The following is a 121896-nucleotide window of genomic DNA, read 5'->3' as shown; positions in this document are numbered from 1 at the left end:
GCTTGTGGGCGCCAAGCTTGCAGAGCTAAGGCAAGAATGCAAGCGGCCCTTCCCGTTCACTTGGCACACCACCTGAATCTCTGAATAGTACCAACCTCCATCCAGCACTGTCACTCTTCCCTACTGCCTCGGGGCCTGCAGCGGAGTTAGCTATTCCTAGAGAACTTTCGGGTGGAGAACCTGAGGTCTAGCCTGGGGTCGCCATCCCACCCAGACTCTCTTAGGCTTCCAGAGGGAGCGGTCCTTCTCTCTGCCGATCGTCTCATTTCTTTTCTTCACCCCTGGGCGGAGCGCCAGCCCTGGCTGTGCGACTAGGAAAGCCACCGCCCGAGGCAGGGCCTCCGTGGCTATTTATGTCGCTGAGACGTTTTCCTCCAAACCGGACTTGGGAGGTAGCCCCGGGAGCGAAAAGCGCTCCGGTTCCTTTAAGGGCCCGCGGGAACGCGGTCGGCCTGGCGTGGCGCAAGCGGCGGCGCGCACGTAAGCGTCAGCGCCCCCCCCCCCCCCGCGCATGCGCACGGAGGGTGGCCTGCTCGTCGTCGCCGCGGCCGCTAAGGAACCCAGTAGTGGCACGAGCGCCCGCCTGGCTCGCCCGGCCCGCTCTTCACCTCCGGGCCTCCGTTCTCTTCGGTCCAACGCACCTCGGCCCCGCCCCAGCCCACCGGATTCTTCCCAGCTCGACCCCGGCTGCCGGTTGCCCCCGCCGCCATGATGATGATGGCGTTGAGCAAGACCTTCGGGCAGAAGCCCGTCAAGTTCCAGCTGGAGGACGACGGCGAGTTCTACATGATCGGCTCCGAGGTAGCCCGCGGCGCATTCTCGGCTTCCGGGGCACCGGCTTGCGGGCTCGAGCCCGGAGCGGGCCTGTGTGTCCCGCCGAGTGCGCGCCTCCATTCATCGCGGAGGCGGGCGCGTGCTCGCGGCTGGGGCGTGGCCTGGTGGGCGTGGCCTGGTGGGCGTGGCCGGCACACTCTTGACCCTCTGGGGTTGACTCTACCACACTAACGTTGTTCAGACCCCGAGCATCTGCCCTAGCTTGGGGCCTCCAGCCGGTGCGCTGCAGGCAGATGCGAAAAGGATGTCCCGGAAGCCCATGGGTGCTTCTCGGTGGAGGTGCAGTTCTGCCTCTCACGCGCCCCACGGCCGTGGTCTTGAAATCTAGCTGTAAGCCTGAGGGCTTAGGAAGGCTTCCCCACCTCCTTGTTTTCTTGCCTCTGAGGTGGGCTGCGGAAGCGTTATGATCTTTATTATCTGTAGAAAGTGGTTGGAGAAGGATGTTTGCTTTTGGGTAGATGAGGCCCCGAGGCCAGAAGCACCAACACTTTGGATGTCTGTGAGCTGATTTTGAGTTTCTATAGGGGATAAATCTGAAGGATCGCTAATTCATAACTAGAAGAGACAGCCTCTGTTGAATCAGGTGGACACGTTTTCCTTAGGAAAACCCTACAACTGGCCCTTTGCACCAGCCAAGTTGTATGAAGTTTTTTTTTGTTTGTTTCTCTCTTTCTTTCTCTCTCTCTTTTTTTTTTTGAGCTGAGGATTGAACCCAGGGCCTTGCGCTTGCTAGGCGAGCACTCTACCACTGAGCTAAATCTCCAACCCCCCCTTTTTTTTTTACAGATTGTTTATTGCCCCCCTTTTGTTTTGAGACAGGGTCTCACTGTGTAACCTTGGCTGGCCTTGAACTCACAAAAATCCACTTAGCCTCTGACTCCCAAGTGCTGGGGATCAGTAATAGCATATGCACCACACCAGCTTATGTTCCTCTTTTTCAAAAAAGAAAAAGAGAGAGAGAGAAAGAAGGAAGGGAAGAAAAGATGGGCGGCCAGACACTGGGGTGCACCTTTAATCTGAGCACTCAGGAGGTAGGGAAGAGGGCGAGTTTGAGTCCAACCTGACCTACATGGTGAGACCCTATCTCAAAAGGAAAAAAAAAAAGGAAAGAAAGATATGGGCATAAACTGCAGATGTGCAGATGTCAATTTGTAGACATATAAGACGTGTAAGGAGGTGAGTGCTGTCCACCATGGAGAGCCAAAGCCATTTCAGATGCCAACTGTTACCTCCCGGCGGCAGTTCCCTTGTGGTTCTTGACGTAGCTGTATCAGGTAATGTGGCTGATGCTGTCCAAGGCGTCGGGACTTGAGCGTTGCCATTTTCTCTGGACAAGAAGTGGGAAGTGCTGTGACATGTTCACACCCTCACTTTAGTGCTTCTGTCCCCCAGTGGCTGTGCTGGGGACATGCACTCAGTGCCTGTCCATCTCCCACAGCTGGGAATGGTCCTTGTTAGCCAACGGGCATTTACTCAAATGCAAGGTACGTAGGGCAGTTTCAGCAGTCTATACAGAACAGCTTGTTGAAAGAAACGTCTACCTGATCTAACATGTGGAAGGGTAGATTTGGCCCTAACTCTGAATGGGTAGTGGTAGTTATGGAAAGAAAATTCTCATCTGGTGGAGCAATTAAAAGACAGCTGGTCAGAGCTTTGTGCTGAACACATGCTCTTCCATTAAACTCTGTTCTTGGCTGGTCCCATTTTTCTCGTGCATAGGAGATGCTTAAACTGGAAATACATGACTTTGAGGTCTTCGTTGTAGCATGTTTTAGGTTTTAAAAAGCTAACCGCAATCTTCTTTCGGCCTGTTTACTCTTGGCTCTCCCAGCTGAATGAGAATAATTATCCTGAGACCAAAATGGACAGGGTATTTGCTCTTTGGGGCCTGGCTTTGGTTTTGGGAAGAGCTTAGGATCCTTTGTGTGGTTCCCGTGGCAGTACTGTCTAGATGATGGTCTTTGGCTCCTTCCTCTTAGACAAAGACTACAGCATCCAGACACCTGGGCCAGACATGGCAGTGCTAGCAGCGTCTCTGGCATCTGTGGAGCTGCTGTGGCAGGGCATCTGCCGTGGCAGGGCATCTGCCATGGTCTGACTATGTCAGCGCCATCTTGCCATATGCCACACAAGTCACAGAATTTTGAAGAATGAATACCCAAATCCAGAATCTTTATTTTTGTATTCCAGAGAGGGAAAAGACTGATTTAGGAAAAGCCAAGCAGTCTAGCCTTAGTGTCCTAAGCCCTGAAGGGGCCTTAGGAAGGAGGGATCTGTGGTACAGATGCCCTGCAGAACACTCACAGTAGCTGTGGGGACAACATTGCTGACTTGTTTTTTAAAATGAATGAAAACCGTACTTTTACCTTTGGATAGTAATGACCCACAAACCAAATAGTACCAAGGAGTCTTTGCTATTCTCTGTATAGACCGTTAGGCTCTGGGGCTCAGCACCTCTGGGCTATTGTAAATCTCTCCTGGAAGAAAAGTGGAAAAATGACCTTCTCTTAATAAATGTATGCTATGATAGGTAGAGAAGATGAGAAAAAATAGTAGGAGTAATCCTTTAAAGCAGAATTTAGACTGGAGGGCCTGGCGTGGTGGCATGTCCCTTTAATCCCAGCACTTGGGAAGCAGAGGCAGGTCCATCTCTGTGAGTTCAAGGCCAGCCTGGTCTACATAGCCAGTTCCAGGCTAGCCAAGGCTACATAGTGAGAATCTGTCTTAGGAGAAAAAAAAAAAATCAGGAGTTTTTAAACATTTGACAGGGGAGTAAAGAGGCCCAGATTTGCAGATGGAGCCAGCACCTTGCACCATATCCCCTGGTTGTCCTCTAGTATGACTCTGCAGACATCATTTCTGAAAAGCCAGCGAGACCATGGATCTTTATGAAAATAGTAGGCCAAGCTTTTCATGAAGGCTGTACGTACAGTATCGCTCTAAACAAGCTGAAGCTATTACTGGGGGGAGTAGTGATTTATGTGATAGTCTAGGGATTATTAATACAGTGCTTTTTAGACTCTAGAAGATTCTTTGGTGTCTCTGGTTTGAGTTTTGTTACTAAATAAAGCAACCCAGGCAGCAGGACAAATTATCTTGCATCTGTCTAAAATTAGAGACATTTTGGTGTTTATTGCCTTGTAAAAATATCAAAGTCTGCTTCTTAAGATGAAAGGAGGTCACAGGAGTCTTAGATTTCAGAAAAGTGCCAAAAACTCTTTAGTCCAGATCAAAATCCCAAGCTTCTTACTGAGGTCTGGGATCTGCCCCATTAGACATCTGGCCAGGCCTTTTGGAACTTGGTTCCGATGTCAGGATACAGATTCCAGCCAGATGTGCACTGCTGTTGAACCCTTGATGTCAGCAGAATGTGTTTTATGACTGCTGACAGGCTGGCGTCTGGAGGCCTTGTAGCTCGTATCCTTGATCCAGCAAATCCTCTGTGCCAGAACCCCTCGGCATAGTGGTAGATGGCCCGGCCCTCCCTCATAATGAGCCTTCTTGCTTTACTCACAGGTGGGAAACTACCTCCGTATGTTCCGAGGTTCTCTGTACAAGAGATACCCCTCACTCTGGAGGCGACTAGCCACTGTGGAAGAAAGGAAGAAAATAGTTGCATCGTCACATGGTAAAAAAACAAAACCTAACACTAAGGGTGCGTCTTCACGAGGGTTTGTAAACCTGTTTCAAAACCACTCGCTTATGTCATGAAGATAAAACGTTTTCACTCCAGTGTCTTCACTGCAGCCTGACCTTAGGTGGGTAGGGAGCATCCGGGGGCAGGCCACCCTGCCAGCGCACACACGATTCAGGTGAGAGCAGCACGGGGAGTCTTTGGTGCTCTGCTGTTGTGTGTCCCTGGCTGGGCCAGTGGGTGCGCGAGGGGCCGGGGCCAGGGCAGTAGCAGGTGCTGTGAAGACATGTTGGTCTCAAAACGTTTTAGGAATGCTGTGATTTGCTGCCATTCGCTGTGAGTGTGTTGCTGTAGTCACCTGCGTGCAGCCGTAGTAGCAGATGGTGGTCCCTTCACTTTCCTCTGGGGCTTTCACCGCTTCCCTCCAGAGCACATTTATCCTGTAATACTTCATCTTGGCAACCAGTGTGCTAAGCTCATGTGCATGTACCCATTCCATGTGGCCTGCCCTGTGCCGGGCTTGCTGGGTGAGCCGCCTGGTGCTCGTGAAACCAGTGCAAGCTCTGGGCTGTGGCAACTCTGTGCAGAGTGAAGATGCTCTTCGGACATTTGGGGCCTCCAGCAGGGACATTTGGGGATGGTGCAACATGCCGTTTGGCCGGTGGCAAAACTGCTTTCCACTTAGCAGAGGCACCCTGTAGAGAGCTGCCGTGGGCCTAGGTGCGCGTGTACGTGCGTGCATGCGTGCTCACTAGCACTTTGTAGTGTGTCTTGTCTGTAGGTGCAAATGTAGTTTTGTCTGTCGTGGTATATGGGGGTTCTTTTAATGCAGGAGCCAGAGCTGCTTTTTATCCACGACTGAAAGAGATCCGCTGTTACCTAAAATGGTTTCCTTTGTGTCTCCTCTGCCACAAGTGGACTCCAGTCACTAACGTGGTGGCTGCCTAACTTTGCCTGCCCTTCCCTGAGTTCCCATAAGTCTTTAGTGGTCTTTCTGCGGTGTGCCTTCCTTCCCTATAACCAAGAGAATCTTCCAGCAAAGCTAAGCAGGTCCTGCAGATAAGTAGCAACTCTTGACAGAGGTTCCCTAGAAGAGCTGGGGGTCACGTGATATGAAGTCCCACCTTACTTTCCAGACAGCACATCTGGCCTGACTCAGGGATGGTAACTTCTTGGTGTGAAGCAGTCCTTTCCAACTCTCTCTGGGCTCTTGTTTTAAAAGAAAAGGATTCATCTTTCATTCTATCTCTACCTTGCTTTGTGTTTTAGATTGTGGTGGTGTCAGACCTCTTCCCACTGGGGTGTTACTCTGAAGCCTTCCTGGCAGCCCCTAAGCTGCAGCTACCCCAAACATGTCTGCCCCTGAGCTAGTGCTCTTAAGAGGCAAATTTGTCCAAATCCATCCCACCAGAGGCTTTCTCCACTGAGAAAGGTGTCTAGGTGAAGCCTCAGTCCAGACTGCCCTTTTGGAAGAGGCTAGCACTCAGCAGTAGTGAGTTTGACACCTCGCTTTCCCCACCTCCTGCATGTGAGGACCTCATGTGCTGTATCTAATTGGTTGGCAGCTTGTTCACACTGCTGCAGGATGACCACAGTGGGGTCTCTCTGCTCACAGATCACGGATACACCACCCTCGCCACCAGTGTGACGCTGCTGAAAGCCTCAGAGGTAGAAGAGATTCTGGATGGCAACGACGAGAAATACAAGGCTGTGTCCATCAGCACAGAGCCCCCCACCTACCTCAGGTACGCCCTCCTGGTCTCGGTGTGTATGCTTGAGGGACATGCGGTGGGTGGGGGTTTCTCATGAAGAACAAGTTAAAATGAACTGAAATGTCTTCCAACACTTTTACTCACTGTGTTTCTAACTGCCTGACCTAGGTTTCTAAGTTTCTTTGGAATTCTGTTTTTTGTGGTTTTTTTTTTGTTTGTTTGTTTTTAATGATTTATTTATTTGTTATGTATACAGCATGTATGACTGCAGGCCAGCAGAGGGCACCAGATCTCATTACAGATGGTTGTGAGCCACCATGTGGTTGCTGGGAATTGAACTCAGGTCCTCTGGAAGAGCAGCCAGTGCTCTTAACCTCTGAGCCATCTCTCCAGCCCCTCTTTGGAATTCTTAACAAATAGAGGCCAAGTCTTGAATTCTGGAATATTCTGAAATGGACTCATTTGCCCCCCCCCCCCCCAAAAAAAAATTGTGACTCATATAAACTCACAAAAGAAATAAGATTTGAATGTACACAGGTAAAACTTTGAAAGAGCCTTTTCCTTTTTTTTGAGATAGGGTCTCATGTAGTCCAGGCTGGTCTTAAACTTGCTGTGTAGCTAAGTGTGGTGTTAAATTCAGAATCCTCCTGCCTCCACCTCCTGGATGCTCTGATTACAAGTGTGTGCCATCATGCCTGGTTATAATAGTGCTGGGGATAGTGCCCAGGACTTTATGCAAATCAGGCAAGTACTCTACCAATTGAACTATATCCTTAGGTCCAAACTTTTTGGTTTTTGAGACAGGGTTTCTCTGTGTAGCTTTGCGCTTTTCCTGGATCTTGCTCTGTAGACCAGGCTGGCCTTGAACTCACAGAGATCCGCCTGCCTCTGCCTCCCGAGTGCTGGGATTAAAGGCGTGCACCACCACCGCTGGCTGTTTTTGTTTTTGAGTCAGGGTTTCTCTGTGTAACCCTGGCTGTCCTGGAGCTTACTCTGTAGACCAGGCTAGCCTTGAACTCAGAGACCACCTGCCTCTCCCACACCAGTCCTGGGATTGAAGGCGTGCACCACCACTACCCAGCCAGAAAAAATTTTTGTTGTTTTTCCGGGTCTTTTTTTGAGACAGGGTTTTTCTGTGTAACAGCCCTAGCTGTCCTGGAGCTCACTCTGCAGACTAAGCTAGCCTCAAACTCAGAGATCTGCCTGCCTCTGTGTGTAATATAATGTATACCCTAATAAACTTATCTGGGGGTCAGAGGACAGAGCCAGCCACTAGACATAGACATAGAGGTAAGACAGTGATGGTACACATCCTTAATCCTATCACTTGGGAGGCAGAGATCCATCTGGATCTGAGTTCAAGGTCACCCTGGAAACATGGTGGCACACGCCTTTCATCCCAGCACTAGGAAGGGAGAAAGGGAGATGGCAGGGCACAGAAAAGTATATAAGGTGTGAGTAAACAGGAAGTCTCGCTCTAGAGGCTGAGGAGTTGGTAAGGTGAGGTTGGCTGTGGCTTGTTCTGTTTCTCTGATCTTTTAGCTTTCACCCCAGTATCTTTTCTATTAATAAGACCATTTGGAAGTCTGTGTTACATCTCTGGAGTTATTTTTTTAAAATAACTTTTTCATGCTGTATTATTGTAGGGCTGGAGAGCTTGCATGTGTGTGACATGGCATGCATGTGGAGGTCGGGGGCAGCTTTGTGGAGTTGGTTTCCTCCATCTTTACATGTGTTCAGATTACCATACTCCCAAAGCAAGTGCCTTTACCCATGAGCCATCTTCCTAGCCTAGAACGGAACTTTTATGAAAGTATCTGTGGCAATCAAAAGGCTAGTAATTAAAAAATGTACTGTGTGGTATGTAGTGTCTGCACATCTAGACTTAAAAGTAAACTGAGAACTCCAATAGATTTGGGGAGGGGGTAGTCGTGCTAGAGGTTGAACCCAGGACTCCATGAGATGTGTCCACCACCGAGCTACACCCCAGACCATAGAATACAAACAACTAGAAGATAGTCCACATCTAGAAATACAAGAGGTAAACAAACATGGGAAGAATGTTTGTCTTCTTCTGTAATCTTGTTCTGTTGTGGGTGGAGTGGAGAATGGAGCCCAGGGCCTCTTTGCTAAAACATGTTCTACCGTTGAGCTACATCCCCAGTCACTCATGTCATTTTAAAAATTCAAAGCTTAATAATAAAAGCTAGTCAATGTGGCCACACCTGTAATCCCAGAACTTTCAAGTGAAGGCAGGAGGGTCTTGACTTAAAGGCCTGTCTGGGCTACATAGTGAGACCTTATCAAAAAATGGAGCAAGAAAAGAAACGAATGTTAATGTACAAAACCCAGAGAGTAGGAAGGGAGGAAGGTATTGTTCAGAGTGATGTGGCTGTGGAAAATGATTTCCATCCGGGTTTGTCTTCATCTTTGTTGTTAGATTGCTTTTCTGGTCCCCCTCAGCCCCCAGAGAAGATGGCATGCATCCAGGCTGGTGGGCGCTGTAGACGCATGCTCAGCAGATTCCTGTTTTCCCCAAGGGATGTGGTAAGAACATAAGGATAACTAGACCTTCCCAGGAAGTCACAGAAGGAAATTATGTACATCTGGATGACACTTTTATGTTTGCACAAGTCAGCTGGGAACCCTTTATACAGCGGTAAACAATTTCTTGATTGTGTCATATGAGGACCAGCTGAGGGAGTAGATGTCCATTGCCTTGGAAGCCAAAACAACAGGGATGGGGTGTCCAGTGTTTGAAGTAAGCAGCTCCAGTGCCCAGTCAGCCTGACATTGGGCCTTGCAGTTATCCTGTCGCTGGGTAATTTGTCCCCTCTTAGGATTCTTGGGAAGTTCTTTCCATAGGAGCAAGGTTGGAGACAGGCAGGATTTGAGGGTCAAGGGATGGGGTCAGCACAGAAGACTAAATAGTGAAGATCTGCAGTTTCCAGATACAAGCCCAGCTGTGCTGGAATTGTCTGGAAGGTGCGAAGAATGCCAGCCCTCTCCAGAGATGGGTACTCATTTAATCTGGATAGGGCTTAAGAATTTGCTACTTAAAATTTCACACTCTCATGAACCGTTTGTCCACAGAGGCTGAGATGGAAACTGGACTTGCCGTCCCAGCTGTTGAGCATGTGCAGATTAGTCTCAGTTGCTGGGCTGTGGTCCAGGTCTCAAGGGTGAAAGCTGACCTTAAGGTCAGAGCCGGACCTGTGGTGCTATAGACTTGGTAAGGTCCTGGCCAAACTCGGCACTGTGGCTCATTCCCTGCCCACCCTTGCCCAGAGGTTGCTCCCAGACCTAGCATTACAGGTGTTAAGTGATCCTAGCTTTTTTTCTTCAGAGTAAAGGTTATACTTAAAGGCTCTGCCCCCAAGGACCAAGTCCTGACCTTTCTTAGAAAGGGTTCTTGCCTCACTTTGAACTCGAGGGCACAGTTACTACAGGAGCCGTGAGTGCAGTAGTGGGGTAGATAGGTAAGTGTTCTGGTGTCCATTCTGCTGCTGTGCTAAAATCCCCTGACAAAAAGCAACTTAGAAGCAGGACAAAGTTTATTTGGCTTACAATTCAAGTTATAGTTCACCATTGAGGGGCAGTCAGGGAGGAACCCAGCTAGTCACCTCACATCCATAGTCAAGGGCAAGGAGAAACACGTACCCATCCTGCCTGTTTGCATCACTGGCTTGCTTTTTATTCCTTTTTTTTGAGGCAGGATTTCACTCTGTAGCCCTGGCTTGCCTGGAACTCCCAGAGATTCACCTCCCTCTGCCTCCTGAGGGCTAGGATTAATGCCTCAGCTAGCTCCTACATTCTTATATATACCAGGGAATGGTGCTGCCCACAGAGGCTGGTTCTTTTCATACCAACTAACAATCAAGACCATTCTCCACAAAATGCCCACAGGCCAGCCTAGATCTAGGTTCCTCATTGAAACCCTCCCCTGTGATTCTGGGCTGTGTCAAATAGACAGTTAAAGCTAACGCACAGTGGGCAGCACACAGTGGCTCCCGATCCTCCAGCCAGGGTCTCACTAGGCAGGACACACAAGCAAAGCATAGAGGGTCCTAGTGTGGAGTAGCTTTGGGAATTTTCCCAATAGTAACAGCAACCTGGAGTTTGGGGAAAGAGAGTTTTTCATGTTGCATGGGCTGGTTGGTTATCTCCAGTGCTATTTCCTAGATTATACTTATCAACCCATTTTCCTCACTTGTATAGTTCATGAGTTAGAGACTAGAAGCCTTGTCAGTGCATTTTGGAATGGCCAGCACATAGAAAATCACAACCAGCCATCTCTGTAGCCCCAGCTCCTCAGAAGGCTTCATTTGAACCCAGGAAGTCAGGGCCAGCCTAGGCAGCATATCAAGACATGGCCTCAGAAATCGATCACATTAACCCTTTTAGGCATTTAGGGACTCTTAGCCAGGAGCTGGGCAAGAACTCAAGAGACGCTGTAATTGGAGCCCTTCCTTCACTGAGACAGTGTCTTACTCCTGCTGCCCCGCCCCCCCCCCCCCCCCCCCCCCCACTGTCCTACAGCATCACCATCTTTTGAGTGAGGGTTAGCAGTTAGAGAAGCCAGCTTGGCCCCATCCTATCAAGTCTCCGTTGCTGCAGATCTTTGCCCATTGAGCCCTGACTCCGCATCTGACTCCCTTTTCCAGAGCATTCTGGAAAGTCTGTGTCTTACTCTCCTTTCCCTGATTAGGGCTGTGCTCCTGTGCAAACCATGTCTGCGAGCATGGCGTGCAGTGCATCGTGGCCATGGTAACACCTCTTTCTTTGTCTGTTTTTTGAGACTGCATCTTACTGTGTAACTCTGGCTGTCCTGGAACTCACAGAGATCCACCTACCTCCACCTCCTGAGTGCTGGGATTAAAGACTGCACCACCATACCCCGCCCTGCACCTAATACTTCTGTGCCCTTCTTCTCAGACAGGTGCCTCTAGGTGCCAAGAAGAGTCCTACAGTGTAAGAAATGTGCAGATGTCCTCCACAGGAGCTTGGAGACTGGCAGACTGAACAGGAGTAAAGTCCAAGTGAGCAGAACCGACTCCTGGTCTGAAGGGGTTACTTTCTCTCTCTGTCTCTCCAGGGAACAGAAGGCCAAGAGAAACAGCCAGTGGGTACCCACCCTGCCCAACAGTTCCCACCATCTGGACGCTGTGCCATGTTCCACCACCATCAACAGGAACCGCATGGGTCGGGACAAGAAGAGAACCTTCCCCTTGTGGTGAGCAAGCGCTGCTATGCTTGGCCTCTGCACAGATGCCCCCCTCCTTTCTCCAGTGCACTGTAGGCTCATTCCCAGAGAGGCACTGTTCAGTGACCCGTGTTTTCACAAATGCTCCCTGCCACTGCCGCTGTGCTCTTACTTCCGGACATCATCCTTGGCTTTCCCCATTCCCCCTGGCTCACTGCTCTGTTCTCTCCCATTTTCCCCCTTCCCTAGCATCTCAGTGTAATTCTTAGGGACATAGTCTCTAGGCCTTTCTTTGCTGAGGGGTTTGGGGTGATATCCACGTGACTCCCACTCTGTCAGTTCTCTGTGGCTACTGCAACACAACGCTGTAGTGACTTAGAACAGTGCAGATTTATGCTCTCCTCTTCTAAAGGCAGGAGTCTGATCAAGGTGTGAGCAGGGCATTGCTCCCGTCAGAGGTTCGTTACACTTTCATCTAAGGCCTCAGTGTTTTTCCACCCCTCTTCCGAGGTGTTTGCTGAGCCTCAAGGGCAAGGGGGTAGTTTTTGTTGTTTTGAGACAGGGTTTCACGCTGTACCCTACAGTGACCTACAGTATCTGACCTGGCAGTTCTCCTGCCTTGGCTTCCCAAGTGCTGGGATTACAGGCATGAGCTGGCATGTCTAGGTTTTCTTCTTCCTAGGGCAGCAGCTTCCTGGCTCTGCTGGTGCATTTGTGAAGCGCACTGCCCCACGCTGTTGCAGAATAACCATAGACATGTTTGAGCTTGTTGTTTTTGCCCCTCTGCACTCCCATTAGACTGGCCTCGGGACCCTGATAACCTCTTCTGTGCTACCTCAGTCTTAGATGACAAATGCCTATAAGAAATGGCCTATCTGTTCCAACCATATTTACAGTAATCCACAGTGCAAAGGGAAGCTAGAAACTTGTGTCCCTGGGGACCTAGGCATAGGGGACCCTGGAGCCCTGACTGACAGCTGCTGTGGTTTCATTTTCAGCTTTGATGATCATGATCCAGCTGTGATCCATGAGAATGCATCACAGCCTGAGGTGCTGGTCCCCATCCGGTTGGACATGGAGATAGATGGGCAGAAGCTGCGGGATGCCTTTACCTGGAACATGAATGGTATGTGGATAGTCAGCTTTGCCTGGGCTTTATATGAAATTGGCCCACTTTCCAACCCACTGCCTGTCAGGCAGATTCTCGTCTTGACGTTTGAAACTATGGTTTATGGAATGGTTCTTAAGGCTGCAAATTCTGGGTTCATCCAGAGCAATACATATTCACAGCATACAGAACATCCCACAGCAGGTCTGTAATTCCATTTCAAGGGAATCCAATACCTTCTTGTCTCTACAGGCACCAGGCATGTAAGTGGTACATAGACATATATGCAGACAAAACAACCACAAACATAAAAATAAATCTAAAGTCCTTTAGAATGAGGACAGAAGACAGGAAGATACATTTCACTGAAGCTACACAGATGGGAACAAACATTGGAAAGAAGTTCTGCTTGATTAGCTATTCCAGACATGCAAATTAAGACTAGGGACAACACCAGTGAGGAAGGGAAGAACTGAGTCCCTCACACTGGTGCAAATATAAATGTCTACGCTGCACCGAAAAACCATTCAAAAACTAAACATGTTTTACAGTTTGACTCCTATATGAGCGAGCAGCTACAGTGTAGAGCATGTGTCCCAGAGAGGTTCTGAAGGCATCTGTTTCCACTGAACCTACATGTGAATGTTGATAGAAGCTTTATGCATGATAGCCAGAAATTAGAAGAAGCCTAGATGCCCTTCCGTGGGTAAATACTTAAATAAAATGTCACCCCCACACACAGCATACTAATGAGTAATAAAAAGGAAATAACAACCGGCATGGATCTCTGGAGAACTTTTGGTTGGTTGGTTGTTTTTGAGACAGAATGTAGCCCTAGTTGGCTTGGAACTCACTATGTAGACCAGGCTAGCCTCGAAATCATAGCAATCCATCCGCCTCTGCCTCCCAACTGCTGGTATTAAAGGTATGCACCACCACGGCTAGCTTCTCTGAAGATTTCTTTGACTAGAAAAAAGTTACTCCCAAAGCTGCATAAGGAATGATTTCAATTCTTCAAGTGCTCAGATTATAGAAACACACCACAGGTGAAGAGCGGTGGAGGCTCAGATTATAGAAACACACCACAGGTGAAGAGCGGTGGAGGCAAGTAGTTGTGGCTGCAAAAGAGGGACCCTGATGTTGACGGACATGGCCTAGATCTTGACTGCCCAAGTGTGCTTCTGAGAGCACACACTGGTTTCATAGTGAACCATGGGAAGATTCCCCAGGGGCAGGTATCTGCATGCTGTGGGCCAAAAGGGAAAGGACACTTCTTCCTCTGCTGCTCTGAGCGTCTGGGAAGGCCGTTCAGTTGCCCAGTCATCCTCATCAGCATGAGGGGAGGGTTGACAAAGGAGGAAGAAATGGGAGGAGCCAGGACAGGTGTGGACACCATAAAATGAGGCTCTGCAAATAGCTTGGAATGTTTGCATTTTCTGATTCAGAGAAGCTGATGACCCCTGAGATGTTTTCAGAAATCCTTTGTGACGACCTGGATTTGAACCCACTGACTTTCGTGCCAGCTATTGCCTCTGCCATTAGACAGCAGATTGAGTCCTACCCCACAGACAGCATCCTGGAGGACCAATCTGACCAGCGCGTCATCATCAAGGTAGGTGCAGAGTCCTCAGCCCTTGGAAGTCCGTCAGGGTTCCTTGCTTGGGATGCAGTTTCTGGGAAGGCATCTCTCAGGGACAGCCCGACTGTCCTCAGGAATGGGAGGGCTGACTTTGCAGAGTGAAGTGTCACATTGTGGGTAGGACAGCCAGTGCTGCTATATCTCCGTCAGGCACTGAGCCAGTCCCCGAGTTAGCAGGTGAAAGCAGCTGGTGGTGAAGTATGAGAGCTCATAGTGAGATGTGCAGCATCAATGTAATATTCCTTTTTTGGGGGGGGGGGGTTGAGACAGGGTTTCCTCTGTGTAGCTTTGCGCCTTTCCTGGATCTCGCTCTGTAGATCAGGCTGGCCTCGAACTCACAAAGATCCACCTGCCTCTGCCTCCCGAGTGCTAGGATTACAGGCGTGTGCCACCACCGCCCAGCTTTTTTTTTTTTTTTTTTTAAGATTTATTTATTATTATTAATACAGAAGAGGGTGCCAAATCTCATAACAGGTGGTTGTGAGCCAACATGTGGTTGCTGGGAATTGAACTCAGGACTTTTGGAAGAGCAGTCAGTGCTCTTAACCTCTGAGCCATCTCTCCAGCCTCTCAAAGTCATATTCTTAAGTACTGGGCCAGAAATATTTCATAATTCAAATACCTGTTTGTATCCTGCTTTCACTTCTTCAGGGCTTATACTCACAAGCTCAAATTGCCAGATCACTTGGCTGTCTAATTTTTTGAGGACCTATCAGACTTGCACAGCAGTTGGACCATTTTACATTCCCACTAACAATGCACAAAGGTTCCAGTATCTCCCATAGTCACCAAAAGTTGTTATTGCCTCCCTTCTTTCCTTCCTCCTCCCTTCCTTACTTCCTTGTTTGATAATAGTCATCCTGGTGGGTGACGTTAGCTTCATCTGTTGGTTTGTTTTATTATTACTTCCGTTTTTGGTTTTTTGAGACAGTTTCTCTGTGTAACTCTGTCTGTCCTGGAACTAGCTCTGTAGTCCAGGCTGGCCTCAAACTTGCAGAGATCCACCTGCCTCTGCCTCCCAAGTGCTGGGATTAAAGGTGTGCACTACCACCACCCAGCGTTTTTAGCTTTATTATTAGTTTGTGTGCTATGATGCATGTGTCTTGCTGTGTTGAATTTTTTTCAACTATTATTAGTATGTGTGTGCCATGATGGATGGAGGTCAGAGGGCAACTTTGTGGAGTTGGTGTTTGGAAATAGGCATGTCTTTCTAAGGGTAAGGAGTAAATAAGGCAGGTGTAGCTGTGAGCCGCTTGGCAAGATGGTTGTAAAGCAGTGACATTAGGGTATAGACAGTGGCTTAAAACAGACTCAAGGGCCCTACGTGGTCAGCATAGCTACAAAAATTGGTCGCCACAGGTGTAAAGGACAAAGAAGACACTTGGCCAGCATGAGATGACAAGGGGGATGAGAAGAGAGGGTAAGGTGCGAACTCAGAGCCTCAGTGTCTGTTGACAACCTGGGCGGTGTGTGAGGTTGGTCCTGTTTTGTAAACAAGGAACAGGCCGGCCTTGGTTCTTAGCTTGAGTCATGGGCAGAATTCACTCGGACCTGGCAACTGAAAATGGCTTGTCCCCACCTCCTCACAGCATCCTGGGCTGCCCTCACTTGTGCTTACTGGTTCTTGCTACAGCTGAACATCCACGTGGGCAACATCTCCCTGGTGGACCAGTTTGAATGGGACATGTCAGAGAAGGAGAACTCCCCAGAGAAGTTCGCCCTGAAGCTGTGCTCAGAGCTGGGTTTGGGCGGAGAGTTTGTCACCACCATCGCGTACAGCATCCGAGGACAGCTGAGCTGGCACCAGAAGACCTACGCCTTCAGGTAGGATAACTAGCACGTTCTTCCTTCCCTCTGGTCTCACGGTTTTGTCCACTTTTTTGCCTACATTGGAAAAAGACTTCACTAGAAACTGGAATGCTTAGCAAAAGCAAGAACAAAGGGCTTTTTGCAAAGACATGGCAATTCAGGGAGTTTGCTACTAGGTTTTGGACTCAGCTAAGTTTACCAGCCATCCCAAGAATCATCTTCCTTATGGCTTTCTGTCAGTATGAACAAGAAGAGAAAACGGGCTGGAGATAGGGACCTTCTGTTGGGTAGGGATCCAGTGCGCTCTGTAAGCACAAGGAACATAAAGGGCATGCAGACATCCATTTAGGCAATACACCCCAACACATAAAATGTTAAAATTTTTTGGGCGAGAAGGAACGAGGCACATCCAAAAGGGTATGAGCCCCCCAGCCGACGCCCTTGACATGCTAAGCAGGCACATGTGTTGCTTGTTGTCACCCTCTAGTAGCCCACTGGCCAAGCAGCTCTGTTTTCTAGTCTTGATGTCTGTCCCGTGCCTCACCATTCTGCAGAAAGCCTACTTGTGGGTGCAGCCAAAGTGTCCATTCACTTTGTGTGAAGCCAAGGCCAGGAGGCCTGAGAGCCAGTGTAGAACAGTTTCGTTCCCCGGAGTCCAGTCTGAGGTCCTGTGATGCCTGGGGACATTGTACAGCTCCTGGGAGCGACAGTGACACAGAGGACCCATCCACAATCAGTTGAGGGGAGCTCACTTCAGAACTGTGCACATGCAGCTGGCAGCTTCTAGCAGCAGGTACCTACCAAGTGGTGGCCTTCACGGTGCTGTGAAGGATACAGCTTCTGGGGACTCCTGATGGCTCCTGCTGACACCATTTTCTTCTGTTGCCAACACTTAGCAGCATTTACCTTATCAGATCCCAGATGGCTTCAGGTTTTGATAAACTCCCGGTCACCTGCAATTCTCCTGTGCCCCAGAGCAAACGCCCTGGAAGCCACCCAGTAGTGTTAGGTTAGGACTCAGGGACATTGCTTGAGTTCTCAGGTGTAGACAGGAAGGGCCTGCCTCTGCTGTGGTCCTTAGTTCTGAGTTCAGATTTCAAATCCTTGAGAGTAAGTATAGGCCCACCCTGGAAGAAATTTGAGCAAGTAAACATCCCTCCCACGGTGGCCTGCATGGATTCCTGGAACATGTCCTAAGCACTTGTTTTCAGAGTCAGAAAGGGCTACTTTATCTTCCCAGCCAATGGGGTCTGGTGAGCTCTCAACACCTGTCCCGTGTGTTGTACCATCTGGGCAGCTAGGATGCTACCCACACTGCAAGGGACCTAGCAATGACAATCGGGGTACATGAGAATCAGAGTCTAAAAATCCGGAGGAAAGGAGCAGCCAAAACTGATGCTTCCTGTATCCCCAGCACTGCATCACCTCACCTCATGGACATGTGAAACTCGGGATTTCTTAGCCACTTACCCAAGACAATGATTGTGGTCCCTATTATCCTTGCAGTTTCTCTCTGGGAGAAGGAGCCCTGGCCTGGGTTCTGCCATGTAGAGAGTATGACAAACACCGAGTTCCATGACCCCTAAAACAAGTTTCAAGTTCTAAGCTGTCACTTCATGTTGAAAGCACACTAAGTTCCTTGCAGACAGTTTGCCTTTCTCTGCATGTCCATGTCCCATATCCTTCCGTACCCATCCCACGGTCTCTTGTCTTTGGTTGTATCCACAGAGTAGCAGAGAGAGCTGCTGGTCACAGGGCATGTGTGAGCAAGACCATGATGCCCATGCCTTAGATGGCCTGATAAAGACCAGGACAGGGACAAGAAGCGTGGTGGGGAGAGGGGGTGACAAACTGGTAGGGCTGTAGGCTCCTAGAGTACAGAACTGAATGTACAGAACTCTAGCAACACATACATCTCAGAACCAGAATGAGGACAAGAGGGCTGTGACGTAGCTCTGTAGGTATGGTTCAGAGGTTAGAGCACTGGCTGCTCTTGCAGAGACCCAGAATGATTGCCAGCTCCCACATGGTGGCTCACAGCCATCTGTAACTTGTTTCAGGGTATGTGGTGCCCTCTTCTGGTCTTCATGTGCACCTAGTACATACATATATGGAGGCAAAGTAACTCAAACACATAAAATTACAATAAAGCAGATAAAATTTTTTAAATCCTTTTTTTTTTTTAAGAAGGGCTATGACAAATATGGGGAAATGGGATTGATGAGGAATGGAGCTGGGTTAGGCAGCAGGGAGTTTGCTGCTCTTAGGAGAATTGTCTACAGAAAAATGGCTGATAACTTCTCCTGAGCCAGCCCCTTTGCTCCAAAGCCAGGGACCAGCAAAGGGCATCCTGTCTGGCACAGGAGAAAGACAGGTGTGTTATGTGTGGCTGCCAGTGTGCTTTGACTCCTAGTGTACCCAACGGCTGGGGGTGGGCACACAGTAAGGTGAAGCTGGCTGGTGTGAGCACTGGCTGGGTTAGGAAGGGTAGAGCAGATGTTCAGATGCCCACTACAAGCACTGTATAGAGCTCAGTGACTAGTGTCTGTCCCTGGGGCTGCTAGTACCCACAGCCCTGTCAAGATCGTGTGCTGGGCAGAAAGGTGAAGGTGTACTCAGTCAGAGGCTGGCAGCTGAGCCTAAGTGAGGGACAGAAACATGGATCTCTGCTGGTGTAGCATCAGCAGTTAGGTGAGGGAACCTGCTAGAACCCCTTTGGGCTAGTTAGGTGTGTACCATAGACGATAGGTATCCTCGTAGACTTCCACCAGCTAGCCCAGCCTGGGTTTTATTTTTATAACAACCCATTGAGAGACAATTCACACCACACCATTTAGTCATTTGTTGTACTTTAAAAATTTGTTTAGTTTTTACATTATTAGAGATTGAACCGAAGGCTGTGCTGGAATGTGCTTGTAGACCAGCCTGACCTCGAACTCAGAGATCTGCCTGCTTCTGCCTTCCAAGTCCTGAGATAAATAAAGATTTAGTGTCTTTTTACTTTTTGATTTTGAGGTAGGGTCACACTGAGTTGCTGGCCTTCAACTCATTCTGTAGCTCAGGCACATCTTGAACTTCTGATCTTCATGCTTTTACCTTCCTTCCAAATGATGGAATTATAGGTCTGAATCACTGTACCTGGTCTTCTTAAATGTATATTGGGTTTGGTTTGGTTTGGTCTGGTTGGTTTTCACTCTATGGAGCCAGAGTCCCACCACAAAGCTCAGTCTGGCACTATTTGGCCTTATCAGCTTCCTAGAATAATGTGTTCAAGGGTCATCTATGTTGTAGCATTATCAGAGCTCTGGTCTTATGGCTGAATAATATTCCATTGATTAAATCTATACATTTGACTTACTGTTCTGCTGTGGGTTGCTTCTACTTTTTGGCTATAGTAAATCACGCTAAGGACATTTGTATGTTTGTGTAGAAACACTCTTGGCAGTTCTCTTGGCTCTCTAATATTTCTGAATTATATGGTACCTGGTTAACTTGTGTTTTGCTTGTTTTATTGAGACAGGATCTCACTTTGTAGCTCAGACTAGCCTCTAATATATAGTTCATGGCAGTCCCACTGGCTCAGCCTCCTCTGAGCCTGGATCATAGGATGAGCTGTCACACCTGGCATTTGAGGAACTGCTAAGCTGTTTTTCAGAGGCTGCAGCATCCTGCAGAACCCAGCAGTGCTGTGGGCCCAGGCTCTACACTCTAGCCAGGGATTGTCTTGCTGTTCTGACTAGCTATCCTGGTGTCAAGTGATAGGCTGGAGTTGTGTTTCCTGGTGAATATCTCTTCATTATTATTGGCCCTGTATGTATGTATGTCTTTGAAAGTGGCTTGCTCAGGTCATTCACCCCAACCCCAGTTTATTTTGGGGAGGATGTGTGCATGTATACATGTGTGGATGTCAAAGGACAAATTTAGGAGGAAGTTACTTCGTTCCACCATGTGGGTACTCTGGATTGAACTCAGGACCTCACACTGAGCCATCTCACTAGCCTGTGTTTTTAACCGGTTTTTCTTTTAATCGTTGATTTGTGAGAGTTCTCCATATAACTGGATACACATTGCCTAGTAGGTATGATTGTAAATATTTTTTCCCATCCTCTTGAGTTGCCTTTTCACTCTTTTGATAGTGTCCTTTGCAGCACAAAAGTTATTTTGATAATAGTCCAGTTCACTTGGCTTTTTTAGTTGGTTGGAGTGTGTGTGTGTGTGTGTGTGTGTGTGTGTGTGTGTGTGTGTGACATTTTAGAAACCATTGCCTAGTGCAGAGGCATACTGTATCAGCAGTTTGCCCACAGATTGCCCTTTCCTAGCGAGTATGTGGACCTCTCATCCTGTCCTAAGGGGCATGGCAGCTGTGGCTTGCAAACATAAGGGTGAGTGTAGAATTCGGCCTCTTTCCCCCCAGCTAAGTGGCCTTAGACAGGTCATTTCTTCCTGAAGTCTCCATTCTCTTCTTTATAGAGGGAGGATGATACTGCTTCTCAGCTTGCCAGTACATCACAGAAAAAAGTCCTACATCCAGATCTGACATGTTGGCACACACCTTTAACTCCAGCATTTGAGAGGCAGAGGCAGGTAGATCTGAGTTCAAGGTCAGCCTGGTCTACATATTGAGTTGTAGGACAGGCTGGACTACACAGAGAAAAAACAACACAACTCCTACATCAAAAGTAAACTTGAATCCACTCCATTAGTGTCTTCTAACAGCTTTTAAAGGGGTGTTTGTGTGGTCAGAGAATGTCCAGGGTCCTTCCTGGTCTCAAAGTTCATGAGTATGAATCCCCTTGGAATAATGGATGCTGGCTCACAAACTTGGGGCTCAGGGCAGCATCTCTGCTTGTGTGTCCCCATAAAGCCAAGGCAGCTAGTGTTGGCTTTATGCCCATTCCTTCATGGTCAGCTCTAGTAGTTCTATTTTTGAACAAACTCGTGGTGTGAAATCTTCCCAGAGTCGAGGAGGTAAACAATGGGGCCTCTGGGCCTGTTTGCCAGCTTGTATTTAAATTCAGAGAAAAACATGTTTTGCTTCCTTCTGCCTGGGCTTGGCGCCTTTCAAAGCCTGCCCTCCCAAGGGAGATGACCTGGAGATGAGGGATGAGTCTGCCTGGGCTGTTCCTGGATTTCCAAATGAAGCTGCTGAGAAGAGGTCTGCCCTGGGACCGCAGGGTGGGGGCTGACTGGTGCCTGGCCTCTGAGTCACTAGCAAGAGTTTGGGCTTCCAGGTTCTGTGGAGCCTGTGGGTATAGATGTCAGCTGTGAGCTTCCATAGTACATCAGACCTGTGTCTGCAAGAAGACAGGGTTCCCCAGTCTGTGGAACCAGCTTCACCCGTACTCTGGCTTTAATCCAGGCTCAAGGCCCCTGAAACCCTTATTGGCCCAAGCCCAACCTTTCTGAGTTGGGCTAGGATGGGCTCTCAGATGCCAGGATTGGCCTGTACTGGCTTAGTGCAGTGATGAAGGATTGTGACTCTACAATCCAATGTGGTGTAGGACTTTTGTGAAGTCCACTCTTCCTGAAGCCCGAGAGAGGCTGTGTAAGGACTTGTCTGGCTCTGAAGAGGCCTAGGCAGTGAATGTTGGTTGTTGAATGTTAAGCCTCCCGATAGTAAACTCTGCTGCCATATTTCAGACAAAGACCGAAACAGCCCAGTCAGCTTGCTTATCCCATTTTCATCTGCCAAGTATCACTTGGGCTCTGTCTCCTCCTTTCCCAGAGCTGACAAGGTACTGCAGGGCAGCAGGTGGGCATACACCTGATTAAGATTGTAGGTAGAGAAGGGAGGCCATCTCCTCAAGTGACAGGAAGGCCACCTAGCTGGAAGGGCAGTGTGACAGTGGAGGGAGGAGAGGACCTGGGTAGAGCCTCACTGTGAGGCTTCCTGCTAGGCTAGGGTTTGCTATGACACATTAGGTACCTCCTTGGCTTCCTCTTACAACTTGGAAACCGCGGTGCAGAGCGGCACAGGCACACCCATCCCCCAGTACTTGTACCCTGTAGTCTTCCTCCCATTTCCTTCACACCGTTGTATCCATTTGGCAAGAGACACTCTAGGGTGCAGTTCGGTGCTCTCTGAAGGACTCCAAGCCTTGAGATACCATTTCTAGGCCCAGTTCTCTGCTAACCAGTTATCTGTCTCAAAGTAAACAGGCTGGCTTCTCCAGGGCTTAGTGTGAACTCCATGAAGTGAGCCAAGGGATAGGTGTATATAGAACAGTTAAGAGCAGGCCCGCCCAGGAGCCTTCTGTGAGGAGGTTGAGGCCTCTGGAGAAATCCTTTACAACTCCACCCCCATCCCTTAGAGTTTGTGGTGTTTCCCTGATCAGTGGGTCTTGGTGGGTATTGACTCTGGACAGTGTAAGGTAGACCAGCCTGGCTACAGTCTCTATCAGTCAGCTGTACCTGAGACACTGTTCTGTCCAAAGAAACTACCTCCATAGCCAGCATCTCCCTCAGTTCTTGCCGAGGAGAATTGGCCTTGCAGGGAGACTGCCTAGGGTGTAGGTAGTACTGTTTCTGCTAGACAGGTTCTGGCATCCTGCTTGAGGTTCAGAAGTCACCCTGCAGCTGCCCATCGGCATTGCTGCTGGGAGGAGCTGGGACAAGGAAGTGAGCCTTCCTGCTGTGCCCTGGCCATCTGCTAAGGAATAGCAGAGTAGAAAGCAGTGGTTTCTGGGGGACTTCCGAGCTGCCATTCTGTTAACTAGTCCCTGTTCCTCTCCGTTTCCCTTCCCTCAGTGAGAACCCACTTCCCACAGTTGAGATTGCCATCCGGAATACCGGAGACGCTGATCAGTGGTGCCCCCTGCTGGAGACACTGACCGATGCGGAGATGGAGAAGAAGATCCGGGATCAAGACCGGAACACAAGGTACACCCCTGGGCACCCTCTTCCCTGGCAGAGGCAGGGGAAGTTTCTGTGGGGATCAGGCCCCAGGGTACATTTCCTTGAAGAGAACAACATCCCCTGGCAGGTCTCAGGGTTTCCATAGAGATTAACAGGGCCAGTGCAGCAGACTGGCAAGGTCAAGAAAAAGGCTGGAGACTATTCCTGCTAGATGGGCCCCACACCACCTACTCTAGAAAAGTAACATACCTAGGAGGGTGGCCACCCAGAGCTGTGACCGGCCCCAGCTGACCACCTGTTCTTCTCCTACTTCAGGCGAATGAGGCGTCTTGCCAACACTGCCCCAGCCTGGTGATGAAGCCATCCATGCTCAGCTTCCACGGAGCATCTCAAAAGACTGCCTTTGCTTCCTCTGTGGTAAAGAGAGGCAAAGGGACAGCTGGTGCCATCCTGAGGAATGGGTAGGAATGGGGTAGGGTCTCCTGGGTGCCTTCCTTCAGCACACATTCCATTTGCTAAGCCGGGCACTGTCCCCCAAAGTCTAACATCAGGAAGCAGCCTCGTTTGGGTTGGTTTTGGTTTTGTATAGGAGCCCCAGACAGAGCTAGCAACACTTTTTAAATAAAAGTAACCAGTTGAGCTTCTTTGGTGTTGATGGCATAAAAATGTGAGCTAGAGCTAGGAGTGGGGCCTGAGGTAGAGCCTGCGTGGATGGAAGAGGGTCAGGGTTGATGTGCCAACCCTGCCCTTCTTGCCCTCAAATTCTCAAGTGAGTAAATGGAGACCACTGGGTCTCCACAGCCAGCCACAAGGTCCCCTAAGCAGAGCCCAGTCATTGTTCGTTCTTATGCCTTCCAGCTTCCCTGTGCAGCTCTGTGCTCAGCGGGTCTCTGTAGAGGTTGAGGCTCATTTGCTGGCCTTGGTCCTGCTGCATCCATGCTGCTCTAGAGACCTTTTTAGAGGACTTGGTCATGTGTGGGTAGCACCTGGACATGACATCACTAGTACACAAACAGGAAGTCTTCTGTGTCAAAGTTCTAGCAACTAAAAAAAGATTAACTAAACCCATCTCCATTGTGGCCAGGACCAGCTTCTTCCCCAGCCTGTTGTGAGGTTAGGGAGATAGCACACCAGCCGTGTGCCATCCTTTAAGTTGGCAGTATGTGGAGAAGACGTACAGCCCTCTACCCCCAGCCCAAGCTGTGCTTTCGGTAAGCTCCTCACTCCCTTTGTCCTTGTTTTGTGGTGTGCTATAGAATAGACACAGCATCCATTAAAGTGACATATGGGTCTGCACTAAGCCAAGCTCAGCCTGGCAAACTGGGCATGCAGGTTTGTAGTTGAAGACAGTGATCCCAGTACCCCAGCTGCAATCTGCTGCTACCCTCTCTCAGGGGGTCCTCCTGGGGAGTGTTCTACCCCTCTCCCATGCACCCTAGAGCCTGCCTGCTATGAGCACTTCCACCCCACACAGCAATGCAGCTTCGGCCCCACCAGGTTTCACTATGAAATTGAGTCAGACTCAGTATAAAACATTTTTGTTACCATAGAAATAATAAGCAGTGGTTTGGGGGAATTCCATGCATCCAGGAGTAAGCCCCAGGGGAGTACATGTAGAACAGCAAGGAAAACTGGCCACATTGACATCCTCGGGTCAGAGGAGGGCGGGTAGCAAGGACTCAAAGGCCTTCAGCAAACGGAGTGTCCCAGAACGACCGCTGCTTTACACAGGGCTCTGCTAAGGTAGAGCTCAAGGTCCTGGGCTCACTAGAGTGGCAGAGGACCAAACTTGTTCTCTGCACCCTGAGCCCATGGGACTTTTGGGTTACCAGCTGGAGATGAACGTGAAGACCTGCTTGCCTTAAAAGAAGACAGAAGCTAGAAGGGTGGGCATCAGGCCACAGGCACCCCAGGCAGGATACCTGTAGACTGGGCATGATCCTGGATGTTGAGGACTTGTTGCAGTGCCCCAGCAAGGCACTGGCAGCATGAAGGTGAGAACTGGAGGTCTGTATTAGTTGAGTTCAGAGCTCTGCTAGGCATCAGTCAGCAGTCTTCACCTCTCTGGGCCTCATGTCCTACCACCTACAGTTGAGCAGAGATGGTATGGGGATGTAGGGTGTTGCTGGCTCAGGCACCAAGGTGGGCCCAGGCCCAGCCTTCTGAATGGGTTGCTTGGCATAAGGGAACGTAGAACTCTGCCAGGAGCCTCAGGCTGACCAAGTGGGCTTACTGCTCCAGGGGCTGCACTCAGGCCTCTGGTTGCTCTTCCGGAAGGGGCAGGTAATTGGGGTCTTCCTGAGGGTCATCGAATAGTAGCTTCCTATGAGGAGGGGACAACTATACTGAGCTGCGGTAAACACAGATTCCCCCATGGAGTAGGTAGATTGCCACCAAAGGAGGGGAAACAATTGTCCCACACTCACAGAAAGCTGGGGGTCAGCAGCAGCCTCTTGCCTCCAGGCTGGTTGGGAAAGACATCTTCCAGGAAGTAGTAGATGTGGCCCACAACAATGCCTGCAAGAGAGCCGAAGGCTGGCAGAGGCCATCTTTCACAGCCCAATATAGCCCCAGGTTCCAGAGCACAAGCACTCTGTTATCTGCCATCAGGGTGAGATCAGAACAGGGGCCCAAAAGTGGACAGTACCTGGGGAAAGGGAAGGACTGGGGACCTGAGAACACTGGGGGAGTAGGAACCAGGAAGCAGAAACTGTAACCACCCCCATGCAGAACCAACTCTAGTGTCTGCAGGTCAACCACAGATGCAAATCCTGTGGGCCAGCTGGACTGCTTGAGGGGCATTAAGAACAGAACAGTTGGGACAGGAAGAGAAATTTGGGGGATGCACGGGAGAAAGGTCTGGTGCAGGGGGAAGGGATGTGTGTTTGAGCTGCATACCCTGATGGGAGCAGCTGGCCTGAGGTGAATGGGAAGGGTGGGCAGGCTCACCTAGCAGGTCTGTGAGGACAGAGTTGCCCAGCAGCATCGAGAAGCCCATGAGGGCCCAGGGAAGGAATGGTGCCTGGAAGTTGAGTAATCCAAAGAAGTTGACCCTCACCTGAGGGCTGCGACGGCTCCATACATAGACCAGCATGGCCATGAGGGCCTGTCCCAGGAAAAAGAGGCTGCCCAGGAATCCCAGCAGCTGGGCCAGAGTCAAGGTGCCCTGGAGCGGTCTGCTGCCCACAGTCCCTACCTGGCTCTTTCAACAGGTTTCCTCATATCCCTAGTCTATTTCATATCAAGCAGAGCCCCTTCTCTGTGCGTCCAGGTACCCAGGCTCCATTGTCCATGCCTGCTCCTCTCTCTGGCTCTTCTCTGGCATTCCTGTTTCAGAGCCTCAGTATTCTACCAGTCTATCCTATTTTCTCCCTGTTGTGCTCTGCAGACACTGACCTAGCTGGGGCATCTAGACTACCTGGCTGCTAGGCCCAGAATGTTTGTTTCTTCCCGCCTGGGCACTTCCTGTCGAACCCCAGGGCCACGACACAGACGGAGGTGTCCCTTGGCCCAATAATAGTGAGCCTACGGGAAGGATACAGTCATAAGAACACCCCCGAAGAGAAACATGAAGACGAAGTCGGCTTTTCGACCACGGAAAGAACCCTCCTCCAGCATACGGCAGTAGCGGAACCTGCAACACTGGTATAGGAAGTGCCACGCGGACTGGGCCTCAGTTTCCCCGCTCCTAGCCCATCACACCCCCCAATCCGACCTCACCACCCCACTCCCGTGGCCCAGGATACACGAAGAGCATATTGAAGAAGAAGCCGAATCCCAGGGGCCCGAAGAAGAGGAAGGTCGTGATGAGCCTCCAGACCTGCAAAGAGGTGGGGGTGGCGGTGAGGCGCGGGGCTGCAGGACAAGGGCATGGCTGACAGGTGTCAGAGTCGGGGCCACCTCACCTGGAACTTCCGGAACACGAGGTGCGGGTTGAAGTAGAGCTGGAAGGGGCTGAGGAGTTCCAGCTGCTGTGGGACGGGGAGCGTGTAAGACGCCGGAAACCAGCGACCTCCCTAACCCCCGCTGGCCGGCCAGGGACTGTAACCATGGCGCCGCCACGCCCGCCCGGCCGGCCCGCTCACCACTGCGGCGGTGGTAAGGACGCAGGCCGCGGTGTAGGCCCGCGTCACCGCGGGCACCTGCAGGAAGCCCGCCGCCAGCCCCTGCCCGGCCATCGAAAATCCTAGGCGCGCGCGCGCCGGCAAGGCCGCGCTCTTAACCCGCCCCAAGCCCCGCCTCACTCTGTAGTGGCCAATCGGCGTCGGAAGAGCCGAGCCTGGGCCTGGAAAGCCAATGGGAAGAGGGAGCGGGGAGTCAGGTGTATCGAGGCGGCTGGCCAATGAGGAAGTCCCACGGTAGAGCACGTGGCGGTTGTTGTGGCTGCTATGGAGGTTGTGGCCAATCAAAAATGGTCGCTTGACAGCATCTGGAGAAGGACCAATAGCAAGGACCCACGAGGTCGCGTGGCTCTGGAAGGGGGCGGGGCTATGAAAAGAGGCGCAAAGAGACGGAGGAGGGGCCGTCCGAGACGCTGGGCCAGCCGCAGGCCGCTCTCCCGCCTGCCCGCCTGCCGGTAACGCCCCGTTAGCTTCGGAGAACCCAGGCCCGCTTCACCCACCAGTCCCCAAAAAGTCCAGTCCAAGTACCATTTGCGGGCTCCTGTCGTGGTCTTCCTGGGTGTGCGCTGTGGGGAGGACTCAGCCAAAGGTTCTGAGCCAGGCTGGAGCGAAAGGGCGGCCTGGAGAGGGACTTGAAATTTTGGTAGAAGAGAAAAACGCCACTAATTAACTGTTTATTGAGGACCTACTGTGTGTTGGGTAGTCTGATAAACGCTGGGGATCCTGTCGCCAACAAAGACACTGTCGATGGGCTGGAGAGGTGGCTCAGTGGTTAAGAGCACCGGCTGCTCTTCCAGAGGTCCTGAGTTCAAAACCATCTGTAATGAGATCTGGCATGCAGGCAGAACACTGTATACATAATACACAATAAATAAATCTTGTTTAAAAAAAAAAAAAAGACATTATGGTCCAGTCAGTTCTATACAACAGCTGTCAAGACAGTACCTTGATGGAAAAATAATGCCAGAGATGGACCTCCATGGTAAGTAAGATGACCTGGGAAGCCTTTATAAAAAAGGGGACATTTAATTGTCACTTCTAAAAGATCCCTGTGCTCAGTAGAAAGTTATACAAACAAAACAGTGGCAAGTGCTGTCATGGTATGAAAAGATCTTCCTGGGGGTTGTGGGGATTTATATTCCCGTAGCCACTATGGGAAACAGTAAAGCTAGTACTCAAATATTTAAAGTAAAACCATCAAAGGCCAACAAAGGATCTAGCCACTTGTGGGTGGGGTTAGATAGAGCTGTGATCGAGGCTCACTTACAGTGTTTTAAGGGGTAGATCCTCTACACTCAAACCCTCAGATAAGGCATCCCTCTGATGCACAGGAGGGACCTCTGGGAGTGGGGACATTCCCATCACCTCTTGTCTCTTCATAGGACCTCCAGGGTAAGTGGCTGTGTGGTACACATCTGTTATTTCAGCTACTGGGGAGGCAGGGAAGACAAGGATTTAGTTTGAACTCAGGAATTTGAGGGCAGCTCAGGCCAACAGTGCCCAGCACTGCTTGTGTCTCTAGGTCTCTAGAACTTGGAGTTTCCAGAGCTTTTCCTCACCAATAGCTCTCCAGGTAGAGAGTTACTGAATGGGCGAGAGGTGTCTGCATCAAGCAGTCCAAGGAAGCAGGCCTGGAACCTGCCTCTGCCTCCTGAGTGCTGGAATTAAAGTCCTGTGACACCATGCCCCACAAAAGTAGTTATTCTGGGTAGACTTGCTAAGGGTTATATAGTAATTCTATGTTTTATTTAAATAAAGTGAAATAATTATTATTTTGGTCTTCTGAGATAGGATTTTGTTATGTAGCTCACATGTCATGATCTAGAACTCACTATTATGCCTCCAATTTCTTGGTACTGGGGCTTTAGGCCTATGTGATAAATTTTATTTTTTAGATTTATTTATTGTGTTTACAGTGTTCTGTTTGCATGTATGCCTGCACACTAGAAGAGGGCACCAGACTTCATTGATGGTTGTGAGTCACCATGTGGTTACTGGGAATCGAACTCAGGACCTCTGGAAGAGCAGTCAATGCTCTTAACCTCTGAGCCATCTTTCCAGCCCCTATGTGATAATTTTATATTCATTTTTTTAGATATAGGTTTTCACTATGTAACCCTGGCTGGCCTAGAACTCTATGTTGACAAGACTGGATTCGAACACACAGAGATCTGCTTGCCTCTCTGCCTTTGGAATGCTGGGAATGAAGACATACACCACTACAGACCATGGAGTATTTTTAGCACCAAATTCTGAAACTGCACAACAGCTGTACTCAAGACCAGTGTGAAAAGGCAGCATGCAGTCCAAGTAGGCTGGCTAAGGCCTAGACTTCAGGGCCAGCTACGTGGCCGGGTCCCCTCTGGGCCTGGTTGCTGGATCCAGACTTTCCAGGAAAGTGTGGGCCTCTGGGTAGGACACGTAAGAGGAGGAACAGCCTATGTGAAGACCTTGTGATGGCTGGTTTTATGTCAGCTTGACACAAGCTAGAGACATATCTGGGAAGAAAGAATTTTAATTGAGAAAATGCCTCTCTAAGGATCCCTGGGCAGGTGGTCCTGGTGATCCAGTCTAGGGGCCTTAATTGGGTTTGTTTTCTCTGCCAGCTAAAGAAACAAAAAGCAGGAAAGATCTGGAGTGTGAAAGGTGGCAGCGGAGAAATCGCCAACACTGCAGACAGAATCAACAGTTGAACAATGGTGTTTATCAGAGGTGAGGAAACACGCATGCAGTAGACACACAGGAAAAATCAGAGATTAGCTAGACTCCTCGGAGGCACACAGATAGGGAGAGAGGGGCTGTGGCCAGGTAATAAAGCTGGTGAACTTCCGTGATGGCCAGCTTCTTCCTCACCCACCCGACTTGAGAAAAGAGCCTGGCAGCTCTAAACAAAGGCCTTGTAGGTGGTTGTCTCCCACCAGCAGACCCCCTGCTGGCGGACGGGCTCAATAAGGCAAAGGATGGATCGGGACACGTCACACACAAGTCTATGTGGTCACCCACCCTCATGGAAGAGACATGGGAATCCCAGTGGATACCCTTCAGATCCTGATCCATGCCTGTAACAGGGATGTAAGTGTCTCTTTTTAGGATATTTTCGCTCTTACCAGGATGGCTGAAAGCCATCTGAGTTCACTACTGATGGAGGCTAGAGGTCACAAAAGACCAGAGGGGTCAGGTTGAACTGGTGGCCGTTCAGCCTATATAGTGAGCCTTATATAGTGAGTCTTATATAGTGAGCCTTATATAGTTAGCCTTATATAGTTAGCCTTATATAGTTAGCCTTATATAGTGAGTCTCTTATAATGAGCCTTATATAGTGAGCCTTATATAGGGGTCCATACTGCTGTAAGAATAACCCCAGGGAGGGAAAGGAGGGCTCTCCACTCAGAGGACCCTAAAAGGAGGCAGGGAAGCAGACAGACTGGTTCTCAACAGGCTGAGACTGCTTTATGGGAACATTGAGGGCTAGTCTTTCTGTAGGATGAAGGCTGAGCACACTTAGAGGGGCTGGGAACAGGTATATGTTTATACATCTGTGGGTAGCTTCCAGGCAGTTAGCTATTTCTTGGACTTAGACTGGAAGCAGGGTGGGTTGTTTTCCATACCCAGGCATATTGTTTCCATGGGTGGAGCAGATCCATCAGGCCAGTGCTAAGCTATTCTTTTTTTTTTTTTTTTTTTCTCGAGACAGAGTTTCTCCGTGTAGTTTTGGTGCTTGTCCTGGAACTCACTCTGTAGCCCAGGCTGGCCTCGAACTCACAGAGATCCGCCTGCCTCTGCCTCCTGAGTGCTGGGATTAAAGGCATGCGCCACCACCGCCTGGTGATGCTAAACTATTCTTTATGGCTAGTGGCTACTGCTTAGTACTACTGCCTGACTCAGTTCCTCATAACCTGAGGCTATTACCCCACAAAAGGGATTTATCTAACAGCGTACAATATTGTTAGGTCAAACGCAGCGATGGGCTAAAGATAGCCCAAGATAACTTGGCTGCAGATCTGCAATACCCCAGATCTCCACAGTCATAGACATGCTAATCAGTCAGCCCTGTAGACTCTTAACACGGGAGGTGCAGCTTCAGAACAGGAGTTAACAGAAAGAGGCTCAGTAGAAGGATAAGACTTGCCCAAGCATAGATGCAGGCTTCTCAAGAGAGGTGTGCTTCCTCATCTTAGCTGTAGTTGTATATACATTTCAGTGGCTCTCAAGGTAGATTCCATACAGTTGCTAAGAAACTCCTTTTCTCTCTGTCTCTCTCCTTCTTTTCCCAATTGAGTTATAGGATAGCTCTCCAGGTTCCTTGGATAGGGCTACGATCAATAAGATAGAACTGTGTGGGCCATGTGGAGGCCCATGATCAAGAAATTAAAGTCATCCTCAGCTGTGTAGTGATTGTGAGGCCAGTCAGGGTTACTTGAAACTATCGAAAACAAAACAGAAACACCGTGGGTCACCAGTGTTGCTCACGGGGTTAACACATGTCTTTTACTGTGGATGGGGTTTCCTATGAGATGCTTAAAAAGATCGTACCTTTAAGGGAAGGGTGCTGAGGAAGGCCTCTACATCAGTGAATCACGAGGTTGCCCCAATTTAACACCCTTGTTTGAAACATCTCTCTATAAAAGTAATATTGTTGGGGCTGGAGGCGGCTCAGGGGTTCAGAGCACTGGCTGTTCTTCTAAAGGTCCTGAGTTCAGTTCCCAGCACCCACATGATGGCTCACAACCATCTGTAATGGGATCAGATTCCTTCTTCCGGTGTGCGTGAAGACAGAGCACTCATATACATAAGATACATGAATAAACAAATATTTTTTAAAAGGTAATATTGTCTCTTATGTCAGTGACCACTCTCATAGCAAACAATTATTTGGCAATTCTTGGCTGTCAGTTTTCATCAGATTCTGGCCTGAGGGACTCCTTTTCCTCCCAGTGTCCCTTTAACTTTCCCTACCTTGCCGAGGGCTGGTGGCGCACGCCTTTAATCCCAGCACTCGGGAGGCAGAGTCAGGCAGATCTCTGTGAGTTCAAGGTCAGCCAAGTCTACAGATTGAGCTCCAAGACAGGCACCAAAATTATACAGAGAAACCCCGTCTATAAAAACAAAAAACAAAAAACAAAACAAAACAAAAACTGTCCCTGTCTTCTATCCTGCCTCCACTCCACAAGTGTGACAGATGGGGCATCCCCCAGTCTCAGAGGACTGGCCATTTCCCTACTCTCTTGGGGAGTCTGCTGAGAGAAGGTACTCACACTCAAGAATGCAGGCTTCAGGGCCTGGAAGGAAAGCTGGTATAACTGCCATCCCGAGTCCCTGGACTCTCACCCTCCCCTCCAAATGTAAACTCAGCTGTAGTTTTAGAACAGCTACTATGGATGTTCAAAGTGTCATGGACAAGTATCAGCTCAGGACCCTGCTGAGGGACGTGGGAGGCTGTCCTGGAACTTGCTTTGTACACCAGGCTGGCCTTGAACTCACAGAGATCCACCTGCCTCTGCCTCCCGAGTGCTGGGATTACAGGCGTGCACCACCACTGCCCGGCTCCCAGAATATTCTTTACTGACACAGGAAAGTAACAGTATTCTCAGTCTCAAAGACAGCCTTTTACACATTTTGCAAAGACCTTAGAACTAGTCCAAAACAGACTAAGCTGCCCTTGCAGAATATACAAAGACTAATTCTCAGGTGTTGTTTATTGCTAAATCAAGGCCAGGCTGTTTACATCAAGACACAGTCCTTGAAGTAGCTCCCTTTCTGCAGGCACCCTGACCGCTCAAGGTTCAGTCAGTTGTTTATGTGCATGGGTCAATGTGACGACATTACTAGCCTAAGGGAAACTATGTGACTTACGTTGTGTTTTGAGAATGGGTCAGGTCCTGAAAATGTAACTTATAATTGTCCAGAGTTTGGCTGTGAGGAAGAGCAGCCGCGGTGTGGAGATGACTGTGTAGAGCTATGTGTGAGCTGCTGCAGAATGTGTGAAGTGTGTGTGTGTGTGTGTGTGTGTGTGTGTGTGTGTGTGTGTGCGCTGATGAGAGATGAAGCATGAGAGAAGTGTGCGGGAGCGAGTGGACGACAGAGTGAGTGAATAATCTAGAAGTATGTGTGTGAATGCGGGTGTGAGCAAGCTGTGCCTCGGAAGTGTGTAAAGTGCTGTGTGGTGAGAGAGCTGTGTAAATGAGATGTTTAGCTGTGGCTGTGTGGAGATTTGTAACTGTGTGGAGACAAGGAAGATGAAACTGTATAGAAAAGAGATCTAGAAGAGAATTGTATGTAAAAAACAGATGTGTAGACATGTGAAAAGAGATGTAACTGTGTCTAGAGATGTATGGCCATATGTATAAGACATGTAGCTGTATGTGTAGAATGTAGCAATGTGGAGATATGTAGCTGTGTGTAGACAGAAGTAGTCAGAAACCATTCTTAAGATGAAAGAGAAAGTTAACATGAGAAACACCTATTTTTCTTATTTTACCAGTCAGATAGATAGAAACTTATTTCTAAATACCCTCAGATAGTCTAGCCCTCGTCACCTTTGTAGATTTTCTTGCTTTACCCTGGAGCTGATCTTGGAGCAGGCTCTCCAATAGGACCCCCAAGACCAAGTTCTCAGCACAAAGGGGATTTATTTTCCCAGAGGGACAGAGGGCAGGGAATAAGAGACAAAGACAGGAGATAGAGGATGAGGGAGAAGGGAAGGGAGCGAGGAAAGGGGGCAGGGTGTTTGTCCTGGAGGACAGAGCACGGCCTCTGGATAGAGAGGAGACAGACAAGGCACATAGGAAAATGGCGGTTTATGAAGGTACAAGGGGAAACCCCATGTTAGGATGAGTGCTTCATTTTAATTGGGCATGTTAATTAGGGGAGCCAAATTAAATTAGGGGCTTTTGATGCTGGACTTCAATACTTTGACAGCTGGACCTTGGTAGTCAGCCTCAGAAGGAGGAAGTGGCCAAATAAGGAAACGGACCTCAGGGGCTAGCTTTAGGAATGTAATGTAACTGTTTTTACCAAGGCAGAGGGAACTGGGGACAAGGACAAGGCCTGCCTGAGCCACATGCTTGAGTGGGCTAGGGTCCCTTCAGACATTTTTTTTTCTCTCATGTTTTAAGAGTCTCTCTGGGTCCTCCTGGCTATCTGGAACCCACTATGTAGTTCAGGCTAGCCTGGAACTTCACAGAGATCCACCTGCTTCTACCTCCCAAGTGCTGGGATGAAAGATGTGCACCACCACGGCCCAGCACACTTCTCCTAACACGCTGGTTTTACGTCTCCCCTCTGCAGTCAGCCCCATTGCTTAGTCCTAGATATCAAAGAACAGCCAGGAGGTGACCCTCGGCCGCAGGGCTGAGTTTATTTTCATTCTTTCTGTCTTAAGCCATTACGTTGAAAATAAGATCCAGAACTTGAGTGAAATCAAACCTGAGGCCAGGTATTGGGGTGAATGCTGGAAGACCAGAGAAGCAGAACAAGCCACAGCTTCCTCACCTTGCCAGTTCCCCAGCTGATCTTGTTTCCTCAGACTGCAAGCTTCTGGGTCCTCATCCAAATGACTCTCAACTAAACTATGCTGCTCGAAAGCCTGAATGCTTAACCAGCCAAAATGCTTCTAGTTTCTGGTCTTCACACCTTGTAGATCTTTCTGCCTTCTACCATCACTCCTTGGGATTAAAGGTGTAAGTCACCAAGCTTGGCTGTATCCTGGAACAGATGGATCTCTGCCTCTGAAATGCTAGGATTAAAGGCGTGAGTGCCACCATTTTCTAGCCTCTGTATCTAGTGGCTGTTCCATTCTCTGACCCCAGATAACTTTATTAGGGTGCACAATATCTTGAGGAACACAATACCACCACAGCTTCCTCAGCCGAAAGGCTCTAGTTCCTGTCTCCTCACACCTCATATACCTTTCTCCACCCAGCCATATCACTTCCTTCCTAGTGCTGGGACTAAAGGCGTGTGACTCCCAAGTACTGGGATTAAAGGTGTGTGCCACCACTGCCTGGCTCTGTTTCTCTCCTATAGACTGAGTCAATCTCATGTCGTCCAGGGTGGCACTGAACTCCCAGAGATCCAGATGGATCTCTGCCTCCCACGCGCTAGGATTAAAGGTGTGTGCCACCATGTTTAATCTAGTGGCTTGTTCTGTTCTCCGATCTTCAGGCAAATTTTATTAGGGTACGAAATATATCACCACCAGGCTCTTCACCTTGAGTGGGGGAAACAGAGAGGGCTGAAGTGTGGAGGGCCCCAGCACCCTGAACAACTGCAGCCATAGACTGTTCTACTCCGCACTTCCTCCATGCCACAGCTGAGCACAAAGACGGAGAGGGACTGCAGGTCGAGGGTGGAGCTGCATCACTCACTGGGGATAACATACGGAACCTATGAACTCCCCCGTGCCAACAGTTCTACAAGGCTGATTGGTCAGAACTCGGTGACTATGGGGATTTGGACTCCTGTACATCTAGAGCCAAGCCCACCCTGGGCTGTCTTGAGTTCCTTTACTAACCTTTCATTGCTTATCTCTCTGTACCTGGCCTAGCATGCTCTTGAATCGGGTAAATCCTTTAGGATGATTTTGATCCAACTGTTAATGTCCACAGACCCCAAAGCTAAGACTGGCCCCAGGCAGCATCTAAAACCTATAACTGTGACTTCCCGATACCCCACTCGTGTTGCATGAAGTTTTCCAGGGAGGTGTGGACAAATGTCTATTCCTCCCAGATAGGTGACAATGGCGGACCCAAAGAAGATCCTACCAGAGCTCCATTTGGGCAAACCAGAGTTCATTTGACTTACAGAGCATGGAGGAGGGGCTGCTTACTGGCATATGTTGACCCCAGAGCAGCCAGACCACTGGGAAGTCTCACTTGAGTGTAAATGACCGCCTTCTCCACAGCTGCAGAGACGGAATTCCCCTTCAGTCAACCTTCCATGTTCTGTGTATGATATCACCTCCCAAGACCACACGTAGCTGGGGCAAAAAGACACACAACATACAGCTGGGATGAGAGGCAAGGAAAGAAGTGGTTGCAATCTCAGCAAGGGTCTTAGGACCCTCCCCATCTTCTCCTTTGATGGGATGTTCACAGCCTCAATCTTGAGAATCTCTTGCAAGTAATCTGGCTGCTCTGATGATAATAGTTATGCTTGGAGGATGGCGTTAGAGATGCCTGCCTACTTGCCTCCCCCAGAAATGCATTTAATGACTGTCTTGACTTCGTTCTGCCATTAAAACATTCAGGAAACAGCTGTTCCTCTCTTCCTCTTCTTCTTCCTTCTTTTTTGTTTGTTTGTTTGGTTGGTTGGTTAGTTTGGTTTTTGTTTGTTTGTTTTTTTTTTAAGACGGGGTTTCTCTATGTAGCCCTGGCTACCCTGGAACTCACTCTATAAACCAGGCTGTCCTTGAACCCAGAGATCCGCCTGCCTCTGCCTCCCAGTGCTGGGATTAAAGGCGTGCACCACCACGGCCTGGCAGAACAGCTTCTTGTTAGAAAATATTCAGTGAAAACTGGATCTATGTTCCCAAAACATGGTCATTTATAGTTGACTTAGAATAATCTCTTACTCCCTTTGGGATGAGAGCTATGCTGTGATGGCTTTGATGCTCAGTGTGGGACCCCAAGAACATTCATTTTCATTAGAGGAGTCACCAAGATCAGTGCCATGTACCAGTACAGGCCTTGGTGCCCAAATGACCATTTTGCTTCCTCAAGTTGGCGAACTTTCTGGAGCCTGGAAAGTTTGGTCTGCTTTGGTCAGGCCAGTGGCCTCTGGTCTGTGTGGCGCTGGTTGTTAGCTATTCCCCCTCACTAAGGACGATGGTTTGTGAAGGGCTTCGGAGTGTTCCTGTCAGAGAAGTTGAATCAGAACATTTGTTGGCATTCAAAGGTTTTTATCCGCTGCTCACCCAACATCTAACTCCTCTCTCCTGCTCACTGCCACCTTGCCTCTTTTGGTTTAGAAATGTTATGAACACATAATCATCAAGACACACTAAACTGAGAGTTCCATGCCATAGAACTAAAGATGAGATGTGGGCAGCCTTCTTTGACTGAAACTTAGAAGTTCTAAGAAGCCAGGCCTGGGTAGTTCACGCCTGGAATCCCAGCATATGCACATAGCAAATGCACGTGCCGTGGTGCACATGTAAGAAGACAACTTTCTGGGCCAGTTCTGTCCTTCCATTAGCAGGAAGGGTTGAAACCAGGTCATCAGGCTTGCATGGCAACCCACTGAGCAATCTTGACAGCCTAGTTAATCAATTCATTTTTATTATTAATGCATGTTGTGTGCTTGTGTATGTATGTGTGGATACGCATGCTATGGCTCATTGGTTGAGGTCAAAGGACAACTTGGTGGAATTGGTTCTTTCCTTCCACCTTTGCATGGGATCTGGGACCTAAATTTGGGTGGCTGTCAGGCCTGTCAGCAAGTGTCTTTACCCATCCCCCTTTTGAAACAGGGTCTCACGATGTAGCCCTGTCTATAACTCACTGTGTAGATCAGGCCATCCTTGAACTTATGACAGTTTCCTTGCCTCTGCCTTCCAGGTGCTGGGATTTCAGACATGTGCCACCATGCTCAGCTTCGGGAATTTCTGTTTTAGATTCAAACTCCTGGGGCAAAGAGCAACAGAACTTCTTCCTACAAGGGAAGAATTAATGAGGTCCAACTAACTATATGATTGTTGTGATCAATATTAGCAATGTTAAACATCAAATTCATAAACATAATGGCCAATTTATTTTAACAGCATGCATGTTCAGTCACAGCATGGTTTATCTTAATGACCATCTACACTTATAAATGTGGCTGAATCCCTCACAATATAGGACCTAACCACAGCAATCAATTGCATAAACTCTAATTTATAGGAGTCACTTGATAGACTCAGATTCCAAATGGTGTACATGCTAGGATCAGGTTTGGAAGACTAGGAGAAGTCCCATGGAAAACTCAGACTTGGGCCTGCCTTGAAGTAACTTCTCCATCAATTCCTGTTAGGCAACCCAAACAGTTTGGGCTGACTCTTCTTATCCAAATTGTACAAAACAAGTCAGTTTCCAACAACTATGGCATTGGTGGTTATTATTTTGTTTCTTTGTGGTGTGTGTGTGTGTGTGTGTGTGTGTGTGTATAATATACTTTTTTAAGGTTATTTTATTTTATTTTTTTTCTTGAGACAGTGTTTCTCTGTGTACTGAAACTGTCCTGTAACTCACTCTGTAAACCAGGCTGGCCTTGAACTCACAGAGATCCACCTGCCTCTGCCTCCCTGAGTTCGGGGATCAAAGACATATGCCACCACCACCTGGACATTTGTTTGTTTGTTTTTTAACTGGCCAAATTCCAGAGCCCAAAGAGTTCTCATTGGAATTTTAGGTACTGGACTAGGATTTTTTTTTTTCTCCAAGAATCTTATCATTTATAATGAGCAAGAAAAGTTACTTTACAGATTAAGTTTTTAAATGTTTCTAAATGACTAGAGAGATGGTTTGGTGATTAAGACCACTTGGTGTTCTCCCGGAGGACACAGAGCCCCTGATTCCAGTACTCACACCGTCGTTCACAATTGGCTGTCTCTCCAGTTCCAGGAGATCCTCTGCCCTCTTCTTGACTCTGAAGGCATGTATGTGGGGTGCACATCAACACAGGCAAAATCCTATGTGCATGAAATAAAAATAATCTTTTAAAATTTTTTCTGGGGTTGGGGATTTAGCTCAGAGGTAGAGCGCTTGCCTAGCAAGTGCAAGGCCCTGGGTTCGATCCTCAGCTCAAAAAAAAAAAAATTCTGAACCTGCACTAGGAAATTTAAGGCAAAATAAATTTACTAAAAAGGAACAAAGACACACCCTTTTTAAAAAAATTAATGTGGGCACTCGAGGTCACTCAGCAGTTAAAGGTGCTTGCTGCCAAGCCTGATGACCTGAGTTTGATCCCTATAACCCACCTGCTGGATGGGGAAAACAGACTCCCAGAAGTTGTCCTATGACTTCCACATATGCACTGTGGCACATGCACACACACAATTAAATAAAATTAAGTCTGGCTTCTGCAGAGTATGTAGTCTGTCGCCCCCTGGCGACAAGAGTGTCTGTGCCCTGTGGGAAATCCCCAGAATTAAGGCAGGACTGGGTGGAGCCGGGGCGGGGCAGAGCTGGGAGAGGCGGCTCCCGGATGAATCTGACCAATCCTGGCGAAGCTCCTGTGACCCGCCCGGGGTGGGTTCCCAGTCTGGGACCCCCCGAGGAGGTGCAGAAGAGCAGGTGGGCTCCAGGGGGCCTCAGGTCTGCTTGATTTAGGAGAGCAGAATAAAGGAGCAAAAGGCAAGAAAGAGACCAAAATCTGACCTCCACAGCCTGCGTTTGTTAGCTCGGCATCGAGGGGCAGCAACTTTCCCCACCAGAACGGAAGCTGTGCACAGGGAGGGAACTGGTCAGGGCTCCTATAGGAGTGAGTCCTGGGCTTCGGTATCGATACAGCTGTAGAGGTTACGTGCAGGGCAAGGGCAAGACAGGCTTGAGGAATCTGTGACCGTTCATTTATTTATTAACTTGCTTATTTTTTTTTTAATTGCTCGTTCAGGCAGAGCAGGCTATCTTGAGAACTATCTATCTCAATAAACAATTCTGTCTGAGATACAAATGTGTCTAACCAGATAGTTTCAGGAGAGGGATTTCTGGTTTTCTACGGCTGGGGCATTCTATCATCCCCCAATCCGCACAATAAGTGACCCCAGCGTGTAGGAGGGGGCGGAGCAGTTGGTGTCCGTGGCCAGCTCACCTCTATCTTAGCTTTCTTGCCGGGTAAAAATATTGAGGTCCGATCCTGGAAGCCGGGGGCTGGGAGTGCGTGGGGGAGTCGGGGGGGCGTTCTTTGGACACCCCTGTCTCTAGCTAGTGGGTGTGACCTCATCTTTAAGCAAAGCCTGTTGCGTTTCCAGGCTGGACTTGGCATTTGGATAAGACCAACTCCGATTTTCCGACCAGCTGTAGGCAGTGTGGGCATGTTGTTTAAATTCAAGGTTTCCTCTACATAGAGGGGCAGGGCCACCCACGTGTGGGTCGTTGAGGGTTAGAAACCAGAGAGAAGTGAGTGCCAGGCTGCTGGAGAGACAGCTGTGACTCCAACATCCCTGTCAGTTAATGTTGCTGAGGCCGGTCGGACCTTGCACTTCCTGGTGAGAGGTTGAGGAAAGAGGGCTTGCACGCATCAGGGCCCCCGACCCTGACACTGTGGACTGGGTTCAGAGTGGCCAAGAAACATCTCAGGGAGATGAAACAGACCCAAGAAACCACCTCTCCCTGTAGCAGCGGTGGGCACAAGGGAGTGTGACGCCTGTCTGTGCCTGCCCCTCCCCAGTCTTCCTTCACTTCGTGTGTGTGTGTGTGTGTGTGTGTGTGTGTGTGTGTGTGTGTGTACTCTTACAATAATGGGAGAGGAGTCGCAGCTACAGATGTTGCAGCTGTTTTCTCCCTCCTCCTCCTCCCCCTCCCCCAACCTCCTCTTCCTGCTCTGTCTTTGTGTTTGTGACCCAAGGTCTCCTGTAGTCTAGGCTGACCTTGAACTCTTCTTACCTCTAGCTCTCCACTGCTTACAGGTGTGTGCCACCATGCCTGGCTTCCCACTGCAATGCCCCCAAAATAACAGTTATTCCTGCATATGGCAGCACCATGATTTTACCCATACTCCCCCTCTGGTGGTGTGTGTGTGTGTGGGGGGGTGTTATTCTGTCATATACCAAGACTGATTTCTTCTCTGTCTGCTTGTTGAGTAACATCTAAGTTGTTTCCAGTCTTCCTATGCTGCATCGGTGAGGTTTTTGAACGTAGAAGTGACAGTTTCTCCAAGGCAAACCAAAGACCTCCTGGCCCAGCGCGATTTGCCAACACCCAAACTTCTCTCTTGTCTTACTGTACCAGCTTAGGCTGTCATGGTCAGCAGAGCAGCAGCGACTTCAGCCAGTCGCCACTGTTGACACAAGACCCCAGACCTCACCTCAGACGGAACTGGGGACAGTTTGTTATGCAGCCCAATGGAGTAACATGGTGTGGGAACACAGATTTAGATTTGCACAAACACTGTGCTCCACTGCGGACGTGGTCACAGGGGACTTTACAACTTATAGAACAAAGAAAATAATGCATCAAAGTACTTACTGCAGTGGGGGCTGCAGGTCGGGGTTAGAGCAAGTGGGGGTTACTACAGGCTCCTGATAGTAGCTGGTGACAGTCTAAGGTTTTGGACTGTTAAAAGCTAGTGGTCTGCCAAGAATACATTTTAAGACGTTGGGTCAGACGCGGGGTAGACAGTGAACGCTTTCAGAGGGACGAAAAGAGCCCAAGATAATTTGGCTCTGGTCTGCAAGGTTTTAACTCCATAATCTCAAAGTTCAGTCATTTGGCCTTGCAGAATCTTTAACACAAACAAGTGCACCCCACTCCCCTTTCTTCTGGGAGCTGCACTTCATATCACCAGCACTTGGCATTGGCAGAATGAAACTGTTGATTTAATGAGGTGGAAACTGTTGAGGGTTTTATCACAGCTGTTCTGTTGTGAATTTAACTTGCAGGTCCTGTTTGCTGATATATGTAAGTCTCTTGTGTGGCTGTAATGTAACTGTGTATTGATTTTGATGGGTGGTGGGGCCTAGCAGTAAGGTGCAGCTCCCCTGATGCCAAGCCCCACCCCACCCCCTCCATGCTCTGCTGAGTCAGCATAATGGAAAGGCCTAGATGGAGGATAGACCCAGCCACCCTTATAGCCTCCAATCAAGATGAGTTGTTGGAGGCAGAATATCATGTATCCTAGGCTGACTTTGATCTTTATGTAGCCCGGGAAGACCTTGAACTCCTGGTCCTCTAGCTGCCTCAGTCCCTACCCACAAGTGTGTACCACCACATCCAGCCTGTTTGTGTTTTGAGACAAGGCCTTGCTGTGTATCCTAGACGGTCTTGCACTCAATGCCCTCTTGCCTCCCACTCTGCCTCCCCAGTTCCCCAGTGCTTGGATCACAGGATACCACCAGCTATTTGCTCGCTCTTCCCACAAGCATTTACTTGCATGCCCGATTCACTGTAGACTGAGCAGACCGAGGAGGGAATCGCTCCATGGCAGGCTCCAATCAGATTCTATACTTGCCTCTCATGGACCATCACTGGCTCTCAAAATCAAAACTCTCTTGAGCGCCAAGGCTTTTCCTGATTTTTTGGATGCCACTAAATAAAATATTCTATTAAAGGAAATAAGAAATGAAAAAAATCAGTGACAGCCATTAAGCCATCACTAAGGAAGCTTTTATTCAAGAGGAACCATGGCAACCATAGGGACCACTGCAGGAGAGACTGGCCCTACACCTGAATCCACCACCCTTCATCACCTCTTGTAGGGAAGCCCAAGATTAATACTTCATCTCTAACCAAAAGGGTATCCAGGTTTTTTCCATGCACAGTCTTTCCTAATCACATAGCTTCCAATCATAAGCTTGAAGTGGCAGTTCTGGAGTGTGGCACTCTATGGAAGCTGAACCACCTGTATGCACCTGACCTGTGCCTGGGGCTGTGCCAAATCATTTTATCTCTATGAGCCCAACTCCCAGTCTGAACAATGAAGAAAGTAATGAAGTAATACTCTGATAAAACACAGCTGTCCTCAAGTATTCCCAGGAGACTGGCCTTCAGGACATTGTGTGAATCCTGAAAGCTGTACATGCTCTGGCTCCTTATACAATGGTATGGTTTTTGCATAGAATCTACACGAATTCTCTTGTAGACTTTAAATCATCTTTATAATACTTACAATACTCTAATAACAATGTAAGTGCTGTGTGAACAGTTGTTATAGGAAGCAATGACAGAAAGTGTTCATATTCGGCACAAGTATGATTTCTTTCTCTAATATTCCAATCTACAGTTAGTTGAATTCATGGAGTCAGAACCTGTGAATACAAGGGATTACCACTCCCAAGAGCTTGCCCAGACAGCGTACTCATGGAACTTCAAGACTCATCAAGTCATTTTAGGTACTACAAAGGACAATTCACAAAGGATTACATGAGGCATAGAGAACACAGGGGGAAGAGAGCAATCGTGCAGTCAGGAAATATAACCAATCATTTATTATCCCTTATCATGATCTGATGGCCATATGACAAAGGTTCCATGAGAGGAACATTGCTGTGTTCCCCTATACCCAGAACCAATAGAAAGCCAGTCAGCAAGGGACTGGACAAGATGATTCCCAAGGCAAAAGCAGGGTGGGGACACCAAGTGACGGACTTGGTGGATTGTGTGACTGGAACTGTGTTTGGTCCTTGTCCCTGCTTCCTGATGCTGAGCTGTTTTAAACCCTTGGAATTTCCTGAGTGATGAGACCACCTCTTTTTATTTGGAATGATCCATTCTGGTCATACTTGAGTTCATGCTCGTGATGTGAGTTTGGTCTGAAGCCCTCAGCAGCCACAGAACGGAACCAGTCAATAGAAAAGCCAAATGAGAAGGGTCAGAAATTCCCCATCCCATGACCTCTGGAAAGGAGAAGAAACTAAAGATTAAAAAGACAAAAACCAAGATAACAACTCTTGAGGCAGGTGAGGTAGGATTGAAATTCCAAAACCAGTCTGGGATATATAATTAGATATTGTCTTAGGTCCTACCCCTAAGGGGGAAAGAGGAGAGCAGGGGAGGTTTTGTATGTTTGTTTGGATAAGGAGATTTAATGAGCTTGCAGGTTTGAAAATACTGTGAGGTGCTGGGAGGGTGATGTGCCCGGAGAGGAGATGGAAGTTTCAGACACCAGCCTCTCTCTGCCCTGTGCATCTCTTTCATCTGGCTGTTACTGATGTGTATCTTTATAATAAGCCAGTAAACAAAGGGAAAATACCTATTTGAGTTTCATAAGTTGTTCTAGCAACTTATTAAACCCAAGGAGAAAGTCAGAAGAGCACCCAATTTGCATAGCTGATCAGTCAGAACACAGGAGACCTGGACTTGAAATTTTCATTTGAAATAGGGTCAATCTTGGGGACTGAGCCTTTCAGCTGGTGGAAGTTGATGGTAACTCTGGGTAGATAAAGTCGGGATTGGATTACATTGTAGTATTAACTCTATTGCTGTGAAGAGACACCATGACCAGGACAATACTTATAAAAGAAAGCCTTAACTGGGGGGCTTAAAGTTTCAGAGGCTTTAGACCATTATCATCAGTTACCATCATGATGGGGACATGGTGCTGGAGCCACATCTAAGAGCCACATCCTGATCTGCAGGCAGAGAGAAAGAGACTGGACCTGGCACTGGCTTTTGAAACCTCAAGACACCCTTACTCCAACAAGGCCACACCCCCTAATTCTCATAATCCTTTCAAACAGCTCCACTCCTTGGTGACTAAGCATTCAAATATATGAGCCTGTGAGAGCCATTGTTACTCACACCTCAAGCTTAGCATTGGTGTGGAGACAGTTCATGCAGCATTCAGTATGTAAACCCACCCCATATTTGTCAGGAGAAGTACTGTGTGAGTGTGTAGAGGGGCAATGTCATCTGAGGTAGGTCAAATCGAGATGGCCATGAACAAGAGTGGGTCTCAACCTTCCTGAAGCTGCGACCCTTTAACACCGTTCCTCATAGTGTGGTGACCCCAACCATAAAGTTATTTTGTTGTTGCTTCATAACTGTAGTTTGGCTACTGTTATGAGTTGTAAATATCTGAAGTTTGGGGCACAGCTCAGTAGCACAGCATGTGACTAGCACGCCGGAAGCCCTAGGTTTAATCTCCCTAACACCAAATGAATAAGCAAATGGCAAAAGGGATCTAACTGCTCTTTTCTGTCAACAAGGCTGAGCCTTCAAGGATTACCTGCTCTTGAAGACCCCCCACTTTCTCATGCCATTCCCCTGAGGATTAGGTTTCAACGTGAATGTTTTATGGGGACACAGATATTTGAAACATAGTACCAGCATAGTGATTAGGACTCCCCCACCCCTTGTGCTAGGTTACATTACTGGGGTACACTAAACTATGTGGGAGTAGGGGTACAGTTCCAAACAAAAGTGGGGCTCTCTCCGTAAAAAGGAAGGGGGCAATAGTTATTGTCTGAACAGTTACTGATTGCCGGCAGTCTTTCCCGAGATGAACGAAAGAAAGAATGGGAAATACTAATTCAGCACCTGGGCCTATTTCAGGGCCATCAGACTGCTGTCTCTTCCCAGTGGCAGGGAACCAGCCCATTCTTCCCTCCAGCAGTTAGCTGGAGCCTGCCTTTGAGTTGATTCTTTCGGGTATTTTTGGCCCGGTAACAGAAAGTTGCTCGACACGGTTATGTAAGCGAGCAGGTTCATTAGGCAGAGTCCACGTGCATCTTCTGTTCTTGCTACCCTTCCCCTTTGTTTATGAATGGACAGAGCAAACCCCGAGAAAGGCAGCTGAATGCCGTGCACAGAGAGCTGGCCTGTCTGTGTGATTATGTAATCTCTCCTGCCACTGGCCAGAGGCTCTGGTGAGCAGAAAGGCAGAGGCACTGGGCCAGGTTCTGAGAGAGCTGTCTGTTTACCCTTTCCTTGAATCCAGTCTTCAAATACTACTGTGCCTGAGACCTTGCCCAACCGAACCCTATGGCCTTCAGCTTTTGCCATTTGTTACTGTCTAAGAAAGGCAGTGGGGCGCTTCCCAGTCCTGTTTCCCAGACAGACTATGTTGGTGTCGTGTGGGACCTGAGACAAGACCCTACAGCTGCAGTAGTCACAAGAGCCTGGACAGTGGTGAGCATCCAGGATGTGGTCCTGCCCAGCTCTTCTCAGAGACGGCAAGAGTCAGTGTGCTGTTGCTGCAGAGAAATACTTATGGTAACTAGCTTGTAAAAAATTCCACTGCTGCTTCTGGAGGTTTCTGTCCAGAAGAGCATCACGGTGCAGTGGGAGGGTGTGAAGAAAACCACTCCATTAACAAACCAGGAGCAAATAGGGAGAAGAGGAGACTGGGGTTTCACAATCCCCTTAAAGGACATACCCGCGTGAACTCAAGACCTCCCCAAAAGGCTCTGCCTCTACCACGGTACCTCTCACTAGCAATTCCCTGGCGACCAAGCCTTTAACACAAGCACCTTTGGCGGACATTCGGCATTCAATCCATTGCAGAGACCTCCACACCTAAAGAGACCCCATAAACATAAGGGGCTACAGTGGAGGGCTGTGATGGGAGCCGATCTGAGAGATGCTTTCCTCACAGAAGTCCAGAGGGCCAGAGCTGGGGGTGTCTTGTTCACCCTTTACAATGTTTGGGGTGAGAGTGGACCTTCAGTCAGGCTCCAGGCTGAGCAGCACTGAGGGAGGTGCCACAGTGATCTCTGTTAGTAACTGATGTCCTTGCATGTGTCCAGGTGTACGCATGAACATCCAGCCCATGAACCTAGGAGGTGTGCCCTCCAAGAGCTATGGAGTGCTGTTACCATGACTTCAACTGTCTGCACATCCCTGGGGATCACGATGAGAGACAGGTAGTTAGACTCAATGTGTGTGTGTGTGTGTGTGTGGTTTTGTTTTTGTTTTAGGTTTATCTATCTATCTATTTATTTATTTATTTACTTATGATTATAGTGTTCTGCCTGCATATATGCTTGCAGGCCAGAAGAGGGAACCAGATCTCATTGTACATGGTTGTGAGACACCGTGTGGGTGTGGGAATTGAACTCAGGACCTCTGGAGTGCTATTAACCTGTGACCCATCTCTCCAGCCCCAATAAAACCTTCTTTATGCCTAAAATTCTTGCCTACCTACCAAGTAAATTAAAGCATTATTTTTTGTTTGTTTGTTTGTTTGTTTGTTTTGCACAAAGCATACAGAAGCCTGAATACATCAGTGTGTCTGATATAAAAAGGATATCAATCAACCACATGTAAATCGCCTTCTTCCAGGACTGGAAATCAAGAATAGGTCTTGCCGGGCGGTGGTGGCACACGCCTGTAATCCCAGCACTCGGGAGGCAGAGGCAGGCGGATCTCTGTGAGTTCGAGGCCAGCCTGGGCTACAGAGCTAGTCCAGGACAGGCACCAAAGCAACAGAGAAACTCTGTCTCGAAAAACAAAAACAAAAACAGAATAGGTCTCATCAGAGAGGAGAACAAAAATGTGGACTTTTAAAGGGCAGTATGTCCTGATAATCCTAGGGGGAAGAAGAAAGAGAGTGGGACCTCTGGGGAGGAGATTTACTAAGGATGAGGAAGGCCAAGGCCCTGCCCTCCCGCAGTGTCCAGCTGGGTAGAAGGAATGCAGATACTGCATAGGGCTTTGTGACCCTCTGTGAGCGGAGGCCTGGGGGAAGCTGGTAACACTATGGTAAGGAGGTATCCCACTGCCTGTTTTGTCTTTCGCCTCTCTAAGGAGCTCCTGGGTGAACCTGGCCCCTGATGTTAGCCAGCAGCCTGGTACCTGGAGTGCTCCAGCTGGCCGCTCTGCTCTTGCTTCTACACCATCTCATCATTGACTACGGAAACACTGAAGCCTGCCTGGCAGGTGACTTTGGGTCCCCAAGCTACCCTTGATCTAGAGTTACATTTCACCAGAGTCTGTGGGTCCTTACTTCTTGATAAATAATCTATTTATTATTATTGTTATTAAGAAAAGGTTGGACTGAGTGTGGTGGCACACCCTTTTATTCCTAAGCATTTGGGAGGCAGAGGCAGATCTTTGCAAGTTCAAGGCCAGCCTGGTTTACATAGTGAGTTCCAGGACAGCCAGGACTCCACAGAGAAACCCTGTCTCCAAAAACTAAAATAGAATTAAAAAATAACCCCAAACAATCATTTACTATATCTTTTACTGATTTACTGGGCTGGCTGTGCGATCTGCTGATGTCAGCTGTGTATTCGTGTATTTATGGCACTAGGGGTCACAGCCAGTCAAGGCTGGGCTGGGGCAAGCCAGTGATGCAGAAACATCTGTCTTTTCTCTTGTGATTCAGATTGGTTAGCCTAGAAATGTTCTTGTGTGGTGGTGGCAGAGGTATTACAAGCCACACCCAGAGCACGGTGCTTTCTGATCCTTTAGCTCACTAACCATTGGCCAACGAGACTCATGCCTCTGAGTGCAAAGGGAGGAATTGGAAAGTCAAAGACACACATCCAATTAGGTGGACCTTTGAAGGTACTCCACCCCAGTTACCACCATCCTGTTATCATGGTGTCTCTGCCGTGTGCAGAGTGTTCAGTCCTGCCATCATCCAGTTATCATGTGTGTCTCTGCCATGTACAATGTGTTCAGTCCCACCAGAAGCCCCAAAGTGTCACCTAGCCAGTGTGGGGACCACAAGTCCTGCATTGGAAGATGATGTTAATTCTATATAGACCTTTGTTTTCTTTCTTCCTTTCTTTCTTTCTTTCTTTTCTTTTCCACTCTGTCTCCCTCCCTCTCTCCCTTCTCTTCTCTCTTTTTGACAGTCTCACTATGTAGTAGGCCTGATTGGCTTGGAACTCACAGAAATCCACCTGTCTCAGCCTCCAGAGTACTGGGATTTAAGGCATGTGCCACCATACCTGGCCTTTTTTTTTTTTTTTTAAAGATTTATTTATTATGTATACAGCATGTATGACTGCAGACCAGAAGAGGGCACCAGATCTCATTACAGATGGTTGTGAGCCACCATGTGGTTGCTGGGAATTGAACTCAGGACCTCTGGAAGAGCAGTCAGTGCTCTTAACCTCTGAGCCATCTCTCCAGCCCATATACCTGGCTTTTTGTATGCCTTTATTGACACATAGAGCCAGGGTCTGAAACAAGAAGTCTCTCTGCATTCAGAAATGTAGCAGAAATGTGTGAAGCACTCAAAGGGAGAGGTGGCAGGGGAGGGAGATATGGAGCTCTTGGGGGAGAGTCCAGAACTCAGCCTGGAGGAGGCTCAGCACCTCCTCCCCAACTCACCTCAGCCCTACAGCACTTTCAAGGGACGTGGATAAGGAGCTGGAAGAGATGGAAGAGGAGCAGGCTGTGTGCCAGGGCTACCAGGCATGGAGCCCATGGGAATAGCTCCAGGGTTGTACTCTGTAGAGGCACGTGCCCAGCCTTGTGGTGCTGAGCAGTGCCACGGAACTCTGTGAGAATCACTCCGGGAGGCCCCTGCTCTGGCCTGTCCCCAGTGCTGGTGAGACTTTCAGTAGCTTGGAGTCATGAGAGGTTTCAGGGAGCCAGTGCCTCACAGGTACCCCTCCACTAACTCAAACTCAGACATATGCCTGTGCCTCCTCAGTCTTCCAAGGGGCAGGAATGCTGGCCAAGAAAGTCCAGTATGCCACCATCGGGACTGGGAGCTGCGAGCTGTGCACAGCTTCGGTTAGTGTGAATCCACTCTCCACCAGCCCTACTGTGGGAGGACACTGGGATTCTGATGCTCTTTGGCCTGGGTTTGTCTGCATCCAGCCATTTTCTATTCCACTCTGGTAGGACACAGTGAGCTATAAACGCACTTACTGAGTGACCAATGTTTGCACCACTATTCTGAGATGAGAAGTCAGTTGGGTAACTAACTGATTGTCCAGAGTTGCCAGGGAAATCAGTCAAGTCAAATTCTCCTGAAACAATAGACTGTCTTGTTTCACAAAGTCTCTTTCCCCATTGCCTGTCCCCCAAAGGGACTGTGGCTTGCCGTGGGATGTCTTTCTGTATGTTGTGAATATGTGTGGCTCCCAATGGATGATAAATAAAGCCGTTTTGGCCTATGGCAAGAAAGCTTACAGCCAGTCAGGAAATCTAAGCAGAGACACAGAGAGAAGAAGGGAGGAGTCAGGGGAGACAGAGAGCCTGCTGCCAAAGGAGCAACAAGATGCCAGCAGACCGGTAATGCCACGGCCACATGGCAACATATAAATTGATAGGAATTGGTTAATTTAAGATGAAAGAGCTAGCTAGCAAGAAGCTGAAGCCATAGGCCATACAGTTTGTGATTAATATAAGCCTCTGAGTAATTATTTTATAAGCGGCTGTAGGAGCTCAGTTGGGAGAGATTCATATGGACCACAAGGCTAGGTAGGACTGGAGAAACTTTCAACTACAGTGGCTGGGTATGGGGGTTTTAACTCAGACCTTCTTCCTTTTGTAGAGTGTGGTGATTGAAAGGGTGGGCCTTGGGTGCTGCTGACCTGCTGGGGAACTATCTTCACATTGGCCCTGTGCCTACAGGTGTCTGGATGGGGGAAGGAGTAGCTGGATCCATCCTGGATGCTGCCTCACTCTTACCCAATCTGCTGTAGAGTTCCTTTCCCAGGGTGCCTTACCTGGCTGTGTCCTGTATCTTCGCCTTCATCCTCAGTTTTGGTATGGGCCCTGATGAGTGGTCCCTGAGGGCCTTTGGCCTTTGAGCTTTGCTGAAAGAACAATGGATGTCTGAATGAGTGATAAAATAAGGGTGAATGCCATATCACCTGTAGACCCAAGAGCCACCTACTAAGGCTTTTGGGATGGAGCTGGAGGAGCGCACCCATGCTCACTGCGGGGAGGCCAGGGAGAGGCAGGGCAGGGAATTCTAGCTGGCATTCTCTTGTTGCCTCTCTCTTGTCCCATGTGAAGCTGCAGTGGCGAGGATCCTGGCAACAGAGCTGTGTGACCAGATAGCCTGACCTGCTGCCTACATGGTCTGTGGGACAGTCCTGCAGACAACATTCTTTCTGGTGGGGCTGTTGTTCCCCTTCATGTGGTAGGTAGGTAGAGGGTCCTGTTTTAGTTTTTGTTCTTGTTGCCATGAACACTCTAGGGCCAGGAGACCTCCATCCAGAGAGACAGAGGGACCCTATGTCAGCAAAGGGGGAAGTTGACTTCCCTTCTATTGACGGCTAATGAGAGCGGTGCTCACCAGCTCTGGGGTCTCTTCCAACCCAAAGAAGGGTTTGTCCCTTTTCCTCTACATCCATTTCCTCTGTGCCTGTGTGGTCATCTACACTCACTTGTTCCTTCCTTAGATCAAAGACAAGACCATCCTAGCAATCACTGAGGAAATGTGCATACTCACCCTTGCCTAGGAAGACCAGGAATGGAATCTACTGAGCTCTAGCTGTAAAGGTGTGACTGGGGCCGAAGCCAGTTGCTGCCCTGCATTCACTCACTCCTGCATAGCTAAGGCTTAGCATTCAGTCAGCGATGGGACAGGACATTGGATCATTTGGTGTACACTGCCTATGAAGATGAGCAACTCACAGGAAGCCAGTAAAAACATAATTGCAAACGTGGAGAAACTCAGGGGAAGAGAAACAGGTGGTGTTGTGTGCATGGATTTTGATCTATTAACTTTGCTGATATATAACTAACATATAATCATATTTATCCTTTTTAAGTATGCATTTTTAGACACATGTATACACCCATGAAATACCACCACAATCAATGAATGGTTCACATCATCCCCAAGCATCCTCATGTTCCCTGGACCCTCAGCCTACCCTAGGCAACCACTAGCCTAGACAACCACTGTCCTTTCTGACAGTATCAGATATAACTGTTTTAGAATTTTATATAAACCATACACTATTGTACTTCTGTGTCTGGTTTGCCTCAGATAAATTTTTTGAGATCTAGGTACATATTACACATACTAGCACATGTTCTTTTGTGAACATTTTCCACATATGGACACTCATTCCCTATGGGTGGATATTCAAGTTGTTTCTAATTCTTGACCACCATGAATAAAGTTGATATCAATGCTCCTACACCAAATGTTGTATAAATATGTTTCATTTCTGGTGTGTCTTTGTTCGGGCTCCTATAACACAATACTATAGACTGGGTGATTTATAAACAGAAATTCCTCAGAGGACAACAGTTTGGTCCCTAGCACCTGGGGTGGTTGACAGCTGCCTGCAATGCCAGACCCAGGGATCTGACACCTTCATCTGTCCTCTGTGGGGACCAGCACCAGCACATGTGGCATATACTCACACAGCACTCATATGCACACACATTTAAAAATTAACTTGAAATTGACCAAGAGAATGTAAACTCTAAGCAGAAACATGGTAAACCCATTCACTGTGCAAGCCTGGCAACCTGAGTTCAAGCCTCAGAATCCATGTAAAGGTAGAAGGAGAGGACCATTATCACAGGGTTGTCGTTTGACTTCCACATATGTGCCATAGCACACATGCATGCACATGCACACATGTGTGCACATGCATGTGTATACACACACACACACATACAAGAACATAAATTTATGGCCCTGGGTTTGATCCTCAGCTCAAAAAAAAAAAAAAAAAAAAAAAAGAAAGAAAAGAAAAGAAAAAAAAAGAAAAGAAAAGAAAAGAAATTTAGAGGCTAAAACCTTAAAACATTTAGAAGAAAACAATCTTTGAAATATTGGCATAAGCAAAGGTATTTCTGGACACAAGAAAGCATGAATAATGAAATTTTAATTGATAAATTGGACTTTATCAAAATAAAATTTTCCATTCTTAGAAAGACTGTCATCACATTCTGAGCAGTGGAGGCACATGCCTCTAATCCCAGCACTCAGGAGGCAGAGGCAGGCAGATCTCTGTGAGTTTGAGGCCACCCTGGTCTACAGAGTGAGTTCCAGGGCAGCCAGTGCTGTTACTCAGAGAAACCTGTAACACAAATTTTTAAATGGTCTTTCAATTCAAACAAACAAACAAACAGACAATAAATAAATAAATAAATAAATAAATAAATAAATAAATAAATAAATGGAGCCAGATACTGGGGTAAATGCTCAAAGATCAGAGAGACAAAGGAGCAAGTCACTGCCATGTCTCACCTCTAGGACTCCTCATCTGAAAAGCTTTTCTAGCCAAAAGGGCCTCTAGCTGAAAGGGCTTTAGTTCCTGTCTCCTCATGCCTTATATACCTTTCTCTGCCCAGCTATCACTTCCTTCTTAGTGCTGGGATTAAAAGGCATGTGTGCTTCCCAAGCAAAGCTGTGAGATCTCAAGTGCTGGGACTAAAGGTGTGTGCCATCACTGCCTGACTCTGTTTCTCTCCTAGACTGAGTCAATCTCGAGTAATCCAAGGTGGCTTTCAACTCACAGAGATTCAGATGGATCTCTGCCTCCCGACTGCTAGGATTAAAGGTATGTGCCACCACCGCCTGGCATCTATGTTAATCTAGTGGCTTGTTCTGTTCTGTGATCTTCAGGCAAATCTTATTAGGGTACATAATATATCACCACAGAAACCCTGTCTCAAAAGACAAAAACAAAAGGCAAGCCATGACTGGTAGAAGATATTTGCAATTCAGCAGCTCATATATTTAAAACTTGACAAACTACTGGCATTCAGAATGTATGCTATGATTCAAAACGTGACAACCCAATGAAAATAGTGGATAAGACAAAAGTTCTTCATAAAAGAAGGTACATGAAAGTCCTTACTGAGCTGGCTTGGACTGGGGATGGAAGGTTTCCCATGCGAGCTGGAGGGTATGGAGGTCAAGTGCCAGCCACCCAGCAGGAAATCACTGAAGGCTAAAGAGAACCAGAAAATGCAGAGAGGTGGAGTCCAGGTGCCCATCTTGGTGGCCTCAGAGGGGAGACCACAGTCCAGGGACAGATGTCAACTTCCCATCTATTCAGCCACATAGGCTCACATATGTACCCACACATCTGCACTTGGAGATAGATAGCATGGTCTATTATGGAGGCTATAAAAAATGCTTTCTCAAAGGGCCAAGGGGTGAGGAGGCCAAGGAACAGGTACATGGTTGTCTGCAGTGTTTGGGGGGATCTCATGGTCAGTGCAGGTGTTACTGGAGACAGAGAAACTCCATGAGTAGACAGAGGGAAGGTGCCGGAAGGGAGCCCCCAAGGCCATCTGATTTCCAAGGAGAGGAGAAAAGGCGAACTCGAATCTGAAAACCAAGGGAAGAACTGAGCCGGACGCTCCACTGGTCTTTTCCATGTCACCCCGGGGACCAATGTCCCCACACACTCTGAGGGGCTCTCCTTGACCTTGAATCATTTGACAGGCCTTTCCATATTATAAGAGGTGATGGGTCCTGAAAAGAAGCCCCCAAGACCAGCACTAGAACTGGTCCCTGTGAGTTGCTCGTGGCTCTTGTGAGTCCAGGCTTGCTCTGGGGTGGAGCCTGAGAAGCCTGGCTTTGGCTTTGCTAGGATCTAAGAAGGGAGAGTGGCTACACTGTAGGAAAGCACAACTCTTACTTGGTACTGTCAACATGCAGGCATTATGCTGCCCTTCCCTTGGGGACCTAGCGGACTATATCACCAACTACAACCACTCCCTATGTGCATGCATTTGCTGGCATTCAGGCACTAGGCTCCCCCCCCCCCCCCCCCCCCCCCCCGCCCGCCAGGGTCCTTACCTGCAGCCACGAAGAGCACCTGCTGTGCTCATGCGCTTGCAAACATTCAGGCAGGAACCTGGCCAGCCTAGGGTCCTACAACTGCTACATAGTCCCTGCACATGTGCTATGTCACTGTAGCCTCTGTGCGCATGCACTAAGCACCTTTTAAAGTCGCGCTGGGTCGGTTCCTCTCTCTCTTTCCCGCCACTCCTCTGCAGGGGCCGGTCTCTGCACCCTTCCCCGTCCCTTTTCCCGATAAAACCTCCCACCACCGCTGAACTACAACCTTTGGTGCTGGAAGACTCTGCAGGCCCTCCTGGCCCTCTGAGGCACGCTGGGGACCTGGATCCAGTCCACCTACGGCAGCCTCACTTTCCAATTAACCGACCCTTGGGCCCTTCATCCAACACTGGCACAGTTGGCGAGTTCCCTTTATCCTGGGGGAACGAAGGGGGGAAGCGTAAACCTGGACCCATGGGAGTGACTGTTGGGTGTCCCGGTCTTCAAGGCTACGGTTGAGCCCTGTCGCTGACAGTCACACCCCGGCCATTCCCCGTGAGTGAGGCCTCACCTCTTGGCCCTGCCGACAAGCCCTGGTACCAGGCAACCCATGCCTCTCTCTCTCAGGCTCAGAGCCCTGGCCCCTGCCCGGAGTGTGACAACTCACTGAGCAGCGTGTGCCTCCTCAAATCAATCTTTCCTGAGTTTTTGGGGATGCTAAAAATTCCAGGCCTTTGGATCTCGTGTTTTCTGCTTCACTCATGGGAACTGCGCCTAGCATCATAAGCCCAACCTCCCCTCTGGGGCACCTTTTGGAAAACCTCAAACCTCCATGCTTAGCGGCCAACTTAAGGGCTTCTGAACGTCTCCGCCTTTGCAGTCAGACATGGCCTAAGTGCCCCTCTGACCACTAATCCAAATGGCCGCCTAACGGCAGTTTAGACCCCAGTACTTTAAGGGACCTTCCCAACTTCTGCCAGCAGTCAGGTAAGTGGAAGGAGGTACCTTATGTTCAGGCCTTAGCTTAGCTCCAAACCCTCTCTCTGTTCTTCCTGTTCACCCACTCAGGTCCTTCGAGCCATGCAATCTAAACTAGAGGCGCCCTCCACTACTCTGGACTCTGATAATGAACCCCTACTATGCTGGTGGGTTTTGTTGTTGTTTTGGTTTGGTTTTTTGAGACAAGGTTTCTCTATGTAGCTTTGTGCCTTTCCTAGAACTCCCTCTGTAGACCAGGCTGGCCTCGAACTCACAGAGATCCGCCTGGCTCTGCCTCCCGAGTGCTGGGATTACAGGCATGCGCCACCACCGCCTGACCCTCACTATTCTGACCTCAACACACAACTGCTCCTAAAGCTCCTCCTCTCCAGTAACAGGCCGCTCTAACCCTTTGACTCTGGCACCCACTTTCACTCCTGTTACACATTCTCACAGCACTCTGGGACCCCCTCCATCCCTCTCTACCCATTCCAGCCTGGCCACAGTTCTCCCTTTGCTGGGGTGGATCGCCTGGTTAAGGTAAGTGTCCCCTTCTCATTAGGTGAACTCCATCAAGTAGAGAAAAAAATCTGGGGTCTTGGGGTTGGGGATTTAGCTCAGTGGTAGAGCGCTTGCTAAAGGCCCTGGGTTCGATCCTCAGCTTCACATACAAAAGAAAAAGAAAAAAAAGATAAAAAGGTCAATTAAAAATAAAATCTGGGGTCTTATACATGTAACTCAACCTCTTTCATTAGAGAATTCCAATATATCACCCAGTTATATATTCTCACCTTTCATGATATATATGATCCTAGCTAACAACCTACTTTCTAAGGAACACAGGTGAGTTTGGGAACAGGTCAGAGCACATGCAGACGAAATAACATCAAAGTAATGTAGCACTCCTGGCCAGGGCTGAGACATCCCAACTGGGGCACCCATGGGATATTCTAGCTAGAGATCAGTTTACAACCTGCCTCCTGGCCAGTCTCTATAGGGCCCTTAAACTCTGGTTAACTATGAAAAACTGCATGAAATCATCCAGGACAAACAGGAAAATCCATCTCAGTTCCTAGAATGCCTCACAAAGGCCCTCTTACAGTATCTAGACCCCACAAACCAAGAGGGCAGACAACTCCTTATGACGGATTTCTTTTACAGAGCTTCCCCAGCTTAAGCGTCTGGAGGGAGGGCCCCTAACCCCACAGGCAGAAGTCTTAGCACTGGCTCTTAAAGTGTACTATGGGAGAGATGAGAAAGGCCGTAAACAGAAATACCAAATGCTGGCTAAGGCCATCCAGCCTCAGCAACTGCCCAGGCTCCCTTCCCGCCCGGGGCTCGAGAACCTCCGGGTCCTTGCTTCAAATGTGGCCAGGAGGATCACTGGGCCTGAGCTTGCCCTAATCCCCACAGGCCACCCAGGCCATGTCCAAAGTGGCACCAACAGGGACATTGGGCTGTTGACTTCCCTCATGTCCCTTGTGGCATGGGGACATCAGATGCATACCACCCTCCGGCCAACCTTCTAGGCCTCGCCATGGATGACTGAGGGTACCCAGTCTCTCTTGACCCAACTTCGGTCGTCTCTGACAGGGAGCCCTGGGTGGTCATCACAGGTGGTAGTTTCAGGGCGGCCCATCTCCTTCCTCTTGGACACCAGGGCCACTTACTTGGTCCTGAGGGAGTTTTAGGGACCCGCCTCTCCTGTCTCCCATTGTCAGGGTAGGGAGACAGCCTTACCTACCTCATCAATTGCATTTTCAGGGGGATTCCTGTCACTCATTCATTTCTGATGGTCAACTTGTCCTGTCCCCTTACTGGGAAGGATCTTTTAGCCAAAGAGGGAGCTTTCTGTTTCTTTTGTTCCCCACATTTGCCTGACCCCAGACTCACCAGCAGCTCCTCTCCTCCTCCTCCTCCTTCTAGCCACCCACCTTACTGGTTCCAACATGTCATTTTCTTAGCTAGCCTCCCAGGTGGACCCCCAAGTCTGGGGCACCCAAAACATCTTTGTTGTTAGACACCATCCCCCCATCATTGTCCAATTACAGGACCCGATCCAGTACATTACCCAAGTCCAGTAACCACTCTTACTCCAGAGCCATAGGTGACTTGAACTTATCATCTCTGGCCCTCTAAGAAAAACAAAACAAACAAACAAACAAACAAACAAAAAACTACTTCATCCTACGTCTTCTCCTTTTAACACCCCTATACTTGCAGTTTAGAAACCTAATATGGGGGCTGGAGAGATGGTTCAGAGGTTAAGAGTACTGACTGCTCTTCCAGAGGTCCTGAGTTCAATTCCCAGCAACCACATGGTGGCTCACAACCTTCTGTAATGAGATCTGGTGCCCTCTTCTGGCCTGCAGACATACATGCAGGGAGAACACTGTGTACATAATAAATAAATTTTTTAAAAAAAGAAAGAGACCTAATGTGATCTGCTGCCTGTTTCAAGACCTCTGGTTCATGAATTCTGCAGTGATCTCCCTCTCTCCTGTGGTGCCTAACCCTTACACATTCCTCTCCACTCAGGAACCTCCCATTTCTCACTTCTGGAGCTCAAGGAAGTTTTCTTCTGTATCCCTCTCAGGCCTCAGTCTCAAAATACCTTTGCTTTCATCTGGACTGACCTTGACACTCACCTCTCCACCTTTGTATACAGATCATAATTATGCACACGGTCAAAGTTGCAGGTCTTACCAAGGCTACTAACACAAAACACCCTAAGAAACGCCTGTCAATTCTTCGCTTTCCAAATCTGCTGATAAAAAGCTATGTCTCAGAGTTTGTGGCACTGGGCACTGCGCCCCTCCCTCTGGTCCTGAGACTGTGGAACCTTGTGTTTCTATGGTAATGGCTCTGCTCCTTATCGTCTAGTCTAGGAATGTGCTATGACCTTGAGGGCTTTGAAACTTTTCTCAGGATTGCAAGGAGTCGCCTGTTAGAAATGTGAGAAGTCAGGCAAGAGAGGAGCTAAGAACAAGAGCTGAAAAGAGGCTGTAGACTCAGAGAAGGAACAAAGAGATCAGTGATAGAACAATAGAGTGAATGGACTGAAAGAGTATGGTGTGTCGATTCACTTGATATCCTTCAGATTAGAATCCCAGCCGCTTGTACACATCTGTTCTGGACTCTGGAAGAAAATTATTGGGGCAGGACCCCAATAGTTTTTGATAGAGGTCATTGTACTTATACTGTACACTTGTTTACAGATTGTTTACTTTTAATGTGAAGCCTTAGTCCTTAGGTTATTTAGGTAGATAAGACTTACAGATTAATAGTCACCCATGCTTGACACATTTATAGTTATGTTAGGCTTTCCAGATTTACAGAAGTGTATGTCAGATGGACAGGTAGTCTTCAAACACTTCATAGACCTGGAAGCTTTACCCCACAACTGTGCTCAACTTAGTGGATTGGAAACCCCATATGGAAGTGGATGTTTTCCTTCCTGACCCCCTCCATGTTCTTCTGTCTCTATAATCACAACCTGTTTCATCAGTTTCTTCTCTATGTATCTCCAATGACATATTCAAAATCTCTAATCAACTAATTTGCTGTTGTTACAGGACTACCAATCATAAGTCACAGAGCTGGAGGCGTAAAGACTATCAAACATGCTGGGGGTGGGGGTAAGAAACAACAAAACCCCAGAGATATCCATACACACACTCCCAGACTCAAAAAAGGAGACTCACAGAACAGATTTCAATGTGACTTTATTATTGACTGCCCTCAGCAATCAACCACCTGTGTCTCCTGGGTGTCAAGGTGATGCCGTGGTGATGGGAAAGGAACAGGTACTTTAAGGCTTATTTGTGTGAAGATAGAAAAGCTTAATTGGTGATAAGGAAAGGTGATTTGAGATGTGTAAAGGAATGAAATATGTTCAAAATTCCTCTCTCGCACTATGTTACTGTCCATACCTTTAACACTGATAGACTTCTGATAAGCTATCAATCTGGCTCTGGCAGAGTACTAAACACTATACTCTACCACTATAGTATCATGGCCACAAGCTCAGGATTTTAAATTCCCTTTGGTTGCTTTCTAGTATGTCTAAAACTTACCTCTTTTTGGTAACTCAAAGTTCTTAGAAGCTCCAGGGGTTGGGCTTGGATCCACCCCCAACAGCATCGTGCCAGGCCCAAGTGACACCTGGTTCCACAGAGCCTGGACAGTGAAGTGAGACAACCAGCCACCCCAGGACGTGGCCAGCACCCAGCTTTCTCGAGTCAGCAGGAAGCTGTCTGGAGAACTCTGCCCTCTCACTCCACCTCACCTGCTGCCCCAACCCTCACCTTTTTATAATACAAGGGAGGAATGTTAGCATTCAGGCATTGTGCTGGCCACCCCCAGGGTCCTTACCTGCAGCCACTTTGAGCACCCCCTGTGCACATGCGCTTGCTAACATTCAGGCAGGTTCCTGGCCGGCCCAGGGTCCTACGGCCACTGTGTCACTACATAGGCTCTGCACATGTGCTATGGTCTCTGCAAATTCACTAATCCCCCCTTTAAAAGCTAGCTCCCCAGTGAAAGAGAGATCTTCTACAAGGATGGCCCCAGCTTAGACTGCTTGCAGTAGTAAAGAGGGTGCCTGAGCACCCTAACTGTCTGCATAGACCCTTCATCCAGTAACTGATGGAAGCAGAGATCCGCAGCCAAGACCTGGGCCAAGCTCCGGGAGTCCTGTCAAAGACAGGGAGGTGTTCTTTGAGCAAGGGTGATCAAGATCATGATGAGGAAACCCTCAGATATAGCTGACCCAAGCCCATGGGGACTCATGGATCTAGACCAATAGCTAGGGAGCCTGCACGGGACCAACATGCTTGGTCTGTTGTGGGGTCCCTGGCAGTGGTACTAGGATCTATCCCTGGTGCATGAGCCAGCTTTGTGGAGCCCATTCCTTATGGTGGGATGCCTTGCTCAGCCTTGCTCAACTAAAGGGGAGAGGCTTGGTCCTGCCTCAATTTAATGTACCAGGTTTTGTTGACTTCCCATGGGAGGCCTTACCCTTTTGGAGGAGTTGATGGAGGGGAAGGGGAGATGGGAGAGGAGACGGGGCGGGACGGAATAGGAGGGGGGAGGGAGAACCGTGGTTGGTATGTAAATAAATAGGTAAATAAATAAATGAGCTCTACCCATTCCTCTCTCCAGAGGCCGGTCTCTGTACCCTTCCCCTTTTCCCAATAAAACCTCCCACGAGTTTGTTGTACAGTGTGATTTGCCCTTGCCACTACTAACCTACAACAGGTACCCATTAGGATTTCCATCCTGTGAGCTGATCTCATGCTTCAGGATGCTTGGTTACCAGGACGTGAGCACAGGGAGCAGTTACTGGGCAGCCTACTCTATGGTGGTAACTTGGCATCTTGTCTCATTTAGTCTCACATATGCACACGGGAAAGGACTCACCTCTTTTTGAAATGAAGGAACTGCACTCTGAGAACGTATGTAAGTCAGCTGGGATCACCCTCCTGTTCTCAAGGTCCCAGTGTCCTCTAGGAAGACTGGCCATGGTCACTTGCTCTGTGTTAACATCCCACTGTGGCAACACTGATATCTAAAAACAAAACAAAACAAAACAAAAAAACATGGGGAAAGGTATCCTTTTGCTCCAGGTTTCAGAAGTCTCGATCAGTTCTTGGTTGGTCTGTTGCTTTCACACCTCTGAGTCAGAACATCATGGATGCTATAGGGTCAATCTTCACTGTCAATTTGAGACCTAAGTCATCTGAGAGAAGCAGCTCTGGGCACGCCTGTAGAAGTTATGTTACTGGAGGTGAGGAGACCCATACTCAAAGTGAGTTGGCACCATTTCCTAGGCCTGCGTCCTTGACCGTAGAGAAAGCAGAAAGTGAGATGAGCGCTGCTGTTCATCCCCCTCTGCTTCCGGACTGCGGACGCCTACTTCCGGACTGCGGACATCTACTTCCCGACTGTGAGCAGCTACTTCAGGCCCCTGCTGCTGGGACTCCTCCCCCACCCTGATGGACTGACTACCTTGAACTGTCAGCCAAAATAAATCCTTGCTCCTTTAAGTTGTTTCCGTCAGGGTATTTTGCCACAGCAACAGGGAAATAGATTAAGACTGGGCAAACAAGAAACCTCTCACCTCATGGTGGTCTAAGACAAAAAGGGAAAAGGAGGAACCAGGATCCCAATACCCCCTTCTAGGAATTCCGGTCTACCAGCTGCCCACCCCCTGCAGAGTCTACTTCCTGCCAATGGTGCCTGTCACTACTTCCTGCCAGTGGTGCCTGTCACTGTCAAGCCTTCAATACCGGCTTTCAGGGAGGGATGCTCAAACTGCAGTGCCCCTCATCCACACTGGGCCCTTCCTTTGTAGTGTGGGTTCATTGGCTGCCGGAAGGCTTTCTCTGGTGGTCTCCAGGCAGCCATTTTTTAAAGTACTGCACCTTCAGGCCCTCGGGCAGTGCTGGCTGGAACAATACCTCTCTCAAGTCTCCAAATATGGCTAGATAGGAAATGGGCTATCCTTGGTGGATTATCCTGGCTCTGGGGTTTTCTACATCCAGTAGGCACAGGGACTCAAGAACCTGGGAGCTCCAAGGCGCTCACCGAGGAGGGTTGCCAAGGGGCAAGTGGACAGTGCATTACCAGTGGAGGGTGGAAGCACCGCCGAGAATCCAGCTGGTCTCTGGAGCGTGTCACTGTTCCTTCCGGGAGAAGAGAGGAGGGAAAAAGCAGTTACCCGTGAGGTGTTGGCCAGGCCCTCTACCTACTTCCTCTATTGAGTTAACGTAGGGGCTAGCCTCCTCTCGATGGAGGGGGCTAACTAAAGGTGCTGCACCAGATTCTGGGTTCCTTTGACTTTCTGACACCCCCCCCCCACTTCCCTGCCATTTGACCAGCCTATGGCTCCTTGATGCCTACCATACATTCCAGGATCACTCGCAATTCCAGGCAGAGAGGAGGGTGGAAGGTGGGGTCAGAACCGTGCCTCCACTGGCAAGGTCAGCACTTGCCCATGATCCTCAGCTCAGACACTGTACAATACCTGACAGCCAGGTACTCTGGGACAGCCAGTGATCTAAGTGAATAGGTCCCGGATGGTGCTGTCCGTGGGCACAAAGGGCAGGTCAGCAGCTCCATCTGCCAGTTCCTCCTGGGGCATGTCCATTGGCAGCGTTTATCAGAGTCTTTCAATGATGGCAGGTAAGTTATGTTTCTAAAATTTGCCCAGCACATCATCCTAGAATTAGCATCTTAAAATCACACCCATGTGTTATCTCACAGTTGCTGTGGGTCAGGGATCTTAAGAGCACGGCCTCATAGGGTTGAAACATGGTGCCTGAGGTCACCTGAGGAGGAATTCACTTTGAACTTTGGGTTGTTGGCAGATTTCCATTCCTGCTGGTGGTATAAACTGAGAGGACCTGGTGGCCATGCCAGGGCCCTGACAGGCTCCCCTAGCAGCCCTGACACAGACCAGGCCTTAGTTTAGGTTCACTAGAACAGATGGGGCTGAGCAAGCAGTTCTCAGGAAAACCACAACTTTGGGGCAACCAATCAGCAGGCACCCCCCAGCCTTCTGCTGGCTCAGCAGATGCCCCCCCACCAGCCTCCTCTCCTGTTAGCTAAAGATAGCTTTTCCTACCCTCCCGTCAACAAGCCCCTAACCACTGGACACCCCACCATCACCAATAAGCCCCTAGCTAACCACTAGACCCACCACACACACACACACACACACACACACACACACACACACACACACACCAATAAGCCCCTAACCACTACAGCCTCCAACCAATCAACTCCCAGACTAATCTTACCTCAACTCTCCACCAATCAGCTCCCAGATAACCCCTCCTCCCTGGAATTCCCCTAACTCCCCTTAAAAGGGGCTTATGACCTTCTTTGTTCTTTGGCGTGGCTATTTGCCACCCTAACCTATTGGAAACACTAAACGCTTCTGTCAAATTGCGTACGTGACTGTTGGTCTTTCTTGGGGGCTTTTCTCAGACCTGAACATAAACGGTCTCTGCCCTCCTGCGTCTGCAAAGTCAACAACAAACGTCATTTTGAGGGGCCACAGCAGCATCATGGCCAGGCTTCTTTCTCCTGACCCCAGCCTCCAGTAACCCTAAGTGTGAGTTTTAATTTAGTTTCAGTTTCGGTTTCTGTACCCTGTTAAGGCAGGAAGAGGAGCCCCAGCCAATCGGGTTCAGGCTGACCTCATCCCCCTCCCAGCTGCCTATAAAAGGAGTTGGCACACAATGTTCGGGTGGCAGCCATTCTGTTGTCTGGCTGGCAGACCCCTGAATGCTGGAATAAACAACACTCTTGTTGATTGCATATGTAAGTGGTGGTCTTTGCTTTGTGTGGTGTTCTGTGGACCCTAAAAATTTCCCATTCTCTTAAGAATTTGACATCTGTCACAGCTGACCAGCTAAAAAAAATTCTCTGCCGGGCACTCGGGAGGCCAAGTCAGGCGGATCTTTGTGAGTTTGAGGCCAGCCTGGTCTACAGAGTGGGATCCAGGACAGGCACCAAAACAACACTGAGAAACCCTGTCTCTAAACAAAAACAAAAAACAAAACAAAACAAAACAAAATTCTCTGGTTTTAAGGGGTCATGTGACTAGACTGGACCTACCTACCCACTGCATGATCATCCACCTTTTAAGGTTTACACCTCTAGTTATATAGGTAAAGAGCCTCTTGCCATGGGGCGCTGCATATGTATAGGTATGAATGACTCTGGGGTCATCTTCCTGATGTCGAAGGATCGAGGAGGTAGGCATATAGCAGTGGTCAAAAAGAGACTCTTCCCACCACCACAGGGGAGCGCTTAAACATGAAGCATTAACTCACATGGGAACAGATTCCAAGGACAGGCAGATGCAAGGCACGCGTAGGACCTAACTGAACCAGAGCACCCAGGAATGAGATTTACAGGTGACAGAAAGTATGGCCAGGCCACAGCCCAGGACTGAGACTGCATCCAGGAAGCTGCAGGTTGGCCCTGATGGACTCGAAAGGACAGGAGAGGCTGGCATGAGACTATCTCACCCAGGGCATGTGACGATATGACATGCTGGGATCAAAGGCATGCACCACCACTGCCCGGCTTCAAGTCACTTACTTTTAAAAACTTGTGAATGCACACACACACACACACACACACACACACACACACACACACATGATGTAGGCATGAGAGCGCACATATCACAGTGCGTGTATGGAGGTCAGAGCATAGCTTTATGGAGTCACTTCTCTCCTTCCACATTTATGTGGGTTCCGGGTATTGAACTCAGGTCTCTCTGGGCAGGTGCAGCAAGTGCCCTATCTCTGCGCCATCTGCCAGCCCCGGGTCTCCCACATGCTTGCTCCACATGTGCTCCAGTAACTGCATCTGTGCTAACCTGTGTGCCTTCGAGTGTTTGTGTTTTGGCTGTTGGTCATACATGTCTCTTCCAAGCAACTCTTTCGTCGTGTGTTCAGGTCACTTCATTCTATCAGATTGAGGTGGTACTACCACACCTAAATTGGTGATTCCCTGTGTCTTGAGACGCTTATTTTGTACTAGCTGGGCTCTAAGGGGGAACTTTAAGGATATGCAAAAGTACACTTTAGGAACTTTTTAATGGCACGTAGTATGAGCAAGCACATGCACGCACATATGTGGGCACACAAATGTGTGCATGAACACACCATGGTTAGAGGGCAACTCTCCATCATATGGGTTCTAGGGATGGAACTCAGGTTGTCAGGCTTGATGATAAACGACTTTATCTGCTGAATCATCTCACCATCTCCCAAAAGCACATCTTAGCCTTCCTTTAAACGTGAAACCCTTCTCTGGGACAGATTCCTTATTCTGCTCCTGTCTCCATGCTGGTAGCCTATAGACATGTCAGAGCAGTAATAGCGGATGGCAATTAGTATTGTAGGTGTCAGCCCACCAGAAGTTCAACTCTCTGATGGAGTTGTCTCGCTCAAGCAAGGCTTGCAAGAAATACAGACTCCCGAATGTATTGTGTTTCTGTTGTGTCCCTGCACACTTGCTGCTACTATGTGTATGGTGCGGGGAGTCTCCCCCTGCCTATATTGTATTGTGTTCATCTCATGAATACATTCCATCTACTGGAAACATATCTGTGGATCGTCAGGAAGATGATTTCTCCTTAAGCTGTATAATTTTGATGAATAAAAAATATGTTCCACGAGAACTGTGAGACCCTTGGGGCCTGTTTTACATCATAGCTCAAGCTGACATAGGAAAATAGTATGCAGCTGTCATAGTAGCTGGAAATATAGCTATTAGCTGATTTAAAGCCTCAAAGTAAGTTCTGATTACACCAGGTCCCTTGCTAATGTGTTTTAAGATAAACATTTCCCAGGAAAAACAGATTCACGAGGACAAAATAGCCAGCTGTCTGACTTGTTGAACCAAGGTACAAAGCAACTTTATTGCAGTGCCAGTCTCTCTCCTAGGTCTGGCTAATTATCTCGGACAGCAATTAACTCTCTGCACACATTCCTCAGTTTTATGATACAGGCATATATATATACCTGAAAACGCAAAGTTCAGGTTTTTGAGTCCTAAATGTTTTTGAGTCCTAAAATTGTGCAGGTAAAAAAAAAAGTTACTAGTTTCCCTCTTTATAGTCTAAAGTTACACGCAAGGCAGAAAAATATATTTCAAGATGTAAAACGCTTTTAATGTCACTGTGCCGGGGAAAGTGCCAAATGGGCTCATCTAGGAGATTTAAGGTAAACAAACCTGAGAGTCCAAGGAAGCCCGGCATTTCTGTTCATCACAAAATGTTAAAATGTTACTACTCTTAGAAATATAGGATAGATGCACTTATGTTTGAGATGTCTCAGCAGTTTAGTTTTATAAAGCTATCTCTCTAAATAGATAACCGTGACTGGTTCTTTCTTTGAGGCTGCAGCTGGGAGATTACAGCCCACCAATTAGGAAGCTAAGATTTATTACAAGTGTGTTGTCAGCACAACTCTGCTTCTTATCATTTACCAAATGAAATGTGACCCTCAAATGTAACTTTTATAGGGCCTGAAGGATTCTGTGTGGATATATACGTAACTGTGAAGAACCAGAGAGTAACCATCAGAATGCGTGTGTTCAATTCTTACCCCTCAGATAGAAAAGGTGTTGCTATGCTGAAGCATTCTCTCTGAGCCCTGCTTGCAGTCCCGAGGCTGGCTCCCTGGGACTGCAAGACCTTCAGAAGTAAAAATTGTCACTGGGATCCAACAGTTCCACTGACTGGAAGTTCCTTGGGAGCTGGAGAAAGGGCTCAGTGTTTTAGAGCACTGGTTACTCTTGCTGAGCACTTGGGTTCAGTTCGCAGCACCCACATAGAGGTTCACAGCTATCAATAACTCCTCCAGCTCCAGTGTCTCTGATGTCCTTTGCTGACCTCTGAGAGTACTGGGCATACATGCGATGCATACACATACATGCAACAAAAGCATTAATACACACAAATTTGGAAGGCGGGGAGGAAGTTACTGGGTTTGGGATTCAAAGGGGAAATGAAGCAGATTGCCTTTGGGGTTATAAGAGTTATTAATGCCAACAGACAATAGCATGGAAGATGTAAGGAGCGTCCAGATGCGGGGGTGGGGTGGGGGGAGTTCCCCTTCTTAGAGATTTCAGAGGAGGTGGTAGGTTTCATGCCATACAGTTGAGTAGTCCACACACAGGCCTGTAGTCAAGCTGTCCCTGATTCCGAGGGAGAAAGGAGTGTGTTGCCCTGAGGATAAGGGGAAGGAAAGTTAGTTAAGGTGTATCCATTATGTGGGAAGGTGATGAGCTGTCCCTGGTAGCCTGCCCTTTTAAGTCTTGGAGTCTGGTATTCTGGCCTGTAAACATCCTTGCAGAAATGAGAATTATGGTACCTACTATTCCTCTGGAATCCAGGCACCTGAGGAGTATGGGGAGTTAGGGGGCTACAGAATCATGGATGGGCTCCCAGTAGGGCACCTGTCAGTTCTGATATAGGAAGCCAGGAGGAAAAAGGCTGCTATGGTAATTAGCAATTAGCCCTTAGCCCTGAGCTCCAAATCTAACATCCATAACCTGTTAAGTATAGCAAATTCTAGCTGGGCAGTGGTGGCTCACACCTTTAATCCCAACACTTAGGAAGCAGAGACAGGCAGATCTCTGGGAGTTCAAGGCCAGCTTAGTCTACAGAATGAGTTCTAGGACAGCCAGGGCTACACAGAGAAACCCTATCTTGAAAAACAAAACAAAATAAAAAACACAGCAAATTGTGTAACCAATGTCTAAGGACAAACAGAGGCAACAGAAGCTAAAGCTACAGAGAGCATGGAAAGCGTGCCTGGGGAAGTTCTAACAGCCTTACCAAGTTCTCCCATTGGTGGGTAACTGTTGACAAGTCAAAATCACCCAGATATCAAGTGTCTTCCCAAGATCATGGGAGAGCTGTGCTCTAATATCGAGGACCCCCTGGACCAGGCCCATATAATAACCTTGGAATGAGGAAACCTCTGGCTCTATTGACATCAGACTTGTCCATTTTACCATCAATACTCCTGCAACTGTAAGGGTCAGAGCCTGGGCCCTGGCAGTCCTGACACCCTACCCTTGGGCACCACATCTTCATTAGTCCAATTAAAAAGACAATAAAGAAAAGCAGAGAAAGGATTTATTTCAATGTGACCACACTGGGAAGAACAAATAAAAAGTCCAGTGTGGTGGTTTGAATAAAAATTGCCTCCATAGGCCCATAGGGAGTGGCACTATTAAGAAGTGTGACATTTTTTGGAGGTGGTGTGGCTTTGTTGAAGGTGCATCACTAGGGGGTGGGCTTTGTGGTCTCAGAAGCACAAACCAGTTCTCTTCCTGCTTCCGGAATGTAGAATTCCAGATGTACAACTCTCAGCTCCTTCTCCAGCCCCATGCCTGCCTGCATGCATGTCACCATGCTTCCCGCCATGAATGGGCTAAACCTCTGAACTGTAAGCCAGCCACACTTAAATGTTTTCTAGAAGTTGCTGTGGTCATGGTGTCTCTTCACAGCAATAGAAACCCTAAGACATCCAGTGAACCTCACCCTCAAGTTCATCTCCCGGGCCTGCGACATGAAGTTTAGGTTTAAGTAGAGGGCAAGAGGTATGCGTAACTAAGCCATCCCAGTCAAGGTGTGGTCTTAGCTCCAGTCCCTTCTGCTTCCAGGGTGGTCTGACAAGGTTCCAGAGCAGTGTGAAATCTCTTCCAGGAAGACAAGGTCCTCCTCTGGCTGCACCTTCCTTCAGCCTCTCTTCAGTCCCAGCCTGAGACTCCTGAGGAAATTCCATTTCCTTGGGAACCATTGTTTCAATAGTCTGGTAGCCAAATGGAGGGGTACAAGTGTCTCTTTAGAATATCTTCATTTCTGCCAGAGCCATTACAGGACCTCATATAAACAAACCTTCAAGTCACAGACCAGAACTGTCATTGCCTACAATGCATCCTGTTGACTTGCTGGAAAAAAAAAGTAACAGAAATAAAAAAAGAGTTAGGGAAACAAAGGGAGACCCAAGATCCCAGTGACATTTCCTGGGCACCTGCCGGATATCTGGCTTGTTGATGAGAAAGCTATATAACGTCTACCAAGGGTTTAGAAGCTGGTTCTAATTTGAGCAGTGCTTCCCTGAGGGCTGACAGTTGCCCAGTTTAGGATTATACATTAAGGCCTGGAGGAAGAGAACTGGTACCTTTGGCTCAAAACCTGTTCCTTATGCCCCCCCCCCCCCCCCCCCCAAGATCTCCAGGCATTCTCACTTGCATAGAACAGCAAGGATGCAGGGAAGTAACTGACGGTGGCTCCATTCTGCCTTCTTCCCCATCTACAAGGGTCTACAAGTAGGACTGTAGGCTTTATGGACACATGTCCTGGGAGGCTCAGGACACAAAAAACTTAGTTGAAAGTGGCTGGGTTGAAGGTGGCACTGTGCCAGGGGACCGAGGCTGATTTGCAATAGGAGAGCAAAGACCAGTAAGGGATGGAGCTCTGCCTATTTCACGAGCTTAGAGGACGTTCCCAGGCTAAGTAAGGATTGTACTTTCTCTAAGCACAAGCCATCACGGTTTTGGCTCATTATTTGAGGTTAAATCGTATTCACTAGAGCCAGTCAGTTCTGGCCCATTGGCAGGAGAGATAAGGCCAACCTGTAGCACCGATAAGGGTTGAAGTTTCCTCTACTTGGAACAGAAATTTCTTAGACCTGAACTTGCGCTTGCTGTCCCGTAAATCTGTAGCATCTACCAGGAATGCTTCGACAAATCTAACAGAGCCGAGTCCTCCTTACCTAGCTTACTACATGATGCATTCCCTTCGTTTCTATCTTAGGAAACAAAGAGCCAAATACACTCTCTAGTGCGCAGAAGCCGACCAAGGGCAGCAGAAGCAGCGCGCAGAAGCGCAGCCACGCCCCCTTTGGGACGTAGCCTTACGTATCGGAGGCGGGGCGAGGGGAGGGGCCGCAGCCGGCTTGGGGCGGTACTGAGCTGGGTCACGTAGCTCAGGTCCCCTGGTTTGGGCCACATCCCGTGTTGCCCTCTCCTCTCGTCCCCGCGTGCCGTCCCTCCGCCACCATGCCGATGTTCACCGTGAACACCAACGTCCCCCGCGCCTCCGTGCCAGAGGGGCTTCTCTCCGAGCTCACCCAGCAGCTGGCGCAAGCCACCGGCAAGCCGGCACAGGTTTGCAGGGAGGGTACAGGGAAGAGAGTGGCGTGGGCCCGCCCGTCGGGTAGAGGAAGGATGGGGATGGGAGCCAAGGCGGGCCGGCGGGTGGCGGCTGGAGCTCTCCGGGAGACCTGTGGCCCGGTAGTCTTTCTGGCGGGCTAACCGTGTGTCCGACCCCCCCCCCTCCCCACGCGCAGTACATCGCAGTGCACGTGGTCCCGGACCAGCTCATGACTTTTAGCGGCTCCAGCGACCCCTGCGCCCTTTGCAGCCTGCACAGCATCGGCAAGATCGGCGGCTCGCAGAACCGCACCTACAGCAAGCTGCTGTGTGGCCTGCTGGCTGATCGCCTGCACATCAGCCCGGATCGGTGCGTGGGGTGGGGCGGGCGTGAGGGGCGCTGGGAGGTCGGCACGTGGTGTGTGGGGGGGTCGGGCGTTCAGAGGGCACCGTCACGCTCGCCGAGCCCGGGTGTTCGGCTGAGCCGGGCTTTCATTCTCGCAGGATCTACATCAACTATTACGACATGAACGCAGCCAACGTGGGCTGGAACGGTTCCACCTTCGCTTGAGTGTTGGCCCAACTTACCTGCACCCGCTGTTCATGGAGCCTTGCTGCACGCAGCGTTCTGTTTCGTCCACCCGTAGCGATGCCCACCTTCCGAGGGGGAGAAATAAAAGGTTTAGAGACCACGGTTGCCTCAGCTTCTGCTTTCCTTGGCTTGTGGAGGAATTGGTGCAGGGCGGGGACGTTGAATGGAAGCCCAGGCTGCAAAGGTGGGGTGGGGGTGTGATGACAGGCTCGGAGTTGGCCAGTTTGGCCCTCAAAAACTGTGGCTTAGATGTCCGGGCTTTTCTATGCCGGCCTTACCTCTAAAAGAGGTTGACTTATCTCCTGGGGTCTCACACCAAGAGTCAAAGTTGTCACACCCTGAAATAGGTTCTCTGCTCTGGGCGGGAGTCCCAAATTGTGTTCTTACCGCAGTGGCAAATGGGGCGGTAATGTGCTTTCATGGAAGCAGGAGAATGGTGGGATTAGATTGATTGGGTAGTGGACCAGCTGGTCCTGCACCCTCCTCAAGCCCCACTTTTCCTCCCCAAGAATCACTGCGCTAAGTTTCTTGTTCTGAAATTGGGCCAGTTTTTAAGCATGTTGGGAGAGGTGACCAAGACAAAGTTCTCCCTAGGCCACACTGCCCACTCCCCAGCTCCTTGCCTGTGTTCTGCTCAGAGGGACAGCCCCAACCCCACCCCCAACCCCAGCAGTTACCTGAGAATTCAGGAGGGTGGAGGAAGTACTTGTCATGTTATCATTTATGTTAGGATAGAAAAGGTGCTGGCCCTCAGGGCATTTTCATAAAATCATTGGCAAAGGTCCAGTGTGATTTAGAGCTCTTGGCCTGGAGTCCTTCCTGCCAAGCCCAGGGACCCCAATGGGTGGCACCGGGCAGAATCCCTGCTTGGGCCATAAGAGCCTATTGCTGCTCCTGAAGGAATTTCTCACTGCTCCCTCATATGAGGACCTACCAGCTGGGGAGGCCCAGCTAAAATTAATCTGTCAGGACTGGCTTGAGTCTTTCCTAAAGAAAAGAGCCTAGCCAGGTGGTGGTGGCAGGTACCTTTAATCCCAGCACTCTGGAGGCAGGCAGGCATCTTCTAGTTCAAGGCCAGCCTGGTCTACAGAGCGAGTTCTAGGACAGCCAGGGCTAGACATAGAAACCCTGTCTCTGGGGGAAAAAAGCTTGTACCACCCTGCCTACATGGACTGCCCTTCCAGAGACGTCTAACAACAGCTTCCATAGAGCTTGATGCATGCACCCCATTTCCTCAGGTTTAGGAAAGGTGGCATCCTGCCTCAGTGGATGCCTGCTAGACCCAGATGCCCTGCTCTTCAGCTTCTTGTCAAGAACATTCTAGATGAAATGTGGAGTTTTCTTTGTTTTGTTTTTTTTAAGAACCCCTAAGGAATTCAAATTTGCTTTTGGAAGCTGAGGGCCCCTGCCTGGGAAGAGGAGCCCCTCGACTCTTGACTGGGAGTGAGGGAGGAACTTGCCTGTCTGGGCCTGACAACCGACAGAGGCCTCCCTGTGTGTGCAGAGAGACCTGAGACCTAGTGTGGGTACAGAGTCCTTCCTGGGCACGATTGCCAGGTCCCCTGCCCATTGTACTTCATCATTTGTGGCATATTCACAAACACCCACCAGGCCAGACTTGAAACCAGAAAGTCGTGGGCATCTTCAGAATCATCCAGGCCCCAGAGGTGCCTTAACCCAGTTTAGGGGCCACATAGATCCACAGCCTCTCCCTAACTGGCATCTACTGCAGCCTTGGCAGTGCCTGCCTAGGGCATGCGTCCTGGGCAGCTTGCTAATCGGTTGTGCTTCTCAGGTTCAGGAGTCTTGTGATTCTGGGAGAAGGGAAGCCCCATCCCAGACACATCGCCGCCCCCAGCACTAGATCAGGACAGAAGTAGTGACAGGAAGAGTGATGTTTAGAAAGGAGAATCAAAGCTCATGAGATTGGATCTGCAGGAGTTTAGAGGCCTTCTCGGTGTGGCGGCCAGCCATACCTGGAAGTTCCCAAAGCAAGACCCTTCCTAGCTTACTATAACCCACGAGGGGCCGCCAGCTTCCCTCCATCTCATTCTGCATTCATGAAGGCACCTCACTGCCTGCCTCCATACTGGGAGGCATGCCCTTGCTGCCCTCTTGAATCTGAGTACCTCTTGTGTGGAGGAAGGCTACCTTCCCTCCTCAGCCCAGGCCTTTGCCACATCTTAGTTTCATGGTACCCGTAACCACAGGGTTGGGCTTTACACAAAACTGAGTCCCAAGTCAAAACCTCTTATTTCTGCTGATCTCTGGTCTGCTGCACCTAGCCCCACTGTGTGCTCAAGCAAGACCCCCCTCCTCCCCTTTCTGCTCCACACGGAGAAAGGGAGGGCTCAGGCCTCCCTTGATTCTAGTCCAACTTCCTCATTTCACAGATGAGGACACTGCCCCTGAGGTGTTTGGCTGTATTCCTGCTGTCTCCCAGGGCAAACTCATGGACTTGCTCCGTTCCCTCAGTGAGGTCTCTGGCCAAGCCACATGTGAGCCTGAAGTTAATTAAGGTCTCTGTGGCAGGCTCTGGCCCAAGGGCCACATGTAAACCTAAAATGGAGGTCTCTGTGGCAGAGGAGGCAAGTTGATCACCTGCTATGTGAGTGTGGGGGGCTTGGAGGGAATCACATGAACTAGAAGAGACAAAATAAAAGCCTCCATGTTTGTGGCTCTGTAACCAGAGCATCTACAAAGTGGTCACACCTTGGTACCCAAGGAAAAAATGGAACAGAGCCCTATGGCTTCAGCCCTTCACATTTCTTGGTCAGCCTAGTGTATTTCAGGAGGCCAACTGCTGTCTCCTTCATCCCAGTCATCCCTGACCAGCCCCACATTCTCCAAAGCATGATCCTTCACTACCCACTGAATGAGGCCGGTTCCTTCTCAAAACCAAGGCCCATGGGCCAGTCAGCTTTCCAAGTGTCAGCTAAGCGGCATGTTCAATGATCCCTCAAACCTCCAGGTTGGATAGGTCAAGTTGGGCAGAGAATGCGCCCCCCATTCTACCACCACTGTTCCATAGGGCTATGGCATCTAATGACATTATCTGCCTATATGGTGGACCCCTGCCTATTGCCCATGGTCACTGTTTGCCAGAGCTGGCCAACTCTGGCAAGTCTTATAACCTTTTCAGGTGCTTTTCCTTCTCCTGTTCCCCATGGAGTTGCCCAGGCCCACTCTATGTGTGCTCTTCTGGTGCAGAAGACGCAATGCCTCTGTCTTGGCCCAAGCCTCTTAGATGGTTTGTGCCCGAGTGGATTTCCAGGTCTCCTCCCTGCTCTGGTCTTCTGGGCTGCTGCCCTGGGGCCTCTTAGAGCTTGCCCCTCGGTACAGACTCTTCCCCAGAAACTCCCTCCAACCCCACCCTCCTATCAGGTACAACTGCATCTCAGAGACAGCTCCCCCCCCCAACCCCCTCCACCCAATCCCTTCTCCAGAACTCGTGCCTCAGGGGCCACCACCCCAGCCCACCCCCAATCCTCACCAGCTAGTTCCTTCCGGAAGTCAGATCTCAGTGAGATTAAGATCATCTCCCTGGTTTTGCCCTGCCTTGGGCCTCAGTTTCCCCCATCTGTGAAATGACGAGGTTCACCATTTGTCTTTTCTCCATATTCACCCAATCTGGAGATAACTGAAGCTGTTGTACAGCGCAGGCGGCCTGTGCCTGTACTCAGGTCTTGATAAATTGTGAAACCCCTCCATTTGTGCAGTGCAGTCAGACATGAGGTGTGGGGTGGGACGTCTTAGCTTCCTGAAAGCAGGGTAGTATTAGGCAGATGCAGTGGACAGAGGCCTGGAGCACAAGGTTGAAATGCAGCTGCCAGGAAGCCAACACACCCGCTAGCCCCCTGCTGAAGGATCCACCACTCTCTAAAGCTGGCAGGTAGCACGACCAGTCTGCTTCACTGCCTTCAGAGTGGCAGCTAAAAATGGAGCAGGGGGGATCTTCCAAAGCAATGCCTCCGTTGTTGGGAGAGTTCAGGAGTGTTCCCGAAGTTTTTGTTGTTCTTCGTTTGTTTCTTTTGTTTTAAACTGGACACTCAGATTCATAACCTATCCCCCTTCATTTCTTTGTATTGTAAATGTTTAGGAAGTTTAGGAAACCAATTGGTGAAGAAAAATGGATTTATTTACAGTTTTGGCCAAATTAGTAAGAGGAAAATGTTTTTTATTTAAGTTTGTCTTTGACTTTCTTGTATGAGGGTTTCATCTCCCATAGTAAAGATGAATCAAAGACTAAGACAGCTTTTGGAGGTATGATCAGCTGGAAGGCAGGTTACTAGGTTTTCTAGAAGTGTGTGTGTGTGTGTGTGTGTGTGTGTGTGTGTGTGTGTGTGTGTGTCCTGGCATCAACTCAGGCTCTCAACATGGGAGGGAGCACATGGAGAAATCCCAGTTCATTTATTTCCTGTGTCTCTTGTGCCACAGTGATAGTTCTGGGCCACCAGCCTTGAGTCCCCACTCTTGTGGACAGTTAAATGCTGTCCCTACACTGTTTCCATTCTCAAGAAGCAGTGTGAAACTAGGTCCCAGACCTGTATAGCTGCTTGGCTAAGTTCCAGTACCAAGAGAGAGACATGATGCAAACAAACCAGCCAATGGATCTCATAGCAGCCTTTGACCCCTACATCAGTGAGGGTAGGAAGTTAGGATGTTCAGGAGTTGGCCCTGGCCCCCAGTTCTGGAGCCCTAGTGCCCTCTGTCTGGTGAGCATGGAGCCTGTACTCACAATCACCAACTTACTGGAACATTCTGAAACTCACTACCAGCCAGAGTCCAATGAGGCTCCAAACTGAAAAGCTACCAAGGAGGCCTTTTTCTCTTGACCACAGCAACCTGTTCTTTTGTATATTTCTTATTTTTATTTATCCCCTCCCTTAAAATTTCTTACTGCTGAGATTTTTCTCATAGTACTATATTTTCATCAACCCCTTCAACTCTTCCCAAGTCACACGCCCAAATTCATGGCCTTTTAGCTATCATTGTATACATATATAAGTATTATGTATGCATATACTTACTATATATGTACACGTATACATACAGTATAATACTGTAAGTGATACAGTTCTGAAGGGAAAGGTATCCTGGCAGTCAGGAGCCAAGGAATACCACAAAATCACACTGTACAACAAACCTCACACAAGAGATTTATCGGGAGGGAAAAACCCAGAAGGGTGGCTGCCTCTGCTCCCTTGAGAAGCAACAGAACTGAGCAGAAGACAGGGTTTATATAGCATTTTGGGGTGGTGTAGCCGAGCTTTCCAGGGTGGAGATTCCCAGGGTGGGGATTGGTGGGACTTCAAGTCCAGAGCTTGAGCGTCTCTATAGGGCAGGTGCTGGGTCCAGCTGGTAGAACAGTTAGAATGTTCTCTGAGCCTGGCTGTTGGAAGTCCTCAGGGGAGGGCCTTGGCCACCGGCATGCCTCGAGGGACTTACATAAACATATATGTACATAAATTTATCAATACAACCTGATGAGTCCCTTTAGTGTTGCTCATGCATACATGTGTTTAGGCCTGACCACTAGGGACTGGATAATGTACAGGGGGCCCATCCCTAGAGAACTCCCTTTTCATGTTAGCAGGTAATATATTTAGGTGGCCAAAATTTGGGTGCCAAGGAGCCCCAGAGAAAGGGTTCTCTTCTGCCATTCCCCTCTCACCCCAGGGTGACCTCATCTCAGGTCTCTCCAGAGAAGACTTAAGTTCATGCATACCACTCCCACCCCCTCACTCCCCCCCCTCACTCCCACCCCCTCACTCCCCCCGAACTCCAGCTTTCTCCACAAATAGCATACTTGTTTAAAACTTGGCCAGAGTAACATCTTTTAGCAAAATGTTTAGTTCTTCTCCGTGCCAGACTGTGGCAAAACAGGCCATCCTTTCCACCACGTTTGCTGAGACCAGTCAAATGTTAAGAGCAAGGGCAGTGCATACCTGAAGATGTACGCCTCTTTCCTAGAATGGTTTTATCTTTGCCCTATGTAGTCTGTAGGCGGTCACCTCTGCTGCTTCAACACTGGGGGGCGCTCTGAACCCAGATTTGCATTTGCTCTGGGTGTAGATGGCGGACCACATCAAACAAAAGCTTGGTGAGCGGGAGCGGGAGTTTCAGTGGCACAGCCACCCATGCCATTGTAAGTAATCTGAACTTTTATTTTGCCAAGGTAGACTTGTCAGAATCTTGCTTTGATTTGCTGGACTCTTGTTATTTGGAGTGAATCGATGTTTCTTTTCAGTCTCCTTAGGAAAGTCATACAAGTTTTTTTGTTTTACTTAAAAGTCTACTCTGCTGACTAAAGATTTTTCAGCTCCCCCCTCTCCCCCTACTCCCCATGCAGGACAGGCCAGTTAGACCCAATCTAATGACACGTTCAGGCCATTTTCAGCCTTTGCCCTTTGCTTTGTGTGGAGCTCAGAAAATTGCTTGCTCAGAGAGAATGCTCTCTCTCTCTCTCTCTCTCTCTCTCTCTCTCTCTCTCTCTCTCTCTCTGCAGGGCTCTACTAGAGAGTGGCCAGACTTTTTCTCACCATTTTGGTCGAACGCTCATGCCCACTTCCCACTGGATTGTTTTTGCCTTAGGAGTTCTTCATCCATCCAAGGACCTAGGTCTTGGTTAATTGCAGCTATTTTCTGGGACTGCCATTGGCCTTTTGGCTGTATGTGGGGCCTGTAGACAAGCCACTATCGCCCGCCACTCCTCAGGGTTCCTGCCAATCAGTGTTTTCCCTCATTCACTCCACGGACAATAACTCTCCCATCAGTTCATTTAGGACTTCAGTTGATTTTGTTTGGACAGTTACACTTGCTGTCTAGAATTCCTCATTGTGTGGGACATATGGCTCTCTCGTCTATTATTATGGCTAACACTCCTATCCCTTGCCATTTGTTAAATCCCCCTGTGCTGACATGTCACTTTTACCCCGAATTAGTCCCTGCTTTTGCACTTAGGTCTACTTCTGAACTCTTGACTGACCCTGCTCTCCAGATCCATCCACCTTGAAGTTACAGTAGGCAGAGGTAGTTTGCCTCCCCACTTGGTGCCACCTCGGTCATGACGAGCTGGGGAAGTTTTCTATCACCCCACTTCAGGGCCTTTCCAGCTCAGGCTTCGCTCTCATCCACGGCAAACCCTCTTTTTCACTGACTCCCGGCTGTCTTCATTTTCTGTCATTGCCTATCTCCACCCCACCTATTGAATGCCCACCTATTGAATGCCCGCCCTTCCGGTCTTGTTTCGCTAGAGTGCCTCTGCCAGCCAATGAGGGTTCAGGGGCCTCAGCTGTACCTCTTGTAAATAAAGCAGTTTGCCAATGCTTGGATGGCATGGGGAACAGAAAGGCAGCTGTGATCCATTCCAAAGCTGGCTTAGGGACTGAGATCTCCTGCCTCTCAGAAGAGCCGGTCTGTCTCAGAGGTATTCCAACCTTCTGCTCTTTCACAGTCACGTGATAGCCTGCTCTTGGACCTTCTGGATAGTAAGCCCAGCCCATAAAAACAAAAAAAAAAAACACCTATGTAAACCAGGGCTTCCACCCAGAAGGAACCCAGGTGGAACTCATTTCTTCAGGGGAAAGCCTTCATTCTGCGAGCAATGACTCTTGATTCTACGATCGGCTCCTTTTCTTCTTGTCCAGAGGGAAGTGAACAGAGAGCCCTGTGAGTTTACTCTGTTACAACTGGTCTTTCCTATTCAGTTTATAATACAGGCCAACCCCACTGTTGGATCTTAAGGGATACTGCAGGTATGGGAGTCAACAGTAACGTGGTGGGAATGGCAGGCTGCAACATGCCCCTCTCTTCCAGGACCTTGAGGCTCAAGAGAAAGTTGTCTTTCTACTTTCCTTGCAGTTGTATCTCTTAACAGTGGTCACTAAGCTTCCCTCAGGAATACATGTCAGTGACTGAGACGCAAACTATTCTTTGTTCTGATGTTAAAACTACCATCCAGGAAAGAATTATGTCAAGTCCATAACAAGGGAAGCATTTCTGCCACGTGGCAACTATGCAGGGTCATCCCCCATCCTTGAGGGTGGTAGTGCATTTCCCCTCCAGAATATGGGGCATTTTCCCACCAACCCCACAGTTCCCCAGAGTTTTCTTGAGTGTGAGCAGCAGAAATATTAGATAGAAGGATTTAGATTGTGGAGATAAACAGAAAATAAAGGATAGCCTCGAGAGGGCCTGGAACCTATTCCAACTGGCCCTGTCTCTGGCCCAGGGTATTATAGAGATGCCAAGGGGGTGGAGCAAAAGACCTCCTCCCCCAGCACAGCCAAGTGCAGACCATCTCAGACACCTGCACTCAGGCCCGTGGTCCTAATCATCCTCTCTATGCAGACCTGCTGGGTAAAGCCACTAGGAACCTGAAAATAGGCTCCCACAGGTTCCCCTTTCTTAATATATAAAAAAAAATAACTCAATAAGAGCTCACAGCCATCTCCACAGCGGTTATACCTCCCAGCATGGGAGTAGAGGATGATATAGCTGGCATTTCTCTTTAGGATTGGGTCCAAGATGACTACAGCAGTCTTTAGCTGCATCCAGCCCTTTCTAAAACAAAAACTCTTAATGCAATTGCAAGATTAAAGAGTCCCTTATTTCATCATTACCAGTAACAGGTAAACATTAACACTTTGAAAACTTTTAGCAAAAAAAGCAGTTTAATAGAACTCTTTACACTTTAAAGGATACCCATTTGCGTTTCTTACTAACAAACCATAACATTAATCCACTCAAATAACAAGAAAATATTTTTTAAATTAGACTAAGGAATATTACTTCTCCCTTTTTTTAATACATTTTTTAAAGCAAAATCTCAAGCCTAATTAGAAAAGCCAAACTTTTCCATTTAAACAGTTCCATTTGTAACACAAAACTAGTTCCATTTCCATTTTTAACACAGAACAGTTCATGAACCACCAGCATATATGCATACACAAAACTGCATCTTGAGTCTAGGTAGAAACAAAAAATTTCTTAATTTAAAAAGTTCCATTTTTAACACAAATAATTTCAAAAAACAGTTCCTAGGTCATCACTATAAGTAAATTCAAAATTGTCCCATTGCAATGAAATCACTATTGTTCATTTCATTTCTTAAGTATTCAAATAATAAATTCTGGTGCCAGCCTTCCAAATATGAAGAAATCCATAACAAAACCCTTTTTGTAGTTTTATCTCTCTCTTTTTTAAGTTCAAAAGTTAAAAAAAAAAAAAAAAAGTAAATTCTGGTATCAGACTTTCACTTCCAAATATGAAAAAACATTTTACAACCAAAACTTTTTCAGTTAACGATTTTAGTTCAAACAAGTGTCTCTTCAACTTTCATTCTCAAGCCAGAGACCTTTTTAGTTACAGTGACGTTTTAAACGGCCCCGTTATTGCTGTTAGCTTAGGTTTTTCTGTGTTGTGCTGATTTTCCAATGGGTGTCAGCTGTGGATGCCTTGTGTTCTGACATCCGCCATCCTTAGCTTCTTAGTGACTTCTGGAAACCACTCAGACTGCATGCCTTGCAGTCTACTAGGACACTGCCTTCTGTGTCTCAGGTTCTTTCACCAGGTACATTAAGCAAAGACTCACACTCAATATTTATACTTTTCCATAAACTCATGTATAACATAGTTAAGCATAAACTCAATTCAACATTTACACTTTTTTTTATAAACTCACATATAAATATTAACATATACTTATTTATATTTCTTACTTAAATTTACATACTTCTTAAAAGCTTATTATAGGAGTACCTTAGATATTCTTAAACACTATAGGACTACCTTAGTAAAGATAATTATATACTTCTCATTTAAACTTACATCATGACCATTTTTTACATGTCTTAAATTCTATAGATCTATTTTACAAACATATAGGGCTACCATTAGCATATATCTAACTTAGGAAACACCTAAAGATTTCTTAACACTTAGAAGAGATTTAACATTTTTTAACAAGACACAATAATTTTCTACTTCTTAATCTTAATTATAATCACTATAAATATTAGAAAGATTCTCCTAACTAGACAGGAAGTACACAAATATTTCTAAAGTCCAGAGATTATAGACAGCTTTGATAGTTCTGACAGTTCTTTTGAAACAAGAATCTTTTTTTTTCTGCTTTTTTTTTGGTTTTTCCAGACAGGGTTTCTCTGTGTAGTTTTGCACTTTTCCTGGAACTAACTTTGTAGACCAGGCTGGCCTCGAACTCATAGAGATCTGCCTGCCTCTGCCTCCCGAGTGCACCACCACCGCCAGGCAAGAATCTTTTTTTTTTTTTTTTAATGGCTTTCTCTTAACTCTGGGATTTAGTGAGTTTTGTTGCTAAACATTTCAGATATTTTATATCAACTCTATTAAGAGTTATGTCAGTTACAGCAAACCCAAAAAGAAAGAAAAGAGAAGAGAAACCTCGTAAGGAATATTCTGTTTCTGAGTTGCTTAGCTGGTCATTCCATAACAGGCAATTTCCCAGCAGGAGGAGATAATGGTCTAAGTTGGAGTGGGGTTCCAGACCCTTAGCTCTCAGGTCTCCCTGTGTACCCAAGACATTGAAACCCCTCAGCAGTCTGGAGGTCTCCTCATGCTCCTACTATCCCCAGAATGCAAGGTGGGACCTCAATATCAGGAGCATTGATTTGGCTGCTTTTCACACTCAAGTTTTTATTAGTCTAATATTTCTTAGCAAGATTCATGAGCACAGATGCTCTTTCATGAAACATACCCTTCAATAGCTTACTCTGAGGAAGAACATTTTCAGGATTTAGCATTTTCACTTCATTAGCTTTAACTCCTGTTGTTATTGTTAGCAGATGTGATATTGAGCATTGATTTTTTTTTAAGATTTATTTATATATATTTATTATGTACACAGTGTTCTGCCTGCATGCCAGAAGAGGGCGCCAGATCTCATTACAGGTGGTTGTGAGCCACCATGTGGTTGCTGGGGATTGAACTCAGGACCTCTGGAAGAGCAGTCAGTACTCTCAACCGCTGAGCCATCTCTCCAACCCGAGCATTGATTTCTTATAAGGAACTTTCAGGTGAAGCAATTACATTTTAAGACAGCTAGATTTTCTGAAGTTTGATTCCCATTTATAAAACATTCATTTCTTTTTGAATGCCTGTTTCCTTGTCTCCTTATTAGATTTGCAAAGGAATCACTCATTGCAGGCTGTTTGTTCAAACGGCAAAGAACTTTTTAAATTTCCTATACGTGTCTTCTGAAACAATGTTCAGTGTATGGACTGCTTTCCCTTGCCTTCTTAAGGATTTTAAAATGTCTTGTTGACAAACGGCTTCTATTAGAGGCTGTCCCTTTACCCAAATTCATAACAGTTTCTCTGTGCCATAATTCAAATTTTCCTGTTGTAGCAGAACTTTCAGTTTGCTCTACAAAAAGCTTCACTTCAGGATGAGGGTGAAATTTCCGTTAAACTACCGTAAAAGCTCTTAGCAAAAACTTGCACAGCTATTAGGGGGAAATAAGGTTATTTTCCTCAAGGAGCCAAAACCCTGAAGCTCAAAGTTCTGTATTATTACAATTTTCCCTCGGAACTAACATTCAACAAACTCAGACATTTCCCCTCCTTCTTATTCTTTTAAAAGCTGTATTTTAAGTTTACTATGAATGTCTTTTCGAGCTGAAAAGTTTCCAGGCCGTGTCGCCATCTTTAGCAGAAAAACTACCTTTCCCAGAATGCATTTCTCGATTTCGGTCCACTCTTACAAGCTAACTTTCGGACTTCATTTCCCATAGTTCTTTTCAGGTCTGAAAGTCAAAACGTCTAGTTCTCTTCTTCCGGGCTTGCTTTCAAAGTTTTCGCCCGGGAGGTTTGAACCAAGCGTTTTATGTTTCAATTACAGGACATCTGGAGATTTCTAGTCTCTCCTCAGCTGGCACCTCCATCTGACGCCAGCCCCCAATCAGAACCGCACCTGCCTCCCTAGTGCACATTTGAGGCGGGCATTTCTGATGGCAACTTTTCTTGGGGCTTGTGTTTTTCCTTAGCCAGTCAGTGAAAAACGAAAGCATTTGCAATAGAGCTTTCCCATAGCTCCTCCGGAGAGGTTTCTTCTGACTGATAGATCTTTATCTCATTTTGCTTGTCCTCCCCACATCCCCCCCCCCCCCCCCCCCAGATGCAGAGCTTCAGATACCTCAGGCTGGGGCTCTGTTCCTCTGCAAGCTGCCTCTGGAGGTAGGGGCTTCCCCCCCCAAAAAAACAAAAAAACAAACAAACAAAAAAAAAAACAAAAAAAAACCTGCCTCAAACTCTAGCAGCTTTCCCCAAGTCTTCCACCTTCTGGGGAGGAATCTGTCCCTTCTTTGTTTCTTTAGAGAGTCTTTCTCCCAGACAGTTCCCAGTTTGGTCTCAGTTTATCCTCTCTGCCCCAGAAACAGTTTCCGACACTACAGTGGCAGCTTTCCCTGCTGGTGAAGGTAGGGGCTTTTTGTCTGTTTCTGTTTTCGGGGTCTGTGTGGTTTGTGTACTGACTGAGAATCAAGCGTCTGCTTTTTTAACCAGGGAGGTCTTTGCCATCTCTAAGTTTGCATTAGGGCACGTCTATCCCCTTACATTTCCAGTGGGTTGCATTCCTCTGTCCCTGGGCTCTCAGGCAGCTTCTGGCCAGAGGCAATTTAGGACTTCATCTCTCAGGGAGTCAGAAAACTTTCCCAGAAAGGAGCTTTCTCTGATAAAAAAAAAAAAGAGCGTTTCCTCCTGGATAGTTCTCCATGCCGCCCTGGCTGGGCTCTTTCCCCAGACATTGTTCCTGCCTTGGCTCTTTGCAGCTCTGTGCCTGCATCTTTCCTGAGTCTATGGCTAAGTTCTAGCTGCAGGAGAATTCTGGCTACTTGCTTCTCGGTTGTTGCTTGGAAGCAAAGATTCAACACTTAACAGAGTTTCAGCTCATTGCTTCAGAGGATCTTCGCATTAGCACCCTTTCATTTCAGCTCAGCTCTAACTAAAAAGTTCCATTTCCCTCCTTTTCCCACACAAACAGTTTCCTGCCCTGTTGTGGCTCTTCACCCACACTCTCCCAAGAGTTTCCTCAAGGGATTCTGACCTCCGCCTCTTACTAGCTTGAAGAGACAGAGTTTAGAGAGGTTTTCAGAAACTCAATCCCTGCCTCCTGCACTGCAGGGAGAATATTTAAAGCTTGAAAGAAAGAGCTTAGAGAGGTTTTGCTGTCTTAAGAGGTTTGTTGTTTTCCCTTAGAGCTAATCACAGGTGATTTCCCATACTAATATCTCCAGGTGATTCTTATTTTTCACACTTTCTTGAAAGAAAACAGAAAGCTCTGGAAGCCTTTTTTTTTTTCCTTTTGAGAGAGAGAGAGAGAGAGAGAGAGAGAGGTTTTTCCCAAGAGAGAAAGATTAAGGCTTTTTAGAGAGATTTTTTTTTTTTTTTTAGAAAAAAAAAAGAAGAAAAGTTTAAAAGATTTTTTCCCCCCAAGAGAGAAAGACCAACTTTTCCCAAAACTTCTGAACTTTAAACTTTTTGGCTTCTCACACCTGAATTTTTGCCTCAGGGAGAAATAAATCACTTTCTCCTGCCACTTGGACTTAGTATTTTAGCTGTCCCCAAGCCAAAAGCTTCCATAGGAATCCTTTTTTCTGCCTGTTAAGCTCAAAGAAGATAGATTTTCCCCCCCAGTTTGTGTTCATAACCCCCAAAGTTAGATTGAAGACTTAGTTTCTGTCTAGTTGCCTAACTTAAGTAAAATTTTCTACACTACCTTACACTTCTAAGTTTCTCCTGCACTATATTGCTACACTCTACTTTCCTTATTTATCTTAGATAGAAATGGAGAGAAGGGGGGCTGGAGAGATGGCTCAGAGGTTAAGAGCACTGTTCTTCCAGAAGTCCTGCAGAAGGATAGAAATATAGAAATCTTGATAGAGATTTTTGTGCTGCAGGGTGGGGCATCCTTCCAGTCTGTTTTTTCCTTTTTTCTCGAAGATAACCCCCTGTCCTATTTAATATTTATATTCCATTTCAACACTGGAATATCCCTTTTCCACTAGCATGGGATCACTCACACTTTCACAAAAAGCTTCACAATAAAACTAAATATTTTTTTCTTTGTCTTTAGTCCCTGTTCACGGTGCCATTCTGTGAGGAGGCTACCCACCAACTCCAGAGCTCCCCAGAGTTTTCTTGAGTGTGAGCAGCAGGAAATATTAGATAGAAGGATTTAGATTGTGGAGATAAACAGGTAGAGAATAAAGGATAGCCCCGAGAGGGCCTGGAACCTTTTCCAATGGGCCCTGACTGTCTCTGCCCCTCGGGTGTTTATAGAAATGCCAAGAGGTAGAGCAAAATATCTCCCCCAGCACAGCCAAGTGCAGACCATCTCAGACACCTGCACTCAGGCCTGAGGTCCTAATCATCCTCTCTATGCAGACCTGCTGGGTAAAGCCACTAAGAACCTGAAAAGGGCTCCAACAATGCTCCCTACCTGCTGAAAAGAAACTGTATTGTGTGGGAACAGGGGGCCGGTGCTTTGAGAGCGACTCCCTGTGGATACCTTATTTGCTGCTAATTTCACTGTGTGTGACAACTCCTCTTGGCTTCCTGTCCGGATCCCATTCCCAACCAGAGGTGGAATCTCTGAGTCCGTGACAGGAGCAGACTCCTCCTAAGGGTACACAGCTTTGAGAAGAATATGAAGGAATTTGTTAGCTCACAGTGTGATGCTGATGATGCTCAGTTGATGTTGTTCTGAGCATCCAATTATGGGAGCCAGACCAAAGAGAAAAGGCTAGAGGAATCAGCTAGGCAAGAGGTGGCACAAGTCTTACCTCTGCCTTCTTTATGCAGTCTGACAGGTAACCCTTGGTCCAACAACATTTGTTTTCTCAAGAATAAACAAGGCATGGAAGCCCTGTAAGAAGAGGTATCTGGGCTGGAGAGATGGCTCGGTGCTTAAGAGTACTGGCTGCTCTTCCAGAGGAACTGGTTTAATTCCCAGCACTGACAAGGCAGCTCCCAACTGTAGCTCCAGTTCCAAAAAAAGGTCTCATTTTGAGAGGGAGAGAGAGAGAGAGAGAGAGAGAGAGAGAGAGAGAGAGAGAGAGAATGCACCAGGCAGTGGTGGCGCACACCTGTAATCCCAGCACTCAGGAGGCAGAGGCAGGCGGATCTCTGTGAGTTCGAGGACAGCCTGGGCTACACAGAGACTCAAGAAACAAACAAAAGAGGCATGCGCCTTAGCTGTTGACTCCTATCCACTCACAGAACTTCTCCTCTTGCCACAAAATATAAATGAATGTTGTGTGCTAAAAAGAGAGCTGGGGTAGATATTTCCAGGAATGATATGCTAAGGTAATTTCTTAGCAAATTGTTTCTGGGCAAAACAAAAAATACAGCCAAGGAAGAAAGAAAACAGTTTTTAGAATCCCTCTAAGGACTTAGCTAAGCGTTGTTAGGGTCGTCTTTGTGTTGACATTATGGGCAGCAATTATTTTTTAAATAACATAATTCTTTATTGACTCTTTGGGAACTTTACATAATTGCACCCTAGGGCAGAATATTTTTGGGGGGCAGAATTTTTAAAAGCCTTTATTTGTTGTTGTTGGGTTTTTTGTTTTGTTTTTTGTTGTTTGTTAGTTTGTTTTTTGAGACAGGGTTTCTCTGTGTAGCTTTGCACCTTTCCTGAATCTCACGCTGTAGCCCAGGCTGGCCTCGAACTCACAGAGATCCGCCTGCCTCTGCCTCCCGAGGGCTGGAATTAAAGGCGTGCGCCACCGCTGCCTGGCTAAAATGTATTTTTAAATTCTAAAAATAAAAGCCAAAGGAGAACAGGGGAATAAGCAGGGTGAGAGCATATGGAATATGAGTCAGACAAGCAAGAGAAAGCATATTTCCATAATGCAGAAACAGACATTCCCAGGGTAAAATATGACTTCATGGGTACCATGCAGACTGTGACTTCATGCATTTAAAGAAGATAAAAACTGAGGAAGTGGGTGAAATAGAGGAAGAAAGAAGTATAGGTTGCCCAGTACTTATTACAGTAATAAGTCTGAGAAAAACCCTACAGAGAAACAGCTCAAGGTCATTATAAATTAAACAAGAGATTAGCCCACTTGTTGGTGGAAGGCAGTGTTGTGAGGGTAACCAACTGTGGGGTTACCGAAGACTCAATCAAAATTCCTTTTTTTTTGAGAGAGGGTCTCACTTTGTAGCCCTAGCAGACCTGGAACTTTCTATGTCCCTTGAACTGACCTTGAATTCATAAGAGATCTGCCTGCCTCTGCCTCTGCCTCCTGAGCTCTGAAGCCTACCCAAAGCCTTTAAAAAAAATTGTCGATTGACAAGCCGATTCTAACATTTGTGAGAAAGAGCCAAATCGTTCCTTAAAGAAAACTAGGTACAAGCACTCCTTTTCTTGGTTTCAAGGCAGGTTATCAGGCTATATAACCCAAATAAAGTGCGGGATTGGTACACAGGCAGTAATGAGATCAGTGGGAAGAAAGGCAAATAGGCCTCTAGACTCAATAAACAGGTGAGCAGGGAGCACTAAAATCCATGTAGAGTGTAAGAAGAATGCACACACACACACACACACACACACACACACACACACACAAAGTATATGCCTCCCAAACAACTGATTTTAAAAAATATGAAGGGAAGCATTATTCAACTAGATTTGGCCACCTGCTACAAGGGGAGAGAAATTGAACTCCATATCTACCAAAAAGAAATCAGCTTTATATGTATTAAAACCATAAAGAGCTGGGTAATGGTGGTGCATGTCTTTAATCTTAGCACTAAAGAGGCAGAGAGACAGATCCCTGAGTTCAAGACCGGGCAGGACACTTACACAGAGAAACCCTGCCTTGAAAAACAGAGCCCACAACGAAAAGACCATAAAGACTTAAAAAGTCAGTCAGGAGAATAGCATCTGCATGATTTATTAGATGAGATACAGGAAGAAAATATTGATAAGAAAACTGACACCAGAATTAGAATAAGAAGTCTTGCTGGCCTTTGCAATTCATATCTTGACTGGAGGCCCCCCATCAAGAATATATAAACAACAAATTGCTAATAGACAACTGTTATGATTTGGATCTTAAATGTCCTCCCTGAGGTCATGTGATGAAGGCTTGATTGTCTGTGGTAGTTGGGGATGGTAGACCTTTTAGGACTTATTGTCTTGTGGATGCTCAGTAGGGACATGCTCACCAGGAGTGGACACCTTTGCTCTGCCACATACTCATCATCACAGTGCCACAAACCAAAGCAGCAGGACCACACAGGCCTGCACTGAACCCTCTAGAATTATGCAGGACCATGCAGGGCATATGCTGAAACCTCAGGAGCTGGGCCGTCAAAAGCCTCTCCCTTATAGGTACTATTTCAGGTGTTTTTGACAGTTACAGAAACCTAACACAGCTACTGTATATAGATGAGCAAAGGACTTCAGAACAACTGCATTAAAAATCAGAGACCTGAATGAAATCCATCAAAAGATCCTTCTACAAGCACCCAGCCATGTTAGTTCTAAGGAATGCCCACTTCTAGGTATATAAACGCTAGAGGAATTGGTTTCTGGAAACAACCCAAATATCTACCAAGAAGGATACTGGACAGACTGTGGGATGCTCATTCATGAACTGGTGCACAGCAGTGAAATGAAAAAGAGGCAGGTACTTGGAGGACTGTGGATGATATGCCATGCAAAATGTGAAGGAAAACCTGCAGGCGCAGATAACATGACCCCATTCAAAGTTGAAAAGCAGGTAACCCCAAGCTACATTGTGCAGAAGTCCAAGTGCAGGTGGTCAAGTGTACAGAGCCTAGACAAGGGCGTTCCACATGGCATGTGCTAGATCACAGCCCCTCTAACTCCCCCCCACACTCCCACCCCCGCCACCGCATCCCAGGGCAGCTGACAGGCCCCCTGGTCTGGGTAAAGGAGTGAAGTCAGCCCAACCCCTCCCCCTCCCAGCTCCAAAATAAATTTATAAAATTATGGGACTACCCAGCACCTCATTCCTTGGCATGTAGATTAAGCTAGACTAAATCACTTGGTGTGGAACTTCCTGCCAGCCCCTCAAAACGTATGAAGGTGGGGAGATCTCCTTTGTTCAAAGGGATTTCTCTGAATGCCTCCCCTCACTTTCCTTTAGGCCCCATCATGCACATTGCAACTAATTCTCTTAACTCTTTTTTTTTTTTTAAAGAGTTATTTATTTATTATGAATACAGTATTCTACCTGCATGTGTCCCTGCAGGCCAGAAGAGGGCACCAGATCTCATTACAAGTGGTTGTGAGCCACCATGTGGTTGCTGGGAATTGAACTCAGGACCTCTGGAAGAGCAGTCGGTGCTCTTAATCACTGAGCCATCTCTCCAGACCATTCTCTTAACTCTTTCACTTAAAACCTTCTTGCCTAATGAAACTCCTCCCCGGGCATTATCTTTCCTAATGCACTCCCATCTCAAGGTCAGATCATAGTACCCCATGGTCATAAGGCATTCTCTCCTAATCCCAGTCTAAGGGTGATTTTGTGATAGCATTGTTCTCTATGAACCAACTGAACAGGATTTCTGTTATGAGAAGACAGTGGTGCCACTGATGGGTGAGTGTGTGTGTGTGTGTGTGTGTATGAGACAGGGTCTCACTATGTAGCCCTGGCTAGACTCAAACAGAGATCTCTCTTACGCCCTAGTGCTGAAAATAAAGGTGTGTGCCAAAGTCAGCCTGTATGGTTTTATTTTTTTTTCCTTTGTTGTTCTTGCAAATGCCTGGTTTGTATTTGGATGTCATACTTCATGATGTAAAAGACATGGGCCAAGGTAAAGGGCAAACTGCTCCAGGTAGTCCATTGACTATTATACTGTGCAGAGGGGCTGCCCAGCCCTTTCATATCTCTAGGACTTGACTGGGTTCCGGTCCATGCAGACAGCTGGTCCCATGTTTCTTCATTTTCCCTATCCCATCATTAGCCTCCCTGAGCTTCCACCACGGAGTTTCCACCTCAGCAGTGCTCCCATGGGGTTGGGAGGCCCTTTTTTAAAAAAAAAAGATTTATTTATTATGTGTACAGTGTTCTGCCTGCATGTATGCCTGCACACCAGAAGAGGGCACCAGATTTCCTTACAGATGGTTGTGAGCCACCATGTGATTGCTGAGAATTGAACTCAGGACCTCTGGAAGAGCAGCCAGTGCCCTTAACCCCTGAGCCATCTCTCCAGCCCAGGAGGCCCTTCTTTTCTCGTCTCATATCTGTCTCTAACGTGCTGTTGTCCCTGGAGATCCCCGCTACCTCCCAACACATCACACACACAGGCTCTGGAATAATGTAGGAAACAAGCATCTAGGCATAGCCGTGAGGAATTGTTTAGATGCCTTCACCTGTGGGCATGCCTGTGAAGGATTCTTCTGCTTGGGTCGAGGCAGGAAGAGCCAGCCTCACAGTGGGATTCGGTCCTGGACTGTCCAGAAGGAAGAAAGCCAGCACAGACATTCATCATTCTTTGCTCTCTGACTGTGGATGCAATTTGACCGGCTTCCTGAAGCCCCTGCTGGCAGGACTTCCTTACCACGATAGACTATACCCTCAAACTGAGAACCAAAAGAAACCTGCTCTTTCCGTGAGGTTTGTTTTTGTTAGGATATTGTATTACAGCAATAAGTAACTAAGTCACTTTCTGCACCCCTGAACTGCCCAGTCAGACCCTGCTGGGCACAGGTGGGGTTGTACCCTGGCCCTGACAGCCATGTAACTAATTGAGCAGAATACAACGATAGCAAGGTCTGTGGTAATGGTAATGGAGCTACCTATAACTCTGGAGTTGCAGAGGTCCTTTCTCCCGGTCTGCCCTAGTGTGATCATGAACCATGCTAGAGTCTATACAAACTGGGTTAACTGTAAGGGGGAACACAGCTCCTGTGAATTCTTCATCCATAATGGAGTGGAATTCTGAAGTGATGTAGCTATTTGGGGGGGTCACTCGCCATCCTGTAAATTACCTTTCACCTCTGCTCTGTTCTTTAAGCCCAATAAACTCATTCACCAGGTTGGACTTGGGTGGAATCATTCCTTTAGTCTGTCGCTGATGCCCTGTCTGAGGTGAACAGGCATATGTTCACATCTCCCCAGGAAAAGTTAATGCAACAGCCCGCTTTGTAGTCCCGACATTCTGGCATGTGCTATTAGCACTGGGGATGAGGCCCAAGGCTGTAATTGGACAAAAGGGATTATTTTATTTAAGCTCCTTCAAACCTAACATCTTGTTCACTGGCTTTAAGTCCAGGTGAATAATTCCTGTGAAAAATCCTAGGGTTTTGGGGGTGCTTGTGTGTGCATGATGGGCCTCCTGGGAGCCCAATAGGCTCTGTGCTTGCCAGTTCCTCACAGTACTTCCGGGGTCGTGTGGTGGTTGGCTTTTAACTGGAGTCCTTGTGTGGGTGGATGGTCCACCCTCTTCCTACAAGTAGGGTCCTATGGGAATGTGACAGTAGCAGCTTGGGGAGGAAGCTCAGGGTCATGTTCTTTCGTAGGTGAATTGTCAGCAAACCTGGGCTGCAAGGTCAGGAGATTAACCTCTCCCCGCCCCCCCCCCCCCCAGCAGCACAGTAGTGGCAGCAGAATTTGGAGGCAGGATGTGGGTGGACCCCCATTTCAAGCAAGGCTTGCTGCCCTTCCTGTGTTCTCAGCTAAGTCTGCAGTCAGCACTGTCAAGGGCAATTTCAACAAGCTTGCCCCCCAACATTCCCAAAGGTTCCTGCTGGAACCGGGGTAAGGGAGGGTCCCTCCTGACTCTTTAGACCTTCGGATTGGTCTCCTGTTCGTGGACTTGTGAATTCCATCAATTTGGACTCGAGTCATGAAAGTCAGGGTGTAGTCGGTGGACAATGGTATTAAAAGGAATCGGGGGTCCTTCAGAGAACATGCTATTTTCTTGGGTTGAGATAGAGAAATAACTCAGTGCTATCAATGCACACCCCAAAGTTTGCAGAGAGGCCATATGAATGGTTTACTCCTACGGAGCAGTCATATCGGGTGCATGTTCACTTGGGAGACCCAGAAGGACCTGGGATGGCTGAGCAAACATGCTGCAGTCCTCTTCACAGGAGTGAGGTAGTAGGAACGGAGGAAAAGAGACCCGTTATGGAGAAAGAGCTTTAAAGGTGAGGGGTCAGGAGGCAGGCAGGTCAGAGATGAAGGGGCTAAATGAGACTGGACAAGGGTGGACACGCCAACTGGAGAGGCAGGAGGAGAAGCAGAGTCTGACAGAGGCTGAAGAATAGCCTTGAGCTGGTGGCCAGTCAACATGGCAGACAGTCCCAGCGAGACCCAGAAGTCTTCCTACAAATGGCCTGGAGACTGGGGAAATCTAAGGACGGAAGGGCATCATTAACCCTTCGGAAGACTTGGCATATGTGAGGACAGCTTGAGACCCTAGTTTTTTTTTTTTGTTGTTGTTTTTTTTTGTTTTTTTTTGTTTTTTAATATCTTGAGGAAGGCCCAGTAGAGAAGTAGCTGGCATTGGTTGACCAATGGTTGCCACCTCCTGAGGGGAGACCAGGAGCCTGAGACTGAGCAGGATTGATTGTTTTTGCTGTCTGTCACCGTGAGAGACCCCAAGAGACAAAATCTAGAGGAATATGTCGTAAAAGACAAGCACTTGGGTTAGCAAGCAAGGAGGAAGTGAGAACGGGGAAAACATTGAGATCACCACTTACAGCCTGCCCTGGAGGAAAGGGGCCAAGACTTTCTGCCAGGGGCAAACAGTAATGTAGAAGCGGAGCTGAGTCATTCTGGAGTGACATAATTCCTGTGAAAAATCCTTTGGGGGTGCTTGTGCGTGCATGATGGGCTTCCTGGGAGCCCAATAGGCTCTGTGCTTGCCAGTTCCTCACAGTACTTCCGGGGCTGTGTGGTGGTTGGCTTTTATCTAGGGTCCTTGTGTGGGTGGATGGTCCACCATCTTCCTAGGAGTAGGGTCCTATAGGAATGTGACAGTAGTTAGTAGCTTGGGGAGGAAGCTCAGGGAGTCATGTGCCTGGACAGCCCGAGGAAGCACAAGTGGAGATATTTCCTCAGCTACTGAGAACTGAGCTGCCGCAGTAATAACAGTCCCAAGTGGATGACAGCCAGTGTCCAGAGCCCACGGCTGGAAAACCGTGGCGAGCCTTCTAGGCTGGAGGAGAATTTCTCAGGGTTGAAGACACCTGGTGCTCGGGTGTGCAGAGAGGGGTGGGGGTGGAAAAGTATGAGATTTCAAACATTTTAGTTAGAGTTGATCCAGCTGTCCCCAGGGCAGCTGGCACAGAGCACTCAGAGAGGAGGGAAAGGGACACATCGGAAGTTGCTCAGTGGGGTCTGGGCCACGTCTCTCTTCCTCCATCAGCCCAATGACCAGAGCACGCCTGCTGAGAGGTCTTGGGGCATCAGAAAAAAAAAAAAAATCTGAGAATGGGATCCTGGAGCCACCCCACAAAGGCAGGCTTTCGGAGGAGGGCTTTCCCTGTGGTGAGTGGGAGGAGTCTGAGGCTGTCCTGCTGGCTCCTCCTAGAACTTCTGTAGAGCACAAGATGGCCTTATGGAAATGTTGAGATGTGGGCAGAAGGACCCCGCATTGCAGGAGTAACCTACCTACTAGCTGTTCCTCTGCCCAGGGGCCAGTGAGGCAGGGGGGCAGTAAGCCTAGAGAGGAAGGTGATACCCCTGTTCTTTAACAGACCGCTGGGCTCTTTTGGAACATGTACATTGTAGTCTTTCCACCTTAAAAACTTTTGTTTCCTGGGTGGAGTCTGGGTTTTCAGAAAGAGACATGACAGCAGAAGGGGTAGGGGGTGTGTGGGAAGAGGAAGAGACCCACAGGAGGTGAGAATGAGAGAGGATGAGTGGGTATGAACAAGTACATTAGACACATGCATGAAAATGTCACAACAAAACCCATTATTTTGTATAATTAAAATTTTGCTAATAAAATACTTTTTGTTTCTTTGGATTTTAATAAGGGGAATGAAACTTAAATTTTTGGACTTGAATCTCAGCCTAGGAAATTTATAATGAGAGAGGATACTTCTATGTTGACTTTGTGTGTGTGTGTGTGTGTGTGTGTGTGTGTGTGTGTGTGGTAATTATTGCGATTTCATATCTTTGTAGAACTCTGAGCCAAATTTAGACTTTGAGGTTGGATCTAATTTAAGGGCATCAAACAAGGGGAGATTTTAGTTCATGGTTCATTGTATTCTTTAAGTTAAATAACACGGGATTCTAACCTATTCCAAGGCCTGGGTGGGTAGAATCTAAACTGTTTAAGGATCCCTAACCAGGAATCAATTATGTGGGGGCAGCCTCCTCTATGTGGGGAAGAGTTGAGACTGCCCAGAAAAACTTTTCAATCTCTCCACTTTTCAGTGGCCCCAACTTTGCTCAGTGAGTAACACCAATGTGGATAACACTTGAGTTTTCAAGAAGTGGATAGTGTCAATTTAGCACTTCTGGGCCCTGTCTTGGGAACTAGGCCCCACATGGCTGTGTGGGTACCTAGTGGTACCGTCTCCACTTTGGGCCGAGAGAGGGATCCAGCTTGTGAAGGCCTCTGTCATCCTAGGCCCCTCATGAATTCCTACTGGGCTACTCCTCAGCAGCTCCCCCTGGGGAGTACTCCCCGGGGAGCACTCCCCAGGGAATGTCAGGGCTACTGCCTACACTGTTGAGCCCCCTAGCGGTGCTCCCACTGTCCCCTTCCTGTCATCCCCAGTGCACTCAGCTGGAGTTACAACTCCCCTGATTTCTGCGGCCTGAACCTGGAATCCCTGATACCCATTTTCTCTTCTGGATACAAACCCTAAGCTATCACCAGGAAGCCATTTTAAAGTGCCCACTGCCTGTCCATTCTGGAAGAAGAAGAATATGTTCTGATAGTGAAGGCAATGGGAAACAAGACAGATCAGGGGGAATGAAAAAGCTGGCACCAGCTGGCACCAACCCCTGCCTGGGACCCACCCGCACCCTCCCATCCCACCCCCGAATCCAGCTATCTGTGAGCCTGTAACCCAGCAACTAGCACTACAAGAAGCAGATTAGCTTATTGGTCCCCAAGCCTAGAGATCTGAAGTTCTCTGAGGAGTAGGACTTCTTTGCTCATCCCTGCCCGCTTCCCTATCCGTTTTTGATGGATTGGCTGGGGATGACTTCTGGGTCCTTCTGCTGGCTCTCTGCCTAGTGCCCTCAGAAAAGGCAGGCTGACACAGAAATAGCAGCCCTTTAAGTTTCCAGGCACCTGATCATTGACTTCAGTGCATCTGATGCCTAAGTGGGCCTCCAGAGACACATGAGGCCGCGTGGGCCAGGCTCCTCCATTTATTTAAGAGTCACAATCGAGGAATGGTTAAGACCATGTCCCCCAATCAAGCAAAGTCTGGGCTAGTAAATAGGTGGCCTCTCATAGCTAGGGAAGGGCAGGGCCTACATTCACCACAGTAGCAGGCACAAGGCAAGGAGGGAACCATGGAGCAAGCAGAATCTACTTCCCACCCCAGGGAGTTAAGCACCCTCCTCCTCCTTTCTCTTTCCCCTCCACTCTTCTCTTCTGCTCCCACTCCCTAATGGCATCTTTTTTATGCTTTTGGATAGCATGTGCAACAGCTCTTTGAAACAATCCTATACAAAGGCATGTTGTAAAACATGGAACCGTAGCAGCTTGGCAAGGGGTGCTCCAAGGCATTTCTGCCTTCCACCTCTTACCCTTCCAAGGACTGCATCTGTGGTCCCAAGTTCAGTTGACCTATGGTCATGAGAGGATGGGGCAGGTTTGTCAGGAGAGCCGTGTTCATGTAAGGATGTCTGTGTAGGCACCAGTGAGGTTGGATGGAGTGGGAAGGGGCATTTGTGTGTAAACAGTGTATTAGCCAAAATAGTAATCCGGTCTCACACTGTTCAGAGGCTTGTGTATTGTGCTGGGTCACGCTGATGCAGTTACCCACAAGAAAGGTCACTCTTCAGCCAAAGTGACTAGAACTTAAACTTCCAGGCCCCCATTAGCCTTGGGGGTGGGGTGGGGGGAGGAGTCCTAGTGATGATGCTCTTGCTATGTCCTTTTGGAGCAGTTGCAGATGATTTTGACAATTTGTTTGTGGCCTGCTGTCTCCTTCTACTGTGAATTCTCTGTCACTCATTCCCTGTCCTGTTCGAGTGGCTGCGGGAGAAGGTAATACTGAGGGATCATTTTGCTAATACCAAGTGATCATTTTGGTAATACCAAGGGATCATTTTGTGTGGCCTTAGTGGAACATCTATGTACTTTGAAGTTATCTGTCTTCTTACATCTTATGGATCACAATCCTCCAGTCACACACAAGGGAGCTAAGGCCAAGGCCAATGCTGAGGTGACCGTATTGAAGGCGACACAGTATAACATCTATATACTTTGTCATCTTCGCTAAATTACTGGAGTTACCTACCTGCATAAATCGCTACAAGGACATACCTACTGTCAAGGAAAAAACAGAATTTTCTCTCTTCACTGTAGGAAACACTACAAAATCACTGATGCAGTTAAGAGTAATCGAATAGTCTGTATAGCTCCGCCCGCCCCCCCCAGAGGAATATCTTAAAGGAATTGTGTCTGGCGTATTATAAAAATGTCTGGGTTTTTTCCCTCCCTGGAATTTTTCAGCTTTTTAAAGTATGTGATTTCTAAGCCTCTATTGAGAAATTGTTACAGGTGTTGAGCGCTCTGGTTTTTCTCTTCAGCCTCCTTTTCACTCAAGACTCCCACACTCAAGCTTCTCCACTTAGTGCTATCACTGGCTTAGCCCCCAACACGGATGGCTTGCTGCCCTAACACTATGCTATATGCTACTTTCTACCTGACTATCTATTTAACATTTAAATTGTTAAAATGACATAACTTTCTAGAAGCTTACTGATTCTTATGAATCGTAATCCTTCAGTCACACATGAGGAAACTAAAGCCAATGCTGAGGTGACGGTGTTGAAAGGGATACAGCGTGACATGAGATGGTGTGCTTTCTAAGGCCTTCTAAGTGGGTGACAAAAAACAGCTCTCAGATCCATGGTTTCCTTCCCTGTCCCTGACATCAGCTGTCACCCTCTGAGAAGAACCAGAAATGCCTTGGATAATAGGGTTTCATGCAAAGGACCTCTTGGCTCTGTTCAAGCAGGAAAGAACTGAAATGACTTGCCCAAGTCCACTCAACCAGTAAACGACAGACCCTTGTTTCAAATCTTGGAGCATGGATTAAAGGCACTTTGGCTTGTAGAGGGTGTAGAGACAGGCACCCTCTCAAGCTGATGAATCCCGCTTGGCAAATGGAGGAGGAGGAGGAGATGGAAGCAGCAGGCTGTGACCACAAGTCGCCTTTCAAACCACTTCTCTCCACAGTGGTTCTCAAAACCCTGTGAGTGGGAACTGATCCCCAAATCAGAGACTAAAACGCTCTCAGTATGTCACTAGGTCTCTGAAATAATCCCGGGAAGGGAATAACAGTGATTATTTGGGGGATAACAAAACAACCTTAGGAAACTTTAGGAGCTCAGTGACTTCTCTATTAGGGTGTTCCCAGAAGGAGACAGTCATGTAACTGCATGGCTGGTTCCCCAAGGTGCCCTGACAAAAGATGTACAAAGCATGAACATCAAGATGGGGAGTGGGTGTCCCAGTCCTGTAGTGGGATTGGGGTGCTTCCAATAAAGCCAAGGGCACACTCCAAGAAGCCCTGCATGGGTCTAGACTGCGCCTCAGTGGTGTCTTTTTATCTCCCATTGGCATCTGGCCATCTTTTCCCCTCTTCCCAGAGGCAAATCCCACAGCGAGAGGTAAATTTCAGTGAGACTGTTAAAGAGGGAGGAAACTTCCAGCCACGAGAGAAAACCTCCTGACTCCCCGATGCTTCAGAGCGGGACCCTTGATTTCAGTCCAAAGAGCTTTTGTTTGTTTTCTCCTCCCACCCCTTTTCTGCTCTTTCCCAATCCCTTCGTGCACATAAATATCGGGCTGCCAAAAACACTGTTTACAGCTCTAGGGGAGGAGGGTGAGCACTGTCCAAGCTTTGCCAACGGTTTCCCCAATCTCTGTCCACCCCCCAAACCCCATTCCTTTCCCCATCTCCAGGGATCTTGCATAGCTCCTTCCAAGGGATGCCCAGCCTGAGACCAGGCTCTCAGAAAAAGCCCGAGGTGCAGGCTCAGCGGGAGTCTCCATCCCCAGTCTTCCCGACTGACCCGCTTCCCTCCCTGGCTCTGCTCCTCCCACGGTCCCCTAAGCAATCCTCCCAAGCCCGGATGCGGCGGCCTCTAGTGAATGTGGCTGCTGGTTTACCGCCCTTAACCGACCCGCTCACGCCCGTTGCCCACGTGAGCAGTTGCCAAGGCAACCAGCATGCAGACCCTCCTCCCTGCAGTGCAGGGCGAGCCTGATCGCCCTGGGAATCCCGACTTCCCAGCACGCTTTGCGCTTTGCACTTTGCGCTTTGCGCGCTGGACTCTAGGAGGAAGGCAGGCAACTCGGCAGTTCCCAGAAAGCCCTTCGCGGGGTGGTCCTCTGGAGTAGGGAGCTCCTGGTGCCACTCAGACTTCCTAGTGGTGTGTTTGGGAATTTGGTGGTGAGCGTTGAACGTGTGTTCACAATTCTTGTAGCTGGTTTCATGATTTGCGTTTGCACTGGTCTATGATGTGCAGAGGGAGACGTGGGAGAAGAGGAAGTTGCCTCAGTATTCACACGTACAGCACTTTGCATTCTCTTGTGATGAGCGTGTAGAGTATATCTAATGTTTTGATGCTGTGATGATTGTAATATCATATTGAGCATGCTAGGCAGATACATCTACATCACAGCGTCTGCATCTACGGTTCAGGGAACATCACAAAAAGGGGCAGAAAGATGGTAAGAGCCAAAATACCCGGAAGCCTGATGAGAAAGAGTCTCTCCTAGAAATGGCTGCACAAGACTGAAACAATAGAAATATCAATGGACGTTAATGTTGAATCTCGGGGGGCGGGGGTGTCCCACCAATAGACGATAAGCTACAGGCAACTAATTAATGACTTCTGGGTAAAGAATTAGCTTCTCCCAAGCATGAGCTCTCCTATTGGTTGTTCAGAATCGTCAGCCTTGAAAATCTATACATATGGGGCTGGAGAGATGGCTCAGAGGTTAAGAGCACTGACTGTTCTTTCAAAGGTCCTGAGTTCAATTCCCAGCAGCCACATGATGGTTTACAACCATCTGTAATGAGATCTGGTGCCTTCTTCCGGCCTGCAGAGATGCAGGCAAAACACTGTATGCATAATAAATAAATAAATAAATAAATAATAAATAAATAAATAAATAAATCTATGCATACAAACAATAAAATAGTTAGCAGGTTTATATATATTTGTGCACATACATATGCACACACATATATGCATGTAATAATAATAATTTAAAAGGCAAAAATTAAGGAAAGCTAGCCAGAGGCCAGGGGTGGTGGCATACACCTTTAATCCCAGCACTCAGGTGGCAGAGAGGCAAGAGGATCTCTGTGAGTTCAAGGCCAGCCTGGTCTACATAGACAGTTTCAGGACAGCCAAGGCTAGTCAGTCCATAGACAGACCGAATCTCAAAGAACTAAAACAAAACAAAACAACAAGCAATAACAAAAAGCCCTGAGGTGGTGCATGCCTTTAGTTCCAGCGCTCGGGAGGCAGAACCAGGCAGATCTCTGTGAGTTTGAGGCCAGCCTGGTCTAGAGAGAGAGATTCAGGACAGGTTCCAAAACTACATGGAGAAACCCTGTCTTGAAAAACCAAAAACCAAACCAAACCAAAACAAAACCAACAAAAAGTCCTAACCAAACAACCAAACAACCAAACAACTCCCACCTCCCCAAAACCAAACCAGCCAAGAGGGAAGAAGTTTTCAGGTCAGTTCCAGCTTGATTTTTCTATTTCCTGCAACCAACGCATGTATCCTCAGGAAGTTCTAGTTCTGGTGAGTAACTAAGTCTAAAAACACAGCTTGTGTTGGGGCCTACCTGGCTAGAAACTCATAAGCAGGTAGCCTACACCTGGCACTGGGACTTTCATTAAATAACCCATGTCTTCTAGGGGAAGCTTGTCCACCTATGCGGGACCTGTGCTCAAACTCAGGTTTTTTTGCTACTGAGTAGCACTGGTTGGCCTGGAACTTACTATGTAGACCAGGCTGGCCTCGAATTCACAGGCTGGCCTCTGTATCCCAGGTGCTGGGACTAAAGACATGTGCCACCACGCTCAGTGAAATTATATTTTATTTATTTATTTATTTATTTATTTATGTATTTATGTATTTATTTATTTATTTATTTATTATTCATTCATTCATTCGTTTGTTTGTTTGTTTGTTTATTTATTATGTATACAGTATTCTGTCTGCATGTATGCCTGCAGGCCAGAAGAGGGCACCAGATCTCATTACAGGTGGTTGAGAGCCACCATGTGGTTGCTGGGAATTGAACTCAGGACCTCTGGAAGAACAGCTAGTGCTCTTAACTACTGAGCCTTCTCTCCAGCCTGAAATTATATTTTTTAAATTAGCTTACAAAGCAGTTGGTTCTAATATAGGTTTTCCACATAGCCTTAGTTTTGGTTAATCCACCCACACTACCTCTCACCTCTTTCCTCTCGCTCCATCCCTGCTTAAACTCTTAACCCTGAGTATTCCCCTCTCTTGATTGTCCCTTCTGATTCCCTACCTCCTCACCTCTTAAGACCTCCTCCTTCCCTTCCTGCCACGGGCTCTTTCTAGCTTCCTCAGCCCTAGAACACAGATCTAAAAATTCAGAGCCATGCCCCAAATAGGAGAGAGAACATGTGGCATTTATCCTTTTGGCCTTGAGTTACCTCCTGCTTCTTCCAATGTGCCAGTCTGTGTCTTTATTTTTTATTTTGTATGTGTATGTATGCCACACGCATTATAGTCCTTGAGGATGCCAACTGATCCCCCTGGAGCTGGAGTTATAGGCAGCTGCGAGCTCTCCAGTGCAGGCGCTGGGAACCAAACACTGGTCCTTTGGAAGAGCTCCAAGTGCTCTTCACATTGGAGCCTTCTCTCCAGTCTCTAGTCTGTATCTTTTCATTGGGGGATGAAGACCATTATTCCTCAGAGTTATTATTAAAAGTTGCAGCAGTTGTTATACTAGCCAATTCATAACTGTGGCCCCTTATACTTCAATAACCGCTGGAGAACCAACCACCAGGATCCTTAGGAGTACACTGGATTTTAGTTAGTAAGATTAGGAGTGGGAGGATGGGAAAGGATGAGGGTGAAGGGTTACATTGATAAAATCAAGGTGGGTAAACTGAGGGGGTGGGGGGGAGGGCTGTCAGGGTCATCAGATTTTAAAGACTGAAAACTATGGGAGGTTACAATTCAAAAGTAGAAAGAGTCAGGAGTAAGAATGAAGAAAGATGGGGACTAAGAAGGGAGTGTGTCAGCCGTGACTAATGAGCACAGTGAAGAATGCCTTACAGTAACCCGGGTGGAGAAACACAGAGCCAACTGAGCAGGATCCAAACAGAAGCAAAAAACGTCATGCATTATATATGCCGCTGTGGAAACGAACGCTCACGGGGAGTGGTGGGGGGGTGTTTGCTGGCACAGTTTCACTGAACGGTGAAGTTCCCAGATCCCTCTGGTTCCAGAGGGTTCCTCTGGTGCTGTGTGGTGGAGGGGCACAGTGAGCGCCTTGGTCTCTGCAGGCTCAGTGTTCTTGGGGTTCTGGTGTGTGGGAGATGGGAGGTTGTAAGTCCTTTCCTGGAGACTCCCTAGACTGCCGTGACCTTCCCTGGTTCTGCAAGTCTTGGATGTGTAAGGACGCACCTCCCCCTTTTTAAAAAGTTAAAAATCATTTCTAATTACATGCATGTGTGGCCTTTCTCAGTCCTGCAGGTCTGGTGTGTGTGTGAGGAGCAGCACTTTTGCACCCTTTTAATTAATTATTTGTTTGTTTGTTTGTTTGTTTGTTTATTATTTGGCTTCTCCAGACAGGATTTCTCTGTGTAACAGCCCTGGCTATCCTGGAACTGACTTTGTAGACCAGGCTGGCCTTGAATTTACAGAGATCTTCTGCCTCCCAGATTTCTTCTGGGATTTTATTTATTTATTTGTTTGTTTGTTTGTTTGTTTATTTATTTATTTATTATTTTTCGAGACGGTGTTTCTCTGTGTAGCTTTGTGCCTTTCCTGGATCTCGCTCTGTAGACCAGGCTGGCCTCGAACTCACAAAGATCCACCTGCCTCTGCCTCCCGAGTGCTGGGATTAAAGGCGTGTGCCACCAACACCCGGCTGTCTTCAGGGATTTTAAAGGCTTGTGCTACCACATTGAGCATCACATTCTTTTTTTGGAATATAGGGGTTCTTAGAAGTTTTTCTTATTTAAAAAAAGATACATATATAGGAAGTGAAATTCAAGACACTTGTTCTATACTAACAGAATTAATTATGGCTGATGGCCAGACACTTGGACAGTTCTTTGGATTTGCCCGGATTGCAGTTGAGAGTGTGCTAATCACGGGAAGTAACAGTGTTTGTCAAGCCTTGTGTTGTTGCGTTATTCATGAAAGAAACTCATTTCCCTGGTTGGAGCTATGGCTCAGTGCAAGAGCACTTAACTAGCGCTACAAAGCTGTGTTCAGTCCCCAGCACTGCACAAAAACCAATTGATCTTAGCTCTCAAAATACAACTATACTATGACTGAAGTGACAGCCTAGAATTGTATGGTATACCAGAATCAAAGAAAGAAAATTCATACAGTGGGTTTTTAAAAATAAAAATGATGACAACCGCTGTGAGTGATGAGCTCCTTTGCTGAGATCCAGTCCTAGAACAGATTCTTTTGTTTTCGTTTTATGTTTTTTCGAGACAGGGTTTCTCTGCGTAACAGCTCAGGCTGTCCTGGAACTCGCTCTGTAGACCAGGCTGGCCTCGAACTGACAGAGATCTGCCTGCTTCTGCCCCCCAGGTGCTACGATTAAAGGCATGCGTCACCACTGCCCCTCACAAGAGATTTTTGTATATTGTTTGCTAGTAAACCTCAAAATATGAAGAAATAAAAAACAGAGCTGGGGAGATGGCTTAATTGGTATACACTTGCTGCCAAACTGTGAGGACCTGTGTTTAGATATGAGCCAGGCTTGAGGGTGTTTATAATCTCAGCACTAGGGATTCAGAGACTGGAGGATCCCTGGGTTTTGATGGCTAACTGTTCTAGCCAATCAGTAAACTCCAGGTTCAGTGAGAGCCTCAGGCTTAAAATATGAAGTGGGGCCCAGCAAGAAGACTCAGCAGGTAAAGGAAATTGCCACCAAGCCTGATGACCTACCTGAGTTTGATCCCCAGAACCTGCATGATTGGAAGGAGAGAATCGGCCTTCACAAGCTGTTCTCTGACCCTCACATGTCACTGTGGCACATGTACACACGCATATACAAATTTTAAAATAACTTAAAAATCAGTCCTGCTATTATCTAACATCGTCAAAGCATGTCAGTAGAAGGCGAGATCAGCAGAGAACAAAAATGTGTTTCTGGTGTTGTAAAGTCAAGTGAAGCTGAGCTTGGTGGTTCATGTCTGTGACCTCTATATTTGGGAGGCTGAGGCAGGAGGACCATGGTGAATCTGAGGCTAACCTTAGGCTACATAGAATGTCCCTGTCCTATAACACCAACAATAAGAACACTAACATCAGGCCGGGCGGCAGAGGCAGGTGGAGCTCTGTGAGTTCGAGGCCAGCCTGGTCTACAGAGCTAGTCCAGGACAGGCACCAAAACTACACAGAGAGAAACCCTGTCTCGAAAAACCAAAACCCAAACAAACAAACAAACAAAAAAAGAACACTAACATCAAAAAGATCCAGAGCAAGATTGGCAAGATGGCTCATGAATAAATAGTGTTTCCTGTGTACATGTGCAAGCCTGGCAACAGGGTTCAGTCCCTGGAACTCACAGTGGAAATGTGTCCTCCACATGTATGCAGTGGCACACCTACACACAAGTCACACATTTACACCCAATAATAAAAACAAAAGCCGTGGGGTTGGGGATTTAGCTCAGTGGTAGAGTGCTAGAGGCCTTGGGTTCGATCCTCAGCTCCCCCCCCACACACACACACACACAAAAAGAAAGAAAGAAAAGAAAAAACATTAAAGCCCCCAAATGGCAAACCCTGTTCGAGCTACTCTCACAGAGATATCCCCAAGGGTACCCAGCAGAGATATCCCCAAGGGTACCCAGCAGAGATATCCCCAAGGGTACCCAGCAGAGATACCCCCAAGGGTACCCAGCAGAGATATCCCCAAGGGTACCCAGCAGAGATACCCCCAAGGGTACCCAGCAGAGATATCCCCAAGGGTACCCAGCAGAGATATCCCCAAGGGTACCCAGCAGAGATATCCCCAAGGGTACCCAGCAGAGATATCCCCAAGGGTACCCAGCAGAGATACCCCCAAGGGTACCCAGCAGAGATACCCCCAAGGGTACCCAGGAGAGATACCCCCAAGGGTACCCAGCAGAGATACCCCCAAGGGTACCCAGCAGAGATATCCCCAAGGGTACCCAGGAGAGATACCCCCAAGGGTACCCAGGAGAGATATCCCCAAGGGTACCCAGCAGAGATATCCCCAAGGGTACCCAGCAGAGATACCCCCAAGGGTACCCAGCAGAGATACCCCCAAGGGTACCCAGGAGAGATACCCCCAAGGGTACCCAGCAGAGATACCCCCAAGGGTACCCAGGAGATGCTGCTCTGTCACTGCTGAGACTAGAGAAAGCTCAGAACACTTTTGGGACTTCATGTAGCTGATGAAGATAAAGCTCTGCCCTCCCCTGGCCTGCCCTCTTCTCCCCTCCCCTCCCCTCCTCTCTCTTCCTCTTCCCTCCTCTTTCCCCCTGCCTTCCTCCCTCCCCTCCCCTCCCCTCCCCTCCCTCTCCTCCCCTTCCCTCCCCTCTCCTCCCTTTCCCTCCCCTCTCCTCCCCTCCCCTCCCTCTCTTCTCATCCAGAACAGAAACATAAGCCACCTTCCCCTCCCCCATCCATATAAATCTTCATATACATAGAACACGGGTATGCCAGGGTGATCTGAGAGGGTTCTATCCTATGGCCCATACTGTGGACTTTCAGATTTGTATGACTCTGTGTTTTCCTCGGCACATGCTTTCCTACTGAATCACACCCCGCAGCCCTCTCAAGTTTGAAGAGTAGAGGATGAGCCCTGCTGCACACTGAGGCATTCTCTTTTATCCCCGGCAAACATTTCATCACGGCCCCATCACGTATGTGCTGACTTAGCTCTTTGAAGTCTTGAGCTCCACCTCTGTCCCGGAATGTGCCCTCATTTTTAACAGTCGATGCTCTCCTCCGTCCCTGTGCTCCTTGGAGGACTGAGACACCTTTCTCTGATAGAGCCACATCTCCATGAAGAGATGTTTCTGTTGTGGCCTTTTGTGTTTGCTTCAACAAGTGTGTGCTGTGGTTTGGATCCAGTGCTCTTCCTGAGCTAAGCGTGTGCTCGGCCATTGAGCCCCACTTACACACACACACAGACACACACACACACACACACACACACACACACACACACACCCGCACCGGCCCATCGTCAATATTTGTGTACTATAGACCCGGTGTCCTTTTTTCCTAGGGCGATTGTTCTTACCTCCTCCCGACTTTGCATACTCATTCTCAATGGCTCTTTGCCAGCACTGTTTCCACAGAACCCTGTCAACATAGCTCTCCAGAACTCAGTCATTCCAACTTTTATTTCATCACTTCAGCAAACTGACTGTGTCACTTGTGTGCCCTTTATGCTCTGTACACACTTGGCTTAATTAACTGTTTGGCTAGTTTTGTTTCGTTTTGTGGTGTAGAGGGTTGAATCTGGGGCCAAGTTCACCAATGTTAGGCAAATGCCTTATCATGGAACCATGTAATGGCTACTGATTTTCTTTCATTCTGGTTTGAAGATAGGGTCTCACTATGTAGCTCAGGCTGGTCTCAAACTTGTGATCTTCCTGCCTCAGCCTTCTTAATGCTGGGTTTATAGGCTTGAATCGAGGCTCTTAAAATGTAGGCTTCAGTCTCTGCCTTTAGAGAAACTGGAAGTTTTTATCACCTGTCCTGGCTACCACCCCTACACATGCCATTTGAAAGTCTGTGTCCTATCCCAAGTATTTTCAAAATCCTCCCCGACTCGACTCTGTAGCCTCAACAGGGCCTCTCCTCATTCTTTCCCTTCTCCTGGAACTTCAATTAGGCATAAGTTAGATTCCATTCTAGATGTCTGTCTCTAAATTTCTCTTTTCATAATGTTGAGGTCTCTCCGGAGCCCTCTGTATGCTGCATTCTGGGTAGTTTCTTAGATCTTTTACTCATTCATTTTCTCTGGTTTATTTTTTGTATTCATTTTTAAATTTACTTATTTTTATTTTATGTGGATTGATGTTTTGTCCGCATGTATGCTTGTGTGAGGGTGTCAGGTCTTGGAGTCACAGACAGTTGTAAACTGCCATGTAGGTGTTGGGAATTGAACCCAGGCTCTCTGGAAGCATAGCATGTACCCTTAACCACTGAGCCATCTCTCCAGTCCCCTATTTTTTATATTTATTACAGGTTTTTCTTCTTAGTTCTGGAAGTTCTACTTGGTTTTTTGTTTGTTTGTTTGTTTGTTTTGTTTTTAAACCTTCAATTTTTTTTGAGATACTTGAAAGATATGTCTCAGGTGTAGATTCCAGAGAAACATATGGAGTTTATAAGAATGGCATTAATGACTTCTTAAAAACTATTTAAAATTTTTATTTATTTTTATGTTTATCTTTTCCTGTAATTTATGTGTACCAAGTATCTGCAATGCCTGAAGAAGCCAGAAGAGGGCACAAGATTCCCTGGACCCAGAGTTACAGACATGAGCCAGGTCCCCTGGAAGAGCAGCTAGTGCCCTTAACCTGACTCGTCTCTCTAGCCCCTAATAATTCTGTTAATGAACTTCACACCTCTAACAATCTGGTTCAGTGTCTATTTTGAACCCATATCTGAGCCCTTCCCATATTTTTGTTTCTTGCTCATGTGTTTAGCGCCATCTTTGGTACTTAGAGTGGAGTCAACATTTTTAAAATCCATATCTGACACCACTGAGGTTTTATTTCTGCCTTTTGTCTGACTACTGATGCTTAGCTATCATTTTTCCTGAGGACTGTGACACAGATACAAAGTCTTATGAGGCTGGGGAAGGACGGTGCCATCTATAATCCCAGCACTTTGAAAGTGGAGGCAGCAACATATGGATTCCAGGCAAGTTGGGCTACACGCTTCAACAAAAGAAAAGCAGATTGTATAGAAGCCTCTGGAATCCCGTGCGGCCTAAAGGGTGGATGTGTTGGCTTTTGCAGTTTCTTCCCCAAGACCACATCCAGTTCCCTGGCTCTAGTTCCAACCTAGAGCTCCCACGGGTCCTGTGATGTTGGCCAGCAAATGTAGGATTCACCGCCAAGTCTTTAGGCAAATGCACAATGAGAAAATTGTCTTTGCATTTTTTGTGGTCATAACACTATCTGTGATCGAATTAATACATAATGGTAAGTGTTTACTTTCACAATTGCCAGAGGCATGATCTCATTCCACCAAAGAAAAACACAGCTTCTTAGCCATGGACAGGCGGGCACGTTAAAATCCAAATACTTTAAGTACTGAGAACAGACGTCTGAAGAAAAGAAGACAACACGGGAAACAGGTGGTTGTTAGATGGACACGCATTTTTGGAGTTTAAAAATGAAGCTGTATGCTGAAGATGAACGTTGGATGTATCAGTTTCTGTTCCGCCGCTGTGACAAATACCATGCCCAAAAGAAACTGAAGAAAGCTCACTTTGGCTCACGGTTGCAGAGGGTTCGAGTCCATAATGGTGAAGGAAGCATGGTGGCAACAGCTGGAGCAGAGAGCCAAGAAATCACAACTCCAACCACACACAGAAAGCAGAGACTGAACCAGAAGGGGATGAGGCTGGAAGCTTCCAGTGACATACTCCCTCTAGCAAGGTGCCACATCCTAAAAGTTACTTAACCTTCCCCCCCAAAAAAACGACCACCAACTGGGGACCAAGTGTTCAAACACATGAACCTATGGGGAGGGGGGCATTCCTCATTCAAACCACCACATTGGCTGTAGGTATCTGCCCAGAAAGATGGAAACTGGTAATGGTCAGGAGGAAGGGTGGCAGAAATGGGTATTCCACCCCCTCTGCCCCCACCCAGATTCAGGGAAGAATTTAGTGGGAAAAGCCACCAGAATAGAGGCAGAGAGTGAAGAGGGGAGAGTGAGGTAGCCAAACCCGTTTCTTGCCAGTGGTGGAGGGGACCCTAGGTACAGGAGCAAAGCAGCAGGTGCCTGAGCCTGGAGAAAGAGGGTCAGGCAGGGCGAAGACTAGGGGAATTCAGGGCCCCATCCATTCGTGAGCCACATCGGATCCTGTAACTGAGAGGGGAAGTCTGGCCTAGGGGAAGTCTGTTCCTGACAAACAAGGTCAGGAAACTTCTAGGGCTGCACCAAGTCAGACGGCTAATTCAGCTCCTTGAGTGAATACAGACATCTTGGGTGGTCTGCCCTTCCAAGTGGAGTTTGCAGGAACAGGGACATGAGCCCTCCAGGGCTTCAGAGGGGTTCCTTTGAGAACTGCTTTGTGTTTTCAGAATTCTTTTCCTAAAAAAACAACACCAGCTTACTTGGGGGGGGAAAAGGTGTGTGTGTGTATGAGTGTGTGTGTATCCGGCTTTAAAATGGCCGGGGTAGGGGTAGGGGCCACTAGAGAGAGCTGCAGTTTGAGCCCCCCTACCCCCTCCTCCCCGAGCGCCCCGACAATGTTCCGTTTTCTGTGGCAACCTCTACTCAGGTTTGATAGCCAGCCTGCTATTGCTATCAAATTCTGGAAATGTCACCACAGACTACTCCAGGCCCCAGCTATCTTTGAATTGCAACTCAAAACTATCAGAGTAAGTAAGCCTGGTGCAGTGGCAAATGTCTGTAGTTCCGGCACTTGGGAGATGGAAGCACGGGGACCATGAGTTCAAGACCACTCTGGGCAACACATTAAGTTTGAAGTCAACCTGGACTACATGAGACCCTGTTTCAAAAAAACCCAAACCAACCAACCAAATCAATCAATCAAACATAAAAATTCCCTGCAAATCCAGGCAGGGTGGATCTCACCTAGAGTCCCAGCTATTCGGGGAGCTAAGGCAGGAGAATCAATGGAGCCCAAAAGTTTGAGACCAGCCTGGGCAATATAACAAGACCCTCAGTGTCCAAAATTGAGTAAATAAATAAATAAATGGAAATAAAACTCCTAGGGAAACATTCCGGTCCCCCATGTGGGCCACAGGTTACAGCTATTCTAAAAGATTCAGATAAAGCCAGTAATCAGTGTTGGACCATCACTGTGGAAGATGTCGGGAGGGGGGGTAGGGAGAGAGGGAGGGAAAGAGAGGAGGAGGGAAAGGAAGAGGGAGGAGGAGGGGGAGGAGGGGGAGGAGGGGGAGGAGGGGGAGGAGGGGAGGAGGAATGTGCTGTGACTGATCCCTCAACCATGCCGCTCCGCCTTCCAGATCTCACGGAGTGATGGGGGAGATTCAGTGTTCTCAAACGACCTTCTCTACACGGGGCAGCTGGACCATAGACAGTTCTCCCTTAAGGCAATGTTCCTAGCAGCCTGAAACAAGCTTTACCCATTGGAGGGGGATACCTCAGAGAGCAGCCTCTAAGATTCCCTTCCGCGGTAACCGAGAGCTGGGAGCTGAGCCTTCCAGTTTCCTGCCAGCCGAGTCCACAGCACCCTCACTCAGTACAGCAAAGTAGAGTTTGGCTATTTCCGGGTCTGGGTGGCACTAAAGTCCTGGGCTGGAACCTGGGCTGGATCTCTGGCCCCAAAGCTCTTTGGAACAAACCGTCCGTCCCTTTCCCGCCCCCCCAACCCCCCCATCCCCTACCCCCATCCCCCACCCCCATCCCCCCACCCCCCACCTTCCATCCCCCTCCACCCCCCCCCCCCCCCCCCCGAGTGCGTGCGCACTTCAGCCCTCCTCTCGGTGCAAAGTCCTTCCGAGCAGCTCCCTCCAAAGATTAAAAGGCGTCAGCTGTGCAGGAGGGGAAAGCTGGAGCTTGACCCGCAGAGGCTGTGGACCCCTATTAGTGGAGTCGCCTGCACTTAGCGCCTGGCTTATGCAGTCCATCCACACCATCTGTGCAGCTGCCGCCATGGGCTTGGAGCTCTACCTCGACCTGCTGTCGCAGCCCTGCCGCGCCACCTACATCTTCGCCAAGAAGAACGGCATTCCCTTCCAGATGCACACCGTGAATATAATCAAAGGTTGGGCCAAGCCTGGTACCCGTCCACCCCTAGACCATGTCAGTCCTTCACCCATTGATGGGTACAGTCCCACCCAGTGCCGACCACCAGGGGATGCCCTCTTTGGAGTGGCCTTAGTTCAGAGCCCTCACTAAACTTGAATTCTGATCTGACAAGGAAGATAGGGTGGTACTTTCTGCCCTGGGGCGTAGGGGAGAAAACGATTTGCAGAGTTCCTCTGTGCTTTGAAAACACTTAGATTTACAAAACCCCGGAGACTTTGCAAGGGAAGAGACGTAAAGCTGAGCCACCTTTGTGCTGTTGGTCCGGGGCCCACCTGGGTTTTGGCCGCTTCGACCTTGCTCTGGGAGGGGGCTCCGGTTACAAAGAAAGAGAGTGAACACACAGAGGCACTACTGCCTGAGACCTTGAACACATTTTCTGGCTTCTTCCTTCCCAGGACAGAACGTGAGCGAGCAATTCACCCGGGTGAACTGCCTGCGGAAACTTCCTGTCCTCAAAGACGGAAACTTCGTGTTGACCGAAAGGTGCAGCTGTAAATCAACGCAGAGCCTAAACCACCTCCTCATGCTTCCTGTGGGTGGGGTGAGGTGGGGGGGGCATGGCCCTGGCAGATACCCACCCCAGACCGTGAGGGGATGTGGCTAGAGCAGACTGGGAATGAGGCAGGGTGACTGGAGATTGGTCCAGCACGTTCCAATCCCTGTCTGGTTTCTTCTGCTGGACCCCTCCCCCCCCAACCCTACCCCTGAGGCCTCGCCACTGTGACTGAGAAGTACTGGAAGGCGACAAGGGGACATTTGTCCAGGGTTAGACAAAATGTAGATTCAGTAACAGAGGCTAGGAGGAGTTTCTCCTGACTTCGCAGATGTCCCCTGTCTAATCTACTCAAGGCGTGGTCCCTGGAGACCAGGGAAAGTGTCAGGTCTCCAGGTGCCAGCGGGTTCTCCCACTAGAGTCTAGTGACTAAACAGAGAGGACTAGAGGTCTGTCAGGTGGCTATAGAAGTGATGGCTGGTGGGTAGAAACCGGAGCACGTGGTTCCCCTTTGGCATGTTCAAGCCACTCCATAGATGTATGCCTATCTCACACAGGTTTCAAGGCCCCAGGGAGCTTTATCTAAACTGTGCAATTTCAGGCAATTCACTTCAATGGTTTGAGCATTCGCTTCCTCACATGCAAACAAAGGATGGAGTCTCTATCTCATAGAGTGGCTGCTGGGGTACCATGAAGATGACGCCTCAAAGGGCAGAGAGCAGGTCGTCTGGCCAGGGTCCAGGGTCCACAACACCATAGGAAGGGGAGAGTTGGAGACGTAGAGCTCTTGCCGTGCATGTGCGTGCGTGCGTGCGTGTGCGTGTGCGTGTGTGTGTGCGTGTGCGTGTGTGTGTGTGTGTGTGTGTGTTTGTGCGCGCGCGTGTGTCCCTGTCCCTCGGTTGCACGGAAGAAGAAAGATAGTCCGGAGACAGGGATAGAGGATTGAGACTAGAAGGGAATCCTTCAAAAGTAAGAATCCTCGAGGCCCCACTGAAGAACGGGGAAACAGCCAAAGGTCCTTACCGTCCCCCTTCTCATGGTCCCCAGCTCAGCCATCCTGATTTACCTGAGTTCCAAGTACCAAGTGGCAGACCATTGGTACCCAGCTGACCTGCAGGCTCGTGCCCGAGTCCATGAGTACCTAGGCTGGCATGCTGATAACATCCGTGGCGTCTTTGGAGTGCTCCTGTGGTCCAAGGTGTGCAGGGTCCTCTGGGGAGGGGTCGAACCTTGCTCCCCCTCCCACCTCCCCATAAGAGTCAAGGTTACACACTGAGCATTTCATTCTGCCAGGTGTTGGGGCCACTCATTGGGATCCAGATTCCAGAGGAGAAGATGGAACGGAACAGAAAGAGCATGGTTGCTGCTCTGCAGCGTCTGGAGGAAAAGTTCCTTGGGGACAGGGCTTTCCTTACTGGCCAGCAGATGACCCTGGCTGATCTCATGTGTCTGGAGGAGCTGATGCAGGTATGAGATGGGGGGGGGGGGTAGAATAGTAACTAAGGGCAGCATCCTCCTTCTCACTGCTCTAAGTTAGAGGCACTGTAGCCTGGGAAAAGCCAGAATCACAGAGGGAACCCCTGAGTGACTTGCTTCCTGCCTGGGTGGGAGGCAGCTTCTGGTTACTGGAATGGATCAAGCTGCCCTGGACCTCCCGTGGCGCTGTGTGCACAATGCCTATGCTGAGTTGCCAGCATTGGAGTCTCATTAGCTCTCCAACTTTCACATTTTTGTCCCTGCAGCCAGTGGCTCTTGGCTATAATCTGTTTGAGGGACGGCCACAACTAACAGCATGGCGAAATCGGGTGGAGGCATTCTTGGGTGCCGATCTGTGTCAAGAGGCCCATGGCACCATCATGAGCATCCTGGAACAGTCAACCAAAAAAGCACTACCAGTGCCCCCTCCAGAGGCCCACCCCGGCATGCAGCTTCGAATTGCTAGGATTCCCTGAGTGGTCTGACTAGCAGGGAAGTTTCATGTCGTTTCTTGGTTCGTTTTATCTTTTCTGTTTGCCCCAGGCCTTTTCCTGGCTCCCTCTCTGGCTCTGGGAGGAGCTTTGCTCAAAAGAGACACCAGGTATCCTTAGCATACTTCTCTTGAGGCACAGTATACACAACCAAAAAGAGGCCAAAATGAATAATATGCTAAAAACCAGTAATACAAAGAAAAACCATTCAAAAGTTAGCATACATCTGTATTTTACTACAATAAAAGGTCTGGCTATTTTAAGAAATAAAGAGTTATTGGTTTTATTACATTGTCCTATAATATGCCTGGACTAAAATTATGTCTCAGTAAACATTATGGATAATCAAAGGAAAGTCACGGATAACAAATCCATATAAAATTATCACATAGGCAAAAAGATAGCAAACAACAACCCATTTAGGGATATAGATGATCCTTTACAAGACTTGGTATTTGAAGTATAGGACACAAAAGATTTCTTTGGGCAAACACCCCTGTCTTCCCAGAGAGTTTCCCAGTAACAACAAACAGTGGGCTTTATCTACCTTGTTATGCAAACCTCCATGTGTGTCCACCAGAGAGAACTCACAACAGAAGGGATTTAGTATAAAGAATTCAAAGGTCAACAAGATGGATCAGTCTTATAGCCAAAGCTGATGTGGGGTGACATTTTGTTTGTGATCTAACACATAAAGCCTGCCTGAAGATCAGAGAGCAAGGATAAGCCACTAGTTAGCCTTGGAGGCCAGGCAGTGGTGGCACACTGGTGGCTGGCTGCTCTGCTTCTCTGGCCTTTCAGCATTTACCCCTATTATCTCACTCCAGGTTTTTATGAGTTCGGGCTGCACTGATGACCTATGTTCAATCCCCAGAACACATAAAATTCATAGAATTTAACTATATTAAAAAGTTAAAGGCCCCTCCCTACGGCTGTAATAGAAGCAGACCACTGCTAGCCAGAGGATCGGCCTGAGGAGCTGCTACAAGTTGTGCAGGGATCCAGGGTTGCAGCTTTTGTGTGTGGTCACTCATGCTGGGGACAGGTTCTTTTCAGTAATGCCATGGCCTCTGTGTCATCCATGCTTCAGTAAGGAAGCCCAATAAACCCATCGTCACCAAGGTAGCCCCGGGTAGCACCATTTCTTGGGTCTGTCATCAATGTCCTGTCTGTTTTGAACAGATACTTGCTCATGTCTCCTCAGGAAGTCAGTCAATGTGAGTACTGTGGAGAGGGCATTGGTTCCCACACGGCTTTATGAATCAGGGATAGGCCCTGGCTGCTAGACAGTGGTTCAGGCTGTAGGGCGTGGGGACAGGGGAGGGCAGGGAAATCTACAAACTACCACTGATTTTAGCCCCTCAGAGGAGGAGAGAGGCTAGCATGTGAGGGTCCTCAAGGCCATTGCTATGTCCCAGTCCATTATTAATCATAAATACTGGATCTGCCCCCATATGAAGGCCAATGCAGGCTGACATGGTTACTATGTCCAGAACATTTTTTTTTAAATGTCCTATGAGGGGAGGTCTAGGGCAAAAGACATAACAGCATGGGCACCAGGAGGTGCAGGAGAGGGGTCCAGATTTCGTTCATTTTTCCATCGCCTGCTGACAGGTGCTGACTGCCTATCTACAAGGAGAGCTGGGCAGGTAGGCCACCATGATCCCAAGCTGGGGTAAGACATAATCCCTGAATCCCCTTGCTAGGTAACCCCAGCTGAGCTCAGAGCAGCCACACCAGCCTCCTTTTCTCTTGCCCTTCATGGGCTGCCACTCAGTTTCCTTCCTGTCCCTGACCGTCAGCGGTAGCATCCCCCTAAAGGTCCTCTCAGATCATGCACCTGTTCCCTGCCCGGGGAAGGGCCTCAAGAGGGCTCAGTGATGTATACCTCCCCTTTGCTAGTGTCTGAAGAATGTTGGTGGGACAGCTGTGGCTAGTGGTTTTTCGATCACAGAGCCTTCAGGAGGTTCTCTCTCCAGAAAGCAGGCCACACTCCCACACGGCTCACTCCAGAATTGATGAACGACACTGGCTGTGACTTTGCAGCTAATACTACTCTGCTTTCTGCTGCTGTGACCGTGACCATGGTAAAGACCATGACCAAAAGAAGCTTGGGGAGGAAAGGGTTCATTTCATCTTACAGCTTGTGGCCCATCATCCAGAAAAGACAGGGCAGGAACTCAAAGGCAAGAACTGAAGCAGAGGTCATCGCGATACACTGCTTGGTCCTCTCATGGCTTGCTTAGTTTGATTTCTTATATTACCCAGGACCCCTTGCCCAGGGACGGACCTGCCCACAGAAGCATTTTCTCAGCCGAGATTCTGTCTTCCTAGATGACTCTAGCTTATGTCAAGTTGACCCCGCCCCCCCCCAAAGAAAACCAACCCCCTAACTAGCGCATAGATCTTGTCTTAGTGAGGGTTTCTATGGCTGTGAAGAGACACCATGACCACGGCCACTCTTATAAAGGAAAACATTCATTGGGGCAGGCTTACAGTTTCAGAGGTGTAGTCCATTATCATCATGGTGGGAAGCATGGCAGCGTGCAGGCAGACATGGTGCTGGAGAGGGAGCGAAGAGTTCTACATCCACATCTAGATTAGCAGGCAGCAGGAAGAAAATGCCACACTGGGCATGGCTTGAGCATCTGAGACCCCCAAAGCCCACCCCCAGTGACACACTTCCTCCAACAAGGCCACACCTACTCCAGTAAAACCTATAGGGTCTACAGGGACCACCACAGGCCTTACCCAGAGCTGATTACTGTTCCTCTATCGTTAAGCCCAGCTCCCTGATATGCTGACACAAAAGAACCCTGACGTTTATCTAGTGCCTTTCTTCCATGTGACTCTTGACATGTAGACCAGACCATTGATTTTTGTCTCCAAGACTCACTCTGTTGAATGGAGGGGTGAAGCCAGTGAGGGAAGGAACAAGTGCCTCTCTGTTCCCCTGCTCTTAGCCCAGTTTCTCCATTTTGTTTTCCTGTGGCACTAACTGCCCATGCTCCCTTCTCCTCTTCCCCACAGGACTGTGGCAAATCCAAGGTCTGTAAAGGGCCACTACCATGGGATGGGGCTAATGTGCCCAAGGGCAGTGTGGGTCAGGGGCTTCTGGCACCTCTGAGCATGCTAGACCAGGACCTAGATTCCCACCCACAGGCCTAAGTGAGTCGCCTCTTGCTCAACTGGCCCTGCTTGCTTTCACGAGGCAGATTCTGTTTGCCTTGGTTCAGGGCCAACTCTGGCTCCTAGCCCAGGCCTTCCTTCTCTCCTGTGGAACAGCCAGTTGATTGTGTTCCCCATGGTTTCCTGAGCAGAGCCTATCCTTGGAGAACCAAGGGCCTCAAAAAGTTTCAGCCCTACACCTGTATCCTGGTTCCTCATTCCAGGGGCAGTAGCCACAATCCTGAAACTTGGTCACCGTGACTGTCTTAGTTAGGGTTTCTTTTTTCTTTTTCTTTTCTTCTTTTCTTTCTTTCTTTCTTTTTTTTAAAAAAGATTTATTTATTTATTATGTATACAGTACTCTGCCTGCATGTGTCCCTGCAGGCCAGAAGAGGGCATCAGATCTCATTACAAGTGGTTGTGAGCCACCATGTGGTTGCTGGGAATTGAACCCAGGACCTCTGGAAGAGCAGTCGGTGCTCTTAACCTCTGAGCCACCTCTCCAGCCCCTTAGTTAGGTTTTCTATTGCTGTGATGAAACACTATGACCAAAAAACAAATTGGGGAGGGAATGGTTTATTCAGCTCACACCTCCATATCACAGTTCATCATCAAAGGAAGTCAGGACAGGAACTCAAACAGGGCAGGAACCTGGAGGCAGGAGCTGATGCAGAGACCATGGAAGGGTGCTCCTTACTGATTTGCTTCTCCTGGCTTGCTGAGCCTGCTTTCTTATAGGACCCAGCCCAGGGATGGCATGACCCATAATGGGCTGGGCCCTCCCACATCAATCACTACTAAAGAAATGCCCTGCAGGCTTGCCTACAGCCGGATCTTACCGAGGCCTTTTCTCAACTGAGGCTCCCCCTCTCTGAGGACTCTAGCTTGTGTCAAGTTGACATAAAACTAGCCAGTGTGGTGACCTTGCTTGACACTGTCAAGAGTGACAAAAGGTGTATGTGGGGGGTCTTCACTCACCCACTCAAGTCCTGAGCTGTTCCTGACAGCATGGATGATATCATCCCCACACAATGTGAATGTGTGTGTGTGTGTGTGTGTGTGTGTGTGTGTGTGTGTGTTAGGGTGGGGTGTCCATCTCCCAAAGTCCTACCCACCGATAGGCTTCAGATCCTGTGAAAGCCATGGGGAAGGCACTGCAGTCCCTTTTCATAGGACAAGAAGGTGTGGGCCAAAGGATTACTCTTACTTTCTCAGGTTTCAGAATGGGGGTCTTGCCAGCTTCCTGGGAGGTCTTGGCTAGAAGCCCAGGAAAGCCCAGGTGATGGGCTTTCGGCCAACCCTTACTCAGTCAGCATGTTCCAGTACAGGTACCAAACCCTGGCTTCCTCCGTATCCATGAACTGTCCTCCAGGTCTACAGAGACCCTGCCCACAGCCCAGTCCTCCACACCACAAGTGCCCAGGCAAAAATAGGCCCGGGAGCGTGACCATGAGCACGCTGAGAGTGTATTGCATGGAGGGGCCAAGTGACCAGTCTTGAACATCTGAGATTTCCATGGTGCCAGTCCACAGGGCAAGGCTGCTTCCCTCATGTGGAATGAGGATACTACCTGGAGAGAATGAGGCCCAGCTAGAGGGCAGACCACGGCTGCTGCAGGTGGAAAGGGTGAAATCTGGGGTCCGGGAAGAGTAGAAGGAAACATTACTGGCAGTAAGATGTTGCAGGAAGGGTGGAGGTGCATCAATAAAGATGCTGCACAGAGATAATACAGTATTGATGTCCCTCCTCCGGAGGCAGAGCTGTGAAGAAATCGGTTAAATGTTTGGATGTGAGCAAAAAGATCAACTCAGCCCCCATAGTGTGGGAAAAAGATTTCTAACTCCCTTTCTGTTTGACGGTTAATCTTTTTTTTTCCCAAAAAAAATTTCTTCCCCTAGATTGATTGATTAATTATGTGTACAGTGTTCTGCCTGCATATAGGTCTGCACGCCAGAAGAGGGCGCCAGATGTCATTACAGATGGTTGTGAACTACCATGTAGTTGCTGGGAATTGAACTCAGGACCTCTGGAAGAGCAGCCAGGGCTCTTAACCTCTGAGCCATCTCTCCAGCCATTGATGGTTAATCTGGATTGTCAACTTGACTGGATTTAGAATCATTTAGGAGAGACAGTTATGGGTGAGTCTGTGAAGGGATTTCCTAAGTACAGGTGGCTTAACAGATAGGGTCCAGGACAGTGGATAAAGAAGAACGTGAGAATTTGGCTCTGATCCCTGGCTGTGGATATGAGACAAGCAGGTCATATTCCTGCTGCCTTGCCTCCATGCCTTCTCCATTTTGATGGCCTTTGCTCTCAACCCATGAGCCAGAATTAATATTAATCTCCTTCTTTAATATGTTTCCATCAGGCATTTTGTCACAATCAACAGAAAAAAAATATCACTATGGTGGGTGGCAGCACATGCTTGTAGTCCCAGACTTGGTGGGGTGGAGAGGCAGAGGCAGGTGGATCTCTGTGAATCTGTGGAAGTCTGGTCTACATAGGAAGTTCCAGGCCAGCCAGTGCCACAGAGTGAGACCCTGTCTCAAAAAACAAACAAAACAAGAAAAATTAGCTATTGTACCTGGTCATAGCACAGCCATCCTTCTGTACCTAAGCCACAAGTTCCAGGCAGTGGTATGGTGCTATTTGATCTACAAGCTGTGCCCAACACATTAATGAATACTTGGCATACAGAATGTCACCACCATGTTGCCTGCCAACAACATCCACTTGTACAAAGGAAGCCTCCTCAACTCTGTCCTTCAGAATGGGGCAGGAGCTGGGACTGCCAGTGATGGAAGGTACCACTTGGTATATACAGTGCCTCCTTTCCATTGCCCTGAACAGACATCATCAATCCATCGCTGCACTCTTTCCTCCAAGAATCCATTGCCCTGAACAGACATCATCAATCCATCACAGCACTCTTTCCTCCAGGCATCCTCAGAAGCCTTCTAAACATTGAGCCCCAGTGGGCATCACTAATTGTTGGTGGCAAGGAAGACAGATAGAGGAGATCAAGGAGACTTGTGAGGACCCTAGATGAGCTGCTGTCCTGGCCCAGGGTCTTCTACCCCTCCCACTGAGGAAGTTTTGGGTGATGCTCAGGTCCAGTTGCTTTGAGAAGACTGACTCAGACCTGCAGCGACGAGGTCTGTGGCTAGGACCTTCCTGGCTACTGGGTAGGTCTCCCTGGTAGGTATGAGGGTGCTCATGGAACCAATGTAAGAGAGGCCTTCATACCTGCCTGCCAGCAGCCGTGGGCTATAGCCTCTCCAAAGCATGACCTCCGTTGGCTGGTAGGCCCATGGGAAGGTGATGCTTGAAGCTGAAGTAGCCCAGGAGGTCCACAAGTTCATACTGGAGCCTCAGGTGCCGGGGATGTCTTCCTGTAGGCTATGAATGTGTTGCTATGATTGATTGATAAATAAAACGCTGATTGGCCAGTAGCCAGGCAGGAAGGATAGTACAGGTGGGATAAGCAGAGAGGAGAATGCCGGGAAGTGGAAGACTGAGTCAGGAGATACTGCCGCCACAAGAAGCAAAATATAAAGCACTGGTAAGCCACGAGCCACGTGGCAACTTATAGATTAATAGAAATGGGTTAATTTAAGATATAAGAACTAGATAGCAAGACACCTGCCATGGCCATACAGTTTATAAGTAATATATGTCTGGGCAGCGGCAGGCCTGGGTGGGACTGGAGAAAACTCCAGCTATACCCAGGGAACCCATAAGGCTTGGCACGACTGTCCACTGGCATAGAAGCTGGCACAGCAACTTCAGGAGTTGTTCATTGAAGGGGAAGGAGCTTGCTTTCTGTCCTGTATGAGACTGTCTGTCATGCAAACATGCTCTGAGCTCTCTCCTGATCCTCAGTCTCGAATTATCCTGTAGAAGCCAGCCCTAGAAAGACAGAGTATCTTCCAAGATCATTGTCATGGTCAACCTGACAAGATCTAGAGTCACCTAGGAGACATGTCTCTGGCCATGCCAGTGAGGGATTGTCTTGACTGGGTTCATTGAAGTGGGAACACCCACCTTAAAGTAGGTAGCACCATTTTTGGTGCTTGAGTCCTAGACATCAAGAAAATAAATTCGACTATTGGCAGCATTCACCACTCTCTTGTTCCTGATCCCAGAAGCAATGTGACCAGCTGCCTCAAGACCCTTCCCCTATTAGGACTGTCCACCATGATAGACTATGAGACTAAACAAATCTCTCCTTCCCTATCTTGTCTGGCCAAGTATTTTACTGCAGCAAAGAGGAAATTAACTAATATAACCATAAAGTCTAAAGCCACACTATGAGCTCATCATGCATCTCCAGCGACTTTCTTCCCCAGCTGCCAGATGCACAGTGTGATCTTTGTTTCTTTATTCAAGGCCAGGGAGTTTCTGGGCTCATGCATGGTAAAGCCTGGTGGGCCACACTCTGAGTCCCCTCGATGTTGCCCCTTTGTGCTCTGATCTCATCCAGCTTGTTAGCTTTCCATCACTACAACAAAATGCCCTAGACAGTTAACTTATAAAGAAGAAAGGGGAGCTGGAGAGATGGCTCAGCACTTAAGGGTATGTACTGCTCTCGCAGGGGAACAGGGTTCAGTTCCTTGAACCCATGTCAGGCAGTTCACAACCACCAGTAACTCCAACTCCAGGAGATCCTATGCCCTCTTCTGAATTCCATGGGCATCTTCATTCATACATGTTTATACCCCCCCCACACATATACATAATTTTAAAATAAATGTCTAATGAAAAAAAAAACATTTTATTTTATGTGTATGGGTGTTTTGCCTGCATGTATGTCTGTGTACCATATGCACGCCTGGTGCCTTCAGAGGCCAGAAGAGGGCATTAGATATTTTGGAACTGGAGTAACAGATTGTTATGAGCCTTCCTGTGGATGCTGGGAATGGAACCCAGGTCCCCTGGAAGAGCAGCTAATGCTTTTAACCATCAGGCCATCTCTTCAGCCCCTAAAAAATTTTAAAGGAAAAATAGGTTATTTTATCTTAAAAATTTAAAGAGCTAGAGTCATGACTGGGTGGACATATTGCTTTCAAGTCTCTGGGGGTGGGTGTTAGAAATGGTGGGCAGTGCATGTGGCAGAGAGAACTGTTGACCTCATGACCAGGAAGAAAAAGAAGAAAGAGGAAACTACCATTCTACAGGCCCCTTCAAGGAAATGTCCTCCAATGAGCCAACACCTTCCACTCTTTCGAGAAAACTACTAGGGATGGAGCCTGGGCTTTTTACATGCTACAGTGTAAATACTCTACCTTGGGGCTATATTACCATCTCTACAGGCTCCACCTTTTAAAGGTCCCACTACCACCACAGGGAATACACCTTTAATGCATGGCCTTCAGAGGTCATTCAAAATCCAAGATGTAGCACCTACCTCTTTTGAATCCTTTCCCAATCACATTTCAGAGGAGATTTACCCGCAGTCTTTAGTTCAGGCCATGCAAACTCAGTCCTTGTCTTTTTCTCATCCCAGACCTGAAAAGCTCTTTTCGACCTCTTCTGCAGAGAAGCCCTGGGGATGCTCATACATGAGTCCTTCTCAGACAGATGCCTGCGAGGCTGAGCCACAGAGCACATGCTCAGTAGGAGCCTGTCCCAGCCCTCTGGCAGGGCCTCTCGGACACCCCTAAGTCCCCTCAGAATCTTTGCTATTGTGAGAATTCCAGCCCCCCCTGGCCTCATGAGAACATCCAGGGATGTGGGTTCTGGAATGCAGGGTCGTCAGCCCAGTGGGGAGAAGGGCTAGAGCCAGGCGCGCAGGCTACACACAAACCCAAGTCTGTGGTCCACCTGCTGTGGCCTGTGGGGCTCAGGAAGCATCTCAGCATGGGCCTGGAACTCTACTTGGACTTGCTGTCGGCTCCTTGCCGCGCCGTCTACATCTTTGCCCGGAAGAATGGCATCCCCTTTGACTTCCAATTTGTGGATCTACTAAAAGGTCAGTCCTCGGGGTTGCCAGGAGGAAGCTGGATCCTGAGGTGCTGTCGGGGCACCTGGTGAAGAGTGTTTCTGAGGGTCAAAGGTCAGCAAGGGAAGCAGAGGTGAAACAGATGTCAGGGCGCTCAGGCCACGTCCCTGTCCCGCCTCCCTTCGCTGGTCACCATGGATGACAAGCTCCCTGTCAGGGTGAATAGGATTTTGGGGGGTAAAGGAAGGAGGGATGCCAGGAGAGACTCAGACTCTCAGCCAGAGCTTTTGCCATCCCCTTGGAGGTCTCACATCTTATCATCTGTGGCACCCACCAGCCTGGCTGGCGCAGGACACAGGCCCACTACCAGGTGACAGTGCTTATGTTACTCAGTCTGTGCCCACCCTCC

The 121896-nt window shown here is 48.2% G+C and overlaps 6 protein-coding genes across 7 annotated transcripts in view; 5 read left to right on the top strand and 1 right to left on the bottom strand.

Moving 5' to 3' along the window:
* The first annotated feature begins 489 nt into the window (after positions 1–489).
* On the top strand, positions 490–23438 carry Smarcb1 (SWI/SNF related, matrix associated, actin dependent regulator of chromatin, subfamily b, member 1). Of its 2 annotated transcripts, none has more exons than XM_036167343.1 (9): positions 490–801; positions 4351–4462; positions 6084–6213; positions 11276–11413; positions 12382–12509; positions 13937–14103; positions 15764–15954; positions 22687–22818; positions 23110–23438. In XM_036167343.1, exons 1-9 carry the CDS (start codon positions 709–711, stop codon positions 23147–23149), a joined length of 1131 nt encoding a protein of 376 aa, XP_036023236.1. In that variant the 5' UTR covers positions 490–708; the 3' UTR covers positions 23150–23438. The 2 variants fall into 2 exon arrangements, with proteins under 2 accessions (XP_036023236.1, XP_036023235.1); XM_036167342.1 differs by having other exon boundaries at positions 4351–4489.
* Positions 23439–24316: 878 nt separating this feature from the next.
* On the bottom strand, positions 24317–27028 carry Derl3 (derlin 3). Its single transcript, XM_036167344.1, has 7 exons — positions 26880–27028; positions 26700–26765; positions 26541–26614; positions 26335–26428; positions 25744–25939; positions 25221–25311; positions 24317–25117 (listed from the first exon to the last, which is right to left on the bottom strand). The coding sequence occupies exons 1-7, from the start codon at positions 26970–26972 to the stop codon at positions 25045–25047; spliced, it is 687 nt and encodes a 228-aa protein (XP_036023237.1). The 5' UTR covers positions 26973–27028; the 3' UTR covers positions 24317–25044.
* Positions 27029–29532: 2504 nt separating this feature from the next.
* Positions 29533–50997, top strand: Slc2a11 (solute carrier family 2 member 11). Its single transcript, XM_036167168.1, is given in 12 exon segments — positions 29533–29627; positions 46297–46329; positions 46332–46413; positions 47316–47438; positions 48838–48936; positions 49048–49052; positions 49110–49246; positions 50007–50028; positions 50031–50086; positions 50158–50231; positions 50472–50608; positions 50760–50997. Coding segments are annotated over 12 exon segments (909 nt in total). The 5' UTR covers positions 29533–29611; the 3' UTR covers positions 50885–50997.
* An 18670-nt stretch (positions 50998–69667) lies between these two features.
* On the top strand, positions 69668–70590 carry Mif (macrophage migration inhibitory factor). Its single transcript, XM_036168132.1, has 3 exons — positions 69668–69908; positions 70091–70263; positions 70398–70590. The coding sequence occupies exons 1-3, from the start codon at positions 69801–69803 to the stop codon at positions 70462–70464; spliced, it is 348 nt and encodes a 115-aa protein (XP_036024025.1). The 5' UTR covers positions 69668–69800; the 3' UTR covers positions 70465–70590.
* A 38968-nt stretch (positions 70591–109558) lies between these two features.
* Positions 109559–112672, top strand: LOC118569711 (glutathione S-transferase theta-2-like). The gene is made up of 5 exons (XM_036167904.1): positions 109559–109874; positions 110314–110401; positions 111459–111609; positions 111705–111878; positions 112154–112672. The coding sequence occupies exons 1-5, from the start codon at positions 109727–109729 to the stop codon at positions 112361–112363; spliced, it is 771 nt and encodes a 256-aa protein (XP_036023797.1). The 5' UTR covers positions 109559–109726; the 3' UTR covers positions 112364–112672.
* An 8733-nt stretch (positions 112673–121405) lies between these two features.
* The window catches only part of LOC118570079 (glutathione S-transferase theta-4), a 7400-nt gene continuing 6909 nt past the window's right edge, over positions 121406–121896 (top strand). The window contains exon 1 of the mRNA XM_036168455.1: positions 121406–121517. Within this exon, the coding sequence (XP_036024348.1) occupies positions 121406–121517 (112 nt within the window). The remainder of the gene's footprint in view (positions 121518–121896) is intronic.

Source organism: Onychomys torridus, chromosome 18 (genome assembly GCF_903995425.1).
Source record: "Onychomys torridus chromosome 18, mOncTor1.1, whole genome shotgun sequence".
NCBI lineage: Eukaryota > Metazoa > Chordata > Mammalia > Rodentia > Cricetidae > Onychomys > Onychomys torridus.
This window is presented reverse-complemented; position numbering and strand designations above follow the sequence as displayed.

Excerpts from the sequence above, each read along its gene's own strand:
- Smarcb1 (XM_036167342.1), top strand. The coding sequence starts at position 709 with ATGATGATGATGGCGTTGAGCAAGACCTTCGGGCAGAAGCCCGTCAAG. Across the intron at positions 11,414-12,381 it reads AAGAGAACCTTCCCCTTGTG|CTTTGATGATCATGATCCAG; the intron begins GTGAGCAAGCGC and ends TTTCATTTTCAG. Across the intron at positions 12,510-13,936 it reads CTTTACCTGGAACATGAATG|AGAAGCTGATGACCCCTGAG; the intron begins GTATGTGGATAG and ends TTTCTGATTCAG.
- Derl3 (XM_036167344.1), bottom strand. The coding sequence starts at position 26,972 with ATGGCCGGGCAGGGGCTGGCGGCGGGCTTCCTGCAGGTGCCCGCGGTG. Across the intron at positions 26,615-26,699 it reads TCGTGTTCCGGAAGTTCCAG|GTCTGGAGGCTCATCACGAC; the intron begins GTGAGGTGGCCC and ends ACCTCTTTGCAG. Across the intron at positions 25,312-25,743 it reads TGTCCTCACAGACCTGCTAG|GCATTGTTGTGGGCCACATC; the intron begins GTGAGCCTGCCC and ends GCTCTCTTGCAG.
- Mif (XM_036168132.1), top strand. The coding sequence starts at position 69,801 with ATGCCGATGTTCACCGTGAACACCAACGTCCCCCGCGCCTCCGTGCCA. Across the intron at positions 69,909-70,090 it reads CCACCGGCAAGCCGGCACAG|TACATCGCAGTGCACGTGGT; the intron begins GTTTGCAGGGAG and ends CCCCACGCGCAG. Across the intron at positions 70,264-70,397 it reads CTGCACATCAGCCCGGATCG|GATCTACATCAACTATTACG; the intron begins GTGCGTGGGGTG and ends TCATTCTCGCAG.
- LOC118569711 (XM_036167904.1), top strand. The coding sequence starts at position 109,727 with ATGCAGTCCATCCACACCATCTGTGCAGCTGCCGCCATGGGCTTGGAG. Across the intron at positions 109,875-110,313 it reads CACCGTGAATATAATCAAAG|GACAGAACGTGAGCGAGCAA; the intron begins GTTGGGCCAAGC and ends CTTCCTTCCCAG. Across the intron at positions 111,610-111,704 it reads GAGTGCTCCTGTGGTCCAAG|GTGTTGGGGCCACTCATTGG; the intron begins GTGTGCAGGGTC and ends TCATTCTGCCAG.